Source organism: Drosophila kikkawai, chromosome 3L (genome assembly GCF_030179895.1).
Source record: "Drosophila kikkawai strain 14028-0561.14 chromosome 3L, DkikHiC1v2, whole genome shotgun sequence".
Taxonomy (NCBI): domain Eukaryota; kingdom Metazoa; phylum Arthropoda; class Insecta; order Diptera; family Drosophilidae; genus Drosophila; species Drosophila kikkawai.
In genome coordinates, this window is record NC_091730.1 from 6324478 (window position 1) to 6455833 (window position 131356).

Sequence of the window (131356 nt, forward strand, 5' to 3'; positions counted from 1 at the left end):
CGCCGCTGCATCTTGGAGCTTGGAAGGCGTATCGAGTTTCCATTTCGCCTTCGCTTTCGGCAGCAATCATTTTCAGCTCACTTCCAGTGTATCTCTCTTGGCTTGTCAAAATGTATCTCAACACGGCCGGGCTGATAAAATGTTAAACTAAGTGACAAGCTCTGATCAAAAAATTTAAAAATTTAAAAAATAAAGATGAGAGGCAGAGGCAGAGGCGCCCAGGGTCGTTCACTTGTCTAGTGTTTTTATGGTCATTTTTGGTTATAACCAAAAGAGATTCGAGCCCTTCATTTGCCATTTAGGGCACAGTTTTTGGTGTTTTTGTTTTTGAGGGTCAACTCACGGCGCTTCCCATGTAAATTACGTCAATTACCCGACTCGGTGGTCTTTAAGCTTTTGCATTACTTGAGTTGCCACGACCTCAGTTATCAAGCCAAGTCAGTGGGTAAAAAAGTGTTGAAAGTAAATGTTACCTTTTGTTTTAGTTTTGTTTCTCTTTTGGCCTCTGCACTTTGAAGTGCACTTTGTTAAGTTTTAAAAAAAATATATACAAAACCATTGAAATTAGTTTAGATGGCCTTAAAGCTCAGGGATTTTTAGGGGGAAAACTTAGAGTATTAAAATTCAAGTATTTTCAGAATTAATTTTATTTATTATATATTTTTCTATAATATTAATATTTTTCTATATTAAAATGTTTAAAATTGTTTAAGAAAGACAGTACTTAATCCTTTACTTCCTTTACTTCCTTCAACTTCCTATAACTCAGGTGTTCTTCTGCCACAGGAAATAATATTTTCCCATCTTTGGGATTACAAGATATTACAACAACCGATTTCCCTGGACCTCCGATCTTTGCACAACATGTGCCTTGGATTTGTGTGAATGCTGAAACACTCACCCTCTGACTCAGTTTTAAAAGATGTTTTGTCTTACATTCAAAACAAAGCTGCGGCATTCATTGAATAGCAAAACTGGCACATAGATACGAAATACAGGGCTATTTATACATATGTATGTACGAGCTGTATTTATTCACAAGTTGGAGTGTTATTGAAGCAGGAAGTGCAGAGCGTATGGCAACATGTTAGTCCATCTCCGACTCTGCCCTGCGAGGCATGCTGCCAGATGATTTAGTAGGCGTTGCAAACATTCGCCATATGCGTGCAGCATGCGGCAGGCAGCCACTTAAACTTCTCTCAGGCCACACAAAATAAGAAAATAAAATCAACAAAAAATTAAGCAAGAAAACAAAGCAAAACAAAAACCGAAATCAACAGCAGAAGAACAGTGCGATGTTCCTCACTTCCCCTTTGGAAGTTAAGTTTTTTTCACTGCGCTCAGAAAAAAATATTTGTTGTTTTAATTTAATTTACATTATTAAAAATTAAATTACTTTTATTTATTTACATTCAATTATGTTTAACATTTTTAAAACGCCTTTGGAATTAATTACAAATAATTCACAATTTATTCATTGTTCCGAATTTATTATCCCCTTTTCCTTTATTATTTTTTCAAGTGTTTCTTTGGATTTTCTGGATTTATAAAACCGTTTCTCTCCCGCCCTCTTTTGGCCCACCGTTCGGGCTCATTGGAGGCAACGCATGCGCAAATTGCTCGCCGACTGCTGCGGCAATAAATTCATAAAAAATCATTAAGCAGAATTTAAGCATCCACAAGATGCAAACTTCTTCACACATCCCATATATATATGTGCATATGAGGCAGGGATTGGAAAAAGGGATCGAAATACCCGCTATCAGGGATTGGGATGGGCTCTGTAAGAGCTCTGTGTAATATCGATGCCTGAGCCTCCTCCGGAGATGTCGCATTAATTTCAAGCTTAAGCAAAGGCACTGTTGGACATTCCCTATATAAATGGTATCTTAAGCACATAACCAACTCGTAAATTTCAGCTCAGAATCAGCAGCAGGAAAGTAAAGGAGTGGGAGGAAAATCCCAAGGTGGCTCCAGGTTATATTTTATTAGAAGAATCCACTTTGTGGGGAAGTTGAAACTAAACTGAAGTGTTACAGGTGATATTTTACATTACAAATTAAAGATTAAGTTATGTGGGGTAGGTCAATATTATTTGTATATATAATAATATTTTTTGTAATACTCAGCAAGCTTAAAAGTTTTCAAAATCGAATTGAAAATTTGCATGCTGGTCGCATGCAAAATTTTTGAAGAGGAGTCAAGGCTTCCAGAAGAGACAACAAATGACACCACAAAACAGAATTGGAATGAAAACAAAATTATTTTAATTTTATGCTACGTTGTGTGGCTCTTTTTACGTGTTGTTCTTTTATTTGTTTTTTTATTTATTTTTTTTTTAGTTTTAAGCCTCGCTGGGCAAGGCGTCAAGCGAATTGTTTGTTTATGCGAGTTGACAGACCAAACAAGCCGAGGATAAAATTTGAGATGAGCCCAGAGGGAGTGGCAAATATGCCGAGAGCGATGCAGAAAGAGATACCGATGCCGATGTCTGGGCACCAAGAAGATATAAGTTATAGAGATAAAAAAAAAATATGTGCATATGGGAAATTTATGCGATATTCGGCGTTGTGAATTAACATTCAGACATCTTCAAATTAATGTTGACACTTGTCTCCACCCCAGATCTCTTTGACCTTCCCCCGCTATATATATGTTTTTGGTGTTCTTTTTGATCCGGCAAAAGGAACTCATTAGAATCCCCTTTGAATTTAATTCAAGGTTAAACTCAACCCTCTGAAAAATGTATTTTATTTTTTCTTTTTGATCTTCCTTTCCAAATAAAAACAAAGGAATCTGAAGAAACAATCTCGATTTGAATAAGTCTTTTCAGCTGCAGCTTCTCCACTCAAACAGATGAAGAGTTTAATATATTTTTTTCTCTTGAAATTGGTTTATAGGAAATTAGATATTTATTGATCTAAAAACTTAATGAAAAACTGTAATATTTCTCCTAATTAAGAAGAAGACATTAAATACTCCCTACCTCCTGTAATATTAAGGTTAAATTCCTCAGCCACACACCCATTCCTTAAGATCACTCTTAATACCAATAGATTCTCCAGTTTAGCTTTCGCATGTTCAAAGTCTAATGTAAATCCTCTCAAGTCAAGTATCTCCAACTCCCAGAAACCCATTCCAACTGCCTCCTTACCGCTGTTTGGTTTGTTTATGTTACAACATTTAGGTTGAGCCTGACTCTGTGACGCAGATCTTGTTGCCTGTGTTGCACTCTCTCTGGCTTAAGTGGCCGACGTCATCACTTTACTCCAATCCACTCCCATCCTCCAACCCACTCCAACCCACTCCACCCCACTCCATACTCCCATTCGATCTGATGCTATCCTATAACCCAGCCGATCCGATCTGATCCCGACCACATGTGGAGTTTGTTGGGCACACAGATACACCATGGTAAGGCTATGATCTTCATGATCATGAAGATCGTTTGGCGATTGTGTTTTTTTTTCGCTCTCACTGTGCAGAGAGAAAAATATATAATTTGGGTTTACTTTATAAATAAAATATATTTTTATCTAGGAAATAAATGTCTTAAAAAATTAACTGAAATAAAAGGCACTTATTTTGTCTTTACTTTAATTTAGAAAATCAAATTCACTTGCCTTTTAGGTATACAAAAATTTTGAAATGAATTTTTAAATAATTTTTTTCAGTGTCTTATGTTCTTGCTTATTTTTTCCATTTGCTGCAGAAGCTCTTAGGTTTATTTCTCTTGCGCTAAATCGCGGCTGCCGATCTTCTTGCGACTCCAAGACCCAGACGAGGCACTCAGACAACATTTCTATTATTTATACCCGTTCGCAGGCTTTGCGGATTTCTTCCAGTTTTCACACTTTCCTAAGGCTCCTCTGGTGAAGAAGTGGTTGCTGCGATCGCCATGTAGCAATTAAAAATAATTTGTTTAGCTTGTTTTGTGTCAAAAATCATGAAAATACATCATAATAAAAGTAATGTTGTTATCAAAAGGTGCGGCGGCGGTGGCTTTAACACTGATAGATGCGATATCTATATCTCTATATATGTATTTCTTGTTGTATTCATTTTCTTTGGCTTGTTCAGTGAATGGGAATCATTTGTTTGGGGAGAAATTCGCTTGGAGAAACCATAGAGAAATGGGGGAAGATTTGCTTGGATTAACCTAAGATAGCGGGGGATTAATAATTTTCACATAAAATGTTAATAAATGGGATTACAATTGACTAAGGCAGGTTTATAAATATATTTTTGTGTTTTCCAAGAGAAAAGAAAATTATTAAATAATTTATTTCTCAACATTCCAATTAAATTCCTCTAGCATGCATTATATAACGTTCCAAGCGCCGACCCAGACCTTCAATATTAATTCCGGAACTGGTTTATTGACTGCAAAGACAGCTTGAAGTGGGCTCTTGAAACAAAACCAAAAAAAAAAAAAACAAAATAAGGCACAAAAAATATATATATCAGCAAATCCAGCCAAATGTAAACTTATTTCCCTCGCCCGAGTGGCTTTGATTGAAAGGCAAATAAGCTGCCGGATTCAATGAAAACGGAGACTACTCACAACTCGTAGGCTCCTCGGGGCTTTGGGAGATATACATACATATATATGATGGAAATCCACATTTGACGACGGCGCTGACAGATATATACATAAATCATTTGCACAGACAGAAATGCAAATCTTTGCAGATTAAAACAAAACAAAAATAAACATCATGCGAGCCAGCAGACACACCAAAAACCTAAACCTGTCAAATCCACGATATCGTGAAGATAAACCCCAGTGCCGGACAGGCCACTCAGTCCACTCCTGAGTGCGTTTTTCCCTCCTCCTAATATTTGTTTTAATTAAATGCCAATCGAGGTAGGTAATTGCGGCACATTAGTTAAAAATAAAGTAAGAAAAAAAACATAAAAAACTCTTAACAAATCACATAAAATATTTTCCCAAATATCTTTGACGTTTTATCTGCTCAAGTTGAAATCGAAGCGGACATTAATTGACCGGCAAGAGATTAGCCCGGCGACTGGAGAGGCTGTGAGATACCATCGACCATATAGAGATCGTGGGGAGAATGGCCGATCGCCAAATCTGACATCGGCTTAAAGGTCACAAAGATTTAGCCAGAGATCCAGAGATGCTTGAGATTTTTATTTATAAATTTAAAGTGTGTTTTGATTTCTTTAATATTAGTTGGATTTTTAATATTAATTATAAATAAACAAAATTATTTAAAAATATTTTTAGACAATACAAATATTTTTACTAGGAACAAAATCTCTTAAATTCAACAAAAAGCAAATAAATTCTTCAATTAAACAAATTTCCCAAATTATTATTATTTTATAAAAATATTTTTCTGTAAGCTTATAATTATTAGCTATTAAATGACCTCATTTGAAATTTATTTACATCTAAATATGCCAAATAATTACCGCAAAAATATAATTAGCAAAAAGAGCCACACCCAACTATTTCATAGCAAAAACCACAAAATAATTACCTACAACGAGAAATGTAATAAAAATCCAATAAAAGATATTTAAATGTACCATCAAAATGCTGCCAGTCATTACTACAAAATACAAATGTTAAAAAATAGTAAAAAAAAGATATTCAATAATTATAATAATTATTGTTTGTGGCACAAAACAACAAAGCTGCAATAAACAAAAATATAAATGAAACCTTGACTTTAAATTTTGGTTGATCTTTTGCCCAGTTTGACTGAAGGAGCTGATCCGCAACGATCATATTAAAATTTGCCAATTGAAGGTCTGCAATTGGTAACTCCCCTCGGGCCACATTTGAACCGTTGCTATATAGTAACAACAATCTATAGAGTATATATATACTCCAAAGGCTATATCGCCATCAACTCACTTGCCATTGTGCCGACTTTTGTTTCGAGGCAATTAGGCGAGAATATTTTTATTTGTTATGGTAATTACATTTGCCGTATTTCATGCTCCTGCTAGTAAAAAAAAAAATATTTTGTTGATTTGAGCTTGAAAATCTAAACAAAAACAACAACACCAACAAATAATGTCGAAAAGGTCAATGATAGCCAAAGCTGAGCACTCAATTTTTTCGGAGCGTCGCTGAGTGATTTCTAATAATCACTTTGAATCGTGCCCATGGAAGGTCGAATTTGGTTTTGAAAACAGAATTTTGAGTGTGATTTTTTAATGAAAAGAATTAAATTAAATGAAGAATAAGCTTCTTTGATGTTTAAATATAAGAAAAGAAATATGAACCTATAAAACAAGTATATCAGGAAGTTTTCTACATTTCCTTTGTTTCTTCTCATTTAAAAACTTTAAAATAATATTTTCTTTACTATTTTAAATCTTCTTATAAAAGCTGTCATATATTTCCTTAAGTATTTCTTTGGAATTCTTGCTGTAACACTCTTTAAAGTCATAGCAACAAAAACAAAGTACTCTCAAAGCCCACACACAATATTTCATTATAACTAATGAACGTTTCGTGGCCCATTGACAATTAATCAAAATTTAATTAAATAGACAAAATGCCGCATTAAAGCATGCACTTTACATTGTTGCTTTTGCCATGGCTAACAATTTATTGTGCTTGCATATTCAGATGCAAATCTGTCGCCAACGTGCAAAATGCTAAATGGTTTTTCTTTTTTTCTCCACTTTTTTTGTTGTGGTCAGGCAGGCAAGTGTGTACTCGTACTCGTTCCAAGTCGTACTTATACTCACATACTCGTACTCATACCGGGCACTCAAACTCACACTCGTTGGCATGGCGGTCTGGGCCTAGATTTGGACCGTGTGTGTGGGCCGCAATTAGCGGAGAAGGTTGAATGTGTGTGCGGGCCAAAAAGCCACTTGAACGAATTTCAGAGCTGACCAAAGCGTTGCATAGGTTTTACAGTTTTTGTGTTAGGAAAAAGCTAAGCAAGGCTTAGAAATTTGAATTTATTATAAGTGAAAATAAAAAACAAAAGGTTATGCCCGATAATTTTAACCTACAAAAAGGTGAATTTATATAAATCGATTAAAAATCGATCATAAAAAAACTCTTAAGTACAGTCTTTTCAAAAGCAAATGGCTTATATTAAGGATAATAAGGTTTTTCAGTACTCCATAAGTATTCCCATTAAAGTTTTATTTTTAATTATGAGTTTAGTTCCTTGAAAGTAATTTTAAAAAACTAAAATCAGTCATCAAATGAGCTCACCTTTACCCACAGGTAAGTACTTTTTAAAGGCGAAATTCCCCTCCCTGAAGCACACCACACACTCATCCATGGCCACTGACTAAGAGCTAGAAGACCATTTGGAACAGCGATCATTATCAACGACATGCGATCGAAGCGTGCAATTTGAGAATTTATCGATTTTCAATAGTCGAATGCGATCTGCATACGATCGAAGATGGAGAGAAGGCCAGAGCATGCAACGTTTCATGCAAGAATTCTCAAACATGACTTCGTGCTCTCGGCCAGATGCATTCATTAATGCATAATTATAGACAATTAACTGCAGGCTCTCTTGGTCTTGGCCCAAGCGGATCGCTAATGGTGACGCTGAAATTGCCGATCAGAGGAAATTGCAACCATTGCGATTGTAGCCAAAAAAAAAAAAGTGTCTCAAATGAGAGCTTCAATCGAAACTGGAAAGAGTGACTGGATGAGATATCTTGTATCTTTGAATCTTTTGTTAGTTTTTCAGGCACCGTGTGAGCGATTTAACTGTTGCAATGCCTCGATCACTGCAAGGAAAACTGGATTATTTTTTAAATATTATTAAGTAGTTTAATATGGGTAAAGAGAAACAATTATATTTCACAATTTTCCTTGTTTAAGGTTATATTTAAATTTATTTTCCTTAAATAAATCATTTAATTATTTAATTTTCTTTACTGTACTTTGTGGCTTGTTTAAGCTTTTAACGCTTTTCAGCTTGACTTGATTTTGGGGCGATGTCGAACTCGTTTTCCCACGTTGGAAATTCTTCGATTTGCGTGCAATCGCAATCTCCACTGACACCTTTTCCAAGATTTCCCCTTCTAAGGCTCTCTTTTACACTTGAGATATTACAAAGCAAAATATAATTTTTAGAAATATTCAAGCTTAGTAAAAATTAGTTGCTTAATAATTCCTGCAATTTCTCAAATTTCTTCCCACACTTTTTGCCAACTTAAAAAAAATTGCAATCCCACGTTCCCAAAAAAAAAAAACTATAAGCCAAAAAGACAAAGTCCCCATGATTGAACAATGTAAATTCAATAAAAAATTTTACAAAATCATTAAGAAAACAACTGAGCAAGATCTTTCACACATAAAACAAGCTTAAGACTTAAAAGCAACAACAAAGAAGGTGACGAGATATAAAAACAATTGTGAAAAATCAGTGAAACCCCATGAGAGAAGTCACAAGATGTGTGCCAAATTTCACTGTAAGAAATATATAATAAAAAAAAGAAAAACAAACAAAAGCTTGCCAAAAAATTGACATACATTTTAAAGCCAAGACAAACATCCTATTGGCGATTAGATATGCACAGATGAAAGATGCGATGGATAGCCGCAGAATACTCTTGTGAGGTTGCGACTAATCAATTATGGTGTAGGGCTGTTGGCTGGCTTTCTAATATGCAAATCAGTTCTTCTTCTGGGCTACCTTCAAACGAAGGAAGTCATTTGACTCTTGGGTTATCTCAAATCGAACTTATATTTCATCCCAAATGTATTCTAATTTTCCAAAAACAACAAATGTTGGGTTAATTTAAGCCAAACCAGAACTGGTTTTAACATCGCGTGCTGCTCTTTCCGGTTAATTTTCTGGGTGTCAAAAAAAAAAAACTACTGCCACCTGACTGACTGACTCACTGTTGAATTTTTGAATACTAAATTAATATTTATACAAATTTCAAGAGCGCTGCTTAATTACAGCGAGTGATTTTGCCTAGGCCTATGGGTATAGGTATATAGCGAACTCCGGGTTCACTCAACTCTTCATAACTTTTTGATGAATGTCTTGCGGCTCATTAAATCAGGCAGCATATTTTGCCGGCATAATTTTTTTGTTTTATTTTTTTCAGCATATGTTTTTCATGCTCAAAGTGAGAGTGACCGTGAATATTTGTTTGCTTCTCGAGCATATTATTTCAGCTTTTCGGTTCGTATGATTAATGTTAATTAGTTGCCAAAGGAAACTATGCAAATTAAAAAAAAAATAAAACAAAATCCAAAAAAAGGGGTAATAATTAAGACGTGGTCTTTGCTGCAAAATTATGATTTCATTTGCAGATAATCCCATTTGCTGTAAGCCATCTTTGCGGTCTCTGAGGTCAGCTGGTGGTAGGTAAACCCATCTATGTATCTTCAATGGGTCTCGCTGGGAGACAAAGTCACGAAAGCAGATGATTTATGTTGGCTTGCGAATTTGTAAGTTTTTGTTGTTTTTGGCATAGATACAAAGGAAATGGGTTATGTTATTAATCAATGTTTACATTTGGGTTAAGTTATGAAAGTTTTTTTTAAGGTAAGAGTGTAGGAAACTTGTGTAATCATTTAATTAATAAAAGATCAGTTAACTAAAGGTTCGATCTAGGCATGTAAAATGGTTTCTGTCTCAGTTCTCATGTACAACTTCAATCATATTAAATTTACTTATTTATAATTTCTTTGGTTTTTTATTCTTATAAAGTATGTTTCTTCTTTTCTGTTGTTTTTCAACATTTTTTTACCATTTCAGGGAGTTATCACATCTCCGCGCATTGTAATAATTGTTGAAGCTAACTCATCAGCATAATTAAACCCTCAATAAACGATGCGAAGACTAAGCAATTTGTGTCATTAGGGAGTGAAAAAACAGAAAGACAGAGGCTGAATTGCACAAGTTGAAGAGGTTAAACAAAATACTGATAGTTACAGTATTTTAAAAATATTAAAATATTATAATTATTAATATTTATACATATTAAAAGGTAAATAATATAATTAAACAAAATACCAGTATTATAAATATTTGTATTATTATTTCTACATGTCAAAAAAATTAAAAAAAAAATTGTAAGTTCAAACAAAATACTTATTATATTGTCATTAATTTTATTATTATGGTTTATACACCATCAAAAGATACAAGGAAAGGATAGAAGAATGAAATATCAAAGTATTTTATGGTAGTAAAAGTCGTATATTATTTATTATATTATTATTATTAAATTTGTAAACATTTCAAAATTTTAAAATGATAAATTTACGTAGCATTACAATTATACAAATTATTCTTAGCACTCTATTCTCTTATGATGGCAAGTAATCTCTTAAGCACTATTTTATTGACCCCAACTGTACATATATGACAGAGTACATTGCCATTCCATACGTCATTACATAAGCGACAACAATGTCTACCGTTACTTGGCTTGCTAATGAGCCAGAGAAAGAGAGTAAGTAAGCAATGCACGTATCTTACGGATCCGCAGATCCAAGAGAACCAGAAGCACGCAGAAGAAATGTGCATATTAAGATAAGAATGCAGTGGTCAGCCTCTGCCTCAGCCTTAGCCTCAGACGGAGGAGCACGAAGAACGCAAACCAAAAGTTACCGAGTGCCCCAAAAGAATGTTTACTGGCATGCACCGTATGTATGTTATGTACTTACATGCACAAGTCAGTGCAACTGGCCTCCTCCCCCATTCCATACCCGGGACTGCTACTCTAAGCTCGTCAGTCTGGTTTTCTTCTCCCATTTTCTTCGGTGCCTGGGTCTTTGTGGCATCGCCTTAAGCTCCGAAATGGGTCAATTTAGTGACAAGCGATGCGATGCAGTGCCACAAGTCTCCCGGGCAATGACAAGTCTTCGTCTTTGGACGATTGAACTGCTCCGCAAATGACACATGGAACACGGTAAGAAAAATATCCCTTAAGCAAGGAAATTTTTAAAAATAATGCTTTTTTCAGTTGAACCTCAGATTAGGTCAGTCCTAAGGTTATATTGTGTAATTCTTTGCATTAAAATGACAAATAATTCAACTTAAATGAGCAAAGATTGTTTCCCCTGAATGCTATTTATATTTGTACTTCTAATTCCTTACTCATTTGGTGTCAATTATAATATCAACTCTTATTTAAAATGAAAACAAATATAAAAAGAATTTTAGTGCAGGCATCCAAGCTTTCTCTGGTCGACAACGAGTAGTTCAAACTAGTAGATGCCATAAGAGACGAGTGGTTTGAAAATACTTCAGATATTTTATCTAGAAGATATTGTAACCTTAAACATGCTGAGCAAATTTGAGTTTGTAGTGCAATGAAGCAATCCTGAAACTTAATGTCATTATGATATTCAAAATATGGTTATTTTTAAATATTTTTTCTTTAATTTTAATATTTGTAAAGGCCGCTGTTCAATGCGTCGACTGCAGAGTCCCCCAAGTAGAAGCTCAATGCGATGTAAAAGCCGCACTTTATAAATATAATCGTAAATATGATTGCGAAATTAATACCGAAAGTGGATATAGTTGTGGCCAATACAAATTTAAAGGCACTAATAACATCATCTCGGACTGGAGCACACCCAATCCAACCAATGACTTGTCGCAATGCATTCCGAAAGACTTAAATATAACCGAGAGTAATAATGCAACATTTAACAGTCTATAAAATTGTACTAATTATTTGACTTTACGAAATTCCAGCTAAAATAGAGATTTGTTGCGTCTGGTCAAAAGAACTTGGATGTCAAATTTTAGTTAAACCTGGAAACGACTACACATGTGGGACTTGCCGAAGTCGTGATAATGTTCAATATGATACGCTAAAGACTTGTCCATGCAACCAGGGATCATCCAGCCGATACCACCATAGAATATTCATAGCTTGGCACATCCTTTACGCACTTAAACAACCATTTGAAATGAAATTTAAATTTTAAGTGTAGCAAAATAAAAACAAAGAAATTAGCTCGTTTTAATATTATTATTTAATCAAAATATATATACATTTAAATAGAAATTAATATAAATTCCCCTGACGGATGTTAACTAAGCACGATAAATACTGTTTACAGGAAGTGAATCAAACTACATTGTTTTTTACTTGAAACTGTTTTAAGTTCAAGAGCAAAGCTGCAAAGCGAGATAAACGAAATTCCAGACTGTAGGGGGCTTTAGGAAGTCATAATATAATATGTACCTTTATCAGAAGCAGATAATGTGTGGGCCCACCTTAAAATACTTTGCATATTTTCAGTCCACCCACCAAGGTAGCCATGAAGGTAAATCAATTAAGCCCAGGAATTATGGGGTCACTGCGAGTCCAACTACTGGCGGGACGTGGGTGCAACTTTATTATACGGCTTAGTTGATTTTATTGCACTGCGACCGCTGCTGACCAAGAAACAAAGCTAACAATAATCGAGGGGCGGGAACTTCAAGGCGCAAATAAATTAGACCAACATGGCCGGGGCCGAGTCTTGGGTCGCGCGGCAGGCTTTATCAATCGAACAATTATATCTTGTGCAGCGAAGGTTTCTCTCTGCCTCTGCCTCTGCGTTGCACGCAAAACGAGTCACGAACTGAGTTGGGGAAAAAGGAACTATTAAACCGGGTTAGAGATTGGCAACCAGGCCCAAAAAGATGACGCCAGTACCAAACAACCGCCTTAACTTATTAATTTAACCCACTTTTTTCCGCTCGTGTCGCAGCCTAATAAAGCAGCCGAAAGAAAGATTGTCTAAGTAGATCTGGGGAAGCTTTCAAATAATAGTGGCAGGAAAAGAGAGTCTAGTTGGGTCAACGGTAAGGCAACATAAACTTTGAGTGTCCCGACAATTAAATACCTGGTTCTTTAATTATTGCTTTAGTTGGTTTTACGTGAAAGTGATTTAGATAAACCTGAAACGATTAACTTTTAGAGTGACTAAGCTAATTAAAATATCATATCTTCATCACATACTGATAGATATGTCCATATCTACTCGCCTGATGATGCTATATAATGTAGAAATATCTCCTTAGAAGCTGTGAAAACTTCTAAAATTTATTATAAAACCCCTAACCTTTTTATCAATGAGAGCTTCTTAAGGTACTTATTTTTAAACCAAGGATAAACCATCATAATCGGTTTGACCCTTTATCAATTATACAATATACTTAAGCATTTGTTTACTTAAATAACGAGACCAAGAGTTTTTATTTGCTTGTTGTCTAGGTCAGGTTTAAAGGCTTTGAACTCGAGTTATCTCAAAAGATGTATATAGTAAATACATATGTAATGGATTTGTTTTTATAAAATCTAGTTCCAGTAAAACAAGTCTAGCACAGCATTTCCAGCATTTTTTAAATATTAAATTATATATTTTATATTTGTTAATATTAAAATTAAATACTTTGTAAAACTTCATTCATAGGTCACAGCCTGAAATTGTTTATAGTATATTTACGTAACGTAAGACTATTTGCAAAACGTAAGCCCAAAAAGAGAGAGAATCTCCTCTCTCTCCGTGTGTGAGTGGGAGTGAAGAAACCAGTTTCTCTCTCCTCCTTTACTCTCTTTGTATGTTTTATGCTCTTATGCTGTGCCAGCAACTTTTTTAAATTAAAAGCCGTTGTCGCGTTTTCCATCGTTTTTCTTTCTTCTGCTCCTCTTTCTTCTCGGTTTTTTTATTTTTTTATTTTCCTTTTTTTTAATGTATGTGGCTGTCTTTTTCGCACAATCAAAACAAACGCGCGTTTCGATCGTTCTCTGTTTTTGTTTTGACTTCTTGCTGCGTTGTTGTTGCGGTTGATTTTGTGGTTGCTGTTGTACTTTTCTTCCTCTTTTCCGTTCACGCAGCTCATTAAACTTTTCACTGCTACTGTTCTTCTGTCGTCGTCGTCGTCTATCCCGAACCCCACTCCATTTATACACACAGAAAAAATTTACTTTACAAATTATTTATATACTTTAAAAAAGAATCTTATTTTTATCCCTGATTTTGGCTTATTATCTAACCTATTTTTAATTTTATTTAAGCTTTCACTTTAAAGAAATTAAAAATTCTTCCAAAAACACCTTCCGGCGGAAATCCCCACAAAGTATGCAACGTTTTTTGTGAGCAAGAAAGAGGGGGACTTTCACGAGCGGTTATTTGTCATTAGCTTTTCTACTGAACAATAAATACAAAAATACTGTATATTAATATATTATTTTATTCTAATTAATAATTTAAATTATAATAATATAAACATATATACCTATAATTAATAATATAACTAACTAAAGCAGAATTTTTTTATTATTGTTGGAAAAATTTATCTAAACAACAATTTTAAATAATTTTTGTCTGTGCATAGTAAGTAATTAATTTCAATGGCCCCGAACTGTTTGGAGCACGCTCTCAACCGTTTGATAAGATGCCGTATTGAGTTTCGAACTCGTAGCAAACTCTTCAGTTAATTAAAGAACTTTTCTCGAATTAAATAAGATAATGTAGCTAATGCATAAAGAGTTTCAAAGTGTATTTTAGCATAGGCTTAAATTCAGCTCTTATAGGTGATATAACACTGAATTATTCGACCGTCCCCTTAAAGTAAATCTTTATTCCGGTATCTCTGAACATGGTTATTTTCATTTAACGATGTTCACCGTTAGATTCAAAGCCCCGATAGCCAAAGGAAATTATTTTTTATTCTCTTCTTCGAAGAACCTTTGTGTGTTGGGTAAATTGGGTTAAGCTCAGCCCACAGAATTAAGAGATTTTATTTTTTGTGGGCTTGTCCGCCTAATTGATACGTCTGTCTCATAAGAACAAACATTGGGTGTAATGCTCAAATCTGGAAATAAATCTTGGTTTTACAATCGATATAGCGAGTGTAGCATTCAGTTAGGAGAAATAACCAGTATTTGAGTTATTTATGAATCTTTTTTATATTAGATATATTAACACAAGGCAAGATCATTTTAGTTTTTAATAAGAAGTTTTAAATCATAAAAAACTAATTCATTTTAATCATATGATCATTTGAATAAGAAAAAGCTAGCAAAGAAATGCTTAATGTTTAATTTAAAAGTAAACCTAAACTTTTAAAGGTATTTAAATTTAATCGTCTTCTTTTCCAATGTGAAAGTAATTGTCCTACTATCTAATACCTAGTTGGGAAACTCGTTATGTTTACTTATGCCCAAGTCTCTAGGTTCGGCAACTTCTAGGGGCCGAAAAATAACACTTTAAGTCTTGTTGGGAACGCTTCAGCTGCGGCACATTTATGCAGATTTTGTACGGTTTAGGCAGACATATGGATGTACATATGTATGTACATATCTTATCTGACTGCACCACCCACCCACGCAGGGCCACACACCGCACACACCACACACCGTCCGCATAAGTTGTGGTACTTTACGGCCAAGCCTGTGTCAATATAGTTATGAAAAGATGCACAGAAAAAAGTAGGAACAAAATCTGTTATAAATTGGATAAAGAAAATGTTGAATATTTTATGAAAAAAATATATATTCAATTTATTATTTCTCAAATCAAATTTTAAGATACCTTTTCCAATTCTTTATTAATCAAGGCACAGACCTTAGTTATATTTCTAGGCTATATTTTTCTCTGTGCATAACGAAGATGTAAGCTTGAGTTTGGTGCCGATTTAGAGATGGCAAAATGCAATAATATAGTACGATTCGAAAATTGTGGCTCACCAGTACCCCGCCCATTTGAGATCTCGGCCAAAACCAGTTGGAGCTCACGTAAGAATCGACCGAGAACGACCCACGTCAAAAAAAGGGACATGGCCGCAATAAATGCAATTGGAGAGACATGGCAGTCGGTCGGATCCTATAGGATATGGGGGATATAGGATATGTGCCGTCTGTCACTCCTGACTGAATGGATGCGCGTCGAGTGCGCCGGGTCCATGACAACCTGCAATCAAGCGCCAGCAGGCATATCCAACGGATTGGACCACAGAATCAATGCACAGGAAAAATTTAAGACTAAAGTGTGTTGTATTGGTTTTACTTTTAATTAAGTTTTTCCTAAGTAATTCATATTTATTGAGAAAGGAAAGGCCAGGTTTTTAAACAGGAAATCCTATTCTATTATTCTGAAAAATAATATATATTTATAACAGTAACTCAGACAATGGCTATCTTTTTTCCAATATCATCAGATCAGATCCACATCTCATATAATTGGTTTTTTCTGTGCATCATCATCATCAACTGCATGCAACCAAACGCGTAGGCCAGCAACATCCAAGCAATGAGCAGGCCAGCAACTGGCAACAAGCAACATGCAACAGACAGCGAACAACTGCAACAATGCAGCGACATTTGCACGGGCTTTAACTTAAATTATGCGCCAAACAAATAAGGTCTCGCCCAGTACCAACTCTGGAGACCCAGCCCCCATAATGATGCCATGAGGCCATCTGCAAAGTTTTCTTACTGTTACAGCACTGAACAAAAAATATTTAAGAAGAGATTGAAGAGAGATGGGATACAAAACTAATAAATACATATAAGTGACATTACTTTTGTTTTATTAATTATTAATTAAACCTCTTTGAAAACCATTTAATTTATTTTTCTAAAACTTCTAAAACCTTTCATAATTTTCCTAAATTTTTTGCAAGTGTAAGACAGTGGCTGTGATGTCGCCAGTTGGCGCAAAGTCACGGTCGCCACAGTTGTCATTTCTTTTGGCTGCAGTGGGGTTCCCAAATGGATGGCAGAAAAATAAAAAAAACAAGAAACAACAATGCCAAGCAACCGCAAGAAACAATTAAGTTGGCCCCGACACAATGAGGAAAGCAACGATCAACAAGTCAGTTGGATCAGTGTGCTATATGCAGACAGCAGCCTATAGCTTTAGACTGCGATTGAGAGGAAGCAGCAGCATAAATAATTGCAGCCAATTGAAATGCATTTCAAGGTTTAGCCTGGAATTATTACAAAAAACTAAATTTCTTTTTACAAAAAATAAGTAATTATTGTGAAATTAATTAAATTCTTATGGAAGAGTACTTTAATTAGCCTGAAACAATGAATATTTCCCCCGATAAAATATCTTATCTGGGACATCTAACAGTGGGGAACCAGTCGCCGGACCTCTGGATCAAACATCTGCCCCGGCACGAGCCAAGAGTCATTAACAAACTTCTGGATGTGGCAGAGGGCAGCTTTTTCGATTAAGTGACAGGTTAAATGCTAAACCATAAGTTTTGGCCACAAGCAGCTGGCAATTGCCAAGCACGAGCCACAAAACTTTGCAGCCGGCCAAGAGCAGGAGCCAGGAGGCTGCAGAGGAAAAAATAAAGCAGCATCTTAATATTTAATTTTAATTTATGTAATAAGCATTTTTATACCCTTGCAGGGTATTATAATTTCAGTCAGAAGTTTGCAACGCAGTGAAGGAGACGTTTCCGACCCTATAAAGTATATATATTCTTGATCAGCATCAACAGCCGAGTCGATCTAGCCATGTCCGTCTGTCCGTCTGTCTGTCTGTCCGTCTGTCCGTCTGTCTGTCTGTCCGTCTGTCCGTCTGTCTGTCTGTCTGTTTCTACGCAAACTAGTCCCTCAGTTTTAAAGCTATCTGAATGAAACTTTGCATATAGTCTTCTATATGCTCTCACTGCTATATATGTCGGAACGGGCCGGATCGGACGACTATATCATATAGCTGCCATACAAATGTTTGATAAATTTTTAGAAAAAAAAGTATAACTTGGCTGTTTTTCAATATTTTTGCATCATTTTTGAGATATAGCCATTTTATATTATTCCAGAATTTTGGTAAAAATTTTATGAAAATCGGACGACTATATGATATAGCTGCCATAGGAACGATCGAGAAATTAATAGAAATAAAATTATAGCTTCGTTGTTTTTCAACGCATTTTTATTTACTCTGAGATATACGTTTTTTTTATTATTCTAGAATTTTGGTATAAATTTCATAAAAATCGGACAACTATATCTTATAGCTGCCATAGAAGCGATCGGTAAATGTATAAAATATATAAAGCTGAGAATGTAAAACTGTAACTGTCAAACTGTAAACATAATAAGTATAGGTAAAATGTAATGAAACTCTGTTTTGTGAGTGTTTTCAGCATTTAAATCTATAAAATAAACATCAAAACCAATCTGCAAGGGTATACAAACTTCGGCGTGCCGAAGTTAGCTTCCTTTCTTGTTTCCTAATAACTTAAGTTATAATTAAAGGGAAAATGGCCACACTTTTTACTGAAATTTGTATTACACATATTTTGTATTTTTTTCGAAACATATTTTTAAATATGGATATTAAAAAATATCCCACTCTATATTCAATAAACTAAAAAACACTAATGATTTGGGTTATGGTGATATTTTTCCCGGTGCAATGACCGAAGAAGTCAAAAGACAGGAGACAGCACTCGAAACCGGTTGCAAAGCTCCCACAGGCACCTTCTGTCCGAGGCCTGACGACGTGCGTCGGGCAACCATTAGTCGCAATCTTTGGGCAATTGTCGCTGATTGTCGTCGTCCGTTCTGCCTTGGGCTCGTTCCCAGATGCAGATGCCGATGCAGATGCTTTTCGCAGTGGCCAGACACACTTGCGGTTGCAAATGTCGACCGACCTAGCTTGATTAGCTAAAAGTGCGTGCGAAAACCAAGTAGGGAAACTTCTGGGGCAATTGTCGGACTCATCAAATCATTGAAAGTTTATGGGATGGATCTAGGAGAACAAACGATAGCGCAGAAAGAAATCTATGGAAACTAAAATATCAAGAGCGCGATTTAAACCCTGACAAGTTGATATTATTATACTGAGATATGGTTTAATCTTAATCTGCAATTTTTTTTAGAATAATTTAGCAAAAAAGAACTAATGCAATAAGGCAAATCTCTTTGTATTCGTTTTCCTAAGATTTTAAATTACGCGCCAACCGGATATGGGGGTGCCACAACGATTCCAACCGAAGAACACCAGTGTCAAGAGCTGTTTGTTATCGTTTTTAGTGTGCCCAGAATCCGCTAAAGATCTTATAAGCTAAAAGCTAAATTTTCATCTGGTAACACTGACTCACTAAAACAACAACAAGTAAGATTATATTTACAACAGAACAAAAAATCTAGTAAAAGACAAGCTGGAGCGCCGAAATATGAGATCGCGATCCAATGGGGGGCCAGCCAGTGCCCCGGCAACAACGAGAAGTGCTCGAAGTAGCTTGAACACAGCAGGAACCCCAAGAAATGCGACTCGCAGCAGTGGACAGATAAAGGCCATAGCAGACTCTCGCCACAGTTCGCAGAAGCGCCCGCTCCCGCCAAAATCCGAGTACGAGAAGTTTTACGAAAACGTATTCCTGGGCAATGACGAGCCTACGGTGAGATTGTTATAAATAATATTTATATATATATTTAAATATATGTATATACTTCAGGCGGAGACACCGAGTGCGGGTACCAAGCGCCCACTGCACGCTCTGCTAAACGATGAGGACTCCCAGGCGGAATTGGGACGCCCCTCGAAGATTCCAGCCGGAAGAAAGACCTCCGAAGCGCTGATAAGTCCAAAGAAGCAAATAATTGCGGTGAAGGACGAGGTTATACGGCAGATCAATGGCCCCTCATCGCCGGTCAAGACGCCGGTCACCGTCGCGACGGCGAAAAGTATACACCAGAAGCGGTATGATAGATTCGATCAGCTGTACAATAAAACCGAACGTCACATCTGGAAGGACGACGCCATCCAAATGCTGCTGCAGTTGTGGGCGCAGCACATCAGGGGCTTGCGCGGCACAATGAAGAATACGGTTATCTACAAGGAAATGGAGAAGCAAATGAGCCGGTTCGGTCCTAGCCACTTTGAGATCAAAACCAAAATGGATAATATGTCTCGGAAATTCCGGTAATGAAGTTATAAACAAAATCATATAGAAAATATATAAACTTACATATATTTTACAGTTTGGAGGCTGAGAAATTCCGAGAAACCGGTGTGCCGTCCACGTGGGCGTATTTCCACAGACTTCAATCACTGCTAATTGGAACCAAGGGAGTCGATGTTTTTGAGGATATGATGTTTGACACCGGTAAATATACAAAATAATAAATTAATAAATAAATTAGTTCTAAAATGTAATTGCAATCCCTATAGGCTCAACACATTTTTACGATCAGGATGAATCTGAGGCTGACGATATGGAATCGCTGAGAGGGGAATATTTAGCAGAGGATTCCTCAGCAAATGATCGTCATTTCGAAGAAGAAAGAGAAGAAGAAGATGCAGACAATAAGCATAATATCGATTTTCTTGCTAATGAAAAATTCCAAGAGAGCCTGCGTTCCCCATCTCCAGCTGGACCAGAAGCGGACGAGTATGGGGAAGACGAGGAGGTGGAGGAGGAGGAGGTGGAAGCTGACGAGCAATTTAACGAGAGGGAGGAGACACCTGAAGCAGAGTCCACGGTAGAGGATCATGCAAAAAGGAAGAAGGAAACTAAACGACGCACAGACCGAATGCTTGAAATCGAAGAGGAGAAACTAGTTATCGAGCGGGAAAAGCTAAAGGTCATGAAGGAAGCACTGCAAGAGCTGTCCGCATTCCACAAAGATCTAATGAAGTTGATTAAAACTAGAAAGTAAAATGTTACGTAACATCTATGTATCTTTGTTTCTATAAATATATTTCTTGAATATGCTTAAGAGGTAATACATATTAGGATTGTTTTCAGGCTATAAACTAAGAAAAATTAAATTAAAATGCTGCGGCAAGTGCTGGATCTAAAAAAAATATATATAAATACAAAAAGGAAGCTACTGAATTATGTGTAAATATAGGATCTTACGAATAAGGATGTTTGATTTTGGCTTTGAACCATATATACATATTTATATAGGATATAATTTAAATTTCTGATGTAAACCCTATAAAGTATATATATTCCTGATCAGCATCAACAGACGAGCCCATCTACCCATAAAATAAAAATTGTAACTTCGCTGTTTTTTAACTTTTTTTTAAATATTTTTTCTATGACCGTTTGTATTATTTAAAAATTTCGGTTTAAATTTTGTGAAAATAGGGAAATCGGTTTAATATAATAGTGCACGATCGGGAAATAAAAAAAAAAAATTATTTTTTTGTTCATTAACTCTTAACAATTTAAAAATGATTTTAAAAATATTTTTTATTTTCATGAAAATTAAAATGAATGAAAATTGCCTTTGCTTTGTTTCTGTTCAGAATAGAAATATATACTAATAATTTATATTATACTATATATTTCAAATGTAAAGTATAATTTATTATACGATTTTAAAACTATGTTTGTGGAATTCCTTTTTGGCCCAGTGCTCGCCAACAGGTTAAGGGCTGCCCACTTGCTGAGGAAATGCTGCCCCACGAGGGCTGCATTGGCTTGTTATTGTTTTGTTATTATTATTAATTTCAAGATGAGCGGAATTGAGGCGGCTTCCCGACAGAACACCGAGTTTGATGAATCCACCAACGAGATTGTGCTGAAGATCCTTAGCCGCGAATACTGGCTGCTGCGGAGACAGGACAGTAGCAGCACAGTATGGCAAGTCTACCGACAGATCGTCCGTTCCGATGGAACCAAGCTGCGGGATTATTACTTCTGCACTGGCTGTAAGCGGCTGATTAAAAGCGGCGATATCTCCAGCCTGCGCTCCCACATCTGCCACGTGAAGTACTTGCAACAGAGAGCCAGCGCCACTGTGCCAGATTTGGAACCAAAGGTATGTCCGTCCCTGCTGCCACACACATGTGTTTGAAAAAGTCTCTTACCGGCAGGCAATCAACGATGATAGGAGGTAGGGATGTTAACCGGTCATCAAATCCATTGGTCCTACAAAGCAACCAAGATGCTGCTGGAGCTGTGGAAAAACAACATAAAACATTTCCGAAGTGAACGCAGCAGCCAGTACCGAATATTTCGGAAGATCGCAAAGGAGATGAATCACTTGGGCTTGAAGCCGTCTGACATTAAAACCCAAATGGATAATATGAGCAAACGTTATAGGTAAGGAACAGAATATCTTCTTGAGACATTCATCTTCTTAAAAAAGTTAATGTTCAATACATTTCAGCCAGGAGGCCGAAAGAGTGAAAGTTACAGGAAGACCATCCAAATGGTCGCATTTTCATGACCTCCAAAAGTTACTCAGTGCCTTGGAGGAAAGTAATTCTTCTCCTAATGGCAGAAATTCTTTCAATGAAGAAAATAGCTCCCCGGATATGGAAACCAATGGGATAATTAAGCAGAATGAAGAGGATGATAGCCAAAATGATATTAACATAGAGGCATTGCCTTCCCTGGAGACCTACGAAGAAGAGCTCGACCAACAGGATTTATCACCTAAGTATTTGCATGGAACTAAACCCTGTAAGGTTAAAAGGTTTATGGCCATCCAGGAGGAAAGGCTCGCTTTGGAAAAGGAAAATCTTAAGAGTTTTCAAACTGTTATGAAAGAGATTGTGTCGTATAATAAGAACCTTTGCCAGGTACTGTACGACAACGAATATAATAATACCTAATTTCAACGTAAGAATTGTTTAAGAAAATAAAGTTGGTTTAATAAAAGGATGTTCTACCTTTAAAGATAATTTTTTCGGATATTATTATTTTTAATATTATTAATATTCTTATTAATAATGTAAATACATACTTTTTTATTGTTTAATTTATTATTTTTAATAAATAAAATTGAAAACTTGAAATATCCTGGAAAAAACTTTCCCGTTCACTATAGGGTTAATGTTGTGTTTATGCAGCCCTGGCATTGCGGTGCTGCCAACTCGTTTACCGCCTAGCGGTTGGATTTGCCATGAGCGTCAACATCGGGAGCAGGAATAGGAATAAAATGTTTATAATAAACGCCCCCGACGAGGAGGAGAAGTGCACCGAAGCGCAACTGGATATTCTGCTGAAGATCAACACCGGCGAGTACCGGCTGGTGAAGAAGAACAAGCGGAGCTCCGTGTGGAATGTATATAGGGAAATCGCCCGCGCCGATGGCACTAAGCTGAAATGGAGATACTTCTGTCTGGGCTGCAAGCGGGTGATGCAGTCCTCTGGCGGCACCACTTCAAATCTTCGTATCCACAAGTGCCATGTGCGGTATATCAAGCAAGGTGGTAGTCATAGTCCATCTGGCGACGCCTCTAATGGCTCTCCTTCGCCGCGCGCAGCAGCAGCAGCATCACAGACGCCACGCAGCCAGCAGAGTAGCGAGCAGCGGGCTCCGGTCAAGAGAGTGCCAACCTATGCTTCACAATACGAGCAGCTCTACGAAGTCAGGACGAATCCCTTGGCCAAGTCCCCCGAAATGGAGGAAGACACGGAGGAAAACAATCTGGAGGAGGAAGCGGATGGCGTGGATCAGATTGTAAGTGCTTCCAGATGGAGCTCTCAAATCATCCAAATTATTTACGTATATTTCAAACCACAGATCGAATCTGAGCGCATCCTGGAAGAGCCCACGTCTGCGCCCAAGCCGCGTCCATTGTTAAAACTCTTCTCGGAGGACTCCTGGTCTTGTGAGCCGGAACTGGACCCAGACGAGCCAGAACCAGAGTCGGTGTTGGATGAGCAGACGCCGATTGAGTTGGATCACAACGACATCCAGCAGGAGCCAGTGGGCGACTACAAAGAGGAGATACTACAGCCGAAAGGACTAGAAAATAGCAACCAATTCAATGCCAGCGCCCTTTCCGAAGCGGAATCCTATGCCAAGTCCTGGGCTCATGCCTTTCTGCGTCTGAGCGATGAGCAAAAGTTCTACGCCAAGCGTTCCATCGACGAGCTGCTAGTCCTGGGCCGGCTGGAAAAACTAAGCATTTCCACGGTGACATCGTTAACAACTAACTTGTAGTAATAGTCAAGTGAATAGCGTAAATATCCTATATCCTATATATCCCTATATCCTTAGCCTAAGACGTCCTTATGTACTTTTTGCAGATTTAATTATTAACTTAATTATTTACTTTTATTTAGAGAGTAATTTTAAGTGAGCAAAGATATTTTATTATGTAAACTATCCAAAACCAAAAACAAAAAAAAAACATCTTGAGTTTTTTTAAATAAAGTCATCAAATTTGTTTAACAATTTAAATTCCTCAATTTTGATTTGTATTCGAAAATATGAGAGATTTTGCAAATCCGCATACTGAATTTTAAAATTAAATAAACTAAAAATTAAATAAATAAAAATCCACATATTTAATATGATTTGCTTTTGTCCTATGCTCAAAAAACGTAAACTCTTTTAACAAACCTCTTAAGAAAGCTACAATAAACCACGAAAAAATTGTTTTTCAATTTTTTTATTTTTTCCAATACGTTTTTAAAGTTTTTTTTTGTAATTTTTCTTTTGGTTGCCATCTTGCATTTGTTGTATTATATTTTTTGCTTTGCTTTTACAGTTTTTTTTTGTTTGTTTGTTTGTTTGCTGTGAATTACATTTCTTTTTCCATTCTTGTTCTTTTTTTCTGCTGTGTTTGATGCTTGATACATTAAGTCGCCTGTTCTGGTAGTGTTCTATCTTTCTTTCGACTGAAGATGATGTATAAATGGGAAAAGATGCGGTTTGTGTGTGGATATACAGTTTTAATCATATCTTTAATACGAGAAACTTAGATTTACAACGCTACAACGTTCGAGGATATCCAAAAATAAATTAAATTTTTAAATAAACAATAAGTTAAATTTGGGCTGAGAGCTGATTGTAAGGTAATTATCAAGACCAGGGCGTATTTAAATTTATTTTTTATCGCTGCTGTGTGTTTCATAGATGATAAAAATCGACAGACATGATAGAATTGTTTTTAGAATTTGATACGACATTTTAAAGTGACTGTGTGTGGTCACCCCATGAAACAAGACAAAAAGCATAAACAAACCGAAAAAAAAGACGCGGCGGCCCATATATAAGCGAACTCTGATGGTGTTTGTTGCTCTTCTTATAACTTGCAGCGGTCGTTGTTGTTCTTGTTGTTGATGACGATGTTGGGATGCTGCTACTACTGCTGATATTTCTGGGCGTTGCGAATTGTTCCTTCCTAAGCAGTGCTCTCTGTGGTTGTATTTTGCAGTTCTTGAGCGCCATTCTAGGGTTTTTCGTATTGTTGGATAAATTATAAGCATAAATGAAACAGACATACAAAATCAAACGTTTAAACTAAAACCAGAGATGAATGTTAGACCCAAAAAGCCTCTCAGTGTTAAGGTTTCCTTTTTCCCTCTTGTTAATGGTTTTGTTTAGAGTGCGACAGTGGTTGTTAGGTTGGTTAATTATGCATTTTTTAAGTTGTTATTTTCTTATAATTTCAAGTGTGACCGACACCCAGGTTGTTATTTGTAGATACTGTTGCTGTTGTTGTGGTTGTTAAGTTGCCGCAGATGCTGTGTTATCGTAGTATTTCATGTTCTTTTTTTTTTTTTTTGCTTTGGCAAAGATGTTTCAAGTTGTTGTTCTGTCGTGTGATTAGTTCATTACCTGCTGTGGCGGCTGCTGCTCCAAACCACCGCCAGGGCCATTCGGTTTCCGATTCTGGCGACGTGGACGTGGCTGTTGAGGGCGTGGTGGTCCCTGCTGGCCTTGAACTAAAATAAAATAGAACAAGAAAAAGGTTACAAATATATAAAAATAAACCAGTTAAAAAAAACCTAAATAATAAATTCCTTAATTAAAAATATACTCACTATATTCGCCGCCATCGCGACGTGGTGGCGGTGGTCCATTATTATAATTGCGCCGGAAGAAGCGCCTCTGGGGTCCGCCCGGCGGGCCGCCTCCTCGACGCGGTCCATGTCCCTCGCCTCGCTGCAGACCCTCCGGATTCTGGTCCAGTCCGGGTTCGGCACTGCTACCATCACCGCCGCCCAGGCCGCGGCGTGGTTGGCGCGGATAGTAGTTGTTATACCGGCGAGGACCACCGGGAGGTCCTCCTGGTCCACCCGGACCACCGCGTGGGCCACCACGTGGTGGTCCACCTGGGGGTCCACCGCCGGGCGGGCCGCGACGGAAGTTCTGACGTGGTTGGCGCGGGCCAGACTGCTGCAGCTGCGGTTGCCCGTCAACGGACGGCGGCTGTTGCTGCTGCTGCTGTTGGACCGGCGACGCCAGCTCGTCGCCTTCGTCTCCCTGGCCGGGCTCCTTGCGGCGATTCTTCTTCATCCAGGGGCGGAAGTTTCGGCGCTTGTCCGCAGCAAACTGACTGCCCCGCACTGGCTCGCCCGATGGTCCGGTCACATTGGCTGCCTCGTTGCCCTTCTCGCCAATGACCACGTCGAACTCAACGACCTCACCATCGCCCACCGAACGGACCGCCTTCTTGGGATTGTTACGGGCAATAGCACTCTGGTGCACGAAGACGTCCTCTTTGGTGTCGTTGCGATTGATGAAACCGTAGCCGCTCTTCACGTTGAACCACTTGACGGTGCCGGTGACTTTGGTGGCTGCAAAAATGAATTAATAAGTTAATTAAGTTATTAATGTGACTTTTAAAAAGGTTTATTAACACTTAATAATAAAATGATTGATATTTGATGTAAGTAATATATCGGAACCCGGAAAGTCATGACCCTTGTATCATGTGATCAAAATACAACGATAATGACAACAAAAATACAGTAGTATAAGTGCTTAGCGAAACAGGTGTATCTTTTATATTTTTTAAATTCCTTTTAACAATTTTTCCAAACAACCAAAACATCTCAAAAAACATACTAAAATTATTGTAGGCAATGTAATGAAATACGTATATATCTACATACAATCCTCCTACCGAAAGATATTGCTAATCAAAAACATATATACAAGGATCTTATCGGATCGTCGCTTGCCTTAAAAAACGGCTTATAGCCCGAGCCACAAGCACATGCTGCCGTTGTGCGAGTGTGTGTACAAATAAGTGTACCAAAACAATGAACACACACACATGAAAGCGCCATCCCGCTCGCACCCACGCTGCGCGCGCACGAACAAATTGGGTTGCTCTAGCCGTGCGTGGGCGGGGGAGGTGCGCCGCAGCCCGCCGAAGGGGTGGGTGGAGATGGAAAAAGGCCAGACCGGCAAAAGGCAGAATTTTCATTTCGTTTGCCGGCGGCGTGAACACTCGTTCATACAGACATATGTATGCGCCTTTTGCCGCACAAAATGGCCGACGCGCGTATATTTTAAGACACAAACACACACACACACATGCTCTTGCAGGCATGTTTCTTCTTTTTTTTCGTTCCTTTCATTGCTATTTTGGTAGCACTAGCCGCCGCCATGTGTTCGCGTATGAATGAAAGGGGGACTGCGATTGGGATTGGGATTCGGATCGGGTGCACTGCACATCTGGCTGGGGCTTACCGATGACTTCCTTCGGCGGCGGAGCGGGCTTGCCCTGCTGTCCCTGCAGCTGCTGCTCGTCCTGCGGCTCCTGCTCCAGATCCTCCGGCAGATTCTGCTGCTGCTGCTCCGGCTGCTGCTGTTGCTGTTCAGCGGCCAGCGGCTTGTTCTCAGCATCGGCCATCGCTCACTCTCAGTTGTTGGTTAAAAACGAAAAGCGGGAAAAGCAAAAGGCTGTTGTTGTTGCTGCTGCTGGTGTTGTTGTGTGGATGCGAGTGCCGCAACAAATTGTCCGTTTCCCTGCTGTTCTTCGGGGTGTCTGCTGCGCTCGGTCGCAGTTGGTGGCGTTCACTCTCAACTGCCACTACCACTTCTGATGTTGTTTTTGAGTGTGATCTTAAAACACTCGCCACTCGCAGGGTTTTCTTTGCCTTAGCGATTTTATTTTGTTCGCTCCGGAAGTGAAACTTGACAGCCAGCGCCCAGGGCTGCTTGCAGGGGGCCTATCGATAGTGTACAGCCGATAACTATTTCGATCATTAAGCATATATCGGTACGATTGTCCATCTCTAAATTGTGGTTATTTTTTGAATATATTTTTAATTTTGTTTCAAAGTTGATTTGTTTTAAACATTACAAGAATTATTATCTTTATTAATAGGAGCAAAAGTATTTTAGTTATTTTTTAAAGTAAAATCAGATAAAAGGCAATAGAGGTAAGGAAACATGACAAGATACGGTTTACAATATTTGTTATATTTGTAGACATAGTTTATGCCAAACTACGATTGGTTCTTCGCTTCCAAAAATGATGAACCTGCTCCAAGGCGAATCCTACACAGCTAAGGCCAATACCCACGGACCAGAGATAAAAGGCCCCCTGAAGAATGTCCAGGGTTAGGACCACTCGCTTCTTGCGGCGCACGGCCGGCTCAGTTGCCGCTGGATCCAAGTCAGTCTGGTCGCCCAACTCCTCATAGAACTCCTCGGCATTCGGCGAAGTCCCATCTCGAGTAATCAGATCCATTTGGCGCCAGTGCTCGAAGAATCCATGTTCGTGGAAGCCGGTGAACAGCGTTTGAAAGCGGTGCAGAAAGGGCGATCCGCGGGGCAGGATATAGGTGCACAGCATGGATCGCAGGTACTCCTTGACAATATGGTAGGCCGGTCGCTCCGCCTGGGCATTGTAGGTACGAGCCAGGAAATCCCTGGCATGGAAATCGCGCAAGATAAAAGCCGACCGCCTGTCTCGCCGGCTCACGAGGAGTTGGTAGTAGGAGGTAGCCACTCCGAGCGGCAGCTGGCGACTCCGGCTCTCCAGGAGGCGGTACTGATCCTCGGATAGAGTGGACCGCACTGCATCGTACATGGTGGTCACAGCATAGATACGAACGTCCAACTGTCCGAGACCCGCCAACTGGTCCAGCTGCGCCTCATAGCTCGGACGCACGAATCCAGACTCCAGCTTGGCAAAGTAGATGGTGGTAAGGACATAGCTAAAGAGGATCCAACCCATGAGAAAGGTGCGCATCGAGCTAAACGAGGAAAATCGTTCCGCCGGCTCCCCGACGTGCGTCTTGCCGAACATTTCGAGGATCTCATACCAGGTGGCCTGGAACTGGATGACATTCTTTCGTGGCACCCGTTTCTGTAGACGCTGCATCAGCCAGAAGATCAGCACCACTGTCAGGAGGGTGGCAAGGAGCAGGTGCCACACGGAGCGCCGGAAGACGCGCACAAAGATCAAATACTCTGGCTGAATTCCAGAAGCAGGAACTACCAGGTACAGGATGCGGCGGGTTTGCGGATACAGCACCTCCACCTCTGGCCAGATGCAGTCCAACACGAACCGAGAGTTGGCTCCGAAGTGAGTGTGACCGCCGACCAGGTCCTTGACCGCACCCGTATAATTGCCACCGGGCAGGCAGCGTCCGTAGGATTCGTTGTCCGCTGGTATTACATAGGTTACCGAGGCATTCAGCATCCGGGCAGTCACCCGAGCAGCCACTCCATCCACTGCCTTGTAGCCAGCAGTCTCCACGGGCTCCCTGGGAACCGCTATCAGAGGATCTGCGAACATGGAGAAGCGCAGTGGATAGCCCCTCAAATTTCCCATCTTATCGGAATAGATTAAGTCATTTCCAGTTCGCTGTACAACCTGTAGACCCCCCAGGGCAAAGGGATCAAAGTCGAAGATGCCATTATCCCTGCTGGTGATGGCCAGCCCGTAAAGCATTTGCTTGTTCCAGCAGCTGCTGAAGAGATCCAGCAATTGATTCTGCCCAGCATCGGGCCAGATGAAAAGGTATTTGTGCAAGTGTTTCCTCGGCTGTCGAGGATTCAGCATGTCCACAATACGACGTACTAGGGAATCCCCCCTTTTGCCAGCTGGTATGTGAAAGATACTCAAGCTGTCCGTGTTGCGAAGCGGCTCTATCTCGTGGCTTTCAACATTCCGGGTGACCACGGGCAGCTGGCTGCCCACGCAGCGGTGCAGCTCCAACTCCAAAGCGGAGTGACTCGGATCCAAGGCAGCCGGACAGCTGGAACAGCGATACAAATAGGTAATCTGAACATTTTGCTTCACGGCCAGACGACAGGCAATCCCGGCCAGCGAACAAATCCCGGACAGAGAGCAGAGCTAAAGCAACAGGCAGAGCAGGAACGTAACCGAAGACTCCATTTCCTGAGAGGCAACTAACCCTGTTCTTTAGGCGGCGACCTGGACAACAACCTGTGGACCCCGTCCCAGGAGAGTCGTAATCCCCAATTATGACCCAAGGCATTGCGTGAGGGGCTTGTTACCAGACAAACGCTTGAGTTTACAAAGTTAATGAAATAATTAACTCAAGTTCAAATAAATATAATCGCAGTATCATCCCATATGCAGTATTGTATAGCAACTGAAACACCTGAACCAAGTTAGGGGTTTATTAATACGTAAGTTGATAAGGTTTAGTTTTTGTGCTGAATCTGCAAAGTCGTTGGTTTATTAGAACATTTAAAACATTTAAAGTCATTGTGAAAGACGCTGGAATATATACAAAATATATTATTATTGATACCCTAGAATAGATGATTGGGGTTGCAGGAAAACAGAAAAACTAGCACAGAAAAGCTTTACGAATTAAAATTATGCATTTTGGGAAAATTTACCATAGATTTCAAATGCAAAGGCTTTTCTAAATAATGTATTTTAATGATGCACTACAGCTATGGCTCTTGTCCCTTATTCTTTGTTGTCCACTCTAAATTTTTGTTTATGTCCCAAATATATGTTTTAGCTATATGTTTTGAAATTTTAAAATATTTTTAGCTTGGTTTTGATAATGTTGCGCCTGACTGGCGACCCGTCGATGCAAAAACAAAGGCAACTAAATGCAACCTGATAAGCAAGGTGCTGCCTAGTAACACCTTAATTTCCAGGTGGTTGTTCGGTCATTCGACTACAGAATTACAAGCAAATTGAGAAAAAAAAGGCCTGCCATTTGTAGATAGGTGACGATTCATTTAAAAAACAAACCATATAATATTTAAATCTGTTTTATTGTTGATTTAATATATTTATTTAGAAGCAACTGGAAAGTTAAAGAAATATAAATAATTGTGATAAACATTTGTTTAGGCTTTATTTATGAAATATTTCTGAAACTAAGAGATTTATCTAGAAATTGTATTAATTTAAATAATTTCAGGGAATGGCATTAATGGATTCTTCACAAAACCAACTTGGATTCCATTAAATCCAATAGATTCCCTAGCTCACATCATGTTTTTCTGATCGCTGGAAGCTCCAACATGAGGACAAAGAATTTAGATAATGATTTTAGCTATATGCAGCATACGGGGACAACATCTATTCGCTGGCTTATCACCTGCAATTCTGCAATCTGCAGTCAGAGGGTCGAGCAGATCCGGCGGAGTGTCAAGGCTGTGGCTGCGACCGGCCATTGCCCGGACTGCAATCTTCCGAGCTGCTCTGCCGATGGGTGCTGGCCGGGGGTATAAATACGGCTCGGCAGCAGTGCAGCAGTATGATTCGACATGATGAAGTCGTTGACGGCGATCGCAGTTGTTACGGTGGCTCTGCTGGCTGCTCTCGGTGTCCAGGCCAAACACCTGGGCTCCAAGGTGGCCGACAAGGACTTTCTGGTCAAGCAGAAGTTCGTCTTCGAGATTATGCAGCACATCTATCAGGATGATGTGTTCGTGACCCACTACCCGGCCACCTTTATGGAGTACAAGCCCTGGGAGCATGTGGGCGACTATGTCCACCCCGAGATGCTGGAACACTTCTTCGAGCTGTGGGAGCATCATCCCTTCACTGATTACCAGCCGTGGTCGGTGATGTACGAGAAGCACGAGGAGTATGTCGTTGGACTGGTGCGTCTCTTCTACTTCGCCAAGAACTGGGAGACCTTCCAGCACGCCGTCTTCTGGGCCCGTCAGCACGTCAACAAGCAGATGTTTGTGTATGCCTTCACCATTGCCGCCCTCTTCCGCGACGATATGCAAGGCGTGGTCATGCCAGCCCACTACGAAATCCACCCCTGGTCCTTCTTCGACAGCCAGGCTCTGGAGTGGGCCGAGCACTACAAGATGCACGGCTTCCATCACGTCAAGCAGATGGACAACATTTACAATGTGGTGATCAAGGCCAACTACTCGAATGTCCACGGAGCCCTGAACTACGATCACGATCTTGCCTACTACCTGGAGGATGTTGGCTTCAATGCCTTCTATTACTACTTCAACCTGGACTATCCCTTCTGGACCAAGGGCGGCGAGGAGCATGTCCTGAACAAGGATCGTCGCGGTGAGCTCTACCTGTACGTCCACTGGCAGCTCCTGGCCCGCTGGTACATGGAGCGTCTGTCCCACGATCTTGGCGAGGTGCCTGCCTTCAACATGTACGTGCCCACCGAGTCCGGCTATGCTAGCAATCTGCGTAGCTACCACGGAGCGCCCCAGTGGCACCGGGAGAACCACCATAACTTCTACCATGGCCACAACTATGAGCACATTGAGCATGTGGAGATGTACACGCAGCGAGTGATGGATTGGATCCACAAGAACGACAAATTCGATATGGAAACCATCAACGTTTTGGGTAACATCATCCAGGGTAATGCTGACAGTGTGGACAAAAAGTTCTACGGCAGTCTGGACAAGCTTTACCGCTACATCGTGAACGAGGGACACCACTACGGCCATGGCGATGAGAGCTTCCCCGGCCTGTTCATGCACTACGACACCTCCCTGCGCGATCCCATCTTCTATGAAGTGTACAAGACCCTGGTGAGCCACTACTGGCATCTGATGGAGACCTATCCCGAGTATAAGAAGCACGATTACACCTTCGAGGGTGTCAAGATCGATGCCGTACACATGCCCGAGAGCCTGACCACCTACTTCGAGTACTTCGATTCGGACATCAGCAACGCTGTGAATGTGGAGCCACCAGTGGAGGGTTCCACCGATGCCCTGTACGCCTTCGGACGCAACTCCCACTACAAGGGTGCCAGCTACGTGATCAAGGCCCGCCAGCACCGTCTCAACCACAAGCCCTTCGAGTTCACCATGGACGTGACCGCCGACAAGGCCCAGGATGCGATTGTCAAGGTCTTCATTGGTCCCAAGCACGATGAGCACGGACACGAAATCCCTCTGGAGTACAACTACCAGAACTTCTTCGAGCTGGAGCACTTCAAGGTGCACCTGGAGGCGGGCGTTAACCACATCAAGCGGGCCAGCGGCGACTTCTCCTTCTGGGTGAACGATCGCACCACCTACCTGGAGCTCTACCAGAAGCTGATGGACGCCTCCAACAGTGACTACAAGTTCAAGCTGGACATGTCGGAGGCCCACTGCGGTGTGCCAAACAGGATGATGCTGCCCCGCGGCAAGAAGGGCGGTCAGTTGTACCAGTTCTTCTACATGGTCTATCCCTATCACCAGCCCGCAGTGACCCAGTTCACTGGCTACGATCCGGTGGTCAGCTGCGGCGTCGGACACGGCTCCCGCTATGTGGACGCCCTGCCCTTCGGCTTCCCCTTCAACCGACCGGTGAAGCACGACTACTACTTCGATGTGCACAACTTCAAGTTCGTGGACGTCAAGATCTTCCATCGCGACGAGCACACCAACGTTGTGTAAACTTCAAACGAAAAACGAACGAACGAACGGAAACGGATCCCTACATGTCTCTTTGTCCACACTTCCCCCCATAGAAACCATAATTTAATTCAGTTTTTCCTTAACTTGTCAGTCCTCCCTGTGACCATTTAACAATAAACGTATCCGAAAAACACACTTATTTTTTGTTTAATTTCACTTTTACTTTTATTAATTAAAGTTAAATAATTTTGTATTTTTGCAGCTTTTGAAGTTGGGAATTGAAGCATTAAAAATCGATCAATTTTGCTAAAATAAAAAGAAAAAAATAACAGAGATGTATAAAGCATTAATGCGTATCATAATAAAAGCCTCCTGACTGAAATTATAATATCCTCAAAACTTATAATATATATTCATTTTTTATAATAATTTTTGGGAAAACCAAAGCTTATAAATATAATACCTAAGCCAAAAATGCAATAATTTTAATTAGGAAAGCGGTTTTAAGTTAATTGTTATAAGAATAATAAATCTGCATAATTAATTTAACATTTCTATAAATAATTATTTTTCTTTCAATTTTTTTTCAGAAATCTCCTTTTGATCCTGATTAAGAATGTATATTCTTGACTCCCTTACTGCGTTACCAGCTTATAACCAAAATTATAATCCCCTGCCCATGAATAAAAATATAGAAATATGGAAATAAATTAAATCAATAAATTGAAGGAATTTAATTGGAATTGTAAATCAATTTGGTTAAATACATTAAATTTGATCTGCTTTGTAAAGTTTGTATAAATCTGCAGGAAAGCACAATTATTTTAAAATAACCAAGACTACGCCAGGAATTTAGTTAATAGATAACATAAAGTAGCATTTTCACAAATTCTAATTTATGAATATTTAAAATTTTCAAACGCTGACACAGCTATCGAAACCAAAACCATCGATAGAGGCACTCCCGGAGAATTATCGATATTATTGTGCGTGGTCGATCCATCTCTAGAAAAAAGCACAATTTGTTCTTGTTTTGTCGCCGCAACAGCAATTGTTTATTATTTTCTCGAAAGTTACGTTACCAAAAAGCAGCTGTAGCAGCCATGAATAACAATAAGTGTTAAACAATAACAATGGCTTAGCAATAAACGATTGATCAGCATTAACGGTAGTTATGGAGAAATCAACACAAAAGTGAATTAAACCCCAAAAAAGGTGATTAAAAGCGATTATGCTGATAGTGCCTCCAAGATAAGCAACTAAGCAACCGATTTTCGCGGAAAAGCCAACACAGTTATCATCCTAATAAGTGGAAAACTCTTGTGCGGCGTCCAAAGGCTGATGTGGCGTCACAATAACATCGTATGATCCGGGTCCCGGTCTCCGATTGGCTGAAAGCCCGCTCGTGTATGCTTTCCCGCTCGCGTGTGTTTGTGTTACGGGCACAGTGGTTGGGGGGCTATTGAAAAAGCTGTGTGTTTATTGGAAAAACTAAAAAAATGATTAGGAAATAATAAATGCCTATTACAAATTTAAATTTAAAAAAGATAAAAAAATCTTTCGCCCCAAAACTGAGCTAATAATAAAAAAAAACAATAAATAATTAATATATATTAAAAAAAAAAAGTTTGCCCCAAATCTGACCGAATTATAAATAAATAATTTATAATTAGTTTATATTAAAAATCAAAAAATTCGAAATCCCATACCACAAATTTTTTTTTTTTGGAAACAAAAATCACACACTTGTCCCACTGTTGTTTTCGCTGTGTAATTGCGCCGCTCAGAATATTCTATTACTTCAACTCAAGTTTAATAATAAACAAAACAGCAATTACACAACGCTCTTGTATTGGTTTCGTCAGCAGCAAAAAGCAGAGCATAAACAATGGACGCGCCTCCGAATCCCATGGATTTCATGGACGAGTCAATGGACTTGTTCAAGGCGGAGGATGCCTTCGACATGATCAACGAGGTCCTGCACTCGGACATGCTTGATAGTTTCCTCAACGAAATGGATCCCACGCTCATGTACAGCAACATGCTCCAGATGGATAACACCCAGATGGACCAGCCGGCGCATGTGAAAAGCGAGCATTCCTCCCCCGTTCATATCCATCCCGTTCACATCAAGGAGGAGCTGCAGCAGCAGCAGCAGCAACCATCCTTGCCCATCTACAAGCCGGACCCCCTGATGGCCTCCAACTACAATCTCTCCCCGCAGCAGCAGCAGCCGCAGCAACAACAGCAGCCACTGCTGAAAGCTGCCCAGCCTACGGCAACTATCCACCACAAGGATAACCAACGGTTGCCGCCTAACACTACGCTTTATTCGCCCACTTTGGGCAGTGGTTTTACCTACCAGGTTGCTTCTCCGCCCACGCCGCCGGCAGAGAAGTCTCCACAGAATGTGAATGTCATGCAGCCGATAACACCTCCAACCTCTGTGACCATGCCGCCACAGGCGCAGTCCTTTATCATGTACACCCAGCCGCTGAACACAAGTCCGGGATTGTTAAGCGCTGCTGCTGCCACCCCAATGCTGTTGGAATCCATGACCGAGACTAAGATGACAGCCAGTCCGAAGACCTCACCACCGTTGGCATCCCCCCATTCCAGTTCTGGTGGGAGTAGAGCCAGCAAGGTGCGAGTTGCACCGCTGGCACCATTGCCCAGCACCACCCCGGAGGTACTTGGGAAGGTGCCCATCACCCGGGCGCAACCCAAGGTAAAGGAGGTGAAGAGATCCGCCCATAATGCTATCGAGCGGCGTTATCGCACCTCCATTAATGACAAAATCAACGAGCTAAAGAACCTGGTGGTTGGGGAGCAGGCAAAGTTAAACAAGTCTGCGGTGCTCCGCAAGTCCATCGACAAGATCCGAGATCTGCAGCGCCAGACGCACGAATTGAAAGCAGAGCTGCAACTCCTGCAGCGTCAGCTAATGGCCCGCGACGGCTCCAAGGTTAAGGATCTGCTGCAGCTGGGCTCCCGCCCGGGCAGGAACTCAAAGAAACGTCGCGAGAGCTCACTAACTTCCGCCACCGATGCCGGACTGACGCCACCGCGCAGCGATGTCTCGGATCCCTCTCTCTCTCCTTTGCACTCGGACATCTCTTTGCCGCCATCGCCTTATGGTGGATCCACTGCCAGCTGCAGCAGCGGCAGCAGCAGCAAGGATGAGCTTTTGGTGGTGCCTAGTTCCATGCGTGGGATGGCCACGCACTCGCGTCTGGGCCTGTGCATGTTTATGTTTGCAATTTTGGCCGTCAATCCCTTCAAGACGTTCCTTCAGCGTGGACCCTTTGCTGGTAATGGACTTAACGATGACGACCTGGGCGAACTGGGTGGCCAGAGGCGAAGCATTCTCTCTTACGATGTGGATGGAGGTAAGGAAATAATTCCTGGTTTAATTTTTACAAATAATTGCACATTTTTATCCTCAACTTGTTTTAGGAGACGGCTTTGGTGGCTGGCAACACAGCTCCTGGATATGGCTTCTGAACTTGACCCTAATGCTTGGCTGCCTGGTGAAGCTGCTGGTTTACGGTGATCCCCAGCTGGACCCCCAAACCGACGCTTATTGGCAACACAAACAACGCGCTGAATCCCATTTCGTTCAAGGACAGGCTACTCAGGCTTATACCGGCTATCTTAATTGTTTGCATATGTTTGGCTTGAGCCTGCCGTCGACGCGCTTGGAATGCTATCTACAAACCACCTGGCAGTTTTTGCGGTTCCTTTTCCATCGCCTCTGGCTGGGACGCGTCTTGTCACGTCGCACTGGTGGGCTTTTCTGTAATGCCGCAAACCGAAAACAGGCCCAGGCCTCGGCCCGAGAACTTGCTTTGCTCTTCAATCGCTTGAATCAACTCCAACTCACTGGGAATGGTAATCGTGGCGATGGTAATGGCATCATGATGGCTCTTTTTGCCAGCAACATGGCTGAAGTTGCCCACAATCTGCTAACGCCGCGGGAAACTATTTGTATTCATGTGATGGCCGCCCTGAGAATGAAGCAAAGTGCACCCAAGTGGCTGAAACAGCTCTTTGCCCGTTACTACATGAGCCGAGCTCGGCAGGAGTGTGGCCGTACCCGGGCTGCTGAGCAGACGCAGGAGCTGCGTTGGGCCTTCAGTGCCTATGGGTATCGCTACTGCAGCACCCATGTCTTTAGCTACGATCTGAGTGACTCTGGCGAGCAGGATGGCTTCTTTACTCGGCTACGAAACCCCTGCGATCCCGCTGCTCATGTCATAAAGGTGAGTAAGGTTTACAGGTGAAAGAGAAGAGATTTATGTAAAATTAACCAATCCCTTAGCAATATCGCGAGCATCTGCTGTTCAAGGCCATTCAGTGTTTGGTGGGTGCGGGTCACAAGTCTGGCGGTGCCCTGCCCACAGCCGCCTCATCAGCCGGAGGAGGAGAAACGGAACAATTGCAACAACAACAACAGCAGCAGCAGCACAGTGGCACCATTGTCAGCAATGTGCTCAAGTACACCTCTCTATTAAGGGACACGCTGTGGGCGGAGGAGGATGAGCGCGACACGAATGTAGTTTGGTGGGCAAACATCCTTGAGATTTCCGTACACTGGCTCCTGGGAGAGGATACACTGGCGGAGCAGCTTTACGACAATATCAAGCAAATGCCAGTGCAACTGCAGCAGAGTAGCGAACACGATCATCTGCCCAAAGCCCTGCATGCTGTGCTCCGAGCTAAAATGATTTTACTAATGTAAGTAACTCAGAAAGACAAATTCTATGATTCAAATTGTATTTTCTTGGCAGGAATAATGGCAACAACCTGGACAAACGCCTCAAGCAATCGGTCAACACTTTATGTGATGCCTCAAGTGTCCAACTACAGGAATGCTTGACTGTAAACCGTATCACCAATGCCCGAGGCATAAAGCTGGTAAGATCACGGCAGAGTGAGTTGAGTGACACCCACAGAACGCCTCCGGAGATGACACGCAGGTGCATTGTAGTCGCATTGTCTGTTTCCCAATATATCCTCCAGGCAATACAACTGCAGTGCAAGCTCTGTGCATTTCACAAGCAACAATGCTCTTTCCTTTTTAGTTTTTGGGAAACCGTGTATGCCTTAAATCTGATATATATCTGATATATATATCTCTGATATATTTCTATTCCTCTTTTTACAGCTTTTCCAATTGCTCACCTGCGATTGGCTGCTCGAAACACGCACTGCTTTGTGGGAACTGGAGCACATGGAGGACATGGAGGACGATGATGGCTATCGACAAGTACCTGGGGAAGTTCTCGAAAAGTTCCAAACCGATTTGAATTCACTGCGCAGCATTGTGGAAAATATACCGGTATGATATAGGTTTACAAGATAAGATTATAAATTATCTGATAATTGGATAATATTTTTTATAGAACGCCCAATCGAGGATCTATCTATACGAGGCCGTTTGTCGTCTGATGGCTGGGGCCTCCCCCTGTCCCACCCAACAGCTTTTAGACCGTAGTCTGCGCTCCCGCTACGCCCACTCGTCCATCTTCTGTGGCAGCAAGGATCGCAGGCATCAAAACTTCGAGGGCGGGGAGCGTGAACGGGCAGCGGCCATGTATGTGGCCTGCAAGTATCTGCCGCCTGCCCTGCTTAGCTCCCCCGGCGAGCGTGCTGGCATGCTGGCCGAAGCGGCCAAGACGCTGGAAAAGGTGGGCGATAAGCGTAAGCTGAAGGAGTGCTACCAGCTGATGAAGTCGCTGGGCAGCGGCATAGGCAGCGTCAAGGCATAAGTAATATAAGCGAAACAAACTTTGAATTTCCCTTTTCTAATCGCGTCAAGGCCTTTTGTTATTTAGTCTTTCAGTTGCCCCCCTCGCGCCCCCCTTTATGTTTAGATTGTAATTCAACAAATAATTATAAAATTATAGTTTAATATGGAAATTCATATTTGTTTATACATTTACCAAGCAAGGTTAATCATATTTATAACAATAAATATTTAAACTCTAACCGGGTGCGTGCATGCACTTAATTCGTTGAATTAATAATTTAATTGCCAATATGCAGGAATACCCTATTATTATAGACGACAAAGTGTGCAGGCTTTAGATTATTTCAAGGCTTGCCAAGGCATTCATTTTGTCATTAAAGCAGAACCTCTTACAATATTGAGGTGCAAATAAGCGTTTCGAACTACTAGTTTGAAATGGAATACTTTTTAATAGAGTCCAATTACTGGAGTACTGTGCTTAGTTTTCTGGGTAAGTTTTGAACATAATTTGTATAAATTTCAAGGTCATTTACATTTTATCTCTCCATGTTTGTTTTTAAATATGAACTTGGTGTTTTTCAGCTTTTATATATTTCCTAAATTATTCCGTTTGTAAAATAATCTTATTTTTAAGTATGAAAATAATTTCATTTGAACTCATTAGTCTCGAAAAATTAAAATTAGTTTTCTTAATTTTTTATTTAAGAAAATAAACTCAAAATATGTTTGAGTGTTTTTTTGATATTGATGTTTTTCCTATTCTATACATATTTTGTCATAGCTCAGGAATATTTTTTGAACTCGCATTCCACCTGCATTTTATGGCACTCTGCGTTTGATTTCCAACTCCATTCGGTTGAGCCACTACCGCTTATTACGATGGACTCTCAGAGATGGTTCACTAACGTATCCAATGACCAAGATGTCTATGACTACAATAGGAAACGGAACGCGTTTAAAAGGAATGGTATTCCTCATACCGACGATTGGATACTCAGGCTGACGGTGGCCATTGAACAGTCCCATTGTGAGGTGAGCTTTTTAGTCGAAGATAGTGTCAAATCTGGAGTGGGTGTCCGGTTCACAGTGTGGGCAGGTGCTGACTTCCTTAAATAAAACTCGCAGGTGGTTTTGATCTCTTACAGACTGTTGCAGCTGAAAATTGTTGAATAATAGTAAATAATATAAATATAAATAAATATAATATATAAATAATATTAATATAAAATACCTTTTCACGGCTACTTTGTGTCTTGATACAAGCAAATGTAATCAGGAGTTCCTGCTCCCGTTTTGATATTATTTCCTTAACGTTAGCTAAAAAGCTATTCACATCGATGCCGGACAGTTTCCAGCGTTTGCCAAATTTCATGTGCTTTAGCCTTAAACAGCTTGTGACCACCGCCAAGAGTTGATCACTTGCATCGACAGATTGTTCTTCTACGCAATCCAGGGCCAGGCATTCGAGGTGGGTTAACTTCCTCAGCTCTCCTATAGATTGAGCTGGCCAATTGTCGCAATCTAGAGCCTTCAGCTGGCTTAAAGCCAATATGCGTGGCACCTGGTCAACGCGAACGCGAACAGAGATTAGCTGCAGCATCAGCAGGCGGTTGGAGTAGCATTTGGCCAAGGATCCGTAGAAATCACTATTGATTTCCACAATCCAGCGGCTGATTAAGCGGAGGGACTGAAGAGCCCGTAAATCCCCAATATCGCTGCATTTGGCATCAAAGTTCTCCAGCGTTAGATGCTCCAAGAGCGGCAAGCATTCGGCCAGCTCGGAAATCTGATGAGATAGCCGGTAACAGCGTCCAAAGTTTACCAAAAGTCTTTTAAGTTCCAGCTTATTTTCGAAAATCTGCCGAAATGCGGGCACGCTGAGATTGGGATCAATTCCATCCACATCCAAGGTCTGAAGCTTGCCAAAGTTATGCAATTGTTCCACTAAAAAAGCATGAAAGGAAGTTAAAAAAAAAACTCATTCATATAACTAATATGTACGTACACTGCGGAACTCTGGCATCGATCAGGGTCAAGTTGGTCAGGCTGGGTAGCTCCAGGAAAAGCTGCATGATGCTATCCCTGTCACTTCCAACCGGCGGCGTTTCCGTATCCGCGTGCATGAATATGACTACCAACTGGTGGAGCTTGGGGCAATACCGACGGATAACATCCAAAACTGGATATGTGATGGCCTCATCCCAACGCCCGTGCGGCACCTCGCATCTGACCACTTCGGAGCCGCATAGTTCTAGTAAGAATTCCCAGTCCGAGACGGACTTTAGCATCCGCACGTTGATTTTTTCATAGCGCTTTCGCAACACATCCGCCAACACGTCCCGCAGCAGAGGATGGGCGCGGCCCAGATTTAGCTGATCCTCCAGCACATTAAGGTGCGAAAATATCTGCAGGTAGCAGTCGTAATTCAGGTGGAGCAGGCTGGGTCCTGTTAATGATTCCTGCTGCTTTCCGGCCAGGAACGAGAAGGCACAACCAAAGCCCAGTTTGTCCATTATTCTGGTATTGGATCATTGAAAATTTTAGGAAACCACCAGTTTCCGCAATCTTTATAAACAAACCTATCGATAATTTACCAGCTGACGATGTATGCGCGCAATGTTCCGTTGCAGCGCATTTGTGTGGGAAGACCCTATTATTTTAAACAGTAACTCAAAATCGTTTTTAATTTTTGGGTTATAACTCCCTAATTGTTCAAATAGTCACTTTATAATTTTTAATTTAATTGTACTTTGTATTTAACAAAGTAACTAAAACTAAACTCTTGTATTTTTTAGAATTTTTTAGCATTTCAGGAGCAGATTCCTGATTTCGCGCGCTCCTTTTACCACGCCAGTATCCATTCCATTTGGCGTTCTCTGAGAAATAGGTTTGTTTTTGTTTATACCGAGGAACTGCTGGAGGATAACGAAAACTATTTCAGCGAATATATATTCCAAGGTAGGGAATTACAAGTCCTTTGAAAAGTATACTTCTAGTTTCCTTAAACTCCAGATCAACCAAATATCCTGCTGGTCACCTCGCAATACCTGAACTCTAGCAGCTTTGAGATCAAGACAAACCGCTTCGTTGGCCACCGAAATTTCCATCCTTCTCCGGGACCCATAAAATTTGATCTCCTCTATAAATACGATGCCCTGGAAAAGGATATGACCTGGAATAAGGAGCTAAAAAGAATCTTGTCTGACAAACTCCGAAACCTTCAAGGACGGGAAGTAGTCATTGGAGTTTTTGATTACAAACCCTTCATGCTGTTGGATTATGTATTCTCATAATTTCTACATTTTTATGATTATGATAAATATTTTGTATTTATTAATTTTGTCAGGATAAACAACCAAAGGTATATGATCGAGCTTCAGATACAAAGGAAGCGGTATACATTGATGGTACTGAGGTGCGACTTATGCTGGTTTTTTGTGAGCTCTATAATTGCACTGTCCAGGTGGACACCTGTAAGTCTAAAAAATATTTCAATAGATTTGTTTTTGATTTAATTTTAGATTTAGGTTTTTATTTAATTTAATTTCACTTACCAAAAATATGATTTTAGAAGCTTAATTTTTGGTTTTTATCAATATTTTTAGCTGAGTCCGCCGACTGGGGAGATGTATATCCAAACGCCACGGGATATGGTCTAGTGGGAATGGTACTCGATAGACGGAACGACTACGGCATAGGTGGCATGTATCTATGGTAATTATTCAATGAATCCTAAAAATAATAATACGAGATTAAGATAAACTTTAAAACCAGGTACGAGGCCTATCAGTACATGGATATGACCCATTTCTTGGGTCGTTCTGGAGTCACTTGCCTGGTGCCCGCTCCAAGTCGCCTGATCAGTTGGACCCTTTTACTCCGACCATTCCAGGCTCTTCTCTGGATGTGTGTGATGCTGTGCCTGCTGCTCGAGAGCTTGGCCCTGTGTGTAACCCGCCGGTGGGAGCATTCTTCGGATGCTTCTCTGCCTCACACTTGGATGGGAAGCCTGCGATTTGGTTGCATCAGTACACTGAAACTCTTTGTGAACCAGAGCACCAGCTATGTGACCCGATCGTATGCCCTGCGGACCGTGCTGGTGGCCAGCTACATGATCGACATCATCTTAACGACTGTCTACAGTGGGGGACTGGCTGCCATCCTGACGCTACCCACTATGGAGGAGGCGGCAGACTCGCGACAGCGACTCTTTGATCATAAACTCATCTGGACGGGAACTTCGCAGGCCTGGATTACCACCATTGATGAGGGATCGGCAGATGTAAGGAGAAAACTATTCCTAATACAAATATATAAAATCGATATATGTACCTGTAGCCAGTCCTTTTGGGCTTAATGGAGCATTACCGAGTCTTCGAAGCCGCTTTGATATCCGCCTTCTCTCATTCAGAGCAAATGGGTTTTGTGGTGGAACGCATGCAATTTGGACACTTGGGCAACACCGAACTCATAGCCAACGATGCCTTGGAGCGCCTTAAGCTTATGGTGGACGACATTTATTTCGCTTTCACGGTGGCCTTTGTGCCGCGCCTATGGCCCCACTTAAATGCCTACAACGACTTTATCCTGGCCTGGCACTCATCCGGCCTGGACAAGTTCTGGGAGTGGAAGATAGCCGCCGATTATATGAACGCCCACCGTCAGAATCGCATTGTGGCCTCTCAAAAACCCAATCTGGACATTGGTCCCGTCAAATTGGGCATCGACAACTTCATTGGCTTGATTTTGCTGTGGTGCTTCGGGATGATCTGCAGCCTGTTCACTTTCGCTGGCGAACTGTGGCGAGGTCGTAACCTTAATTATTGATATTCCAAGGAGTTAACAAGTGTTTATAAATTATATTTTGTAGCTTGAAGCACATTATGAGTTTGAAAAAGTAAAGAACATTCAAAGTCCTGATAAAATTAGCATCTTAACTATTTAGGTGTAACACCTGATCGGTGACGCGGGTTATCAAAGGATCTAGCTCATTGTCATGCAGCTCCTTACTCCACAGATCGTACAAGGTATCCGTGGCCAGCTCGACCGAGTTCCTTGCAGCAGTGGTATTAAAGGTACGCAGCGTTAGGAAGATGACAGCGTCCTCTACGATGGGGCTATAGGTATCACAAATCGTGTGCAAGGCTCGGGCACCATTCGGGGCAATCTGTGGGTCACAAAGCGTGGTAAATAAAAATCTGCCCAAGTATACATACAAAAAATTACTTACTTCATTAAGGTTTACAATCAAAAAGACCTTTCCGTCTTTCACTTTTGCCTTAAAGCGCTCAATTGCCAGGGCAGAGTTGTCCAAACCGGGGCCAAAGTCCTCCTTGCTCATGTGAATAAGTTGACTGGGGCCACCTGTTGATATGCATTTTTTAATATTTAATAATAATAATTGTAATGGCATAAACTTACCGTAACACTTGGATGCTTCAGAGGCAACTGCATCAATAAATTTCTGAAGCTTTGGGTCCTGGTGCAGGAACAAAAACACGCTTGGATGATAGTCCTTCTTATTTATCAAACCTTCGATGCCCTTCTGCAAGGCTAACCAAACCTTGTCCTGCTGTTTAGGCTGAACATTCCTAAGGGTATCAAAGGAACAAGTCTTGAACGTTGGAGCTGGTGTCGGTGTCAATACGAATGCCAGGAAACAGCCAACCAGGATACCAGCTAATGCTAATCCATAGAGGTTACTGTTGCTGCTGGGCAGTTGAGCGCTTTCTGGCGTGTAAGTTGGTTTGAAAGGTGGCAGACTTTTTCTTCTAGAACGATCAGCGGGTGGAGCTGGAGTCCCAGGGGGCGTGGTCGGCGGTGACTCGTCATCTCGGGTTTCCTGCTCACCGGATGAGGAGGTGCCTTCTTCAAAGCCGCCTCCCGACTCTGAAATGAGTGTCTCATTGTCCACTTGATCTTCCTGCTCGGAAGGAGTCGTTGGTCTCTGGTCGTGCAATGGACGCCGCTTTAGGTCCTTCATTTTTCGAATTAAATTTGTAATTCCACAAAATAAACTAAAAAAGTATCAGAAACAAAAAGCCGACAATAGGGATGGAAGTTTGCCATATATCGATATATCGAAATTTATAGAGCATTTTTGTGGATGTAGCTTGGTTCGTTAATTTTTCAGATTATTTACATTTCCTTATAAACAAATACAATTTTTGTTATTATTTTTTTAAGAGAAAGACCTAGCGATGAGCCAAAGACACCTCACCTGACTCTTCGATAACTATCGGTGCAATGCTTTGAGTCAGGTGGCAGCGCTGCCATCTGGCACATTGCGCCGGCAATTTACATTTAGCGTTTGTTTTTATTTTTTAAAAGAGTTTTACTTGTTTTACTTAATGGCCACCTTGTGCTTGGACTTTCTCGGCTTTCAGGTGGTTATGTTTATATTTCAAATTTGTCAGCCGCGATTTCACGTTGCTGAGTTTACTACAAACAGGAGGCCCTGAAGAAGATGCGAGATGTGGACGACAAAATTATATATGCACTGAACGCCTTGCCCACCGACTCGTTTAAAGGTCAGGTCAACAGCGAGAGCACCTGCCGCGATCTGTACGCCAAGCTCCAGCAGTCGCACCAGTCCCGGGTAAATCCTCCTAATATTGTTCGACTTCTCGAAACTAAATCCCTCCTTGCAGCAAGACAGCATTCGGAGTTGCATAACCTTATCGGCCACCAATCTGAAGCAGCTGCGGGAAAGCCGGGAGGCCCACCCGGACGACGTTGATACGGACAGCAAGTTCAAGGCGGAGCAACGCAAGGTAGCCACGCTCTGGAGTACGCATTCCTTTGATACGAAATCTAGCAAGTCTCTTTCATTCCATGCAGCTTCGTGTGCTCCAGGCCGAGCTTAATGTGGAGGATATCATCAAGGAGCGAACCTACAAGGCCTTCAACGAACGGTGCCGGTCCTACTTCCACGCCGGCCAGTAGAGGCAGGTGCAATGATCGAGTGACTAGCTTTAAGTGGATTTATTAGAGTGGTAGACAACAAGGAACTGCCCAACCAGGAGGCATTTACTAGCACTTGGTTGTATATACGCTATTTACAACGAGTACATGAAGACTAAAAATAGCTGTTGGTTTATTCGTCGAGGGGCAGGTCGTAGGTGGAGTAGAGCGATCGGATGGGGACGCCTTTCATGGTTGCCAAGGCTCCCAGGACGAGCTGTGTGGCGTCCTTCAGGTCGTTGTACTCGTGCAGCAGCTTTATGGTTTCCTTTTTCTCCGAATCCGTCGGGTCCTTGGCTTTTTTGGTCGTTTTACGGGACTTTTTCTTGGACTCCTTCATTTTTAAATTGCTTAAATCGAATCGATGCACATTAGATATCGTTATCGATAGGCGCATCAGCTGGATGCATTCAGCTGCCGTCCATCTGGCAACCCCGTTCGTCAAAACGTGTAAAATTTCGCATTCTCTGTGCATGATTGGAACACGAAAAGGACTCTCCTGCCCAGGTAACTTGTGGTAAAGTGACGTGGTTGCCTTCAAAGTCGTCCCGGAGTTGTGGAAACCCGGAGCGAGCAGGTGCGGCACAAGTGAACTAGATGAATTGCTGACCTAAGCCCACTCACACACATGCATCACTAACCAGCCGTGCACACACCACGAAATGTGAAAGTGTTGTGATTGTGCATACTGCCAGGAAATCGTAAATGGAATAGTTCATGAAACGTACATAAATATTTCGAAGGCAACGTAATCTCGAGATTCATTGCCAACGGCTGGGGATTAGTGTCACGGCTTGGTTTGGTTTCCTCCAAATACAGTTCTGATTTTGATCTGAAAAGATGCCCAAATAGTTTAACCAGATACTTTTACTTTTCGTAGAATCTTAATTGCCAAGTCGACGATATGTCCACCACTCACAAGCAGCGTTATAAAAATGCCGCCCTGGATTCCACCGAGATGCGGCGGCGTCGCGAGGAAGTTGGCATCCAGTTGCGGAAAAACAAGCGCGAACAGCAGCTTTTCAAGCGGCGCAATGTGGTCCTGGAACCAGCCACATCCTCGACGTCAGCGGGAATGGAAAGCAGCAGCACCAGCAGCGAGCAGCAGGTGAGACCATTATCTGCTACTACCTCCTCTTAGGCCTTACCGACTTCTTACAACCTCTCCTGCGCTGTAGACTGGAGACATGCACATGGTGGACAGCAGCACAGGGCCACCCCATTTTCCCGGCCAAAACGAGGCAGCTGCCGGAACGGGAGCACAGCTATCCGTGATTAGTGATGAGATGATTCAGATGCTGTACAGCGGACGGGAAACTGACCAGCTGGAGGCCACGCAAAAGTTCCGGAAGTTGCTATCCCGCGACCCTAACCCGCCCATAGAGGAGGTCATCCAAAAGGGTATCGTACCGCAGTTTGTCACCTTTTTGCGGAACAGCGCCAACGCTACGCTGCAATTCGAGGCCGCCTGGACCCTGACGAACATTGCCTCGGGTACCTCGCATCAGACAAAGATCGTAATTGAGGCCGGTGCTGTGCCCATATTCATTGAGCTACTGTCCAGTCCCCACGATGATGTTCAGGAGCAGGCTGTTTGGGCACTGGGCAACATAGCCGGCGATTCGCCCATGTGTCGGGACCATCTTTTAGGATCCGGCATTCTAATGCCTCTCCTGCAGTAAGTAAACGCATAACTTGGCCTAAAGACTGTGAAAACGACAGCCTTGTTTTGTTAATAGCGTGCTGGGTAACTCAGAAAGGATTACCATGATAAGGAATGCAGTGTGGACGCTCTCGAACCTGTGCCGCGGCAAGAATCCGCCCGCAGATTTTGCTAAAATCGTGCACGGCCTGCCCATACTGGCACGTCTACTGGACTACACCGATGCAGAGGTGCTCAGCGACACATGCTGGGCCATTAGCTACTTATCCGATGGACCCAATGATAAAATCCAGGCTGTTATTGATGCGGGCGTTTGCCGTCGGCTCGTCGAGTTGCTACTGTAAGTAGTCCTACTGCTGGGTTTTACGTTTTTTTATTAAACAAACTTTGTTCAGGCATCCGCAGCAGAACGTAAGTACAGCTGCCTTGAGAGCTGTGGGCAACATTGTGACGGGCGATGATCAGCAGACCCAGGTGGTGTTGGGATTCAACGCTCTGCCCTGCATAAGCCACCTTCTGCGCTCGACGGCGGAAACTATTAAGAAGGAATCCTGCTGGACCATCTCAAATATTGCCGCTGGCAATCGGGAGCAGATTCAAGCCATCATCAATGCCAACATCTTCCCCCAGCTGATGATCATCATGCAGACCGCTGAGTTTAAGACACGGAAAGAGGCCGCTTGGGCCATTACCAATGCCACCAGCAGCGGTACCTCCGAGCAGATTCACTACCTGGTAGAGGTGGGTTGTGTACCGCCAATGTGTGATTTCCTCACCACCGTCGACTCGGACATTGTACAGGTGGCGCTGAATGCGCTCGAGAATATTTTGAAGGCCGGTGAAAAGTTCCAGGTGCGACCGAATCCCTACGCCATTACCATTGAGGAGTGTGGAGGTAAGTTCAGCTCTACTAAGCTGCATAACACCGGGTCATCAAAATGGAAACTGTCACTATTTTTAAACTGTTTCACATTTCTTGTACTTCATTCCTAGGTCTGGATAAAATCGAGTATCTGCAGGCGCACGAAAACCGCGACATATACCACAAGTCCTTCTACATAATCGAACAGTACTTTGGCAACGAGGAGGAGGACAGTCGCGTTGCCCCCGTGGCGGGAGAGCAGCAGTTCGAGTTCGATCCAAACAACATGCCCAGCAGCGGCTTTAACTTTTAGCAACTGACCAGGCGGAATATCCTTGAATCACACTGAACAGAACAAGCACACCACAACAAATGAATACGGAGGCTGCTTGCTTGTGAGCAGAGCAGAAAGAAAAACCACGAAACATCGGCAGGAGACGGGCGGACAATGCCTGAGTGCAGTCACTACTAGCATTTAAGGAAAGTTAAATCATTCAGTCGGCGCGATTTTATGTTTCATTTTGTTTTTCCACACATCGTCGTCGCTCGTCGTATACAATTTATTTCTGCGATTTATTAATTTTACGCTTTCAAAGTTGCAACGCGGTCCAGGACCAGTAATCATGACCTTACTCGAGCATTTCTCCAGCCGGCGAGATCGCTGAAACTTAGCTTATATGTATTGTACTACCTTAAAAAACGTTATATGCAGCCTAATGTATATGATGTATTTGCTTTTCTCAGCCTGAGTTTGTAAATATTTTCGATTAAGCCCACTTATGTACGTTGAGAGCCTTGTCTCGGTGTTGTTATTATACATTCATACAAACGAAACGAACGAACCAAAAGGAACTTTACGATAACGATAACAAGAGAATTGAAATTGAAATTTTTTCTTTTTAGTTGATTTTGTTATCCGAAATTTGTTTATATTCTAAAGCATTGTCATTTAATTTAGTGGACACACATCAATAAAGAAAAAAAAACAAAGACCAGAACAATCCAAGATTATGTTGCTGATTTCTATAATTATTTCATGAATTCTTTTTATTCAAGTATTTCTCAAACTGTACAGTATACCCATTATAGCCTAGATTCCGATCCCACAACCCTTAAGATCGCTTGACGAACTGCACCTTGTAGGGCTTTGGCGTCAGCGTGATCCCGGGCAGTAGAACCATCGAGGGAGTCTCTCCTGCCGGCAAGACGATACGGAAATGTTGCACAATTCGCACCAGGAAAGAGAAGATGCATGCGCGGGCCAAAGCATCGCCCAGGCAACGGCGCCTACCCATTCCAAAAGGCATAAAGTATTCATCCTTGAAGCACTTTCCAGCTGAATCGATAAAACGCTCCGGACGGAACTCCAGCGGGTCCCCCCAATGATCTTTGTCCAGATGCACGGAACGCAGTCCAATCAAAATGGTGGCATTCTTTGGAATGTCGTAGCCACCCAGTTTGGTGGGCCACAGAGCCCTTCGCGGCCCAGTGATCGGGGTGATGTGAAAGAATCTTTGAACCTCCATAATAAAGGCATCCATGTAGTCGACGGATTCCCGCTTGCTGAGGTGAGGAAACGCATCCCCTGCGGTGGCGGTGGCAACGCTACCGGTGAGCTCAGTGTATAGCTTCTCCTGGACATCCGGCCGCATGGCAAGCACCATGAGAGCCAGATTAATCGTGTTGCTGGTGGTCTGGGAGCCGGCAATGAAGAAGTCGAGGATGGTCATCACCAGCTGCGTCTCGTTGAAGGTGCTGCTGCTCTCCCCACTCGCACTCCTGTCCTTCATCTCCTGGAGGTAGGCGTAGATGAGGTCGCTGTCGGCCGGTGCGGGATCCTTCGTCAGCTGTCGCCGGTGCTCCTCGATGGTGTCCATGAAGAAACCATATAGCTCCGTATTCAACTGGCGGATAAGGTTGTAGCCCGTGCGATCCGGCGCCAAGTGGCGTAGCCAGGGGAACTGGGCCAGCAATCCACCGCAGATGTCGAAGAGCTTGGAGCGTCGGTTCATCAGGTCGAGCAGCCGGCTCAGCGTGCTGTCTTCCTCGCTGACGATCCTCTTGCCGGCAATTAGGCACCACAGGACGTTCAGGACACTCTGGGCCAACCAGGTGACCGGTTCGATCGGTTGCTCATCTGTCCGCTCCAGCTGGTTCAGCAGCTCCTCTGCCTCCCGCTCGATATGCTGCTCCATCTGGCTGCGACCATAGCCCACGTGACGCATCTGCTTCATGGCAAAGTGACGGTGCTCGTACCACAGCTGTCCGTCCGTGCAGGTGATCCCTTTGCGTGTGCCCATTGTGCGCAGGCGCAGGAAGAAATTGTCCGGCCGTCCCTCAAACACCTCTTGCAGCTGCACCTCCTTCACCATCTCGTGTCCCAGCGCCACTACCACAAACTCCCTGCCTAATTTCAAGCCCAGCAGTTTGCTTTTATAGTCCTTAGACCATCGTTCGAATAGAATGTGCTGACCACCAAGGGCGCGGGCCTCCTTACGGAACTGCAGGATAAGCGGAATGAGAATGTAAATATGTTATATTAAAAACCTATAAGATTTTTAAGATAAAACAAGAAAGGAAGCTGAAGTTTGTATATCCTTGTTAGGGATTTATTAAAGAGGGTATACGAATGTAATAACTAAGCATAAAATGCTTATAATTCAAATATTTATCTATATTTTTAATGAACATTTTTGGGAAAATGAAAGCCTAAAAATATCATAACTCGGTCAAAAAAGCATCAAATTCGATTCGGAAAGCATTTCTGTGCTAGTTTTTCCCAGCTTAACAAATCTGTATACTGTATTTTATTTTTTAAGAAATCAAAATTTTTTTCGATTTTTCACATTTTTGACGATGTAACCCCTTATAAAATTTTGAAAAAATTAAAAAAAAAAAAATTCCTTTCCAACATGGCTAGAAAGACTTGCCTGTTGATGCTGATCAAGAATATATATGATTTATAGGGTCGAAAATGTCTCCTTAACTGGGTAACAAACTTGTGACTAAAATTAGAATACTCTACAAGGGTATAAATAGAGCTAAGGAATTATTTTCACTCTTACCTGCAATGTATTCCCTAGCCAAGGCACAAAACGCGGTCCTGAAAATACAATTCATGGGAATGGGAATTCGTGTAAATTTGCAATAAAATTAAAAATAAATTCGTATTAAATAAATAAATTAAGCTTATATATTTTCTTTCCCAAAACATGAGCTATTATTCGCAACTAAATCAAAATCTGTAGGATACTTGTATTATTATTATTAAATCACAACTTCTTAAGTTGATAATTCTATTTCACTTAGCCCTCAAACCACGCAAATCTATTAATTTAATTTCTGGCTACTTTAGATAATAACACTACTAATCTTATCGACACTACTGAAATCAGTTTGCTACCTGTGTTAAGCAATCAAATCGAAAGTGAAAACTTTATGGTGAAATCTATGATTTAACAATCTGCCTCTTTGATTGTTAGATTTATACTTCATTTATCTATGATATCTTGGTTAAAGAGATCTTTTTTTTTTTTGCTGGAACTATGCCTTACTCTATTTATACATTTTAACTTTTCCTAAAGGAATCTTAAAGGCAGAGTTATCCAATTTTATAGAATATTTAAGGTAATGTAAGCTGATTCCCTATGCATAACAGGCATCTGGCATAACAAACAGCAGAATTGTAATAAATCAGCTCGACCCTTGTAAGACTCTAGCTCAGGACCAGTTAGGCAAGGTGTCAGAGATGTGTGATAATTTTATCAATTAGATTTATTTATGCCAAGCGAGGCGTGTGTCTCAGGTAGGTTGTCTGCCATATGTGAACCATAGCCATTAAAATTTGCTAATGAGCTGAGCCAATTGGACGTGGGGCAGGTCTGTCTATAAGCACTTATGGAGCTCAGTAAAATATTTATAAATTTGTAGAGTCTACATTTTATCAGTTAGGAACCTTATAAATAATTAAATAAATACTTCAACGCTTCCTACAAATTTTCCTGGCTAAATAATTCCTAGAATCCTAAGGGGAATATGTTTGCTTAGCTTCAAGAACTCACCTGGGGGAAAATTCTTAGGTCGTCTTACTGAGCTGATGAGTGAATAAATCACAAAACCAATGAGAATGGCACACAGAAATATGAGGGCACTCATTTTAAATGTCGCCGAAAATGAAAACGCAACCGTAACCCGACGCTCGGAGAGCCTTTGTCCAATTAATTTGTTAGTTTAATAGGGACTCCTCGACTCGACCCACAATCTCGAAGCGTGTCCGTACGCCACGCCAGCTCTATGGCAACTAATGAACGAACGAGCGTCGCGACAGACCCAGCCAAACCCACGCGCCTGGTCGGTCGGCCTGCCGTCTTTTCATGTGGGTCTATTGATAGTGCAGGCAAAAAAAAATAAAATAAAATAAGAATAATAAAAAACCGAGGCGAAAAAGCCCGTCTCAGTTGATAAAACCAACAACACATGTATACAAGTACTAGTTATGTGCCCAAAGAAATTCGAGCAGCGATCACGTCCGAAACGTGCTTGGCTCTAATAACTCATTTGGTTGTTTATAAATTTCTGTATTCTGGCCAATGAATCGTCGTTTTCTTGGGGGGCAGAGAGTGAGAGAACTTGATTTGTGATTGTTCCCACGATCGTTAGACTTATCAAAGTTCAAAGAATGTTTTTAAAATTTGTCTTTTAATTTAATTAAATTGTTTCTGGTATAAAATAGATGAGGAGCTTATCGTAAGATATAATGTTTGTACACACAGAAGATATGGAATATCAATTGACGTCTCGGTGGCGCCTGCATGATTTGTAAAATGATCTTTGGATTCATTCCCTTTTATAGGAACACCGAATTTTTGGCAATTATATAATCAATCTCGTTCGTCCAGGGATTCTTGAATGCCCGCCACTCGCTCTGCAACTGGATGTAGCTATTGTCCTTGCACCGAAAGCGATACACCTGTGTGGTGACCTTTTCCGGCACCTGCATCACCATCTTGTGCGACTCCATCAGGGCGGAGATGTCTTCGTTGTGGAAGTACTCGTAGAAGCTGGTGCCCAGAATCTCTTGCGGCAGGAAGCCGATCACAAGGGTGGCTCTATTGTGATAAATTCAGAAAAAATAAATTAATAATTAAATATTTATTTATTATTATTTATTTAGTTTCTTAAAATAAAATATTTACTATTCTAATCGCAAATATCTATTTAAGAATGTAATAAAATAAATAAGGACCTACCGCTGATCGATAAACAGGAACTTTCCCTCTCCAGAATGTCGCGAGATGAAGAGCACGTGCCGTATGTTCGGATGATTGTCCAGCGATGCGGGCACATTGGAATTAAGAACGTTGGGCGGGATCCGACCGATGGCCACTAAGCAGGATAGGTTCGTCGTCTGCTCGTCACTATCGCCGTCCTGGTCCTCATCCTTTATGGGTGTCCACGATTTGAGGTAGCCCGTGCACTGAATCACCCGGTACTTGTGTCCCGTGCTCAGCTTAGACTTGCGCTTCGTGGAGCTGCGTGAGCTGGAGGACGTGTCCGACTCCTCCTTGATCTGGTTGTTATTGGCGGCACGCAGCTTCATGCGGCAGAAAAAGGAACGTCTGGCACCGGGGCACAAACGACACAGGCTCTGCGGTACATCCGTCTTAACGGGCAACATAGCTGTAAGGAGTAGATCCTGCTGAAACCCATTAAAACCTGTACCTTACTAAGGCGTCTTACTCTTGGCGTCGATGAGGCGCTCCCTGGGACACTGTTCCAGCGAGGAGAGCTGCTCCTTTACCTTGCCAATGTCCTTCGGATGCAGTATATCAAACCAGCTCTGTCCCAGCAGATCCGCTTGCGTGCAGTTCAGCACACTGGACACCGAATCGGAGACGTACAATATGCGTCCACGGTCACAACCCACAACAAACAGAAATCCCTCCGAGGCCTGGAGAATGATCATCTTTAGCTCCTGGTCGGAGAGGAAACTAGGCCGGTAGTCGGAACCGTTGAAGGGATGCAGACTGCCGCTGCCACGGATCCCGCGCAGATGCTGTACAGCCATCCGGAGTACGGTGAGCTTGTCCAGCTTCCTTTGCATGGCGTAGCACATGGGAATCATGGAGGAGAGTTCATTTATGTACGTGTTCATCTTGTCCCGACGTCGCTTCTCGATCTCGCTGTGATTCTGCCTGGAATTTATGCATTTTATGAATTATTTTTTAGATAAATCATGGAGAATCCTTGAGTTTTCCTACTTGCGATTTTCATCTGAAGTCCTGGCCGATTTCTCCTCGTCGAATGCTTCATCTTCGATCTCTTCCAGATTTTCGCTGAAACGTAAGAGAATCCGAAAGGTAAAAAACAACCCCTTTTGTTTGTGTGTCTGTTTGCCGATGTAACGGCAATTGTCAACTGTTGCTGGCTTTTCCGTTTACAACCACCTGGCGGCGCGCACACAATCAACCGACTGTGGGAGTGTGCGTGTGCATGTGTTGCAAATTTGTGTTCTAGCTTAACACACACAGACAGCGGTTACACACAGCTTTATGTAATTTGCACTGCACTTTCATTAATAGAACTCACCTGAACTCTTGCATTTCCATTGCCAATCGATTAAGAAGCTTGTTGCAAAATTGATTTTTGCTGGCGCCGCACTAAAAACATCCCAAAACAAACGGAAGGGTCTGCAATCTCACGGATTAATGCAAGCTTTCGCTGCATCTCAAGCTTGGAAGCTCCAGTACGACCGCTGTGGGACCTTTCATATATACCGTTCTTTTGTGGGCAAGTGTGACCAGTCAGCAATAGTTATAACGGTAAAACAATATTTAAAAGTAGGGTTCTCATAGTCACAATTATTTTTAGTTAATTCTAGTTTTTAAAAATATTATTATTTATTTTAATTTTATTTTAATATGTTTTCTTCCACTTTTTATATTTACACAAACTCATTGATGCCTTATTGCTAGGTAACACACATAACGTAAAACAAACAACTAATATAATAAATACATATTAACTAAATGTGATACATTTTGTCCAAGCATATGGTTATGACTTGCATGTAGCGATCCCAAAGACAACGAGTCTCTTGGTCCCTAGATATTTCCAGTTCCAAGACGCTCTGCGTTATGGAGGCCAAAAACTTGTTCACCTGCTCGCGATTCCAGCCATTCTGCCGCCAAGGATCAATCAGTTTCTCACAGAGATCCACAAAGAGATCGCGAAGCTCACGATTGCGATGCAAATTGCAGGCAATTGTGATTAATGCGCGCCAGTAGGAGCGAAAATTGCCATCCAGTTCATGAAAGGCGCGTTCCAAGAGCACGGGTTTCAGGCGCATGCAGACGAGATGCTTAATTTCCTTTTCCTTGTCCAGCAAACACCTCAGTTCACGCAAATCCAAGAGGAACTCCTTGTCCATTTCAGTGTCATAATATTCGGGGCCCGTGTGCTGATACACGTAAATGATATAAATGAAAATAAATATATAATATATAAATATGAACTCTCCTCCATGATATACGTTGAAAAACAACGAAGTTATAACTTTTTCTATTACTTACTTGATAAGTGTACGTCCAGTAGATCATGATGGCATGAGAGCAGGTCAACAGGTCACTGAAACTCAGATACTGAAGCTTCTTCTTGGTGGTTTCGAAGCGCAGACAGGCCAGGAAGACAATGCAGGCGTACTTTTTTGCCAGATCATTTGAAATGATGAAATGCTGCTTTATGTTGTTGGTCAGAGTGCCAGGCATTTCCTCCACGGACTTAAATATGCGTTTAACGTTGTCGAACTGTCGGCGAACCGATTTCAGTTTGACGCAAGTCTTCTCAGCTACTTCGTCCAGGTCCTTGCGGTAGCGGGAGCTCAGCTTCTTGCCGAGAATCTCCCGGGCCACCACATCGTCGATGGAGTAGTATTTTTCGGTGATAAGGTCTCGCACATGTGGCTCCAGCTGGAAGCAGGACTGTTCCATCAGTTTGGTGGGTGCGTTGAGGTAAAGCTCAATTAAAGAGTAGGTGCGGTAGTGGTCCAAGACATCTGAAGCTATCAAATCGCTGGGTGCACCCATTGAGTGGCCAAAGCCTTTCTGTTTGAGGTAAGAAACAGCCTCGCTCGAAGAGAAGCCTTCGATCCATAGCTGGTATATCTCGGGATCCACGAGGGTGTAGTTGCTTATAAAGACGTCCACATCGGCCTAAAAGAAACGCTTTTTAGCAAATATAAAGAAATCTTTGCTTCGTTACCATTTTACAGCAGTAATGTGACCGTATTACGGTTCACTACCAGCTAGAGATGATACATCGGCCTGAATATAAAAGGTTTATATATTCAACAAGATTTTTATATATAAAAAAATAAATTAAATTTAAAATTTTAATGTAACTAAAAATATAATAATAAATTAAAAAATATAAACAAATAAGCAAATGGTAGTTAATTGTTCAAATAACAAACAACCAAAGCTGACCGCTATGAAACGCCCATATCGATAGGCAAGCGATAACTGCAGTGCGCATGACAACTCTAATTATCATGAGGAAGAAGAGGAGGATATCAACTTTTAGAGATTTAGAGACGAATTTTAGTAAAGTTTAAAGCTTAAGAAATGTAAATTGCAATGAACCCAAACACTGTAAATAATGCAATGCAACGTAATGCAATGCAGCGCGCATTTCGCATGTGAGTGTTGAGCGCGGGAAAACGCGGATCGCGGCCGCAGCAGCAACAAAAACACCGACCGTCTCTCAGACATATCCAATTGCAAGGTGCAATTTCGATGGACACAACTCAACAATAATAATATTTGGCACAAGAACAAGACAAGTGAAAGTGTACCACCGAGTGGGCGCCTGGCGCTAAAATAATATGGAACAGGTCGACTCATCAACCGAGCTGCACCTGAATAGGAAAGACTTGGCCGCGCTGGCCGACGACGTTGTGAAAGAAGAGGTGATATTGGAGAGTCCGGGCCATCACCATCATCATCATCAGCATCACCAGCATCATCAGGTAAAAGGAGCAACAAACGAGGCGCCAGGCTCTTTTGGCGGGGTGTCGGCGGAGGCTGTGCAAGGCGAGCGTGGTTCCCAGAGTTTGGTTCGGTTCCCTGGTTCCTGGTTCTGAGTCCTCGAACACGAATTCGAATCGAAACTGGCTCTGCTCCGCTTCGCTCTGCGCAGTTGTGGAAAGTGCGGTTGGTTGTGTACGAGTGTGTGTGTGTGTGTGTGTGAGTGTTTCTGTGCGAGTGGGTGGTTGGGCGGCTGGGGGTGGCAGCGGGCGGCGCAACACAAAATGCGCGCGGTGCTTGCGCCCTACGAGCTGCTAGCTATATAAGCTCCATGCGACCCACTGGGCCATCCCAACCCCCAAAAATCCGCCAGCCAGCCCGCCCGCCCGCCTTTCACCTCCACCCAACCCAGCGCGCTTGTGGCGCAAATTGTTGTGTATACCGATTTTCATTTTTCCCATGCTGTGTTGTTTACTTACATTCGAATTTTCTTCTTTGATTCCTGGCTAAAAATCGCTCTGCATCGCCTCGTCGACGAATCGAAAACGAAAAACACAACCACAATTACGAATTCGGTCACCTGGATATCCACATCCACATGCATGTGACGAACGTGGGAATATGTGCGCTATGGTAATGCAGTTGGACTCCAAGGTTCGCATGGTCACATCCTCCTCAAACGACAACAGCGGCAGCGGCGGTGCCAGTGGCGGAACGAGCGGACCCGGCGGTCAGAGCGGCGGCGGCGGTGGCAACAGCGGCGGTGTGGTATCAGTGCCTGTGTCCCTGCCCATTGGATCGATGCTAACCGGCACCACCTTTAATGTGATCACACCCGACCAGCTGCCCCACTTCAAGCCGATGCTGTGCGTCGACAACAATGGCTACCTGTCCGGCAGCACGGTCAGCATGGGCAACGACCTCAAGACGATCGTTATCCAGCAGCAACAGACGCAGCCGGGCGGCGGCGGAGCTGGCGGTGGAGGCGGCGCCAACAGTGCGGGCACCAACACGACCGCCACAAATACGATTGGACTGAACCATGATGGCTCCGGTAGCAATAACAGCCACGATAGCCTGGCCACCTTGGAGCATACCGGCGCCGGAGGAGCGGGCACTGGCGGTGGTGGTGGCACAGGCGGCGGTTCCACCGGTTGGTCGGAGAACCCCTCCACCCAGCACATGGAGGTCTTCCAGATTCGCTGTAAAACCACCTGCGCCGAGCTATACCGCAGCAAGCTGGGATCAGGCGGACGCGGCCGCTGTGTTAAGTACAAGGATAAGTGGCACACGCCCAGCGAATTCGAGCATGTGTGCGGCCGGGGCTCCAGCAAGGATTGGAAGCGGTCCATCAAGTATGGTGGCAAGTCGCTGCAGTCCCTTATCGACGAGGGCACGCTCACGCCGCACGCGACCAACTGCAGCTGCACGGTCTGCTGTGACGACGAAGCAGGTGAGTCAGGTGAGAAGACAACAAACATTTACTTACTAAACATAGACACCAGCGTGGCGAAACTGTTCCGGCAGGAGCAGGGTCATCACAAGGCAAGCAGGGGACTCGGAGACACAATAAAATCAATGTAAGGATAGGGTGGGCTTTCCTCTGCCTTCTTTTGCTTCTCCGAGTCCCCTATGTCATCCACCTGAATCCCTAAACACAAAAACATTTCATATTAATTCCCCCAACAACTCGATCCCGTTTAGCATCCGGACCAGTGCGTCTCTTCACGCCGTACAAGCGGCGGAAGCGAAATCAAACGGATCTCGACATGGAGCCGGGACCCAAACGCAAGCGCAATGCCCATCATAGCAACAACAATAATAGTAATACCAATAACAACAACACGAGCGGCGGAAGCTCAGCCAACAATTGTGTGGACGTGACCGCCGCCGTGGCTGCTGCAACGGCCAATGTGGTGGATGAGAACAACATGTTCCTGGCGGAGGAGAATATAACGTCCAAGGATGAGCCATGGGCGGCGCTAAACGATAGTTTGGACACCTCCACCGAGCTGGTTGACCAGAGCCAAATGGGCAACGCCTACGAGCGGGAAACGTTTGTGGTTAATATCAACGATGGCTCCTCCATCGCCGTCCTGGACACCAGTCAATCGATAAAGAATATCGAGCATGTCTACTGCACCATGGTCAAGGCGACCAATGATTTCAAGCGCCTGCTGAACGACATGAAACAGTCCTACGAGCGTCGCATCGAGGTCCTGCAGAAGGAGCGCGATGCGGCGGTCAGTGCAATGCGTGTCCAGGTTCATGCGGACATTGACGATCCCAATATATCTGGTTCCCTGCATGGCAATGAGATCATATCGGCCAAAAAGGTGAGTTATAGTAGTATTTTCTAATTTTTACCTTTCCAACATTGCTATAAAGACTCGCCGGTTGATGCTGATCAAGAATATATGTAATATAAGGTGGGAAATGACTCCTTTTCACTGCGTTTCAAGATTCTGAGTAAAATTATAATACCCTGCAAGGGAATAAATATGGAAAATTGCTATGATTTTAAGTTGTTTAAATAGTAATAGTAAGTTAAATGGTATTGGTTAACAGGTACCAATTGGAGTAACATAATATTAATTATTTGTATATTATTTTTCGTCACCCAAAAATAGTGCGCCAACTGTAACAGAGAAGCGCTGGCCGAGTGCTCACTGTGCCGAAAAACGCCGTACTGTTCAGAGTTCTGCCAGCGCAAGGATTGGAATGCTCACCAGGTGGAATGCACAAGAAATCCACAGACGACAACGCAACAAGTCATGCTTTTGATCGATGATCAGTCCTAAGCAACATAACGAATTGTACATACAAATTTTACTACTAATTATTACGATCGATTATACAAAGTTCCCCTTCCTCCTACCCCTATCCCCCATCCTTACAACTGAATGGTCCCTCCCCCCTGCTTACCCCGAGATCGACCCCTTGAGCATGTTGTCGACATCCTCTTAGACTTATGTCCTATATTAATGTAATTCTTAACGTACATATAACTATATAAATATATATATATATATACATTTTACTATTGAACGTAGGGCAACCCAGCAAAAAAAGAAGAAAAAAAAAAACAAACGAAAATAAAAGTAATTAAAAAAAAAAGAGTAAAAGGTAGCAAGCGAAAATCAAAGCAAGTGCAAAGGCGTAGAGAATTAATTAAGCTACGATTTGAAAGTAACAAGAAACTAAACCGATTACATGTAATTCAATTTAAATTTAATTAAATTAATAATAGTTGCAAAGCGCGCATAGCATAACTAACAAGACCCCCTCCCCGACCTATACACACCGCACACACCATAAACACACCACTCATCTCCACAGTGAAAGAATATGGAAGGAAAGATAAAATCGTAGCGAAGATAACACACAAATTCTGAAATTACCATACATATTCGTCTATGTATACACCTTTCATTAGATCTAAGCGCATAGTTAAACTTTTAACATTTTACAATTATAATTTTATGGATACTACTGCCCGTTACAAGCATCCAAATAATAAAGATTTCAAACAAGAAAACCACAACAGAGCTACATCTGAACGTAAGAATTCCGATTCTATCCGCAGCATAGTTATTGATTGCGATCGGTAACAGCAATTCGCAAAATTACTGTGCATCTTTAGCTGTGTGTAAATGTTTCTCGTAGGGTTTTCCCATTCTCCTCCTTTCTCCCAACCGTTTGTAAAGTTTTTGCCTCCCCCCAGCTAATAGTCTTTAGTCTCCATATGCTAATACATTCATATATGTAGTATATATATATAACGAACGATATCTTTAAACAACTAGCTATATATTCCGATTCAAGCACACCCCCACACACGTACATACACCGAGAGAAACGGCTACAAACATACACAAGCTAAACTATTTTTGTTTCAGTTCCGATATCAATTGTGCTGAGTGTGTAATGGTTTCGGATGATACAAAATGAAATCCAGACAACAGCTACACTGCAAACAATTTTAATAGCACCCGAAAACAGACAGAATACCGAACACAAATCAAAACACTAGAGCAAGGTGCAGATAGAGAAGAGGTATCGGTGGGAGAAGTACGGATAAAAAGATCAAGAAAATATATATACATACATTTAAATGTACAAAGCCTAACTTTTTGTGGTGTTATTCCTTAATGGTTTCTTTTTTCGGCCTATTATATTTATATTCTTCGGAATCATCAGGTTTTTGGGGGCTAAAAACCGAAACAATCTAGAAATATGATGAGTATAATCCCGGCAGTACCACATGTTCTCAATAAGACAAGATGTATCATCAAGCCGACCTGATGCTCTCATTCAAACGGACTTCTATTTTCTCTCTTCAAAAAAAGAAAGGTTAATGAATTTTTAATCAAATGATGATGACAAAAAAGGACGAAATTAATTAGCCTCTCTCGCACTATTCTTCTCTTAAAGCATCTTAACTTTTGAAGGAGCTAGGAGCAATACATTGTAGCTGACCAAAATGAAAGAAAGATCTAATTGTTTTAAAGAAATTAAACTTAAAGTGTGAGAGTTTATTTTACAGCAAAAGGACAACATTGGACTTGTATTGAAACCAGCTAAATTATATTAAAACATTGATTTAATCTTTTTAGGTGAGGAAAAACTAAAAGATGAAATTTATAAAATTCAGCCTAATTATGGTATTTGGACTTACCCTTACATTTTGAGTATTACAATTGAAATGAAACAAATCTTTATATTTAATGTTTGTTTGTTAGTTATTATGCACATGTTTCTTTTATTATTGCATTTCATGTTTGCCGTCTGTGTAGCATTATTATCGAATTATTCAGTATGCCTTATTTTTACTGTATTCTATTACCAAAAATAATTTCTTAAAACTTGTTTACTCGCCTTTAATTTATTTATAGGTATTCGTATTATTATTATTTCATGCTTGCGTCTCGAATTATATGCACTTGCCAGCGGTAACTTGGTAACTTGTGTGTTCTCAACTACATTTATGTACGTGGAGGAACTGAAAACTCCAGCGGGAAGAGAGCTACAGTAGAATGTTGCTTTTTAAATATATATATATATTCGTATCCGTGGAAGTTGGGTGGGGGAGTGGGTAGATAGTATATATAGAACGAAACCGATATTTAAACATGAGAGTGTGGTTTATTTTGCCGTCTATATAATCTGCTCCTTCGCTTGTTTGTTGCTATTGGCATTAGTAACTAATTTGTGTGATAGATTTTCGATCCGTTTCGAGTGTTCTAGGGTATAATTCCTATATATTATAAGAAGTTTAATTTGATACAAAAAACACATACGCATAATTAACGTGCCTAAAGTTTATAACATTTCTCAATTGGCTAAATAATAAAATTTTATGGGATAATTTGCTGCTGCCCAATGAAGTAAACAATACATATACGATAAAGAATTGCCAAAAGGAAGGGATAAACAACGTTCAAACTGGGTTAAGGGTTAAACAAAGCCAAAATGGAAGGATGTCGGGGAGATTAGTATAGCTTTTAAACCTAACTCGAGGCGCCGGACGAGACGCTTTAAGCAAAACCCTTTTTTTTTTTTACATACAATACACCTCGTATTCTTCTCCTCTTTTTTGTTTGGAATCACAAATGTTAGCTAGTATTTAAATACACATGTAGGTAAGACATTCAAAAGGGAAAATCGGGGAGTATGCGACTCTTGGTGATCTTGGTGGTGGTAATTAGAGAGACGACTGTGGTGGTGGTGGTGGTGGCAAATGGTGCGGCGCTACCAACATTCAAGCTGCGGGTCCAGCTCCTAATCGAGCTTCACTCCAAGTTCCGCACCTCGAATCGCTTGTACGTATAGTTGATGAATACCCAGTCCTTGGCGATCTCACCGCCCTGCGGTATGGGCGCCGATGCTGTAAAATCAAAGTAAAATTGATTTATTTATATACAAATACAAATACCAATCTCAAACACTTACGTATTTCCAATGAGACATCGGGGAACTCATCAAAATTGGACGTATCATCGATGGAGCGCACCTCGACGGGTATAGCTGCGGGACGTTCACGTATGTGCTCCCAGTCGACGCCCCGAAAGAACGGCACCGACTTCAGGTCATCGAGACCCCGCTGGGAACCCAGCCGGCGATCGGCCTCGCAGCAGAAATTGATAATCGTCTCCTTGGCCTCTTCCGAGATGGGAATTTCCGGGGGGAATATCAAGGTCTCGCGCCAGTTCATCACCTTTCGATACGTGTCCTGCGGATTGTCCGAACAGAAGGGCGGATAGCCCATCAGCATTTCGTACATGATGACGCCCAGAGACCACCAGTCACAGGCCGGACCATAGCCGGTCTGTAGGAATACTTCGGGTGCAATATAATCCGGCGTTCCCACCGTACTGTAGGCGAGGGCGCGTCGGTTTCGCTTCCATGACTCGGCACGTCGCTTTGAGTCCATGGGGCTGTATAGATTATAATTAGTTACATCTTCACTATCTTTGTGTCTAGCTTACCTGGCACAGGTGCCTATAAAATCGGATGGTTTCGCCTGCGATAAATCCCGATAAAAGTCTGTCCTATGCGATTTCTTCAAGCCGGTGCAGAGTCCAAAGTCGGAGAGCTGAGAAAATTAACGTTTAGTACCTAAACAGAGGTAGGATTCTTATTGCCCGCTCACCTTTAGATGTCCTCGTGCATCCAGCAGCAAGTTGTCCGGCTTGATGTCCCTGTGTATGAAACCGAGTTTGTGTATTGAATCGATCGCCAGTGCCGTCTCGCTGATATAGAACTGTGTGCACTCCTCGGATAGTGTGTCCTTTTTCATCAATAGCGTCATCATATCACCGCCGGGCAAGAACTCCATTATTAAATATAAATTGACCTGATCCTGTGACGTTAATAAAGGTAAGTTTAGTTAAGAATTTAAACTGAGCTCGAGCCTAGAAAGGACCAAAGATAATGTCATTTTATAGGACAAGGACTCTTCCTTAAAAACAACGTAAGCTCTAAATATATTCTGAGGAATTTCAGATACAATAAGGAATATTACCAAAGGATATATACCTTACATACGAGTTATTTTAAACCATTTCATTAATAATAATTTTTTAGAGGACCTTTCTTTTAATTGTTGCATAACTGAAGTAAAGGGTGCTCTATAGGCACGTATCCCTGTGGCAAGAACTTTCACCGCAAAGAAGAAGTGGAGTAAAGAGGAACACGAAAAACAACAACAAAGACGGGGGACCACAGAGAGAGAGAGAATGAGAGACAGAGAGAGAGAGGGACGTGACCATATGATTGGCAAGGCGCTTTTGGCACTTGCACTGGTATTGGTTTATTGATTTTCTGCCGTGTGTTTTTTAACACAATTCTTTTGTTATGCGCGCTGACCCCCCAACCCACCTCCCTTCGCTGTTTACTTGTTGTTGTTGTTGTTACTGATGGTGTCACTCACCTGGAAACTGTAGTACATCTTGACCACCCACTGGTGATCGGCCTCGACGAGAACATCACGCTCGGCGCGTACATGCGCCACCTGCTCCTTCTCGAGCATGTCCGCTTTACGCAGCACCTTCATCGCGTACACATGGCCCGTATCCTTTTTCTGGACAAGACGCACCTCGCCAAAGGCTCCCCGTCCGATGACTTTCAGCGCCTCAAAGTCCTCGACGCCCAGACGAAGGCGCTTGAGACGCAGGTACTCCGTCTCCTTTTGCGCATGCTGCAGACGCTTCTCCTGGCGCTGCGACTCTGTCAGGCTCTCATCCTTTAACTGCGCCTCCAATTTGGCCAGGCGCTGCTTCCGCTCGCCGTACTGCGTCACCAGGTTGCTGTAGTAGTTTTCCAACGTCACCTTGGCCTTGGTGGCCTTGTCCAGTGTGTGGTCGCTGAATCTGATCGAGGCACCGTCGTCCTGCGTTCTGCTGCTCATCATCTAAGCTGTGTGTGGGTCCTCGTCGCCTCGGTCGTGTGTTTGGTATTATGTTTGCTGCTTTGCACTCTGCTGCGTTTCTTGTTGTGTGCTGCCCCGTTTTTTGTGTGTGTTTGTGTCGGTGTGTGTGTGTGTCACAGCCCGGCTGTGTGTCCGTCCGGTGTGTGTTCAGGAGTTATGCACTTTGCCAAAGCACACACTCTGCTTTCGTCGCCCGTTTCTTGACTTTTTCCGTCGTTATTTCCTTTTCCACGCTAATTTGTGTTGAAATGTAGTTTTGTTGAAATTCCTCCCTCTATCTATAATCGTCGCCAAATGTAAATATGTATAAGGGAGGGGACACACTGGCGCGGCCAATCGATATGTATCGATGAAGCGTAAGTTTATTAAAAAATAAAATGTAATAGTTTTTAACTTAAAATCAACTTTAAAAAATTATAAATTCTGTTCTCAATTTGTTTACCCCCTCTTAATTAAATTAAGTAAATATAAAAAACCAACTATCTTTCGATAGGTGCAACACAATTGATTCACTATCGATAGTGACATCGCTGATATTGTTTTGTTTTGACACTCAATTTCAATTGGAAATAATTTGTTCGGTTAATTGGTTAATTAATTCTGATCCCGCTCCTGCTACCACCTGTATCTGTTGGCCAGGTGACACCGCTCGCGTCGACGATGCCCTTATTCAGATAGTAATGGCCCGCATCACAAGTATCCTGGACTTGGAGCCCAGTTGCCTGCTCTTCATTTTCAAGCTTCTGAGCTTGGAGGATCAACTGCACCTGGCTCGGTGCTGTCGCCTCTTTCGGGACGCCTTCCTCCACCTGCATCGACACCATTTCCAACATGTCATCGACAGGGACACGAATCTGCGGACTCTGGAGGACTGGCACACATTCCTTTGGCTGTGCGGTGCTCGCATCCGCAGCCTGCAGTCCTACTTCGATGATGACCATCCTCTGCAACTGTTGCCGCTGATCAGCAGACACTGCTACCGGCTGGAGAGGATCTCGATTCATAATGCCACGGTGGCCCGAGCACAGCCGTATCTGCTGCGGATGAGTTCGTTGAGAAGTGTTCATGTGCGCAACTACAAAAGCACCAGCAAGGATCTGGTGAGAGCAATAAGGATTCACCTGCCGCAGGTGACCTCACTGAGCCTGGAGAGCTTCGATCGAAGGGAATGTGAGTGCTCTAAGCCTGTACATAGCATTTTTTAGTTTCTTAATTTCCTTTTATCATTTCCTCAGTACAAGAAGTTCGTCACTTTAGCGAGCTTGTCGAGTTGGGTCTGTACGATGAAGTCACGACTTCAGAGTTCGCTTTAATAGTAAAAAATATGAGAAATCTGCGTACTCTGCAGCTGGGCAATGCCAAGCGCTTTCTAGTTTCCAGTAACCTCCGAATGTTGGCCTCCAATTGCCGCCAGCTGGAGAAACTGTCCTTCCAAGACTGCGATGCCGATCTTCTAGTCCTGCCGCAATTCTCGAACCTCAGGTACCTGCAAATATACTGCCCGGAGGAACTAAAGACGCGCTTTTTCAAAGCCTTGGCCAGGAGTCAGTGCTCCACCCAGCTGGAGTATCTTATACTTCATCGCAAGCGCTGGATCAGCGAGGAGCAGGCCCAACACATCAGTGCCTTAAGGTCGCTCAGGTGGCTTGTTTGCAAGCCACGGGATGACCTGTGTGTTCGTCACTTGGCCGAGCTCCGGCACCTGGAATGCCTTTCCGTACAGGCAGCCAGGGAAATAGGTGAGTTTCAGTTGTCGCTGCTGGTGGCCAACAATGAGCAGCTGCGGTATCTGAACATATGCTACTGCCTGGGCATCACAGACGCCTTTATCCTGGACACGCTTGGGAGTCTGGGCAGGCGGGCAGTCCACCAGCCAATGGAGTTGTTTGCCGCAGCCACCGACATCAGGCACGATATTATGGAGAGGGTGAGTTCTCGCTTGCTACTTTCTTCGTAAATTTTGTTTTTATAAATTAATATTTTTATTATTTAATTTAGCTGCCATCAGAGTATCCTCGGAAAATGCTTTGTCTGAACTTTGAGTGCAGCGAGGGAATGACCAGCGGCGATCACTTTTATGCTGACGAACCGGAATTCGATCGCCAAGCTGTATGAGCCTTGCTTGTTCGTTTGTTTAACAACGAATGTGACTCTTTTTCATCATTACCAAAAAAATCCAACTATTGTAATACTTCTTTATATTCAGCTTTATTCGTTATTAATATCACTCTGAGTGATGTATGTTTTTTGTTATTGCACAACGATTGTATTCACCTTGAGTATTTAATTAAGTCTTTTATTCATATTTAATATACATAAATGTATGTATTAAATTCTCTTTAAAATCAATTATTAGGAAGTTTTATTGGCGTGTATTTATAGATACCAGGAACCAAGATTAATAATAATGATAATGAAAACCAAAAATAATGATTATTGGTAGATACTCTTGATGAGTGATTTATTAAATTAATTAATTAATAATTATTACAAATAAAATCGCTTTTTTTACATGTATTTACATGTATTTCACCGTTACACGGTCTTGTTATCGATTAATGCAAAAGTAATATTAATCGATTACATTAGTGTAGATTGTCCCACCTCTAATTCGAACAGAGGAAAAACAGAAAAATTGTCCAGAGAAAATTCGTGTGGAAAAACACCATTAGCTGGCCGCCAAGATGCTGTCCATGCTCCAGGAGAAGCGGCCGCTGAAGCGCACCCGCCTGGGGCCTCCGGACATCTATCCGCAGGACGCGAAACAGCGCGAGGACGAGCTGACGCCCACCAATGTGAAACACGGCTTCACAACGACGCCGCCGCTGTCTGATGAGTTTGGGACGGCCCACAACTCGAATGTGAACGCCAGCAAGGTAAGCGCCTTCTTCAGCGGCGTTCTGGCCAAGAAGGAGGAGCTAATGACCCTGCCGGATACGGGACGCAAGAAGCAGCAGATCAACTGCAAGGATAACTTTTGGCCCGTGTCGCCGCGACGCAAGTGCACCGTGGACGCCTGGTTCAAGGACCTGGCTGGCAACAAGCCCCTACTCAGCCTGGCTAAGCGGGCGCCCTCGTTCAACAAGAAGGAGGAGATCTTCATAACGCTGTGCGAGAACCAGGTGAACATGCAGCGGGCCACCTGGTTCATCAAGCTGAGCGCCGCCTATACGCTAAGCTTCACCGAGTCCAAGAACAAGAAGCGCAGTATCTATGACCCAGCCGCCGAGTGGACGGGCAATATGATCAAGTTTATGAAGGAGTTGCTGCCCAAGCTACAGGAGTACTACCAACAGGGTGAGAAAGAGCATGTTCATGGCCTTGTGAGGTGCCTTAAATGACACATATTTTCTTGCAGCTCACAGCGACAAGACCACATCGAATGGCAGCTCTTCGGGAGGTATGTCTGCCATTGGAGCCCCTGCCGGTGGTACGGCCACCAATGGCACCTCTGGCAATAGTGCTGGGAATTCCATAGCTGGCAGCAGTGCTCCCACAAACGTTATACCCGTGCCCAGCATGGCGAGTCCTTTGCCACCCATACACAGTCCAGCAAATGGCCAGCAGGCCGGAGCTGCCGGCGGAGTGGGAGCAGGCAGTGGAATTTTACCGGCTACAGGAGGCTTAGGAGGAGTAGCAAGTGTAGGTGGTGGCAGCGGGGTAACTGGAACTTCAGTGGTCGGTGTCGGCAGTGCCCCAGGTGTGGGAGGAGCCGCTGTTCCACCCGGCTCCAGTATATCGGGTATCGGCAGCCAGTTTGAGGACAGCCGGAATGCTCTTAAATACTGGAAATACTGCCACCAGCTGAGCAAGTACATGTACGAGGAGTCGCTGCTGGATAGGCAGGAGTTCCTCAACTGGATACTGGATCTATTGGACAAGATGCGCACCCAGGCGAGCTTCGATGAGCCGCTGAAGAAGCTGGTGCTTAGTTTTGCCCTCCAATATATGCACGATTTTGTGCAGTCGGAGAGGCTCTGCCGGAAGATGGCCTACATTGTGTCCAAGAAGCTAGCCCAGCTGCTGAATACTGCCGTGGAGCAGCAGGCCATCAAGGAGCTGGATGAGCACAAACTAAATCAGCAGCAGGAACACCACGATCCCTACGAGCTAGCTTTGCAGGAGCAGATGAGCTGTCCCCATCACCGGGATATAGTGCTCTACCTGAGCACCATTCTCCAAATCATCACCATCGAGTGTCCCACGGCTTTGGTTTGGAGTGGAATAGCAGCACATCGGGCTCCATCTTCGCTTTTGGGTAGTCCCCTGGACCACCTGCCCCTGGCACCTTCCGTATTACCAATGCCCACGAGGTGTCCACGGACCAACCAGGAAATACGACGCCAACTACGCTCCGCCGAGTCGGACATTGTGCTGCGCACTCAGCACGCAGAGCAGCGCTGGTTTGCCGCCAAGTGGCTAAGTGCAGGCAAGAATCACTACACCAGTGTTCTGGCCACGCTGGATCGCCTGGACACGCACTGCTTTGACCGCATGGAGCACAACAACAGCATAGACACCCTCTACGCGCACATCTTTCCCAGCACCAGCACCAGTAGACGACGGGAAGAGGAGCAGCAGGACTCGCAGCAGTTGCGTCCTGCCTACGAGCCCAAGCAGGACAAGGACACAGTGCGTATCCTGTGCGAGTGGGCTGTTTCCGGACAAAGATGGGGCGAGCACCGGGCCATGGTGGTGGCCATACTCCTGGATAAACGCCAAATTGATGTGACCAGCACTCCGGCGGATCAGCAGTCCAGCGACAAGGAGGACAAGGATTCGCTGGCCTCTGGAGCAGGTCTTATTGATGGCCTGCCCGTGTTCCAGCATGTACTGATGCACTTCCTCGACCACGATGCCCCCTTATGGGATGAGCACTCGAGCAGCAGCCAGCAACGCACAGAGTTCACCAATCTCGTCCAGCTTTTCAGCGCTTTGATACGTCACGATGTCTTCTCGCACAATGCCTACATGCACACGCTCATCTCGCGGGGGGATTTGCTGCTGGAGTCGGTACTGGTCAGCAAGTCGGTTTCTACGGCTACCAAGACCTCGCCACCGCCGCCGGCTCCGCCACCAACGACCACACATGGCTTTGACGATGATGGCTTCGGCGGAGGCCTTGATTTCAAGCACAATGAGTATGACGACTCCAATGTGGATGACGATCTGGACAAGCTGGTGCAGAACATCAAGGAGAAGGGCCAGCAGCATGAGGCGCCCGACAGTCCCAAGATAGGACCCTCGCCTGTGGATGGAGATCCTAGCACAGGAGCTGGCTCTGCCGGCAGCATCTCGCGTCACTATGTCTACACCAAGCACTTTCCCATTCCCCAGGACGATCCCAGCATGAGTAGCTACAGTAGCGAGAGCAATCAACGGTATATCCTGCTCTTTGGCGTGGGCAAGGAGCGCGACGAGAAGAAGCACGCAGTGAAGAAGATGTCCAAGGAGATTGGCAAGCTTTTCACCAAGAAGTTTAGCATTGACGTGGCCGCCGCTGGTCATGTGAAGAAGCACTCGCGGAATGAGTTTAATTTCGAGGCCACCACATCCAAGTGCCAGCAGATGGCCTACTTTGACCAGCATGTGGTCACCGCCCAGTGTGCGGCCAATGTGCTGGAGCAGCTCAATGGCTTTGCCTTGGGCAACAACAATTATTTGCCGGTCCAAGAGCATGTGGCTTTCCTTTTTGACCTCATGGAGCTGGCCTTGAATATCTATAGTCTCCTGGAGCTGTGCGATAGTCTGCTGAAGGAGCTACCTGAGGTGGAGCATCAGTTGCAGTCGAAGAAATCGAATCTTGTGAGGAGCTACACCACCTCGCTGGCTCTTTACATTGTGAGCATCCTAAGGCGCTATCACAGCTGCCTTTTGCTCTCGCCGGAGCAGACTCTATCTGTGTTTGAGGGCGTCTGCCGCACTATCCGGCATGTGACCAATCCCAGTGAATGCTCCTCTGCAGAGCGCTGCATCATTGCCTACCTAAGCGACCTGCATGAGTCCTGCATCTTGCTGCAGGGCAAGGAGCAGTCCACGGAGTACTACCAGCAGCTGCAGTGCATCAAGCGCTTCAAGGACATCTTCAACACGCCCGAGCAATTAAGGTGAGTTTTTGTGACTTGGAAGACGATCAGGAGGATCTTCTTTCCTTTTTCTTCTTTTTTTAACAACTTTATTTCCCTTACCTTAGCCTCCCCCCGCAAGGCTATAATCCCCAATTGCTCCAAGAACTGTTCATGGCCCCTCGACGCGGCGGCAAGCTAGATCCCCACTGGCTGGGCACCTTGCATGAGTCCCCGGCCAACATCTACAGCTTTGTGTCCAATGCCTTAATCGCCGTCTGCCGGGAGACGGACAACGAGCGTCTTAACGATGTGGCTCTGGCCTGTGCCGAGCTCACGGCCAGCTGCAATGTCCTTTCCGAGGAGTGGATTGCAGCCTTGCAGAGCCTGTGCAGCGGCAGCAAGAGTCCCAGATATCCACACCTAGGAGGCCAGGTGGACATTGGCCAAGGCAAGACACACAACGCTTTGGCTGTCTTCGTGTGCATTCTGGTGGCCAGACACTGCTTCTCCCTGGCGGATTTTGTGAGCAAGTTTGCTCTCCCAACTTTGGCGAGGTCGGTGAGTGCTGGCGGAGCAGAACTAAGCGTGGATGCAGAGGCGGGTGCCAGACTCACCTGCCACTTGGTTTTGAAGCTGTTCAAGACCCTGGAGATTCCCCAACCTGGTATGTATTCGGTGAGCACCTCACCCAATCCCCTCCACGCCGTCGGCAACAATGACTTTAGCATACGTCTAAGCTGCGATCGCCACCTGCTGGTGGGGGCACACAAGACCATACCCATAGCCGCCGTTCTGGCCGTGCTCAAGGCCATACTCATTGTGGTGGACAATGCGGCGCTTAAGACTCCTTTGGCTGGCGGGAGTGGTTCCTCCTCCTCCTCCACCTTTGGCAGTGGCAAGCGAAGTGGTGGCTTCAACACGCCCGTTCATCCTGGCAGCACGCCCAAGAGCAACGAGCAGCGACCGGCTGATCTCAGCCAGATCCTGGGTACCAGCGATCTCCAGCTGGGCAGTAGTCTCACCAGCGAGCCGGAATCCTTGCAACCACAACCATCCAGTGGGGGTTTGGAGCAAATATCCCTGCTGGAATTTGCCCAGGCCGTGCTCAAGCAGATCTGTGCCCAGGAGCATGTCCTGGAGCGGTGTCTCAAGAATGCCGAGCAGCTGTGCGACATGATCATCGATGAAATGCTAACAGCCAAGCAGGCACAGCGAGTGCTGCACATGATTTGCTACCCGGAGGCGGAGTTCAACATCATCTCCGAGCTGGATCAGCGTTCTATGATTGTCCGGATTCTGGAGAACCTAGGACAGTGGACGCTGCGGATCTCCTGGCTAGACCTGCAGCTCATGTACCGCCAGTCGTTGAGCAACAATGCAGAGCTGAACGTTTGGCTGGACACTGTGGCCCGGGCGGCCATTGATGTGTTCCACATGGAGGAGGTGGTCCTACCAGGTGCCTTAAAGGCCACGCATAAGCCCAAACCTTCCACCTGGCTGGTGGCCCCACTGATAGCCAAACTAACGCCGGCGGTTCAGGGCAGAATACTGAGAGTAGCTGGCCAGGTGCTGGAGAGCATGAATTACTTCTCCAAGGTGTCCAAATCCGATTGCAATAGCTCGGGCAGCGGCGACGAGCGGGAGAAGAGCAACAGCTGTCACAGCAGCAATAGCTATGGCCTGGGTGGCGTTGCCACGCGTAACAAGAAGATGCCTCTAAACTACCAGCCCTTTTTGGGGCTTATCCTGACCTGCCTGAAAGGACAGGACGAGTACAAGGAGAACTTATTGGTTTCCCTCTACGCACAGCTTTCTCAGTGCCTGCAGTCCTTCGCCGAGGTGAGTTTAAGCCCTCTTTTCCTCCATTTTCAACTCACCTTCTGTAACGACTAACCTCTCCCGCAGCTGGACACAATTGGAGGCATAGACGAGCCCCAGGCCCGCGAGGAAATCCTTGATGCTTTGCAGCTGCGCTTCTCTCTAGTGGGCGGCATGTTCGAGGCCATTCAAAAGAACAGCACCCCGACCACCGACTGGGCCATTCTACTGGCGCAACTGGTGTGCCAGGGTGTGGTGGATCTCAGCTGCAACCGAGAGCTCTTCACCACCGTGGTGGACATGCTGGCCACCTTGGTGCACTCAACGCTGGTCTCCGACGACGAGCGGCACTACATGAACCTGATGAAGAAGCTGAAGAAGGAGATTGGTGAGAAGAACAATGCCTCCATCAGGGTCATACGACAGCTGCTGCCGCTGTACAAGCAACCCACCGAGGTGATTGCCTGCGAGCATGCCGGCATGGACACCAAGGGCAACAAGATCTGCGACATGGACAAGAAGCAGCTGCGCATTTCGGATAAGCAGCGCATAAGCGTATGGGATATTCTCGAGGGTCACAAGAATCCGGCTCCCTTGTCGTGGGTTTGGTTTGGAGCTGTGAAGCTGGAGAGGAAGCCTTTAACCTACGAGGAGGCTCATCGCAATCTTAAGTACCATACACACAGCCTGGTCAAGCCCAGCAGCTACTACTACGAGCCTTTGCCGCTGCCGCCGGAAGATATAGAGCCTGTCCCCGAGAAGATATGCATAGTAAGTATACTTAAAAGGGGAAAGGGTGTGGATTATCTTACATTTATCTTTTATTTTAAAGAAGGACGAAATGAAGGCCGACACGCCCTCGTCGGTGGATCAGTCACCCAGCGCCGTGGTGGGCGGCACGGGACGGGGTCGTGGCAAGGGAACAGGCACAAGGAAACGAAAGCCCAAGAATGCCAAGACTCCGCCTGTGCAGCAGCAACAGCAGCAGCCACAACTGGCTCCACAGCCCCAGCAGCCAACGAATGTGCAGCAACAGCAAATGCAGCAACAGCAGCAGCAGCAACAACAACAGCAGCAACATGTGCAACAGCAACAGCAGATGCAAAACAATCCAATGGGCCAGATGTCTATGAATATGCCGGTAAGGAATTCTAAAAAAATTTAACACTTAACAATGTCTACTAAAATGTCTTAACCCACAGATGAACATGCAGCAATTTGCACCCAATCCCAACATGATGCAGCAGCAGAATGCCATGATGCAGCAGCAGCAGCAGATGCAACAGATGGGCGGCAACCAGCAACTGCAGCAGCAGCTAAACGTGGGCGGTGGCAATGGACAGCAAAATCCGCAAATGAACTTTATGCAGCAGGGACCAGGCGGTGGTGGACCCCAAGGAGGAATGCCTGGACAGCAGCAGCAATGGCATAATGCTCCGCCGCAGCAGCAGCAGCAGCCCCAAACGTACATCAATCAATATGCCCCACATCAACAGGGTATGCAAGGTGAGTTTGTTGTTGAAGGACTTGATTTAGATGATGGAAGATACCCCTATCCTTTCAGCTAATCGCATCGAGAGGCCGCCCTTGAATGCCAACTCCAAGCAGGCTCTGTCCCAGATGCTGCGGCAGCGTCAGCCCTTCCAGCAGCAACAGCAGCAGCAGCAACAAGGACCCGGTGGCGGCGTTGGCGTCTTCAATCCCATGCAGCAGCAACCTCAGCCCTCGCAGCAGCAGCAGCAACAGGTGCCGGGACCACAGCAGCAAATGAATCCCAACCAGATGAGGCAACAGCAGCAGATGAATCCCCAACAGAATCCGCAGGCAGTGGCCGCCTTCAATGCCATGCAGCAGCAGCAGAATGCCCAGCAGCAGCAACAAATGAATCCCAACCAGCAGCAGCAACAGCAGCAGTTCCTGCGCGCGGGCAACATGCGACCCGGCATGGCGCCCAACCAAATGAATCAAATGAATATGGGCGGCCAGGGCATGCCGCAGAACCCCATGATGCAGCAACAGATGTCGCAGGTGGGCATGGTGGGCATGGTCAATCCGAATGGCAACCAAATGATGCAGGCTGGCGGCGGTGGCCAAGGCGGCAATGGAGTGGGAGTTGGTGTGGGCGTGGTGGGAGCTGCTGTGGGCAACAATCCCAACATGGGTATGGGCGGAATGCCGCAACAGGGAATGATGCAGCAGCAGCAGCAGCCCCAACAGCAGCCACAGCAGCAAGTACAGTTCCAGAACTTCCAGAATCAATTCCAGCAACAGCAGCAGCAACAGGGCATGCAGCAGCAAGGCAACGGAGGAGGCGTCGGCGTGGGAGTGGGCATGACGCCCAACCAGCAGCAGCAGCAACAGGCCAACATGATGGGCAACTTCAATCCGCAGCAGATGCAGCAGGCGAATCGCAACAATCCCGACTTTATGGCCGTGGCAGCGGCTGCCCAACAGCAGCAGCGCGGTGTCCCAGGCGGCATGATGGCCGGCAACAGGGGCCAGTACATGAACCAGGCGCCCAATGTAACAATGTCCAATATGATGGGTCCGGGACCAGGTGGCCAAGTGGTTGGCGGTCAGGTGCCTCCCTACGCCAGGCAGCAGCCAGCGGGCGGCGGCAAGCCGGGCGTCTTAAACACACAGCAACAGTTCCAGCAGCAGCAGCAACAGCAGCAACTTAGGCACCAGCAAATGATGCAGATGCAGGGCATGGGCTCTGGGCCGCAGCAGGCCGGCGTTGGGGCTGGTGGTGGCGTAGGCGTGGGGGTAGGCGGCGGGGGAGGGATGGTGCCGCAGCAGCAGAGCATGAACCAGCAGCAGACCCCGAACCTGGTGGCCCAGCTGCAAAGGCAGAATATGATGGGCCAGCAGCAGCAGTATCAGCCGCCGCCCTATTAGAAAGTAGGACACACTCCTTAATTGTAAGCTTACGTACGTAGTTTTAATCATTTATTTATCTCAGATGTATTTGCAATAAACGTTCAAATATGTTCCATTTTATTTTATTTTAGAAAATGAAAAATCAACTAGGAAAATGTTCTGGGATATCTTTAATATTTTATTTGGATTTATGTAAATAGTAAAATTTTGGAGCAACGTAATAAATTTTTTAAAATATATTATTTTATGATATTACAATTTATGATATTTTTGTTTACTATATTAGTTTAATTTTTATTTATCCAAAATTTAATTTCAATTTGGTTCGAAAAGACAAAGTAATACATTATAAAATATATTTTTCATAATTTAAAATTTTTTATTTTTAATTTTTTTGTTTTACTCTTATTAAAATTTTTTTTAAATTCAATTTTAAATTTAGATTTCTTTAATTTTTATCGGAAAGTCATCGATTTTTCAACCATCCCTAATCAGCTGTGCGCCTTAGTATGCGTGGGCGTTGTGTGCGAGTGTGTGTGTGTACGTGTGAGTGTTTGCCCGTGGATTAGAAATAAAACAAAGTTTTCGTGAGAATAACAGCCGCTTAGCTTAATTAGAACTAAGTTTAAAGTTAATTAGTGCAATAGTCCAACTGCCTCTGGCCGGACATCTATGTAGAAAGCGGACAAACGTCCGAACATCGCTTTCGTGGCAGCTTTCATTCATCGAAGTGTGACTTTTCGCAGTATTGTTTGCTATTGCTCGGCAGGAGGACGTGTTGTTTAGTGGGTCAAACAATAGTTCCATTGCAGTCCCAGAAATGAGCGAAGTTCCGGAGAGCAGTAAAAAGCGTCAAAAGACGGTGAGTACTCTGGACTAGAAGTGGAAAGAAAGTCATGGCAAACATTCTGTTTGGACAAGTGTCCCCAATCTTGTTCCTACCTCCCTCCCCTTGGTGGGAGCAGCAGACCTCGTCAGGTGGATTATGGCTTAAATTGAACGCTGTATTTGAACAGCCTTTGGCTAATGCAGGGGGGGCGGCCTCCTTCTCCATCTACCATATGGAGACACGTAATACCCCAAAGAACTGCTGGAATTTACGCCCCTCTCCAGGAATATCTTATCGGCGATGGTGAATAATATGCTCGCTAAAGCAAAATTCGGCATCCACTACAGGTCACATAACTTCTACTTTATAAAGAATTTAAACCGTTGATAAGGTTCCATTTCGACTTAAAATTGTAGTTTTTATATATATTTATATTTATATATGCAATCCACAAAACTGTCTAGTCAACATTCATATATTTTCTATATATTAAAATGCATGCAAATGTGTACTTCAAAAGATTGTTGAATCGGCACAAGCCGCCTTATCTTTAGGTTGAATTGAAAGTGCACACCTTTCAATTTTTTACACTGAAATCTTAATTAACAATTAGGTAACACTTACTTACTATTTGCAAAAAAAGGAAATCATAAAGCTACTTTTCGGGAAATATAAATATTTTACTTAAAAGCCCTTCAAGTGTTGATGAATTTATATTCCTGGTAGTAACAGCGCTACAAATATTTATAACTATTTAAAACATCACAAAGCCACCTGGGACTTTGTTTCCATTATTTAAATTTTCTTCGTGCCAAGCTTTTATTGTAACTTATAGTTTACTTTACAATCTGCAAACTAAAAGCGTTTAACATTGTTTTACGACTCTTGCGCAACATATTACAAACTGGGTACAATTTCCTTAGTGGCAGCAACTGGTTACCACAACAAATGTTATTACTTTGGCTTAAACAGGTTCAAATTAGAAAGAAAGTCTTCCGCGGCAACTCAAGCGAATTGTAAACAAGTCGGCGAGATGAGCTCCTCCCCTTGGCCAGGCTGGAAACTTGGTCAACAGGCCAAGTCAGCGGCATCTCGCAAGTTGAATGACCACAGAGCTATGCTCTTGTCTCTGGGAATCTTAATCACACCCACAAAAATTACAACTTATTTTAAAGGAAATATATATATTTTTTTATAATAAGATAAGGGTTTAATAATGTATTGTTGTTTGATTCTCTCTTAAGGCAACATTAGGGTTTTATTGTCTTTTCACCTCAAGCATTACGTGTTGAATTTAATGAAGGGAAATTACTTAACTAAATGACTGCAATATAAATAAACAAAAACTGACTAAGCTAGTGTAACTTCCCTAAATTATAAATAAACATAAAGTTAACTAAATGACTTTTGCAATAGAAATACATAAACAAACAGAGTTAGCTAGTGTAAACTCTCAAAATTGTTAATGCCAGTAATTAATGCTTAAAAATCCATCAAGATTTTGATTGTTTTAATAATTATAAATATCCAAAAGAATAGGTTAATTTTCTTTCAAATTGTTTAGTTTTTAAGTCTTATCCAAAACTGGGTTATTTTGATTACTGTATTGTTATTACTATAAAATTCAGTACTACCAAATTATCATAGATTTAAATTCTAGACATAAACTATACACATATCCAAAAAAAGATCATGTGTACTTAGCTGTTTTGCTTGCAATAAAAAACAATACGAAATATCTTAGGCAAACACATCCATAAACAAGTTCTTATATGGGCCAGTTCCACCCAACATCACCCTCTCCGCCAGCTAAGGAGATCTCTGGCAAGTGCCAACGTGTAGAGTTGGCTCTCTGCCTCTGACTTGGGTTTGCCTGCAGTCCCAGTCGCAGACGCACGCAGCCCGTGATATTTCAGTTGCAGTTTTGAGCTTCGGCGAGAAAGTTCAGCGTTTTTTGGCGTTCTGTGTCTGGCTCGGTTTCTTTGGCTGCGGTGGGGCTGCGGCTCAGAAACTCTCACTTGCTTAATTATCAAAGAGTACATATTGTTGAGTTAGTCGTCTGCTTTCTTTTCACTCGCCCAGCGTTTGTTTCGATTGTGAAAAATGTTTACCCGATGTGCCAATTCGCTTGGCCACTATAACAATAACAATAGCACTGGCTGTTTCGCTTCCCCGAAGATCAGTCCGTCGAGTTTGCTGGAAAAGCCAGGTGATGCGGTAAGTTTCATGAGGCATCAAGGGATACAAGAGATACAAGATACAGTAACCTAAAATTGGCTACCGATTTTATATCCTTGCAGAGTATTATAATTTCAGTCAGAAGCTAGCAAAGCAGTCATTTCCGACCCTATAAAGCATACATATATATTCTTGATTACCATCAATAGGCGATTCTTTCTAGATGGTTGTCATTTTATATTCTAAACAGCCATATATCAAAATGATAAAAAGAAGGCAAGAAAAGAACAAAAACAGAGACATAATAATGTACAACAAAAGTCCGAAAAGACTGTGCAAACATTTTCTCCATATGGGGGGAACCTTGGGAGTGGAATGATGCGAGCGTGAAACGTTGATCGAGAGTCCAGAGCGAGATTATAGCGATGATGATGGACTCGGCTACTCGAAAGCGACCTCTCTCCGCCTCACACTCTTCTCTTGGATTCCCAATACCTTTTCAGGCGGAGCGCGCCATATAAACATCGTAAATGTTATTGAAAACTTTCAGTTCGCTTTCAACGCTCGTCGCGTGTCGTCTGTCTATGACGGAAATCAATTCGCATCTGTGAGAGTTCGTTTTTAGCCAAAATAGAGAGAAACAGAACAACTCCCCCACAATTTATTAACTTAAAGAAGCTACCAAAAGAAACTATGCCGAATCCCCCAATTGGATTTTATCCCCACATTAAGAGAAGGGTAAGAGATACCACGATAAGCACTAGAGATAGAGATAGGCAAACAGAGAACAAAAGCGCCGGAGAGATAGAAGAAATTAAATCATTCTGATTAAAACCTAAATCAACTCGATCATTAAGCGTAAAAAGGGAGACGGTTCTTGGTGATGAGAGTGAGAGATTAGCGGATGGATCTGTCTCAGCCCGTCCCAGTGACCCAGTTTTTGAGTCATATTAAAAAAGTACGCAGAAATAATAAGTTTACTGCGGCAAATATTATAAAATAATTTAGTTGGAAAAAATTATCATTACTGGCTTTGTTAAATATTTATATTTTTGTAGGAAGAAATTAAATATTTTTCTTAAAAATTATTTACAAACTTTAAAGATCGTTTATAGCAACGACTTCTGGTAGATTTTGTACATAACTTGAGGCTTTATAATGTGGAATATTTTAATAAATATATTATATATTTTGATGACCAAAAACAAAGTAAAGTTTTTAAATAATGATGCTGCATAGGAAATACATGTGACTTACCCCATTCACTTGGAGATAGAGACCCAGCTGGGTGATAGAGACCCATCATCCATATCGCAAAATTCATTCCAGATTCTGCACACACGAGCTTTGGCTTTGGCTTCGGTTCTGACTTCCAGCTCCGGCTGCGGAAGGTCAACAAACTGAGCAAACTGTAGAGCTAGCTCAGCAGGAATTATCGCCCCGGGGTCAAAGCGAACTATTTCAATGGGCTTGGGCTTCTTAGCTTTACCTTTTCTGTCTTTCTGGCCGGCAAAAGCTGAAAAGAACCGCCTCGGGCAGAGGCAATCTCTTGACATGAATATTAATTTATGATAATTTCGAAAGCTAAAACCCGATTTTTGGTTCCTCGCTTGTGTTTGCAGTGCCTACAGGTGGCGACGAATGTGACCGAACAGAAGCACCATGTCACCCGGGAGACGCGCGGCAAGAACTTGGGCCTGTGCCGAGGATTCCGAGGATGCACCGTGTGGCTGACTGGTGAGTAAAATAGGGACCCCTTTTCTTTTAGCTTAACCTTACCCATACTCCTTAAAGGACTCAGTGGCGCCGGCAAGACCTCGATTGCCTTCGAACTGGAGGCGTATCTGGTGTCCCGTGGCATCCCCGCTTATGGCTTGGATGGCGACAACATCCGCACTGGTCTGAACAAGAATCTGGGTTTCACTCCCGCCGAACGGGAGGAGAACATCCGACGCGTGGGTGAGGTGGCCAAGCTGTTTGCCGACAGCGGCGTTGTGTCCATCTGCAGCTTTGTGTCCCCATTCGCCGATGACCGCGAAATGGCTCGCAAGATCCACAAGGATGCGGGTCTAAAGTTCTACGAGATCTTTGTGGACACTCCACTCGACGTGTGCGAGACGCGCGATGTCAAGGGGCTGTACAAGAAGGCGCGCGAGGGCGTCATCAAGGGTTTCACGGGTATCACGCAGGAGTATGAGCGACCCCAGAAGCCAGAGCTGGTGGTCAACACGCATGGGTACACTGTGCGCGAGTCCACGCAGCAGCTGGTGAACCTGCTCGAGCAGGAAGGCATCATTCCGCGCTCCCTTCGCGACGTAGACCAACTGCCGGAGCTGTACCCCAGCGAATCCATTGCCACGGAGGTGCTGCGCCACGAGGCCGAGTCGCTGCAGGCCATCGAGATTAGCACCGTAGAGCTGCAGTGGGTGCAGGTACTGGCCGAGGGCTGGGCCTATCCCCTGCGGGGATTCATGCGCGAGGATGAGTACCTGCAGACGCTGCACTTCAATACACTCCAGAGCGGCATGGATGGATCCTATCGCGAGAATCACTCGGTGCCCATAGTGCTCAGTGCCACGACGGCGGACAAGGAGCGGCTGGAGGGGGTATCATCGCTGACACTCAAGTATCAGGGCAAACCGGTGGCCATACTACGCCGGCCTGAGTTCTATTACCAGCGCAAGGAGGAGCGCCTGGCCCGCCAGTTTGGCACTAGCAATCCGGAACATCCCTACAGCAAGCAGGTGTATGACTCTGGAGAGTATCTGGTGGGCGGCGATTTGGCTGTGATCGAACGGATTCGCTGGGAGGATGGCCTGGATCAGTATCGGCTGACTCCGAATGAGCTGAGGCGTCGCTTCAAGGAGCTAAATGCCGATGCCATCTTTGCTTTCCAGCTGCGTAATCCCATCCACAATGGGCATGCCTTGCTCATGCAGGACACCAGACGCCAGCTACTGGAGCGAGGCTTCAAGCAGCCTGTGCTCCTCCTGCATCCTCTTGGCGGTTGGACCAAGGACGATGATGTGCCGCTGGATGTGCGCATGAAGCAGCATCAGGCCGTGCTAGATGCTGGTGTTCTGCGACGCGACGACACTGTGCTGGCCATCTTCCCCTCGCCCATGATGTACGCCGGCCCCACGGAGGTGCAATGGCATGCCAAGGCACGCATGAATGCCGGCGCCAACTTTTATATCGTAGGACGAGATCCGGCGGGCATGCCGCATCCGGACAAAAAGGCCTATCCCGATGGCAATCTGTATGATGCCACTCATGGAGCGCGTGTGCTTAAAATGGCCCAGGGTCTGGACAGCATGGAGGTAAGTGGGAGATGGCAACATCATCACTGTAATCTCACTTTTCTATTATTTTTACAGATCCTTCCCTTCCGGGTGGCCGCCTACGATAAGAGCTCTAGCAAAATGGACTTCTTTGAGCCTCAGCGCAAGGATGACTTTGAGTTTATCTCTGGGACCAAAATGCGCACATTGGCCAAGACTGGAGCAAGTCCGCCGGATGGCTTCATGGAGCCCGAGGCCTGGCGCATCCTAGCCAACTACTACCAGAACCTGCCGCAGGCGTAACACGCGGCAATGCAAGCCCGCAAATCAGCAACGTGCAATTCCTCCTCCTAGTTATTAGCTTATGTGTGTGCTTAAACTATTTTTTAAAATTTATGGCCGCTATTTCAGAGTTATTTTTATCAGAAGAAAGAAAGGAAGGGGAGAGAGTTTCAACTCCCACCTTTGCTTTCTTTTCTTATTCCCTTAATAGGTAAATATCTTGCATCTTACAACAGCATTTTCTGACCAAAATCCGAGCCTGTGTCCTCTGTCGTGTGTGTATATTTGTATGTTGTGCTCCCTGCTATTGAAAAGTTCGTATCGTACAATCTACTTGTATCTTCTACTTTTAAGTTTTCCCCATTCTATGTTTATCTTAAGCAAAATGTCGTCCAGCCATTTGGACAGTTTTTTAAATACATATATAACAAATTAATGGAGAGAAGAGTTTAATTAGGGGGATGGTTAATTCTATGCAAATGGGGCCACTTTTTAAAAAATTATTGTTTCGAAACGACTAAAGTTAGCTTATTAAATTAAATATTATATAATAACACAGTATTGGAACAATTTTGTGTTAAATGGAATATTACAAATTATTTAGAGGTCTAGAAGTTATAGGAAATCTTCCGGTAAATAAAAAAATGAAAAAATCTGAGGTGAATAGCTGAAGAATTAGTTATGTGCCAGTAAACTTTGAGTTGTTGTGTACGCCGACTTTTTCAAGATACTCAAACATTGAACACCAAACTACCTTAGTTAAACTACCCTTAACTTCGTTAATTTTGCTATGATCGTTGTGAAACTTTGACAAAATCTTCTAAACATATTCGGCCTTTATAACAACTTGAAATTATAAAAAAAAAATATAAATACTGTTCCTCTCTTTAACAGAATTCCCTCTAGATTTGGATTAAGAAAGAGCGTTCGAAAATTCGGCTTCCCCAAGTAAGCTCACTTTTCTTTTTGTTTTATAAATAAACTGATAGCTTATCGCACACCACAGCTCATCTGCGATTTCTTATATATTTATTCAGTTTGAATTAGGTTTTGCACCCAATAGGTTGTTTTTTAAAATGCATTTGCCTTCGAATCTGCCGCTAATCATTTTGATCTTATTCTTCGGATATCTTTTTAAAGAAACTCTTTCTCAGAGTTTGCAAAACGATGATCTTGTAAGTAACTTTTAATAAAGAACTGAACATACTCATAAAATATTGGTAAATACCACAGATATTTCCCCAAATGTACAATGAAGTTGCCACGGAAATCGAGACAACCCAGTCTTCGGAACAAATTAAAACCCTCCAATCCTCAATAGATACATTAAACAACATAATCTTAGAGACCAGAGCGGACAGAGCCTCTCTCAACGAGATTAAAAATCAAATGGTCGAATGGCATAATATAATAGTCTCTATAGAACTGAAAAACTTGGAAGCTGATAATCGTTTGAAGACGCAACTCGACCTCGGCGACATATGGAGAAGCTACAACGAGAGAATCGCCAAGAATGAGGCAGATCTTGAGAAGCTAAGACAAGAGAATGAAATCCTTCAGAGACAAGCCCGAAATGATGCCATAATGATTATAGAGCTCAATGAAAAGTTAGAGACTCAGACACTTCTAAGTTCGGAGTGCCTGAAATGGTTCCAACAGAGCGGAGCTCAGCCATCGGGATGTTTGCTTGTGGGTCAGAAAACAGCCATTCTGACTATTCAGATTCCAGGAATCCAGGATCCATTCTCAGTGCTTTGTGACGCCGATGTTAAGGGTCCCGGTTGGACAGTGATTCAGAGGCGCCTCGACGGTTCGGTAGATTTCTACAGAAACCTTAGCGATTACCGCATGGGTTTTGGAGATTTGAATGGGGAGTTTTTCATTGGCCTGGACAAGCTTCATCAGTTAACGATGTTCCAGCAGCACGAGCTGCTCGTGCGCCTTCAGTTTTTCAATGGATCCACGCAGTTTGCCAGCTACGATAACTTCATAGTGGGTGGAGAGCAGCAGGACTTTGCTCTGCTAAGTATTGGGGAATTTAGCGGAAGTGCGGCAAACGGGCTGCTGTGGAATCTCAATCGAAAGTATACCACTCGCGACAGTGACAAGGATCAGATTATCAACCGAAATTGCGCCGAAGATTGCCACGGGGCCTGGTGGTACAGTTTTTGTGGTGACACGTAAGTAAATGTTCTTTATAACAAATTCATCATTAAATTAATGATTTCGCTTCACAGGAATCTTAATGGCAAATACTACAACGAGATGATAAGCCGTAGAGAGGACAGCATTATGTGGGCCAAAAGCCATAACATCAAAGTTGTGGATATGCTAATCCGTCCAAAGCTTAATAGATCTTAAAACTGTTATATTTAAATACCCTGAACAATGTTTTTTTCTTTTTATATAATAAATAAGCGTTTCGGGTAGAATTAGAAATTAAAAGAAATGACAAACAAATAAAAAAAAGTGCTTAAATAAACCCCAAACCCATAGCAAACTGTTATACTTAATCTGTTATACTAGTGGCATCGTAGTAAAAACTGTGGGTTTCCTTTGGTTTTGCACAAGATTTATTTTTATAAAATTGTATACGTTTAATCATTAATATTACAAGTAATTAATTAATATCAAATATGCATTTAGTTATCATTTAATTTCACATTATTTACTTTTTACTGCGCTATGTATGTATGTTTTTATTTTTTCATAAATGTTTTTATTGCTGTCAAGGTCGATCGATTAGCTCCATAGATTATTCTTTTATTTTGTTGTATGTTATTTATCAGAACTTGCGGTTGTGTGTGTGTTGCAAAAATAAACGAAAATAAATACAGTACAAACTAGCCAAATGAAATGTGTGTGAAGATTAAACAGAAAACAGATGAGAGAGGGTGGAATTGGGTGGGAGGGACTACAATCTGGGCAATTGTGCGTCTGGACATATCCTCCGTATCCCGAATCCGTATCCCTAACATAATGGCAAAGGGCGCTGCTGAGCAAAACAAGGACAAGGACAAGGACTGGGGACTGGGCGAGCACTAATAATATGCATACACAGTACATACATATATATTTTGTTTGTTTTACAATTAATAATTTACAAATCGAGAAAACAACCATGGCTGCTAGAGAAAAATCATCGTAATTCCGTAAATACTAAAACCCTCTTTCGAGAAGGAGGACGCGGGCGGGTTGGTTTGGATTGAATTGGCTGCTGGATCCGCTTTCAACTCGAGCTATATACGCGTATATATACTATATACTATACTATATATTTCGTACACGGTCGTCATATACTTTATTTAATAACTGTTTCATAATGCAATTCGTGTTCTATTCCATTTTCGGGCGTGTTTCTTTAGGGATAGGTAGGGTAAGAGGGGAAGGGTTAGAGCTGGCTGCTGCTGATGTTTTAGGTTTCTCTCGGCTGTTGCACACTCAAACCTAACAGGAGTTAAGAAAACTACTACCACATACACTATCGTAATTGTTACCACCATGCCGCATCAGTGCCGAGCGCACATTGTTGCCACGTCAAAGCATACTGCACCTGGACAACCAACTGTCCTTCGTCCGACTGTCCATCGGTTTCAGTTGATGACCCCCCTTGGGCGGGTTGTTCGCCTCCTACAAAACCGGAAAAGGTACGGGGGTTAGCCTTTGGATGCTTAAAGAAATGAATTCTCTTTGTCTGGAACACTCACCATGCGCTTTTCCGTTTTCGCTTTGATATCGCTGGCGAGGGTGAGGAAGGCTTCTTCCACGTTGATGCTGGCTTTCGCTGAGGTTTCCATGAACTTGATGCCGTACTCGATAGCCAACTGTTCGCCGCGCTCTTTTGAAACCTGAAAAAGGGGGAGAAGTTTTTATTTAAAGATTAAAAAAAACAGTATTTTTCATTACATATTTTGTAATATTAGTAAATAACAGGGACCGTAAATATTGATTATCAATTGGCTACAATTTTGATGATTGCTTAAATATAAACAAAACAAAAAAATTAGTCATTCAATTTTAAAAATAAAACTAAAAAAAAATAATGATTATTTTAACGCTTAAAAAGCCTCAACGTGCAATATCTCCTTTCTAAAAAGTTTCTTTGGAAATAATTTTTACCAGATCTTTTTTTTTATTTTTTCACTTATAAGATAACGGTCCCCGGTAAATAATGAATCTCGAAATGGTTCCTATAAAAATTATCAAAGGAAAACAATGTCCTTTATTAGTTTATTTTACCTAATTAAAAACATATTGATTATGAGGCAAGACCTGAGACTCACTGTCTTTTGAATGTTAGTCAACTCTTCAAAATTTGATGATGACTGAACCTTCTCTGTGATAAAGACTCTTTTGAAGCCAAGACATACCCACTTGTATTTTCTTTATTCACTCACCTGTCGCTTATCGTGCAATTCGCACTTGTTGCCCAGCAGCATTTTCTCGACATCGGCGGAGGCGTTCTCTTCAATATTCCTGATCCAGTTCTTGATGTTCTCAAAGGACTTCTCCTGGGTTATGTCATAGACCAGCATGATGCCCATGGCGCCTCTGTAATACGCCGTTGTGATTGTGCGAAAACGCTCCTGTCCGGCAGTGTCCCTGGAAATGGGGAAAATATATGTTTTTTAGGAATAACAAAATATATAACAGATATTTCTTATCACTCACCATATTTGCAGCTTTATTTTCTTGTTATCTAATTCAATTGTTCTAATTTTAAAATCGATACCTGTTACCGAAGAAAAAGAGAAGAGAACACGGAGATATATCATTAATTCAAATTATTTGGCGAGAACCTGTTTCTTGTTCGCTTGGCCCAACCAATGACGTCGTGGGAAGCGCAAAGAGCGAGCCACGCAATTGATTAAAACAATGTCTGGCCGTTCAAGCAAATAGCCCAAAATCGGAATTGGTGCAAGGGAAACGTGTGCCAAATACGAAAATAAACGAAAAGTACAGAAAGTGCAAGGTACAGAGTAAGTACATGCCATCTGAACGTTCTCAAGACACTTAATAGAGCATTTAGAGAATATTTACATACTCAATTTTAGAGGAAAATGCTGGGAATATCCTCTAAAAGTCAAGGATAAACCATCTCTCATGAATCTTTAAAGAATATATAGTGTGAAACCCACTCCTCCTCCATTCATGGGCTATCAATCGGACCTCTTTCAGTGATAAGAACTCCGTCTCCCCCAGTGCAATGGCACCGGTTGCCTGGTAGCTCTTATATTGATATTGTTCCCATATATGCGGGTGTGTAGATTCCCTTGGCTTGGGCATTATAAAGATTGCTCTCTCCACACAACAAAGCCAACCAAGGGAAGCCCCTCCCTCCCTAGCGAGAGGCTTGGAATCCTTGGCGCGGTACACAATCATTATGACGAATGCTTGGACTCAAGCGATGGAAAGAAAAGAACGTTGGATGGCTGGCAAACCATGAGTCACACACCCGCCTGAGCCAAGCTGAGCCCAAGTTGAGAGAAAAAAATGTTGGTGCGGCGTCATAATTAATTAAAAATCAGCAAGTGGCCGCTGGGTGGTTGGGGGAAAGATGTTGCCAATTACCTATTGTGGATATAAACGTCGTGTTGAAGGCGTCCTCCGAGAAGCGGAACAGGATGCAGGTCTTGCCCACGCCAGAGTCGCCGATCAGCAGCAGCTTGAACAGATAGTCGTATGTCTTGGCCATGTCGACGGGTTGATGGGAGAGATCACAGTTGTTCGTCACAAATCCCGCGATGACAAGGGTTACGCTAATGGTGTGGTGGACACGTCGTCGCCTCCTTCGTGTGGTGTGCCTTGCGAATCAGTGGCTTCCGCTGCGATCCGGTCCGTTCCGTTTTATTGTGCACTAATAATTACGCTTATAACAAATGTATATCCCATATGCGTGCCGTGCTGTCGAATATTCCTAGACGTAACCACAGTTCCCGATGATTTTCTCTCTCTCAGTTCAGCACTTCTGGGTGTGTTTGTGTTTGTGTTTTCGACGTTTCGGAGCCGTGTCAAAAATGGCGACGTAGTTTCAAAACGCTTCTCTGCCCCGACTTTCGCTCTTTCGCTCGCGCGGCCTGTCCGGTGAGAATCTGCAAAGGCGCTCGCGTCACGGTGTGCGGGTGTGCTGCGTTGTTGTTGTGGTTAGGACGTGCAAATTAAGTTTAATTACTGCTTTCTAATTACGCCCGAATAAAAAAAGTAGCAGCTGGGCTGTAGAGCTGTCAAAACGTCGATTGCACTAGCTGTCCACCACTAGCGATTGATTTTACACTATCGATAGTACGAAACTTCGATATTTGTGTTTTAGAGTGCCCAGAAGCCGCGAAAGCGGAATTTGTCTGGGGGGAAAGTGAAATCCCAATCTGGCCACACTTTAATGTTGTTTTGTTTTGACTCCCAAGTGGGGATAATTTGGATGAATTGTGCTCCTGTTCCTGCTTCCGTTACTGATCCTAATCAGACTAATCTGCTCGTCGTTCTGCCCGCGTCGGTTAAGTGAACGTAAACAAATGTGAAAAGAGACGTCGCCAGACGCAGGAGGAGCAGAATCCGAGAATCCGTCGCCGTTGCACCCCCGCAAACAAATATTCTGGGCACAAAAGATGGGCACCAAGGAGTCCAAGCACTCAAACAGCATCAGCTACGAGGATTCGGTGAAGCGCGGTGAGTGTGCTGCCCCCTGGCTGGACCAAATTCCCTGGGAAAGTGAAAATGGGTCACACAGCTAATCAACGACGTCGCTTCTAGAAAACAGAACAACACCAACATACATACAGGTGTGATTGCGCTTTATCGATTCCCATTGTTGTTGTGCTCTCACGTTTGCTGACCACTACACCCTGGACACAAGGTGGTTCCACTGCCCACTGCCCACTGCCCAGAGGTGTCTTCCTTTGGTTTCCTCTGCAGTTTTTTTGCATTCAATTTGCCATATTCCCCATTCGTTAACAGTTACAAATACATGCACAGCCTGCGCGCGTGTATGCATTGGTATTTGCGTCGCCAGCCGCCAGTGACGTCACAATAGAAAAGCTCAACGGCGGGGGTGGGTGTGTGGGGTGGCTGGGAGACAACAAAGCAGAGCAGCGACGCACAGAAACCGTTAAGTAGCCAGGGCAGGCTTAGGGTGGCTGTTAGCTGCTGCAATATGCGGATGCGGTTAATTTCCAGAGTTCTGCATGTCATTCCCCCATTGCATTTTACTTTCAACTTGTGCACGTATCTATAGGTGCACGCATGTATTGGTGTTGGAAATTGTGCAGTATTTCAAAAATAAATCACTTTCAAGTGCATTTTCCAGATAAGCAAAGCTTGGCGTACATTTTTGGCGATTAGCAAATTACAGTCATACTTCTGTAAATAGAACTTTAACTTTTATAATAATAATTATAAGATTAATATATAAATAAATCGAGTCCAAAAAAGTCCCCTCAGCTTATCAACATTAAACCTCTTAAGGAACCTTAGGAACTTATTATTCCTCAATTATTTTCATTCAGACGCTTCCAGCGCAGTGAAAGAGTCATTTCCGACCCCATAAATCATATAGATGCTTGATCAGCATCAGCAGGCGAGTCTTTCTAGACATGTCCGGAAGAAATAAATTTTTAAAAATTTTTTTTCAAAATTTGATAAGGGGTTACATCGTCAAAATTGTCATAAATTAACAAAAATTTTGATATCTTAAAAATCTTAAATTAGTATGCAGATTTGTTAACCTATTAAGAACTAGCACAGAAATTCTTTCAAAATTGAATTTGATGCTTTTTTAGCTTAGTTATTACATTTTTAAACTTTTATTTGTAAAAAAATTAACATATATTTCCAGTTTTATTAAGGGAATTATAATTTTAGTCCGTCAAGGAGTCATTTCTGACCCCATATACATATATTATCATTTAAATTCTCGATCAGCAGCAACAGGCTAGTTTGCTTCCTTTCTTGTTTTTGAACGTGAGTTAAGGGTTAAGCAAACGTTTTGACAGGCATTATAACTAAAATTCCTAATTAATATAACATGAAATAAAAATAATTAGCCGCTCTACTGTATCTAAAGACCTGCTAAGCAGAAATACACCTACACCATATCAATTGAAAATCAACCAAGGAGTTAAGATTATATTTTCGCCAACGTGAACTAGCCAACACCTTGGCAAGCCCTCCCTGTACCCCTCCACTTCACCCCAATCCCATCCCAATCTCTATGACGTCTCTGGCTCCTGTTAGCCGTATTTCTGCCTTACTTTATTTTACTTACCTTCACGTTGTTGCTCTGGCATTCATCTGGCTACTGTCGTTGTTATTGTTAGCGGCCGGGCGGGCAGTGAGAGTTAAGAAAACGAACTTTGTGCTGATAAGGTATGTGCCCACCTCCCCCCTCACTCTTCCCATCAACGGCCCAGCAACCAGCACCTGTCCGTCCGTTCGCACTGCCTTCTTCTTCGCTCCCCCAGAAGTGGGACGCGCGACCAGGTGCGTGTGTTTCTTATTAGCCACACACGGAACGACCGGTTCCAATAAAGAGAAATGGGTGGAACGGGAGGGGAAAAATAAATGCTTTGCATGCAAGAAGAGTCACAAATCGAATAAAAGACCGCGGCTGTAGTCTTGCAGTTGCATTGGCAGTTGATTTTCCACAACAACACATTTATTCCCGTGACGTCGCATATTTTTCTCAATTTATTTCCACGTTTCACGTGAAGTTTGCGGATATCAGTTCGAAAATGTTCGTAGCCTTATCTCTGAAATACAAAAGGTGAATTGATTGACCATTTAATGGCCGTTCTTGTAGGTTTTTATTAGTGATTTCCTTAAAAATATATATATATTCAGAGATATTTGCAGAGTTTTAAAAATATTTTTAAATTATTAGGGGTTTAATTTTGTAAAATAATAATAGTTCGGCTTATAACATTAAATATTAATAATTTTCTTGAGCAAATTAATTGTGTATTGAATATAATATAAATAAACATATATTGTATTGATTTTTACATTTAATATATATGTTTATATTTGAAAAATATAAATACAAATATGATACAAAACGAATTTAAAATTTACTGCATCTTTAACAATAAAGCCTAGGTTATAAGGATAAATCTTGTATGTAAATTCGTAAGTTTGAGTTTATAGTAGATAAAAACAAATTATAGAAAGCTTATATTTCTATATTATATTGTTTATATTTCCCATTAGGGATTTAACATTTTTTAAACGTGTGGAGGCCTCGTAAAATCCCTAAACGAAGTAGTAACTGCAAAAAAATCAACACTCTGTTTAGATCATAAAAACGTGGATTCCCACTCACTCCCTCTACCTGCTCAGACTTGGTTTTATAACCGAAATTCGTTACGATTTTCAATTATCGCTGGTCGTGTGTGAATAAACATATGCTGGTGCACTTGTGATTCCTCAGAGAAGTGATTCACAATCACTCTGAAACCGAAAAAAAGCAATCAATGTCAGATAAGAAGAGGTAATTAGGTAACAAGGCGACACTGAATCCCTAAAATGGAATCAATGGGTAAATGATGACCGAAACATTAGGTTTACGACTGTTGTAGGAGCATTATATATTATATATATATTTTTTTATATATTTATTCTAAATATTTGTGAACAAAGACGTCACGTTGGTGGGGTTTGGCGTGAAAACGAGCGCGTAAATCGCATTAATTACGGGGCATCCCATGCTCATCGTGACTGGGATTTGCCCCGCCCAATGGCTTACTCATCAATCGATTCCCTTTACCTTCCCCCACCTCTAGTAAGCGATGCGGAGTTGCGACGTCTGAGAGATGCCTTCAAGAAGTCAGCGGGCGTGGGGCGGCTCTTCCTCAGCCGGAATGCTTTCCAGCAGGATGTGCTCTGCGAGGGAGTGCCGCCGAAGATCACGGACATGCTGTATGCCGCCTGTGGTGGCACTCAGCGGGGTATTTCCTTTAAGGATCTGCTCTGCGGCCTGGTGCTAATCACACGAGGAACCCAGGAGGAGAAGACCAAGTGAGTGTCTCAGGACAAACACATTTTTTATAAATTTTAATTAAATAATTTCCAACTTTTAGATTCCTTTGGAACCTCTACTGCAACGATGCAGGCACCTATATTATAAGATCGGAATATGTACGCAATGTGAACCTGGCTCCCTTTGAGAGCGTCTCCCTGTTCGCCCAGGGCGAACGAGTCAATTTCGAGCAGTTTCAGGACTGGATTATCAAGCACCGCAATGCCACAGTCCTTTCCAACTGGCTTTTGGCCGACAATTGTGTGAGTCTTACCTCAGAGCTAGAGACGCCAACGTTCTACCAGAGCCTGGCTGGAGTAACGCACCTGGAGGAGAAGGACATAGGCGATTTGGAGAAGGAGTTCTGGCGTCTTAAAAACACTTCGCAGAATGGACAAATCGATCTGCAATTCCTGGGCCCCCTGATAAGTCCACCAATACCAAAAAACGCCCTGGCGGGTCTGTTCAATGCCTTCGATGAGAATCGCGATGGTCACATAGACTTTAAGGAGCTGTGCTGTGGCGTCAGTGCCGCCTGCCGTGGACCTGGGGTGGAGAGGACGAGATGTGAGTACGAAGAATATATCTTCTTCTTTCCAATTAATAACCTTCGTCTCCAGTTTGCTTCAAGATCTTTGATGTGGACCGCGATGGCGTGCTCAGCCACGAGGAGACCCTGCAGATGATTAATGTTTTGCTGCTGGTGGCCAAGGAGAACCGCGATGCGCAGCAGTACAAGGAGCTGACCAAGCAGCATGTAATCAGCGATTTACTAGAATTTGGCCAGCGTCGCAGTCCCGATGGTGAACCCAGCAAGTTGACCCGCGACAATGTCTCCCTAACCGCCGAGGACTTTATGCTGTGGAATGTTCAATGTGATCTTCGCCTCATGCAACCCCTGCTGGACCTCATCTTCGAGCTGTGCCACATAGTCTTTGGCCTTTGGCCGCAATGCAAGCACATGGAGAATGATATTGTCCGGGGTTGGCTGCGACGCGAGGAACGCAGGCCCTATCGTGTAGGTCAGTTCTGGTACTTGATCACCCGCGACTGGTGGCTTGGCTGGACGCAGTACACCCAGCACACGGCACACACCTGCGACTACTGCAAGCGCTCACCCGCCAGTCAGCGAACCGCCGTCGACGAGGCTCTCGTCTGCGATGAGAGCTTTAATACCCACAGCCTAGAGCAGCACGACAGCTACTCGCTGGGTTCTGGAACAGGCTCAGCCACCGGCTCTGGCTCGGCCAGCAGTGGTATCTCCGCGGGTCGCCACTGCGGTCCCGCGCGTCCAGGACCGATTGATAACAGCAACCTGATCACAGCCAATCCGTACAGGAATGTGAGGACTCTCACCGGCGAGGGAGGTCACCTTAAAAGGGACACGCCGTTGGTGCAGAGTCACGACTTTGAGCTGGTGCCCAAATCCCTGTGGAAGGCATTGAATCGATGGTATGGCGACAACCTGCCATTGCCACGTCAGGTCATTCAACCGCCCAACTCGGAGGTGGAACTGGAGCTGTACCCGCTGAATCTGCGTATCCTGTTGCACCAGGCTCAACCCTCTCAGATGGGCGCCGGAGGAGGAGGATCGGGCGCCCAGCTAGGCAGCTGGGGCTCCACAGTAAGCGGTGGCTATGGGGTCCTGGCCTCCGGCGGAGGCTATGCAGCAATAGCAGCCAGCAGCGTGCTGCAACCGCCAAAGAGATATCTGGCCTACACAGCGGCCTTCAGCCGATTGGCCACAGTGCGCCAGGTGGGCGAGTTTCTGTGCGAGCAGCTGCGTCTCAAAGCGGAGGACATACGGCTGTGGCATGTGCCCCAGCAGGAAAATGGTGCCATATTACTCCTGGAGGAAGATGCCATGTGCCTAAAGGAACTTCTTATACGGGACAATGATCAGCTTTTGCTGGAGATACGCAACAAGGATCTCACCTGGCCCGAGGAACTGGGCTCGCTGGCCTCAGCCCAGAGTGGCCAGGGAGCCTGCGGAACCCCAGGAGATCGACGTCGCATGACCCGAAGCTCTATAATGTCAGTACATGCACCGGGAGCCACGGGCCTGCACAACCTGGGCAACACTTGCTTCATGAATGCAGCTCTCCAGGTGCTTTTCAACACCCAACCTCTAGCGCAGTACTTCCAGCGGGAGATGCATCGCTTTGAGCTGAACGCAGCCAACAAGCTGGGCACCCGGGGACAGCTGGCCATGCGCTATGCTGAGCTCCTCAAGGAGGTGTGGACGGCCACGACGCGTTCGGTGGCGCCGCTTAAGCTGCGTTTCTGCGTTAATAAGCACGCGCCGCAGTTTGCCGGCGGCGGTCAGCATGATTCCCAGGAGCTGCTCGAGTGGCTGTTGGATGCTTTGCACGAGGATCTTAATCGTGTGATGGAGAAGCCATACAGCGAGCTGAAGGACTCCAATGGAAGGCCCGACAAGCTAGTGGCCGCCGAGGCCTGGTCACAGCACCATGCTCGCAATCAGTCCATAATTATCGATCTGTTTTACGGCCAGCTCAAGTCCAAGGTCAGCTGCCTGAGTTGTGGCCATGAGTCTGTGCGCTTCGATCCCTTCAGCCTGCTCAGTCTGCCGCTGCCAGTGGAGAACTATGTGTACCTGGAGGTGTTGGGTAAGCCAATGGTGGATTTCATTTCATTTAATGTATATATCCAGGAGCTTCTTTTCGCCAGTTATCCTCCTGGATGGCAGCGTGCCTATAAAGTACGGCTTCCGTCTTAACTCGGAGTGCAAGTATTCGCACATGAAGCACAAGCTGGCCAAGCTCTGCTCGCTGCAGCCGAACTTGATGCTGGTCTGCGAGCTGTGGAACTCCCAGATACGCCAGGTGCTGGCGGACGAGGAGAAGTTGAGAATGCAGAGCGCCAAAGAGCTGTATGTCTACCAGCTGCCCGAGCAGAGCATTCGAACGCGCTCCAACTCTGGGCTTAGCATGCACATTGAGCAAGGACTCAAGGATATACAGCGTAGCTCGGGTAAGCAAAAGCCTGAAGTTGGCCATGAAAACATCATAATGTTTACTTGCACACAGCTCTCATGACAGCCCAGGACACATCGCTGTCCTCGCTGAGCACTATACAGACCTCCACCAGCCAACGTGCCTCATCCCGCGTCCTCTGCAATGGCCATGCCATGGGTCTAGAGGCAGTTGAGGCGGACCACAGCCTTGGCAATGCCAATAATTTCAGCGGTAATGGATGTGGTGACAACCAAGTGCACGAGCTGCTGCCAGATGAGGCCGGAAAGGTAAGCCGGTGCTTTGGAAAGAGAGAGTGCATGCCCCACAGCCTATTCTGCTTCAAGGTATGGCTTCTAAACTATATTAACATACACGTATTTAATATCATCTAGATTTATGTCCCAAGTACTCTTTGGGGCAGTCAATCGTTTCTTAAATTCAGAACTTCAGATCTTACCTTGCCTAGGATAGAGCATTGATTCCAGCCAAGTCGCGCTGTCTTACCTTTTCTCGCTCACCTCCTGAGTCTCTCAATGCGTGCTCTCTGCGAGTTGTTAATGAAAGAGCCTAACGAAAGTAGCTCAAGTGAAGACAGGGAGCCAGGCGCAGCTTGTCGAGCTCTCAATCTAAATATATTAAATACAAATATGTTAAATGAACAGTTGCCGTTTCGTCTGCTGCGTGGTTTGTGGGCTTCCCTCTTTAACTACAACAAAAAATATAAACAAAACTTATAGAGCTGGAAATAAAATCGAGTTTGTAGTCGTGAATACATCAATATACATTTTCTGAATCGAGTTAATCGAAAAAATTCTAGTTAAGTAAAAAGTTAATTTGTGCTTGTTTAGGAATCCAAAAATTCTGGAATTTGGTCTTCTGAATTCCAATGTTATTGCATTTTATAAGTGTCATAAATTTACAATTCTATGATGTAAATTCAAATTTTCGATTTTTTTCGATTTAAATCGATTATTATAATCAACTTATAGAACTTTTTGAGAAAAAATCAAGCTCAGATTTATTGATAAAATCTAAAGAACCATAAATTTATTATTTCTATGATGAAAATCCATATAGAATTTAAATTATTTACGTTTTCAATTATAATAAACTTATTGAACTTATAAATTTTTTTAGAAAAAAAATCGATTCACTGAAAGTTGATTTGTTTCCAGCTCTACCTCTGTATATTCTTCGTACCTTTCGTATTTGCACACTACCAAGTTGAACTTAATTATTTGTAATCTATAATATCTCTCCTTCTACTAATCATATCTAATTTGTTGCTGGCATTCTTCTATCTATGTATATCTATTGTAAATTTTTTGCTTAAACCAAAACCCAAAAAACCGATTCAAAACAATCAACAATTTCAATCACCTTTTTGCTATTCTTTGTTGTTATCTTTTGGTTACCGATCTGGAAGCTTGTGAATTATAATTTACACCTTGTGTAGCTTCTAGTCATAGTTCTCATAGCTCCTTGCGGCGATTTTTCTTGTATTTTTCCCTAGTAAATAGAAATTTTGGATTGTGTTAGATTCTGCTGTTGGAAAATGTTTGTTATTTGTATATTCTGTAGCTATGGATTATTTATGGAAGTCTCATGTACATAATTTAATTAAAGCGTTATATTTTGGGGTAATTACATTTTTGTCAGTATTCTACAAAAAAAATATTACAAAATTGAAATACTTTTAGTTAATTAAATTCTTTTTCACAGTAAAATGTTCACAAAACAGTTTTTTAGAATTAAAACTAATGCAAACTGCGCCTTTCCAAAGTTAGTTTTCATTTTATTTCAATATACAACTTCCTCTTTCATCTCCATATCTTTTGCTCCAATTTTTCACGAATTTGTGTAAAAAAGTTGTAAAATTATAAATAATCATTTTATTTAATTAAATTAAATCAAAGGCCGAACTTGAAATCTCTCATAATTAAGCCAAATATAAACTCTTTTTTTTTTAAGCGGTTGTGTGTTAGTTTTTATTAGTTTAAACAAAACTGCACACTGAATTTAAATTAAAAAAAATCAAAATTTTGAAAATTCTAACGATTTTAACCCCTTATAAAATTATGCCCAATTTAATACATTTTTAGAGCTATCTTTACTTTTTGTGTCGCAATGCCCACCGACACTTCATGAATTAACCCAAAAATAAACCATAGTTATATTTTAAACACCTGCAATAAACAATTTGTACAAATTAAATGTAGAACTTTGGAAGTTGAGCTTTTATCCCATAGAACTATAGATCTGCAGGGGTGCCACAGAAATAGCTCAAGGTTTTTCCTATTTTTAGCGTAATTTTAAGCGCAATTTATATCGAAATAAACCCACAGCTATTTCCCTGGCATCCCTGAATGGTAGATTGTACATTTTACAAGTTGATTGAAGACCCTTGGTTAATTTCGTTGTTACCCCAAAGCTTTAATACACTCATCCATACATACCACACGATACACCCCTATACACACCCACTACCAATCCTGCCAAACTAACCCCGAACTTAGCCTAATCTAAACTAATGAAAACTCTCGGTGCAGGAGTCGCTCATCCTAAGCTCCAGTCCGGAGAACAATTTTATGCAAGGCAATGCAGCTGCCCAGCAGAAGCGAGTGTCCGCCGCCAAGCTGCTGCACACGGAGAGCAACACCAGCTCCATTTCCTACACCAATCACTCCGGAGAGAACTCCATGGAGAGCTCGCTGACGGAGCCCATTCCAATGGCAGTTGACCTGGCGCCTGCGAGCAGCCGGCATGGCAGTGGCAGCGATGACGGATCCTATCGGACATCACCCAACGATTCCAGTGGTTTAAGCTCAACGGCGAACACACTGGGCGCCAGCCTCGAAGCGGATGTGGACGAGCAGGCGGAGGAGGGCAACGAAGAGGAGCCGGATCAACCGGATCAGATAACAACCTCACAGCCGGAGACCAGCAGCGGTGTCTACTCGCGCCGCTCCTCGCAGCCCCACAAGCCGGGCAAGTATCTGGTGGCGGTGCACCGCAAGATCACTCGGCACGACAGCTACTTCCTCTCCTACCACAAGACGCGACCTAGCCTGTTTGGTGTGCCGCTGCTTATACCCAACAACGAGGGAGGGACCCACAAGGACCTATACTGCGCCGTGTGGCTGCAGGTGAGCAGGTTGCTCAGTCCCCTGCCCGCCACCACAGAGCAGGCTAATCATGCCGCCGATTGGTAAGTACAGCAAAACGTTGTAAATATCGAATTTGTTTTAGGATTTGGTTTGTTTTGCAGCGATGACAGCTTGGGCTACGACTTTCCCTTCACGCTGCGTGCGGTCAAGGCGGACGGTCTGACCTGTGCCATCTGCCCGTGGTCCAGTTTTTGTCGCGGCTGTGAGATTCGCTGCAACAATGACTATGTGCTTCAGGGAGCCCTGCCGCCCATCAGCAATGCCGTGTCCAGTGAGTAAAACAAAAAAAACAAAACAGAGTTTTGTCAGTCCTTTTTTTTGCCACAATTTTTGCACCAAATTACCATGCCCCTCCCCCCTTTATTGTAATTATCTAAACCTTTACCTTTAATTTATTTGTTCAGGTACTTCAACGACGCCTAAAATGAATGCTAAATTCCCATCGCTACCAAATCTGGAGACAAAGCGCACCACGCCGGAGTACACCGCCTCGTTGTCGTATACTCCCACAACCAAATATTTCGAAGACTTTACCATTGCCATTGACTGGGATCCCACAGCCGTGCATTTACGCTATCAGAGCACCTTGGAGCGGGTAAGTGTAGCCTGATTCAAGGATATTATAAGGTACTAACCTTCTGATTACCAGCTGTGGGTGGATCACGAGACCATTGCCATAAGTCGGCGGGAACAGGTGGAGCCCGTGGACTTGAATCACTGCCTGCGCGCCTTCACCTCGGAGGAGCAGCTGGAGCAGTGGTATCACTGCAGTCATTGCAAGGGCAAAAAGCCGGCCACAAAGAAGCTGCAAATATGGAAATTGCCACCAATTTTGGTGAGCTTTTTTTGGAAAGTCTTTAAATAAAATCCCATTAATCAAACACCTTTTTTTGGGCTAGATTGTTCACTTGAAGCGCTTTAACTGCGTCAACGGCAAGTGGGTCAAGTCTCAGAAAGTGGTACACTTTCCCTTCGATGACTTTGATCCCACGCCATATCTGGCCTCTGTGCCCCAGGAGACGATATTGCGGCACAAGGAGCTACTAGAACTTAAAACGGACGAAGGAGATGTGATGACACAGACGCTGCCGAGTAATGAAGTTGTCAGCGAGCTGGACGAAATCGAGGCAGCCACCAAGGAGGAGCTGGAAACGCAGGCGAAGCCCATCTCTGCTGGGAATAATATTCTGCGGCAGAGTAAAACCAGCAATGCAGCAAGGCGACGACAACGCCTCATCTCCACGAGTCTCACGAAAACGCCCATAGTGGACGGGGAGTTTGAGGATTATCACCAGCATCGACTCAAGCCGGAGGTGGATGAGTTTGATCCCAAGTACAGGCTCTATGCCGTGGTGGTAAGTCTCCAAGTGTTAACTTAATTCCAGGCAGATACTATTTCCTCCCATTTTTGCTTGCACAGTCTCACTCGGGCATGCTGAATGGTGGCCACTACATTTCCTATGCAGCCAATGGAACTGGTTCCTGGTATTGCTACAACGACAGCTCTTGCCGCGAAATATCACAGAAGCCACCAGTCATCGATCCCAGTGCCGCCTATCTCCTGTTTTACGAGCGCAAGGGTCTGGACTACGAACCGTATTTACCCAACATTGAGGGTCGAGCGCTGCCCAATGCCGCCAGCAGTCTGCAGCTTGAGGTGGACGAGACCGAGGGCGAGCTAAAGAAGCTGTGCTCAATTTCCTAACTGATGATGATAATCGTGGATCATCATCATCCTGGCTATGAAGGACTATATTATATATATATATATTCCCTCTATTCTCCTAAAGATATTGTTCTAAAGTTTTGTGCTTTTGTGCGTTTTGTTATTTACTATTTTAAGCTCAGTTTTGGAAATATTTGCTGCTATTATGTATGCTATTATTTAGTCGCCTAATTATTGTAGTCTTAAGCCTTAATTCTACCTTCTTTGCCAGAGCATGTACCATAATATTGAAGTCCAGCTTGTGTAAATACTTTATATGTTTATTTTCAGTTATTTCCCCTCTTGTTTTGCCCCTTGTTTTTGTTGTATATAATTGTATAATTTAGAATGTGCGTATTGTATTAGGCGCTCTCGCAGTGCCACAGCTATTCCATGTAATTTGTAATTTTAAATTGGTAATTGTTTAATTTGTTTGTTTTTTTTTTCGTTGTGTGTAAATAGATGTTGTAAACAGTTTCTGATATTAATCACACGGATCAGCAATATATATATCAAGACGTTGCACGAATTTCATCGCAGACTCATTACACGATTATCGATTGTGAAGCGAAACAAGTATTGCAGTTATGTCTACTGATTATGTATTTGATATTTACAAATATATATACACACCCCACAGATATATATATATACAGAACTTGACTAATTTATATTAATATACATACATGGAACATGATGATATATTCGAAACGAAACGAAAAGCTATGAATAAAACGCAACTTTTATCGCTTAAACCAAATGCGAATCAAGTTTTGAAGTTTTTCTTTGAGGAGGGAGGGTATTATATAGTTATTATTAGTATTCTAATTTCAAACAGAAGCTCGCAAGTTAATTAAGGAATCATTTCCGACCCTATAAACCATATATATTCTTGATCAGCATAAACAGGGGAATCTTTCTAGACATGTCCGGAAGAAATCGATTTTTTTGCCATTTTTTGCGAAATTTCATAAGGGGTTACATCATTAAAATTTTTGATTTTGATAAAAAATTGAATTTTCAAATGAATGAATTTTTGAATGAAAATGTAGAAAATCTTGCACAGAACAGTTTTCCGATTTAAAATTAATGCTCTTTTGGCCGAGTTATGATATTTTTAATTTTAAAAAAATTAAGAAGTTTTTAAATACAAAAAATCCGATTTTATAATACAAAATAATATTTTTCTAAGTGAAGGAATCATTTCCGACCACATAAACCATATATATTCTTGATCAGCATCAACAGGGGAATCTTTCTAGATCTGTCCGGAAGAAATCGATTTTTTTGCCATTTTTGCAAAATTTGATAAGGGGTTACATCATTAATATTTTCAAAAATACCCAAAAATTTTGATTTCTTTAAATTTTAAATTTGGTATGCAATTTTTGTAGGCTTATAAAAACTAACACAAAACTGCTTTCCGAATCGAAATTAATGCATTTTTGGCTTAGTTATGATATATTTTAATTGTTACCTGCAAGGGTATACAAACTTTGGCTGTTAGTTAGCTTTCTTTCTTGTTATTATTATTATTATTTGTTTTGTATATTTCTATTAGTTTTTTTCCCCTTTGACCGTCATGGATCGATTCCTAATGCTCCAATTTCAAACTGCAAGGATATACATTCCTTTTAACCTTTTCTTTAAACTTAAACCACTCCCAATAAACAAACACAGCTCGTTCTTTGCAATGGAATTCAATACATTTATATATTGTATCTAGATTATGTTTTAATCACATAGTAAGTAATGTAGGTAAATAAGAATAATTATTTAAACTTGTCGTATGTGTGAATCGGCCGCGAGATCCGCCCCGGGAGCATTTCAGGTGTCGTAGCTGATAGCCAGGACAAAATCCAACATCCAACATCCTACCGCCATTCCGTCAAGTGTCAGAACATGTAGAATTTTAATATATTTGTGTGAACGCGATATCGAGATTTCATTGCAAATGATTATCATAAATATATATGTACGTGGGTGTGTGTGTGTTTTGAAATTTAAATTCTTAGCTCGAGAGTAAAGTATATATTTGCATGGAATACGAATACGAATGCGCTTAAACGTAGATATTATTATTGAGGAGAGTGTTGCCTGCCTTGCTTTGCTGCCTTAGGCGCCGGAATTATTCGATAGCTGACCGGGCACCGAGAACTGTGGCCGGAAATTGGCAAAATTGCCAGCCGGTCCGCCAGTGAATGCTGGCAGTGTTGCGCCCTGGAAGCCAGCCGGGAATTGTGCCATTAATTGAGCTGCAAAAGAAATAATAACAATTATTAAATTAATTAAAAATAAGTTTAAAAAATATATGTCTAAAAACCCACCTGCATTGGAGGCATTGCCGGCAGTGGCTGCCAAACGGGAGAGGATCGATCGCTCGGACATCTGCAGGCGCTGGGCCACGGGCGGAATACGTGCTAATGTGGCCGGCAGGCGGGACACATCGCTCTTCATGTCGGACAGCAGCTCCTCCAGCTGGTTGAGCACCTTGTGCAGGACTGCATTCGCAGGCTTGTTGCCCGCCAGCGACTCCTTGCTAAGATGCTGATGACTCTCGGCCAGGCACTCGACCTCGGCAAAGCGGGCATTAAGCGACATTGCCGGATGGCTAGGGTCCTGGGCAAGATTCAGGTAGGCAGCACGCCTCAACTGCTCCTCAATGACCAGAGCCTGCTCCAGCAGCTTGAAGCGGCGGGCCAGGAACTTGTTCTTGATCTCCAAAAAGTTGCCCTTGCCCACGTCCATCTTGAAGGGTTCATTGATTATCGCAAAGCGAATATCGTTTTGGATGTCCTGCCAGCGACCATAGCCATGGGTAACGATCCCCGCCAGCAGCCAGTAGTCGTGGCGACGATGCCAGATCTCATACTCCCGGCCGGGAACCGCCGCCTTCTCCTCGTTGAGCCACAGGGTGTGCAGTTCGGTGAAGCCGCCATCGGCAATGTTGAACATGAATTTGCGCTTAAGAACCTCCAAGCTGTCCTCTACACCAGCCTTGCCGGCGGCGGCGCCAGTTGCTACGGCTGCAGCGGCAGCGGCTGCTTTATGATCCTTGGGTGAACTGGCGCTGGGCTTCTCTAGCTCACCATCCTCTTTGACGATCATTACATCATCATCGTCATCGTCAATCACTGTTGTTGTGGCTGCCAGTGGCTTTTTGTCCTCCAGCTTCTCCTTTTCCTTCTCCTTTTCTTTCTCCTTTTCTTTCTCCTTTTCCTTCTCATTTTCCTTTTCTTTCTCCTTCTCCTTGTTATCCTCCTCTTCGGTCTTGAGCTCTTCCTTGAGCTCAGGTTCCTTGGCCTCTTCCTTGGGCTCTGTCTTGGCCAGCTCGGCCTTGACATCGGCTGCCTCGCTGGCTGGCTTTGTGTCACCTTCTTCCGCCGTTGGCTCCACCTTGACATCTGCGGGCTTCTTGTCACCGCCTTCAGCCTCTTGCTCTTGCTTTACCTCGCTGCTCTTCTCTGGCGAAGCCTTCTCCTTTTCCTTCTCCTTCTCTGAAGAGTCCTTGTCCTTTTCCTTCTCCTTCTCGTCGCCCTTTTCAGAAGCTGGCGCTGGACTGGGTGCCGCACTGGTGGCGGGAGTGGCGCTGTTGCTAGTGGTGGCGCTCTTGTCCACATCAACCTTGACCACGCCTGCTGGTGGAGCTTCTAAAGCCGTTCCAGCATCCTGCTGCTTGAGAGCAGATCTGACCGGCTCGCAGGGCTTCAGGATCAACTCTGGCATGCTGTAGTAACCATTGATGTGCTCGAATTCCTGCACCTTCTTGCGTATGAGGGACATCACACCAATCCGAGTGAGCACATGCTGGCGGGAGAGTCCTTCACGAGGCACGCCATCGGCAAAGGTCTCCGCATTGTCTGCGCCCGGCTCGCACAGATGCCGCATGAACAGCGAGACATAGGCCTTGAAATTCCTCTCTGATTTGCCACGTAAATCCCTAACCAGCCACTGCGAGTTGAAGGCATCCTGGGGAGGCATGCCATAGCGCATGATGGCATTGAGGAAACTCTTTCGCTGGCGGGCATTGAAGCCCAACACCTCGATGTTGCCACCAACGCGAGCCAGAAGCGGGGGCAGGGGACGATCATCGCGACGCTCCAAACGCCGCTTGGCCTTCCTATCGCCGCCGCCGTTCTGGTCATCAAAGTCATCATCCCCGCCGTCTTCATCGGATCCCGCGGAGTACTCTGAATTATACTCGCTGCCATTGTCCTGCCAGTTGGAATCATCCCGAGTGGTGTCTGCAGCCACAACCCCGCCATCTGTGTAGTTGACTTGCTTGCGTACACGCTTGCCCTTTCCCAGGCTGCGTCCCACATCCTCCTGGTGCTGCTCGTAGTGGTGGCGCAGCAGTTTCACCCAGTAAGCGGGATCAGAGTTCTCTGCGTCCTGCTTGATAATCTCGGTCTCCTCCTCCTCTTCCTCCTCCTTGGTGGCATAAGAGGCCACCTTGAAGGATGAGAGATACTCATTTGCCCAGGACTCCTTCTCCTCAATGCCGCGGTTTGTACGATCCAGGAGTTCAGCCACTGCCTTGTCGTCGTAGTGAATGGCCTCCTCCTTGTCATCCTCCTTGAACAGATCCTCGGTACCGAATCTCAGGATATCATCTAGTTCCTGCTTGGTAAAGTTGGCACCCTTGCCGCCCATGCCAGGCCTAACCACCAGATGGGTGAGCATCATCTTCCGCTTGGCCACCTGCGTCACACGCTCCTCCACAGAATTTCGGGTGACAAACCGATAGATCATCACCTTGTTGGCCTGACCGATACGATGGGCGCGGGAGAAGGCCTGTATGTCATTGTGAGGATTCCAATCCGAGTCGTAAATAATGACCGTGTCGGCTGTGGCCAAATTAATGCCCAAACCACCAGCTCGGGTACTCAGCAAAAAGACAAACTGCTGGGCTCCGGGTGCATTGAAGCGATCGATGGCCTCCTGGCGCACAGTGCCCGTGATACCACCATCAATCCTCTCGTATTTGTACTGCTCGCCCTCGAGAAAGTCCTCCAGAATGTCCAGCATTTTTGTCATTTGCGAGAAAATAAGCACACGATGGTTCTGCGATTTGAGTAGCTTCAGCATCTTGGAGAGTAAAACCAGCTTGCCGGCAGCCTTGGTCAGGGAGTTGACCTCGTACAGACCGCCAGCAGAGGTGGGTGCCTCCTCGGCGGCGGAGGGGAAGAGATACGGATGATTGCAGCACTTTTTCAGATCCATCATGATGTTGATGAGGGAACAAGATCCACCGCCGCTCTTGGAGTTCAAAGCCTCGTAGTTTTTGGTGAGGATAAATTTGTAGAATTTTTTTTGCATGGCTGACAGCTCCACACGCACTATGAACTCTGACTTGGAGGGCATGTTCTTCAAGACATCTGTTTTCAAACGACGCAGCATGTGAGGTCCCAGCATTTCATGCAGACGCTTTACTTGCTCCTCCTTGGACACATCCGCAAACTCACCTTGGAAGGCTTGTAAGTCATTAAACTTATCCCGACTCAGGAAGTTGAGGAGATGGAACAACTCCTCCAGGTTGTTTTGCAGAGGTGTTCCCGTCAGCAGCAGCTTGTAGGCTATAGAGTAGCTGTTGAGGATGCGGAAGAACTTGCTTTGGTTGCTCTTCAAGCGATGTGCCTCATCCACCACTAGCACAGCCCAATCAATGCTGCCCAGACAGGCGGCATCCATGGAGATTAGCTCGTAGCTGGTCAGCAGGACATTGAATTTGTACTGCGTCGTACGCAGACGGGAGACTTTGCTTCCCCGTATAGCGCCCTCCTCGAAGCTCAACTCGTTCTCCCTTATAACCGCTCGCGAGTCCTTGTCGCCTATGTAGGTAATGCAGTAGAAATCTGGAGCCCAGAGTTCGAATTCACGCTCCCAATTGACCAAAGTGGACAGAGGCACAGCCACCAGGAAGGGTCCCCTACAGTGGCCCTCTTTGTATAGGGAATACAGGAAAGTCACCGTCTGTATAGTCTTGCCCAGACCCATTTCATCGGCCAGGATCGTATCTATGCTCTGGCCCCAGCTGTAGCGCAACCAGTTGATGCCCTCAATCTGGTAAGGATGCAGTTGCATGCCTGTGCCCTCCAGGAAAGCAGGCTGACCCTCGTACTTCTTCTTCAAATCCGTGGTGGGTTTCTCCGGCGGTGGGGTATAGTGCTTCACCGGCCGATCATCATCATCCTCCACCTTGAGCTTAGACTTGCGTCCCTTTTTGCTCTTCTTGCTGCTGGAGCGTGTGTTCTCCGAGGTGCAGACAGCTCGCAGATCCTGATAGTAGTCAATGGCCTGTCTGAGACCTTGTATATCATCGCCCTCCTCTTCCCAAGTGGATTTGTCATAGGGCAACTCACGCCATTTAACCAGATACATGGTGCTGCCATCCCTGGCCGTCCTATGGTTAATGACCCTCTGGACAATAAGCCACTCGGGCTTAACGCCATTCTTGTAGAAGCGTTCCTCCAGCTGCTCCACATCATCCTCATCGGCCTTCATGCCCACCTTGTCCTTGTGTCGTTGGATACGCTTAAACCGAGTATCCGCCTCGTCTAGAGACTCCTCAAACTTGGGTGGCTCCTCCATATCATACTTGCGCTGGAAAGAGCGAATCATCAGAGGATGATGTACGTCCAATTGGACCTCAGGCACCCATTCGCAGTGCCAATAAGACATGTTGTGCCACTTGATAAAATACTCGCGAACCCGAGAGTTGCCGCTGCTCTTGGAACCTTTAGAAGTGGAGGGACCATCGTCACCGGCACGCACTGCCCAGCGCCAGGTGATGATCTTCTCTGCCTTGCCAGTGAGAGGCGGGCAACTGCAGCGCGGACAACGCCAGTCGCCATCGGGTATGGTGTCCAGTGGGGGATTCAAGCAGAAAGTGTGATAAGCCGAGGGGCATGAGTCGCAGCAGAGCAGTTCGCCGCCATCCTTGCACACGCGGCAAAACTCCTGGTGCTCATCATCGTCCTCCTCCTCAGCGGCACCACCATCAGCCTCGCAGTGCGGGCAAGACCACTTGCCCTCTGGTGGCTCATCCAGCTCTGGTTCCAGGCAAACCAAATGGTAAGCCCTAGGGCAAGTGTCGCAGAGTATAATCTCGCCACCTTGCTGGCACACCTCGCAGTAATCCTGATGCTCATGCTCGCCGTCCTCGCCCTCGGGAAAATTCTTGGTCTTCTTCAATTTGTTCTTTTTCTTGAACTTGTTGCCAATCTTTGTCTTGGCCTTTTTGCGCACCACAGGAGCTCCATCATCCTGAGCAGCAGCTGGGGTAGCCGAATTGTCTGCCTTGGAGGAGGAGCCTGAGGGTGCCGCTGCTTCCTTTTCGTCGGCACTATCGTCGGACTTTTGGAGCATGCGTTCAAACTCCAAATCCGAGTCACGTTCAGATCCACCGCTGGCATCTTGCTCGTCGTCGGAGCTGTCGCGCTTGCGCTTGCCCAGCTTGATTTTTAAAGTGGGCACCTTGCCAGAGGGTCGTCGACCCTTTTTGCCTCGCCCGCTACGCTTGCGACGTGGCTTCTTTAGCTCTTCCTCCTCCTCTTCTTCCTCCTCTTCGGCTGCCTCCTCGTAAATGTCGTCGGGCTTCTCGTTGCGAGAGGAGCGCGATGATCGGGGCTCATCTCCCGCCTCATCACCGGCCACACTGCGCGCCTGTCCACCTGAGTTGCCGGAGCCCGCGCCAGCACCACTGCTGCCCTCCTGCTGGATGTGAGGATTGCTCTCGCAGAACTCACGCCACTTGGCGGCCACCAGCATCATCAGTTTGGGGGCAGCAATTTTGGGATTCTCCTTCTGCAAAATGGGACGCACATGCTGCATGAAAGCCTTGTAGGTGGTGAGACTCTGCAGCTCCTCCTCGCTGTACTCGATGTCCACGTCGCACACGCTGAAGGCCGAGCAGACGTCCTCCACGGAGGGCATGCCTGGAAAATGGGAAGAAAATTAATGAGGAAGGGGGTTTACATGTATTAGAATTTGTAATCCTTACCAGATGAAGCAGATGATTCCTTCTCCTTGGCCGCCTGCTTCTCCTCCTTGCGCTTACGACCACGCTTTGAGGTACTGGGATACTCCACCTCCTCATCGTGCTGCTGCTGGACAAAGTCACTGTCCTCCTCGCTCTCGTTCTTCTTGCGCTTTTTCTTCTTGCGACCCTTCTCCTCGCCCTTTCTGGTCTTGCGCTTCTTGCCCTTCTTCTTCTTGCGATTATCCTCGGGATCGTAATCGTCATCCTCGTCATTCTATCCCAAAATAAATTGTTATTATGATGAAAACTGAAAAGCTAAAGCCAAAGGTTGTCACTTACATTAGGCTTTAAAGGCGCATCCGAATCGTTGGAGAGTTCAGCCACCTGAGCATTGTCCTCCTGCGCCTCTTCTTCTTCTAAACAAGGTAAAAGTTAAGAGTATGATTTCTTATTAGAGATCTTCTACAAAAGGTGATCTGTGTCTGCAAACACGATCGCTGTTTTACCGTGGGTCATGTTCAAGGCGCATTAGTTTCAGATTCAGATTAGGAGGGATTGCTGCAAAAATGGATATATCGAAACTGTATCGAAATAAATCGATACTTTAGCGGTGCGATATACAGGCGAGAGATCGATATTCTGTTTAATCGAATAATCGAAAAAAAAATTAAATTAAAAACCTCTTCTAAGATATCTTTCGAAATCGTAGTAATATATTTGTCCTTTTTTTAATTTTTATATATTTTCTTTTTATTAATATATTATTATGTATATTTATGAGTTCCAGACTTCTAACTGAAATGTTAAAACCTGCAAAAATATAATAAATAAACACAGTTTTTTTTCGATTCAATATTTTATTTGATTCTATTTTTTATATTTTTTTTCTTGTTTTGATGTTTTTTTTTTAAGTTTTCTTTCTTTCTTCTTTTGTTTGTTGTTTGTTTGTGGTCTTAATAATTACTAGTATATAACAATATCTCGTTTTTTTGTAAGATTTTTCATTCTGCTGGTCTTGTCAGCGGTTTTGCTCTTAGATTTACAATAATAATAATAATAATAATAATATTTTTCTCATGTCTCTTGATCTGGTTTCTACTCCTTCTCCTTCAGTTTTATCGGCTTACACACAATCGTCGTTAAACATTAATCGTTAATAAGTTCCTTCTCAATTGCTGTTGTATGTTGTTAGTTCATGTGTTGCTGTGTGTTGTTGTGGGCGTGGGCGTGGCATTAATGTATTTATAAAACTAGTAAGTTTTCGTTTGTTTGCTTATCAAATGTCAATGTTGTATATAATATATATATGGTGTATATATTTAGTTTTCTTGTATATAAATTGTATATGATTTTGTTTTCTTGATTTTGTAATTGCTACGAATCGATTTTAAACGCTTGATTTTTTGCAACTTGATCTCATCATTGTTTCATTTGATTTTCCCATTCGTTTGTTTCTTTGTTTTTTCTCCCCTCCCTCGCGACTATACTTAAATATCGTATATAAAAAATATTGCAACGAAATAGCTAAAATTTCATAAGGTTCTTCTCATCAATTTCGTGTTACTTTTCTTTTATATCCTTCTCCTCAATGCTCTGTCTTGTTAGTTTTCCTATCAAGATTTTTTTTTTTGGACACTAGAGTTGTTTCAGCAAATTATTTTATACTTTTTAAGCGACTGACTTCGTTACTATCTCTTCACCTCTCACTTTTGCCTGCTTTTGTTGTTTTGTTTTCGTTACTATTTTACTTAAGGAAGCTTAGAGTTGTTCTAAAACTAAAAGCAAACAACTCAGGGGGTCGCAGTATATAGCTGTGATACAACCATTAAGTATATCATTTCTATTAGTCCTCTCATATGTAGTTTTTTGAGCAATGATAACATGTGTCTGAAAGCCGCAAATAAAACACATATTTAATGTTTTTGTTTCTAAAAAGTCCCTATGGTTGAAAGGTATTTTAAAATGTTAGAAAATATACCAACGCACGCTTCCGATCGCAAAACAAAAAATGGTTGTAAAATCAAAAACACAAATATATATATATATATAACAAATTAACTATATAGTTATCTACATAAAACAAAAGATTTTTTTCACTACACAAGCCGTTTTTAAAAAGTTCAGTCTATTGTTTAGAGGCACGCCCGCATGCAACACCACTAAAGTGAAATATATATAATTTACACACATCCGATCTGCCAGTCACATTTTAACGGATAGGTAATAGGTTTAGGGAGTACAGTACCAAGCTTTGAAAATTGATTTTTCACTTCTTAATTGAAGAAAGAATTTTATTAAGTTGAACATTAAGCACAAATGTATGTAGCATAAGGAGCTGATTCCTTGATTTGTAGTTAACATTTGTCGAATCGATAAACTTGAATTTGATTCTTTTATGTGTAGTTTAGATTTGTCCAATTGATAAACTTGTATTTAAAGCACTTGAAAGTGCGAAAGTAAATTTACTACAATTTTTATATTTATCGAAAGGATAGCATAAAAAGTGAGCGTTAGCCGTAACGGGAGATTCGGCCCGTACAACCTTAAGAACCCTGTTACCTTTCCCTTTACCATGTGCACTTGGATTCTTTTTCAGTTTCTGCGGTGCTATCATCTTTATCTCTATAGCTGTCGTGTCAGTTTCGTCGGTTACGGAATTTAATTGTGGTCATCGTAGGCCTAGGCAAACATTGGCTCAATATCAGTTAACTCTACTCGCAGCCGCAGCCCAGTCCCGGATCCCCATCCCGATCCCAGTCCCACACTGTACAGATTCTGAGATTCAGAAAGCAGGAAACAGGACTATTGGGCCTATCTCTCATTCTCTCTCGATCTCTTCCTTCTCTATACACACAAATCTAAAACAAAAGCTATGCCCCAAAAATGCAAAAAAAAATGTTCGATGAGTGTGTAGTGGGTGTAGGTATGGTGTGTGTCTGTGTGAGTAAGTGATTAGTGTGGTCTGCCGTTGTTTGTAACAAAAAATCAAGAATACAAATAAGAAGAGTCTAGATTAAAAACGAAAAACGTACAGGCTATATTTAAAAGTTGATAATAATAATATTATAATAATAGTAATAATGATTATTACACGCACAAAAACGCAAGGTAAACATTGTGTTTTTTGCCTTCATTTAGTTACTTATTTAAGCTGCTCAATATATATGCTCAACAGAAAAATTAAGTCTACAACTCGTGTATATTTTGCTTTTGCTTTTGCCTCCATCATCCTCGTCTTCCGTCTTCTCTTGTTATGTACTCATGTGTTTATGTGTGTATATAGTTCATAGATGCAGAACATCATACACTTATTCTTGTAGTTTAATTTAAATTTAAAAAATTTACGCAAAAGTTGTAATTTTTCGTTTTGTTTTTGTTAACATAGTTTCAACATTTTTTTTGAAGATTTTTTTGTTGTTGCTGTAGAACATTTTCTTGTAGAACGTTTTTGTTGGTGTTTTTCGGTTTTGTTGGTTGTTGTTTTTTTTTTTTTGTGTTGTTTTTCGTCATTTTTATAAGATTGTAGTGTTTGTTGTAATAGTCTCTTCCACGTTTTTTTTTTTTATTTTTGTTTAGTTTTTATTTGCCTTTTTACATTGCGGGGATCAGTGTATCTTGGAGCTGCAAAGTATAAAAGTTTTCGATACTTGGATGTTTTTCCAGCTCTAGAGTGTATGTATATTGAGTGTCATCGGGTCATCGAAGCAGTTCCAGCAGGATCAATAGCGGCGGGCCTCATCGTCATCTGTATTGGAGTTGGAATCATCGCAGTCCTCTTCGTCATCATCATCGTTGGAATCAGAGCTGTTCGAGCTGTCATCAGAATCGCTATCGTGCTGCTGCTGCTGGGGATGCTGCGGATGGTGTTGCTCCTGTGAGTGATGCTGTTGGGGATGATGGCGTTGTTGCTCTTGCTGCTGCTGGTGTTCTATCGTCTCAGCCGCATGGTGTTGCCTTCGCTGCTGCTCCGCCAATCTGTCGGCTGCCTCGGCCACCGCTGGATTCGGTGGCACCATCGCCGTTGTCGTCGCCGCCACATTATTGGAGGCTGCACTCATTAAAGTCTTGTCATAATCCGTCACCAGCTGCTTGATGTGCGCCAGCTTGGCATGCAGGTAGTCGAACCTTTGCTTGTCCTCGCAAACAGTGCGATCGTTCTTGATCCTTTGATATTCGCACACTATCTGGTGCTTGATGTGATCGTAGTCGCCATACCCAGAGTCACTGATCCGGGCGCTTTCCAAGCGCTCGGACAAGTCCTGGAACCGATTGCGTACATCCTCAACGCGGGTCAACAACTTGCAGTACTCATCGTAGTCGCTCTCGAACTCAGTCTTGTACCTACGCCGCCCCTCGACCGACTGGATGGGAACGAACTGGCTAAAGTCGTAGCGGGGCATGGACGAGGCATCCGTGTCCGCCGTGGCATGCGCGTAGGCATGTGCGGCAGCTGCCAATTGTTGCGTGGGCGATGGATGCTGCTTGGCCTGCTGATGATGGTAATGATGCTGCTGCTGTTGTTGCGCCTGTTGCTGCTGTTGCTGTTGATGATGCACTTGCTGCTGTTGCTGGAGGGAGGATCGCGAGTTGGAGGACGAGGAAGAGTTTGGTGGTGGCACTTGCTGATACCCCGAGTTGGAGGAACTGGAATTCCTTTGACGCTGACCACTGGGATTACCACTACTACTACTCGTCCGTTTCTTGCTGTTGGAGGCAGCATGTTGCTGCGTGTTGTTACCATTGCTGTACGACGAATTGTATTCACTCTGCTGGGGTGGCATTCGCTGCTTGCTGGGTCCGGATGCTGCAGCGGGCACAAAGCTAGCCGCTAGCTTGGGAGGCGTTGTCGCGGTAGAGGAGGAGGCTGAGGCGGATGATGACTTGTTACTGCTGCGGCTAGCCGACATCGTTGATGCCGTTGCCCGCTGCTGCCTTTCCTGTTGCGTTTCATAGCCACTGGAGCTGCTCGAATTGCTGCCTGTGGAGTTGCGCTTGTCCTTGTTTCCATTGACCCCATTGCTGGCCGCGCCTCCATTGCCAATTGAGGAGCTGCCTCGCCGGCTGCTGCTGCTACTGCTCCTTGGATGAATATGCGTTTGCTGCTGATGCTGCTGTTCCATCGATGCTTGGTGCTGCGTGACTGCTGCTGCTGCCGTCGAGCTCATAAACTCCTCCATGTTGTCCAGCACATTGTAGCTAAGATCACTGGTGCTGTGATCATCCAACGGTCCAGGTTGGCGCTGAGGCGGCGTATAACGATTCCGGCTAGAGTTCATTGAGGAACCCAGCATCGACATCGAACCGGAGGCTGAGGAGCTTGAGTACGAGGTCCCCGATGGCGGAGTGTCCTTTTTGTAGTGACTGATGCGCTGCTTCTTGGGCTGAACAGTGCTAAACATGGTCTCGTCGTACTCGAGGCTGGTGCGCTTCATGCTGCCTCCGGCTCCCCCAGGCCCAGCTCCGCCTGCGCCGCTGTTCGAGGGCGGCGGCGGACTGCCGGTGTGCGTCGATGTGGGACTCTGACCAGACGTCGAGCTACCCGCATCCGAGCTCATCGGAGGCGTTAGATTCTGGGGCTTGCGGCGCTTCAATTGCTGCAGCTCCTGCTCGCTGAAGAACTGCCAGTTCTCGTCCACATCATTCCACATCTGACGACGCAGATTGTACGTATTGTGCGACATGGTGCTAATGTCCATGAGTATGTTAGTAATCTGGTTACGCTCCCGATCGCGGATGCCCTCATTCTTCAGTCGGGCAAACAGTTCGGGCTTCTTAAACGCCTTAAGGGCTAGCAAATGGATTAGGCGCTCGCGTATGTTGCGCCTAGACACATCCGACATCTTGTTGGCGCCCGAAGACTTGTTGTTGGCACTCCTGGAGGACGAAGACGAGGTGAGACCTCCCCCTTGCTGCATTTTGCTGCGTCCGTTCGCCGAGGAAGAGGAATTAATGGCTGATGCTGCTGACGACGCCGCCGCTGGCATTGCATCCCTTGGCGAGCTGCCGCTCAGGTTATATCCATGCGAGATGCCGTTGGCAAACGTAGAGGCCAGCGATGTGGCGGCTCCACCACCAACACCACTGCTGCTGCTGCTAGTGCCGCTGTGGTAGCGACCATTGACTGTGCCGCTGGCGCCCAGCGTGCTGGGATTGGGCGAACGTGAGGCATATGCGGCGGCGGCGGAGGAGGAGCCGCCGTTGCCTCCCAAACCTACGCCTAGGCCATTAAATGGCGATGAACCTAACTTACGACTATGGTTGTTGTTGCTATTAAAACTATTGCTGCTGCTGCTGTTGTTCCCACTGTTGTTGCTGTTGCTGTGATGGTGAAATGCCGTCGTCGTCGAACCAGAATTGGAGCTTGAGGAGGAGAATGCTGAAGCTGCGGCTGAGGCGGAGGAGGATGAGGATGACACTGAGGACGTTGGCTTTTTCACCTTACGCCCAATATCCGACTGATTTGGCTTAATCTCCCGAATGCACTTGCTCTTCTCCGTCTCCTCGGCTTTGGCCATTTTTGTGCGTGTCGTGTCGTAGACATCGTCGTTCGCATGAATTCGCATCCGCAGGGTGACGGCACCGAGGACTCCCAGGTTTTGTTGCTGCTGCTGGACGCATTCCAGCGTTCCCTCCATGTTGTTGATGGTGAAGCCAAATTTTCGTCCACCGCCGCCGTTGCCGCCGCTGTCATTGCCATTAGCATTGCCATTAGGATCCGTCGCTGCTGGACGCGACGGGAAGTGTATGAAACCGTCGTTGCCAACAAACTGGATCTTAGCCCTTTGGTTGGGCTGCAAACGCTTGGCATTGTCATCGCGCTGATACTCCTCGATCGCACGGAAGGCGGAATCGGTGAGCTTGACAATGATGTACTCCTTGCTATCATCGTTGTTGTAGCGGTGGCTCTGGGACATTCCATAGTTGCCGGTCGATAAAACATTGGGCGGCAGGCATTTCGTTGACGCAATCGAATTGGTCATAACGTGCGCGCAGCTAGCCGCCAATTGGGTCGCAATAAATGTCGTCCACTTTCCTCTGCTCGATCGGTTAACTTCTTGTGATCTTGCTAATTGCTTCAGTTGCTCCTGCTCCTGTTCTTCCAAGATTTCTTTATTTGTGGTTTCTCTTCTTCTAGCTGTGGTTTGGCCAGCTTGAAAAATGTTGAAGGTAGCGGTTCTTGGCTGGAAGTGTACACTTTTGAGTAGGAAGGGGGAAGCACACGTTGTGTGGAAGGAAGTCTATCGCGGAGGTGACCCTGGTCCTGGAAGCTGCCTGGAAGTTCTGCTCTCCTGCGTCTGTTGTGGTTGTTGTTGTTGGTTCTGTGCAAATAATGCCTGAATTTAGTATGTTGTAATCGTAAACGCGAAATGTACGTTGTTGCTAAGACGTGACACACACATATGCACAGCTCTATTTGCTCTCTCACACGCACACCCACCAACACCTGAACACGGTATTGTAAATGTCTTTCTTTTGCTTTTCTTTCGTTTTTCAAGCTGAGCTTACAACAAATAAATATTTTTTGAATTTCAAATGCAGGCTGGCAATACACAACACTCTCTTTGTATTTGTATTTCTTCACGGTTTCGAGAATTTCACTTCCGTAATTTGTAAATTTTTTTATACTTTCAAAAAGTATTGCGCTCTCTTTGCCTCTGCCTCTCTAAATCTCGATCTCACTGTCTCTTGCTCTCTTTGCCGTTGGCATGTGTATGTGTGCGCTGATTGCAAATAACACAATTTCTTTTGTTAAATAATATGGTATTTTAATTGGGTTAAGGTAGGCAGCATGTATGCTCGCTCTGTCCCTGTTTCGGTTTCACGAGGGAGAGAGACGGGGCGGCGGAAGGCTGGCTGTTGCCTTTGCCACTGCTCTTATCCGTTCCTTGTTGTTGCTTCCACTTTTTTTTTGTCTTATTCAAAGTGCCGCAAGCAGCAGCGACTCCTGCGCCAGGTGCCAAAGCGCTGTCTCAGTGGGTGCGTGCCTGCCTGCTCACTCACTCACTTGCATATAGGTATGTACAAATATTTGTATGTAAGAGAGCACCTCAGGTCAGTCGGCGGCCATAAGCAAAATCAAAGACAGCAAAAGCAAGCAATCAAATCAATGCTGCTGGCTGCTCGCACACGTCCGTGACTGCTCTCGCTCTCGCTCTGGCCCACTCTCTCGTCGATCGTGGTCGAGCGCGTTGAAGCGAGACAACTGCTGTTTTGATTGGCTTCTCCGCAATTGTTGTTGTTATTATTGTTTTTGCTTCTGCTGCTTGATCATTTTTCTTTTCGTTTTTTCGCTAAAAATCATCTGAGTTTGTACGTTGATTTTTATATATTTTACTGCTGCTGCTACTTTGGCTCTGTTGCTTATTATATTATTTTTTGTCCACAGCTAGTATATTAGTTGCACATAGATACACATAAGTACGTTTTTGTCAATCAAAGTGTGTTTTTGTGTGTGCGCACACTCACTTGTAGGCACATATCGTCGTTTCTTTGCACACAAGCACACGAAATTGTTGTTCAGTTTTCAGCACTTGAAATGTTGTTAAATTTTTGTAATATGCCTTTTTTAACCACTTTACTTTTGGTGCTTCGGATGCACTGGTATTGGGGTGCGCTCGCACACACTCACACAACTTACGCTTTACGCGTTTTTCGACTCTTTAACTCAAGACATTTTTGGATATTTGTGGAATATTTTATTATTTATTTTTTTGGCACTGGTTTTGTTTATTTTATTGTACGTTCTTTGCAATTGCAGTTTGTTTGCTGCTGTTTCTTTTGTGTGGGGGACACTTTTGCAGTGTGTCTGTCTGTGAGTCCCAAGGTATCTTAATCAACGTACAAAAGGTATCTGCTAAATGAAATCGAAACGAGTTGCTTTCAAGTGGTTGCCCGTTGCTTGCTCTTGGTCTTGTTGTTGTTGCTGCTGCTCTCTTTGCTCTCTGGGGTGCACTCGTTTGTTACAAGTGCGACAGAGCAGCGAGTGAGTGATCGTTCTCTTTTTCGGTCACACTCTGGTGTGTGCTGCTGTGCGACTCTCTTAGCCTCTCGTCGCATTCGGAATGTACGTGCCTTGTATCACTTGCTGTGTTTTTCCTAATTGTTGTTGTTCTTTTTGTAAGTGAGCGAGATCGAAGAAATGAAAACAAGTTTGCAATTTTATGTGCGCACTTGGCAGTCGTCGACGTCTCATTCCGTTGTTAATCTCTCTTTTAGGTTGTGTGGCTCTTCTGAGATGTGCGTGTCGAAAAAAAAGTAACCTGCAGCCCTGCACGTCTAAGCATATACATTTGAACATATAGGAAAATACATATAAATCGCTTACGTTATATATTTGTGTATGTGTTGGTTGGCTGGAAAAACTGCAGACGGCACTACAAAAAATAGTTGGGCTTAATAGTGTGATTAACAAGCAAACAAGCGCGGAGTACTTACGATTATTGTATTTCTACATAAAACCGATTTTCTCGAGGCTGTTCTTTGTTGTTCTTGCTGTTGAAACAGCTGTTTTACCACCTGTATGCCCCCACCACGTCACACGTTGTAGTTTCTGCTCTTTATCTCTGGTCTCTTTTCCTTTCTCTTCTATCCCTTTCACGCTCGCTCCGCTACGGGGCAGCGAAAAAGTTTCCTCGGCCCAATAAACCAAGCACAGCTACTGCAACAACAACAGGCCGCCCGTCTCAATCAGCTGTTTTCGCTCACTCGCTCGCCGAGCAGTGTTGGTTAGTGACAGTTATCGATTGGCGGAGGGTGGTTTTTGCTATCGGAGGGGCAGCAATCGATAAAGGAAGCAACACCAAAATGAACTTTAAATTGGACGTTGACTTCTTGTTGGCATATATACATTTACGTAGCTGCACTAAAGGTGTTGTTGTTACTGCTACAGATGCTGCAAAATGTTGACCAATTTTAGTATAAAATCACGTTTATGGCATTGTTGGCATACTTGGTAGGTTGATTGTTGCTTTTCTGTGTAAGTGTTGTATTGGTGATTTCTGCTCTGGTGCGTTCTAGTTTTGACTTATTTTCTCTTTTACTTTTCACTCTACACTTTTGATAAAAAAAAAGAAAGGAAGCACTTGAGTATTTTGTTTTTGCATTTTCCACTCTCCCATTCAAACGCGAAACCGTTACTTAGGCGTTTTGTTTGTTTTGCGTTACGCGGCCGCTGCGATCATACGTTTTCCCGCTCAGCTGTTTTGTGTTTACGTTACTACGTAGGGTTACTCGCTCGTTGTGTTCATTTGCACTCTCATGGTAACTCTCTTATTTTAGATCACTCTCTTAAGATCGCTCTCTCGATAGAAAGAGAATCCCATGCCGAGCTAAGAGTACGCTCCCTGTCGCTCCATCATATTTCTGCCATTTGTTGTTGTTTTTTTGGTTCACTTTTGACATTTTTGCATATGAAAATTTTCCGCTTTCAGGTAGATTTACCGTAGCGCTGATCTTCTAACTCGCCAAAGCGCGCGCCCGTGTGTGTGCGTGTGATTTTGTTTTGAGTGTTGTTCACATTTTCGCCGTGCCTGCTTTTCAGTCTACCGTTTTTGCCTGGCTTATCTCTGTTTGTTTTGTTTTTGTTGTTTTTTGCTAGGAATTTGAGCCGCACACAAACACACACTAATGCAAACCCGAGCGTACGTACGGTAAGGTAAGAGCGGATGTATTCAACAATGAAACTACAAAAATATATTTCTATTTCGTTTTGCCCAACTGCCAGTGGGTAAAACAGTTAAACAGTCAAGGGCGCACACCTGCCCGTGGGAGTGAGGGAGAAAGCATCAAGTCCATGGAATAAACGAAACGGAGGAACGGGAAGATGAGAAGAAAACCCCCGACGACGACGAATAAAACTCCCCCTCCCCACGTACATTTCAAAATATCCAAAAAGTAGCCTAGAAAAAGAGTCAAATATAAAAGCCAAACTTCGCCAAGGTTAAAAAAAACTCTATTAATAATACACAGCTGTGGTCATAAAAATAATAATAATTCTATGGCAAAAACTTGATTTTAAACTAAGAGGATTTTTTTTAGAACGTGTTTATTCCATTCAATCAATCTGACCGCAAACGCGAGTTTTGCAATATCTGGTAAATTAAGCAAGTGTCATAAAATAACAGATTGTTGTAAGAGGCACAAAATTTTAAACTTCTTAAAATGCGCTCTAAGGCTCACTGAGAGGGTTGGTTTTGATAAAAATCTCTTCCTTTTCCCTCATCTGGTGTTTCCAGAATGTTTTCTTCCTCAACAATGTAGATACAAAACAACAACTGCTACGCTGAAGGGTAACTTAAAAGATTCAATCAATATATTAATACTAAATGCACTTTCAAGTGCTATTTAACTCTCCTACATAGTAAATAGACAGCTCTCAGTCTCTGCTGATTCTGTGGTCGGTGGTAGACATATACGCCGCCGCGCCACGCCGCCGCCGCCGCCGATTTTTGCCTTATTTGACGCGCCGCCGCCAAATTATGAAAATAACGGCGCGCCGCGGCGCGCCGCTGGTGCGGCATCGGCGCAGCTTCAGCGCGGCCTTCAGTGTCATTGTTCTTTATAAAACTTAAAAAAAAATAAATAACTCATTAAAATGGCCTTTTTGCCTTATTTGACGCGCCGCCGCCGCCGGTTCTTTCTGACTACTACGCCGCCGCCGCCGAGTCATTTTGACCTCTACGCCGCCGCCGATGCCTTTAACCATCGGCGTAAACCTCTAGTCGGTGGTGTGTGCGTGTGCCTCGGTAACAACAAATTCGCAGTCAACTTTAAACAAATTAGCTGAAATACATACATACAAACGTATACATTCAACCGTGCATATTGTGTGCATGTATATACATAGGTAAAACCATAAAACCTCGCAGACACCAAAAGAGAAATAATACAATTTCAAGTTTCGTTTTTGTTCAAATAGCATTGAGGGGAAAAACGGCGAGAGGCCAATGCACTGATATATACAGCATAAAGAGTGACGACGAGGTGATGTGAAGAGCAGGAGAGGTAAAGGAAGAGGTGGATCAGGGTCATGGGACAGACACGGACAGGGGTAGGGACAGGATAAGGAAACGCGAGGATCTCGGCAACAGCTGGCCGCAGGCATCAGGAGTCGTCAACCGCTCAAGCAACCACCAAAAATATGAAACAAAGAACGGACAAAAGTAAAAGGATAAGACTATATGATACCCAGAATTCATAAAAATGTTTAATGGATATAGTAGGGAAAGATAAATGGTCTGATAATAGCTTGGACACAGATTTTTAAGGGAGAGCCTGACAACGAAAACTATCTAGAGACCAAATAAATGTGAATGTTTTGTAGTTTTTAGTTCTGAGGGATTGTCCTTTGATGATGTCTCTATTAGATTTAATCTATTTAAACAAATGATCCTTATTTAAACAGGAACTTTCTTTGAAATATTACTTAAATTTTAATTCACTCCAAAAATAATAAAATAAATCACATCTTTAAAATACGGTCTTCTTCATAATTCAAGTTGCATATAAGAAGTAGTCGCTTCACCAAAAAAAACCAAAATACCCTCGGTTATCTACGAGGTATTACAAATGGAAACTTTTGGAAAAAAAAGAAAAGGAAGAAAAACGTGTGCAATGGAATGCTCAAAAGAAAAGGCAAACACACACGTTCTTAGCGAGCACACACCCCTACCAGCTAGGTGACTATGTAAAAATGTATAATCTCACGGGGTGAAAAATAGATGACACACTCGTCTCCGCCTCTCTATGTTGTGTTGTTGGTTCTTTTCTCATTTCTCAATGTACGAATGTAGTTGTGTTTGTAGAGCGATGCAGCTGTCAGCTGTGCACGAGCAGTTTTCTTTGTGCTACAGTTGTTCTTCGTAAGAGCAACAACAACAAGAAGAGCCCAGTGATAACAATAACCAATGAGGAAGTGGGGCATCAAAAGCAACAACAAAAGCACTGCGAAGACGGGCCTCTCAACCAACTACGTATATAAGTTAAATAGTTTCTTGGGAAATCTTTGCAAAACCACATAGTTGCAACCCCCTATAATCGTATACCAGAGCGATCGACCGATTGATCGATAGAAAAATGCAAGCAAAACCTTTGAACAGTTAATTAAACACAGAGGTTCTTATCTGGAAGATTGTAAATAAATAACTTAGACTCTAGGTCCTAGAGAGATCATATAAGAAAGAGTCTATAGCAAACCATTAGTACTTTCCAGTGCTAACTAGTAGACATTTCAATTAGAAAAAGCTCAATGTTATCTTATCAAAATTGAATTAATATATTATATGTATAAATGTAGACACATAAGCTTGTGGTCATTTCAGAACTCTCAGAAATTAAGCTCAAAATTAAGCAGAAATTAAGAAACTGAAATTAAACCTAATCCACATATACATACATATATGTTAATAATCCCTAGATAGATAGATCCAAGACGAATGCGTCGTGCCCCATCCAATTTACTAACAGGCACCTACACCTTAAAATCGATGAAAAAATTGAGGAAAACAACAAGCGTACTTGAAATGCAACCGACTGAGAGCAATAACGGCTGCGACACTTGGTTCGCTATACATACATAGTAAGTAAACGTCAAAGTAGTATATACGGTCGGCGGTGTACAAGTGTGTGGAGTGAATAATCAATTGCCGAAGCCGCCGCGCCGATAATGATGATGGCAAACCAACTTGGGGGGGTCGGGGAAGAGATCTGTGGGACTGGGGACCGGGTATAGCGATTCCGGCAAATCGACGCATGCCTTATTGGTAATTACCCACACGGGAATCCCAAAATGCCATTGGACATTGAACATGTACGGCCAAAGTAGCGAAAATATATTTCGTATTGTTTTTCCCCCATCATTTCGGTGCATTTTCAATATCGGGAGAGTCAGGCAAACAAACCCACTCTCTCGCACACACACGCACACATCTATTTTATATAATAAAAATGGCAATATTTTAAATTTTATCTTCAGCGCTGGGCTATTTATAGTCCGAAAACGACGACAACAGCAACAACGGCAGCAGCACCCACAACACAAATGCTCTCTCTCAGTGCCTGTATTTATTTGCCCCGAGAGTGTGAGTCATACATCAAGTGGGAAATATTTTACGATAAAAGGAAAACAATAAAAAATAAAAAAGGTGCTAAATGCACATCAAGTTCAAAAAGTTCAAGCCTTGTTGTGCTCACAAATTCGCTTTAATAAAAGTAATTTAGAATTACAATTCGACATTTATTTGCAAAGCAAGCAATTCTTTTTCCTGTTACTTAAAAAGTTAATTCTATAGTTTTTACAAGTATAATATCAGGTAATTAATATATCAAATCCTATTATTTTTTATTTTAAGTTTATAGTAAGAACGATATAAAAGATATCCGATTGTTGCTTTGCTAAGAGATTTTAAATCATATATAACGTGTAATCAAAATAAACGTCAACTTGTAATAATAACCTTTACACTGACTAATTGTGCAATTAACTAAAAGTAAGCACTGACGTAAAATGTGAGCTTGTATCGTAAACAGTTTCAGCGAAACCAAAGTTTACTTCCATGTGGGGAAAATAATCAAAGTCAGTTTCTAGGGTACAATTAATTAAATATGGCTCCAATAATAACACAAGCTATGAGGCACACAATAATTCATCCTAAGCTTATCTGAAGGCACTGAACTCGCCGGTATAAGCATCAGTCACAAAAATATATCGAAAGCAAATATATAAGAGAGAAAAAAAACCACAAAAAGTGCGTACAATGAACTTGTAGCCAGTACAAATTCTCGATTCAGAATGACTGAAGGAAAAGGAGCTCACAGCCGAAGAGTCGAACTGTTCGTTCAACGACCGATCATTGCATAATTCAGATTGGGCGGCTTGCTTAACAGCGAAAAAGTGAAACGGAAATGCGTAAAGCTTTCTTACTGGTATATGTGTGTACCTAAGAGTGAAGCAATTGATTCGGAGGATCGGGAAAACATTGACCGTGAATTGGCATAAATCGAATTTCAACATATAGGGGACACGGACACGGACAGGCGCAACCGAAAAGATTAGATTAGGGGCCTATGTGAGAGCTTATTTACGTGACAGCGTCGTTATCAGTTTGCTGAAAAGCAACCAAAACTACAAAATTAACGCGCCGGAATCGCTGGATAAAGAAAGCTTTTAGCAGCTGTTGTGTTTGATGTCCAGAAAAATTGTATTCAAACAAAACGAACAACAAAACAACTTTGAAATGTGTTTTCTACGAAGCCTGTATTAATGAGCCCCCGCCCCATCCTCTCTCTCACCCATAGAATCTGGTTTTGGGTCGAGCGTTGAAGCCAATGAAAACAAATACAACTCAACCCCCGACAATAAAAAGCAATTTAAATTTAATCAGAAAACGCGCCAAGAGGAGGGGGTTACGAAAAACAAAAACTACCGGCGCACACGTTTGCAGGGCTTATTTTTTTTTTGTAGCCCATAAGAGCAGTAACAGGTTTGCCGTTAGTGGTAGAATCAAATAGGGTGTCTAGACCAATCTTTAAAATCAATCGAAATCATAAAGAAAACACTAGAAATTTGATATCAATTTAAAAGGAGTCTACAAGTAGTACAACTGAAATATCACTGTGTCATCCCTTAAAATCCTTAACTCAAATCGACCTATTTAAAATATTCTTTCAATAATTAATTACTATATGGGTGAGTTCAAATCCCAAAAATTACTTATTAAATTACTATTAAATTATTTTCTTAAATGTATAAATTCCAGAAGAATTTTACTATTATGTAAAGTTTTTAAATCTTGGCTAATTTTTACCAAGCTCCAAAATGAGAAGATCTCCTGAGGCCAGAAAAAACCCCCAAAATTCTTCTCACAATCAAAAAAAAAGCCGCGTTGCTAACTGGTCTTTGTTAATCGCTTAATAAAAAACTAAGCCGCATTTGAGTAAAAAAAAATAGTATGAAGGAAAAATAAATAAATAAATAAAACACTTTGGATGTGTGTTGAAGAGACTTAAATAAATTTCGAATAAAAAACTTTTTATATGTGGTTTCGTAACGATACCGCAAGCAGTGCGAGCGATATCTTCAGCACAAATACATATGCATACTAATCAACAAAAAGCAAAAGGCAGCAACAAACAACACCCAAAAAGCCCGAACCAATGGAAAACCCGATACAAGAAATATATGGCCAGGTGAAGTGGTGGAGTGGGGTTGTGTTGTCGACTAGAAGGCTTCGCCAGTCGAGAAAGACAACCAGAGATTCGGACTCGGAGTCGGATTCGATTCGACCCGAGGCGAGAGTGAGCGGCACGGCGGCTAGTGCTCAACGTTGGCTTCGAAAACTTGTCTTCCCAGATTCAGTTTGGATTTCTTCTTCTTATTGGAGCAGCGGCAAGACGAGACGAAGACAACATGAAAAAGGTGGCAGATGGTTTCAAAATCCGACGATTGCTATACCCTCACCAGGTCAGTGAAGATTTCGAATTGCTCATTAATTTCAAATCAGATTTCTACGGCTCAAGAAAGAAGTACATAATTTCATAAATCCCCAGTTTAAATGTGGAGTATTGATTCGGATACAATAACATTTACCCAACGATGTCAAATCTGTATTTCCAAATTTGATTTATTTATTATTTACCCTCTAAAAAAGACCCTTTTAAATCCTTCAAAAATACACCTCGTTACTGCTTACTTTTGCTAAAAAATTAAAAGACCCCCCGCTATCTGCAAGTGTATGAAAAAAAAAAAAGAAACAACAAGCAGCAGTAAGCAACAGTGTTGGCAATTTGGAACTGGACTAAAAACGGACTTGAAAGAAACCAAATAACAACAATAACAATAACAACAACAACCACCGACGGAGCGAGTCGCGACGACTGCTGACTGGTATTTCCCTCTCTGGCTTGTTATGAGTCTGCTGTCTGTTGTATTTGCTTTTGTAGTCGTTGTCTTTCATTATAAAAAATGAATATACATTTTTTATATACTATATATTTGTACAAACATACACAACAACACACGGACAAACATTTAAATGTATCTGAGGCTATATCTTAAAAAAAATATATAAGACTGAAGGTCAGTCAAATTGAGCGTACAATCAACTTTTTAATATTTCATTAAACCAATTTTACTGCTCCCTTATTGAAATGTATTAGAGGTGGAAGTTAAATTTATAGTGCATTCAAGAAATATATGAATCAAAGTTATAAATAATTTTAGTTTCTTTTGTTTCATTTATCAACGTGATGATTAAATATTTTCTCGAGAAAAGTAACTGCAAATGCAAAGCTTTAAAAATTACCCTTTGCTTCCTTTCACTAACAACGATATCTCATTTCCCCCTCCACCTTTTCCTCTCTGTCTACCCACTTAGTAGGTTGTTAATTGAACTTCCGCAGAATTCTCCACTTCTCTATGTCAGCCTATTGTGTGTGGCATACATACATACATACATTTTATTCAAAAAAAAAAAAAGCTTTGGAAGCGTCAGCAATGACCATCACCTTGCCATGTCTATTGGCCGGAGTTTCCGGTGTATGTTGCCATTTTATTTAGCACAACAAAATAAAATCAGGACAGGAAGAATTGGTTCCTAAGAATCACGATCCTAATTGGGGTATTACTTAGATGACCTTTAAGAGAATAAGTGGAGCCTAAGTCAGGTAGTCTAAAAGCGAGGCATTTTTTATTTTACTAACTTTAGTAGAATAAAATATATTAAAATCCACATGTATTCAAAAACAATTCAAATAAAAGCTTTTTCGACTAATATACATAAGGGAATATTTATTTTAAAAAATCTGTAAATTGCTTTGATTTTATACTCGGATTGAGTCCAAGACGGTGATTCTGCTTATCAATATTATCCCGAATATCTATTATTAAAGCCTGAGAATTTAATGATACATAGCTACTCAAAAACCACTTAAAACTGATATTATAAAATACAGTCCGCTTAAGCTCAGTTTATATGTTGTGGTTTTCTTATCAAGTACACTATTCTTAACCAACGAAATGAAAGACCACAGAGAGTTGTGTTAAATCAACAGAAATCAGCACTCGAGCTGCGCTTTTATCGAGTTGAGTGCACAAAACCCGAAACCCAACCCACAAATGAGCCATAAAAAACCTCGCGCGGTATGCATGTGAAAAATAAAAGATACGAAAAATTATATAAACATTATAGGCGAGCGGCGTGAGTAAGACTAAAGCCACCGCAAGCAACAACTACATGGACATATAACTACCGTAGTCGCAAAAGCGAGAGCAGTAGCTAAGCTACAATTACAGCTACAGAGAGCAGTGGCAATATGTAACAAGTCGGGGTGGCAACGCGGCAACAACAACAAAAACGAGGGCTGGTTGTCAACTACATTTTTGTAGTTGTTGCATTTATTGTTGTCTCTTGTGTGTTGGTAATTTTAATGTTGGTTTTTTTTTGTTTTATTTTCTGGTTTCTCAGCTACAAAACTATGCCAAAGTTAACGACGGATTACAACAATCAAAATATATAGATGCGGTCAAGAAAGTAGTTCCAATAAGTATTAGTTTTTGCAAATATATATATATTTAATTGGAAAGATTTATATTCAATTTGAAAAAAGGCAACCTTAATAGGTTATAATGGTTTGATTCCAGTTTTTAAAGTTTAGACCTCGGTTTGAATTCTTGTGCTAACATTATGACCTCCGCTGTTAACCACAGACACAAGCACACACACTCACACGCATAGAGTGGGGCGCTGCTGGCAATGTCGTTGGCAACAATTATGCACCTAGTTGGCAATGCGCTGAAACTGATTGTGAGACTTCTGAGCTTATAAGCCATAGCTTCGGCTTAGCGACCAACTAATTGGCTAATTAGACAACAGCGAAGCGCAAAAAGAACCGATTGGAAGCAACAATTTCGATTACATGTGCCAATAAAAGAAGAAACGGGACGGGAATGACACAAATTCGCTGACACACATCTTGTACGCGTGTTTTCGCATGGATGTGACACAAATAGATATGCGTGCTGATTGTTGTTGTTTTTATTTAATACAATGTGTACACTCCCAGGAAAACAGACTGGGGGCTACAACCATAAACCTATTTTTGGTGACAATTGAAGCAAAAATTTTGGGTTTACTTTGTGCTGGGCCACAAGCGGAACTCGATAACAATTACAAAACTATTGAACCAATTAAGTTGGGGCTATTAAAACAAACAACATTACTTTGTTGGCTGAAAGCACAAAAACAAAGCTCACGTTGAGAGAACGAGAGAGAGACAGAGGAACAGAGTCTCAAGCCACAACGGTCACCAATGATGGCAAAAGGAAAACGAAATAAAAAGAAACGAGACAAAATGAAATGGCATTTGCCATATGACCATTTATGTTTTGGCTTTTTTTGCTGCGTAAACATTTCCATATGCAAATATTAATGACCTTCACTTTCACCTCCCGTGCTAAATAGCATTGAAATGCAGAAGGGTTTCTGGTCGATCAGGGTTGTCGAATACTTTGTAAATAAGAAAATTAAGAGATAAATTTCAGCAACAAAATAGACTCAAACAAAGACTTATAAAATCAATTTCCCTTAATAAATAATTGTTTTTAAATTGGGCAGAATGCATAGTAAACGTCCGATACTTTTAGGTTCGAAAATAGTAGCAACCCTAGAACACACACACACTTTTATAGCATCATCGATCAGCTGAACGACCAGTTGATAAGGCTCGATTATTTCACGTTCACTAGTACAGTGAATGCTTTAAAAATAAATTAAATTGTACACAATATTACGGTGGATGTACGCATATTTGTATGCGGGCAACTTCCAAAAAAATAAAACAAATGCATATGTATCAATTAGGTGCGAGTGTGTGTGAACACTGCTTGCAAGTTTATGTACATAAATATATATGTATGTACGAATAATCTGAAACAAATAGCAGTAGTAGCGAAAACAGCAGCCATCGAACTGAAGCGTGGCCTTCTCGCTCTCGCCTCTCTCTTTCACACACAATTACTGTAAATAGGTAAAATAACAAGAGACAACCAAGCAGTTGCACAAATATTAAGAAGCACAGTCTCTCTGTCTGACAGACAGGCAGATAGGCAACCATACAAGCTGAAGGTATTACGGTAATCAATGTCAAATGCTGCCGATTTTGTGTCTGCTACAATAGTGTTGGTGTACTCCAACTGAAGGCAATAAAAACAACTTTGGAAGAGCGACACACGCTCCCATAAAAAACGAGAGAGGGAGAGAGAGGAAAAGAGCGATACGCGTCAAATGTCAAAAACGAAAAGAACTACATACATATGCACAAAAAACCACAATCGACCCAGTGTTGTTGCTCTTCTTGAGAGAACGATTTTCGAATGAAACAAAATGAACAGTATTGAAAGCTAAAATAATATTTACATTTCTTATATTTGTGTTTCATAGTTTTTGTGGATTTTAAGCTGCGAGTAAACTTTTTGAAATGCCAGCACACACACTCAGGCATACATATTTATATATGTACGTATGTACATGGCGGATATAAAAAGGCACCACTTGTTGTTGGCATGATTGAATGCAGTGCGTGCGAGTGGGATGGCATGTTGTAGTTCGCCAAAGCAAGGTAAGATCGCCACTAATACACAGGCGACGCACAGCTCACATACACTCACTCAATATACTTTCACTTCTTGTATTGAGTTTTATTTTTTTCTTTTTTGAATTTTATTTGTGCTGGCGCCCAGTTCGTGTTTGCTAGATATGGTTTCTAGGCAGATTTATGGAATTTCTGAAGTTAAAAGGGAAAATCGACCAGAACGAATAGTACGTCAGCAAAATACGTCATTGCCGCACTCCCTCCCTCTTCCTTATTTTAATTGTACTTGTGCATAAATGCAGGCACTCAAACACCCTTCTCGCTGTCTCTATCTATCTCTTTCTTCTCAGCCTTTTATGCAATGTCGCACTCATTACTCGATTGTTTACTTGAACATGACAACAGATTATGAATAAATAAATTGCGGTTTGTTTTGTTTCCATGCGGAGTCAAAATAAACACTTTCATCATCTGGTTAACACATGTAAATCATTGAAATTGATCGCAGAACCAACCACAACCGACAGCCGGCAAATGGTGAAATCAAAGAGAAATTGCCAAGAACTTGTGTGCAGACGTCACAATAGAGAGAAATACATATTTATATATGTATATTTATAGAGAGAGGATCTCAGCAGCGGACCACAAATCCAATTAGAACACGAATAGGGGGAGACGAGTGTTAAAATTAGACACTCCCACGCTCATTCTCTAGGATAACTTCCACAAACACGTACACACCTCATATACATACATACATATACGGACGCACGCCCACAGTGCAACAGCGTCGAACAGCGGAAAAATGAGAGGCGAAAAATGGGGGCAGGGACAGACGAGAAGAGCGGAGCAGACAGAAAAGGAACAGCTGCGAACGAATTAACATAAATTGTATGCGAAATTGGGGTTGATAATGCTGTTTGTTACACGGTGGCGGCAGCGGCATATTGTTTATCGGTTTTCTACTACTACATTCCAGCAATTTCCTCGACAGGCTCCCTTCCATTCCATCCCACAGCGCTTTCCCTCTCTTTCCCACACAGCAATACTCGTCGTCTGCTGCTGCTTCTTCTTCTTACTTGTGTGTTGGCATATTTTGGTTAAGTGGCTTAAAAAGGCGACATATACGTTTCATTTCAGCTTCTTGTTGTTGGCACTTATTGAAATTATTGTAAGTTGGTTGTGTTGCTATTTGTTACTAAATTTAATTAAAACGCGTCGGTTCGGGGCTTTTTCTTCATTATTTTTCCTACTCGGTTTCGTTTTCGCAGTTGGAGCGACAGAGACGGGCGACGGACGACAGACGACGACGGCGACGTTTGCTGGAGCGCGCGTGCATAACACGCACACATACAGACGCATCCACACGAGAGAGTGGAGAAATCAATCAAGAGTACGAACACGACGTTGAAGGGGGAGTGGGAAAAAATCACATATGTATGTACGTCAGTGCAAGTGCGACAAGATTTTCCATAAGATTTTCACGCATCTTTGTTTCGATTCGTACATATGCACAATTCTTTTTCTTTATTCTTTCTTTTCGCAATGCTTTCTTACACAATATTTTGTGGTAATTTCAAGTTTTTTTTGCACACTTCTTTTTTGTTGTTGGATGTATTACGCACTGGATTTCTAATTTTACACTGGCAAATCGAAAGGCGGTGACGAGTAATGCACGTATTCCCCTAAAGTTACAGTTTTCGCTACGATTAATAGTGTAATCTGTTTAACAAAAACTCAGAAATCACGTCATGGCTGCCACGTCTAAACGAATCCAAGCAACAATGAATGTAAATGGTGGCAGGCATGGCCGACTCTGGATTTCCGATGCGCAACAGTGCGGTCACACTTTTAGCGAGGTTTCCGCACGGGGCAGGACACGGTCTTACTGCGTGTACTGCCACACTGTCGCGAGCGAGAATAACATTGTAATTTTCTTATTTCTAAGCGCAAA

At 43.2% G+C, this 131356-nt stretch overlaps 26 protein-coding genes and 1 long non-coding RNA gene across 39 annotated transcripts in view; 15 read left to right on the plus strand and 12 right to left on the minus strand.

Moving 5' to 3' along the window:
- Positions 1-11193: 11193 nt before the first annotated feature.
- On the plus strand, positions 11194-11949 carry LOC138928360 (uncharacterized). The gene is made up of 2 exons (XR_011444884.1): positions 11194-11620; positions 11685-11949. It is a non-coding gene; the product is annotated as an uncharacterized lncRNA (long non-coding RNA).
- A 7091-nt stretch (positions 11950-19040) lies between these two features.
- On the plus strand, positions 19041-20675 carry vers (versatile). Its single transcript, XM_017165635.2, has 4 exons — positions 19041-19352; positions 19410-19876; positions 19936-20060; positions 20126-20675. The coding sequence occupies exons 1-4, from the start codon at positions 19128-19130 to the stop codon at positions 20611-20613; spliced, it is 1305 nt and encodes a 434-aa protein (XP_017021124.1). The 5' UTR covers positions 19041-19127; the 3' UTR covers positions 20614-20675.
- A 710-nt stretch (positions 20676-21385) lies between these two features.
- On the plus strand, positions 21386-22587 carry ssp (sunspot). Its single transcript, XM_017165659.3, has 3 exons — positions 21386-21729; positions 21802-22013; positions 22081-22587. The coding sequence occupies exons 1-3, from the start codon at positions 21424-21426 to the stop codon at positions 22526-22528; spliced, it is 966 nt and encodes a 321-aa protein (XP_017021148.1). The 5' UTR covers positions 21386-21423; the 3' UTR covers positions 22529-22587.
- A 207-nt stretch (positions 22588-22794) lies between these two features.
- LOC108073967 (uncharacterized) lies at positions 22795-24105 on the plus strand. The gene is made up of 2 exons (XM_017165809.3): positions 22795-23379; positions 23443-24105. The coding sequence occupies exons 1-2, from the start codon at positions 22819-22821 to the stop codon at positions 23863-23865; spliced, it is 984 nt and encodes a 327-aa protein (XP_017021298.1). The 5' UTR covers positions 22795-22818; the 3' UTR covers positions 23866-24105.
- Positions 24106-24902: 797 nt separating this feature from the next.
- yps (ypsilon schachtel) lies at positions 24903-27809 on the minus strand. The gene is made up of 4 exons (XM_017165808.3): positions 27352-27809; positions 25695-26450; positions 25489-25595; positions 24903-25099 (listed from the first exon to the last, which is right to left on the minus strand). Exons 1-4 carry the CDS (start codon positions 27512-27514, stop codon positions 25052-25054), a joined length of 1074 nt encoding a protein of 357 aa, XP_017021297.1. The 5' UTR covers positions 27515-27809; the 3' UTR covers positions 24903-25051.
- A 293-nt stretch (positions 27810-28102) lies between these two features.
- On the minus strand, positions 28103-30116 carry Ir68b (Ionotropic receptor 68b). The gene is made up of 2 exons (XM_017165535.1): positions 30033-30116; positions 28103-29971 (listed from the first exon to the last, which is right to left on the minus strand). Exons 1-2 carry the CDS (start codon positions 30114-30116, stop codon positions 28103-28105), a joined length of 1953 nt encoding a protein of 650 aa, XP_017021024.1.
- Positions 30117-31377: 1261 nt separating this feature from the next.
- On the plus strand, positions 31378-33630 carry Lsp2 (Larval serum protein 2). Its single transcript, XM_017165807.2, has one exon. The coding sequence runs from the start codon at positions 31378-31380 to the stop codon at positions 33484-33486; it is 2109 nt and encodes a 702-aa protein (XP_017021296.1). The 3' UTR covers positions 33487-33630.
- An 834-nt stretch (positions 33631-34464) lies between these two features.
- SREBP (Sterol regulatory element binding protein) lies at positions 34465-39460 on the plus strand. 2 transcript variants are annotated; one of them, XM_017165711.3, is made up of 7 exons: positions 34465-34662; positions 35313-36836; positions 36904-37709; positions 37769-38184; positions 38238-38364; positions 38615-38788; positions 38853-39460. In XM_017165711.3, the coding sequence occupies exons 2-7, from the start codon at positions 35336-35338 to the stop codon at positions 39216-39218; spliced, it is 3390 nt and encodes a 1129-aa protein (XP_017021200.1). In that variant the 5' UTR covers positions 34465-34662; positions 35313-35335; the 3' UTR covers positions 39219-39460. The 2 variants fall into 2 exon arrangements, with proteins under 2 accessions (XP_017021200.1, XP_017021199.1); XM_017165710.3 differs by having other exon boundaries at positions 35316-36836.
- Positions 39461-39634: 174 nt separating this feature from the next.
- On the plus strand, positions 39635-44089 carry Ir76a (Ionotropic receptor 76a). The gene is made up of 8 exons (XM_017165712.3): positions 39635-39689; positions 39981-40231; positions 41995-42157; positions 42212-42480; positions 42546-42672; positions 42805-42913; positions 42974-43481; positions 43538-44089. The coding sequence occupies exons 1-8, from the start codon at positions 39635-39637 to the stop codon at positions 44024-44026; spliced, it is 1971 nt and encodes a 656-aa protein (XP_017021201.1). The 3' UTR covers positions 44027-44089.
- Positions 40219-41815, minus strand: LOC108073919 (uncharacterized). Of its 3 annotated transcripts, none has more exons than XM_070285603.1 (4): positions 41779-41815; positions 41205-41716; positions 40431-41143; positions 40219-40354 (listed from the first exon to the last, which is right to left on the minus strand). In XM_070285603.1, the coding sequence occupies exons 2-4, from the start codon at positions 41710-41712 to the stop codon at positions 40241-40243; spliced, it is 1335 nt and encodes a 444-aa protein (XP_070141704.1). In that variant the 5' UTR covers positions 41713-41716; positions 41779-41815; the 3' UTR covers positions 40219-40240. The 3 variants fall into 3 exon arrangements, with proteins under 3 accessions (XP_070141704.1, XP_070141705.1, XP_017021206.1); XM_070285604.1 differs by having other exon boundaries at positions 41794-41809; XM_017165717.3 differs by lacking the exon at positions 41779-41815 and having other exon boundaries at positions 41205-41733.
- Positions 44043-45339, minus strand: TORIP (Torsin interacting protein). The gene is made up of 3 exons (XM_017165720.3): positions 44621-45339; positions 44430-44563; positions 44043-44366 (listed from the first exon to the last, which is right to left on the minus strand). Exons 1-3 carry the CDS (start codon positions 45180-45182, stop codon positions 44133-44135), a joined length of 930 nt encoding a protein of 309 aa, XP_017021209.1. The 5' UTR covers positions 45183-45339; the 3' UTR covers positions 44043-44132.
- A 91-nt stretch (positions 45340-45430) lies between these two features.
- Positions 45431-46286, plus strand: Ccdc58 (Coiled-coil domain-containing 58). The gene is made up of 4 exons (XM_017165721.2): positions 45431-45585; positions 45651-45797; positions 45850-45972; positions 46040-46286. Exons 1-4 carry the CDS (start codon positions 45550-45552, stop codon positions 46142-46144), a joined length of 411 nt encoding a protein of 136 aa, XP_017021210.1. The 5' UTR covers positions 45431-45549; the 3' UTR covers positions 46145-46286.
- LOC108073926 (DNA repair protein SWI5 homolog) lies at positions 46169-46637 on the minus strand. The gene has a single exon (XM_017165723.2). The coding sequence runs from the start codon at positions 46635-46637 to the stop codon at positions 46296-46298; it is 342 nt and encodes a 113-aa protein (XP_017021212.1). The 3' UTR covers positions 46169-46295.
- Kap-alpha1 (karyopherin alpha1) lies at positions 46566-49688 on the plus strand. The gene is made up of 6 exons (XM_017165715.3): positions 46566-46669; positions 47043-47270; positions 47341-47840; positions 47902-48165; positions 48221-48720; positions 48819-49688. Exons 2-6 carry the CDS (start codon positions 47067-47069, stop codon positions 48998-49000), a joined length of 1650 nt encoding a protein of 549 aa, XP_017021204.1. The 5' UTR covers positions 46566-46669; positions 47043-47066; the 3' UTR covers positions 49001-49688.
- A 20-nt stretch (positions 49689-49708) lies between these two features.
- Positions 49709-52992, minus strand: Cyp305a1 (Cytochrome P450 305a1). Its single transcript, XM_017165716.3, has 3 exons — positions 52749-52992; positions 51753-51790; positions 49709-51188 (listed from the first exon to the last, which is right to left on the minus strand). Exons 1-3 carry the CDS (start codon positions 52840-52842, stop codon positions 49800-49802), a joined length of 1521 nt encoding a protein of 506 aa, XP_017021205.1. The 5' UTR covers positions 52843-52992; the 3' UTR covers positions 49709-49799.
- Positions 52993-53368: 376 nt separating this feature from the next.
- Positions 53369-55446, minus strand: cyc (basic helix-loop-helix ARNT-like protein cyc). Its single transcript, XM_017165718.3, has 5 exons — positions 55276-55446; positions 54948-55022; positions 54427-54881; positions 53937-54366; positions 53369-53795 (listed from the first exon to the last, which is right to left on the minus strand). The coding sequence occupies exons 1-5, from the start codon at positions 55293-55295 to the stop codon at positions 53534-53536; spliced, it is 1242 nt and encodes a 413-aa protein (XP_017021207.1). The 5' UTR covers positions 55296-55446; the 3' UTR covers positions 53369-53533.
- A 131-nt stretch (positions 55447-55577) lies between these two features.
- Positions 55578-57041, minus strand: Fibp (acidic fibroblast growth factor intracellular-binding protein). Its single transcript, XM_017165719.2, has 3 exons — positions 56947-57041; positions 56259-56897; positions 55578-56146 (listed from the first exon to the last, which is right to left on the minus strand). The coding sequence occupies exons 1-3, from the start codon at positions 56947-56949 to the stop codon at positions 55712-55714; spliced, it is 1077 nt and encodes a 358-aa protein (XP_017021208.1). The 5' UTR covers positions 56950-57041; the 3' UTR covers positions 55578-55711.
- Positions 57042-57245: 204 nt separating this feature from the next.
- On the plus strand, positions 57246-61778 carry Deaf1 (deformed epidermal autoregulatory factor 1). Of its 2 annotated transcripts, none has more exons than XM_017165714.3 (4): positions 57246-57712; positions 58353-59163; positions 59415-60046; positions 60341-61778. In XM_017165714.3, exons 1-4 carry the CDS (start codon positions 57569-57571, stop codon positions 60509-60511), a joined length of 1758 nt encoding a protein of 585 aa, XP_017021203.1. In that variant the 5' UTR covers positions 57246-57568; the 3' UTR covers positions 60512-61778. The 2 variants fall into 2 exon arrangements, with proteins under 2 accessions (XP_017021203.1, XP_017021202.1); XM_017165713.3 differs by having other exon boundaries at positions 58353-59172; positions 60341-61777.
- Positions 61779-62835: 1057 nt separating this feature from the next.
- Positions 62836-65948, minus strand: trc (Serine/threonine-protein kinase tricornered). Its single transcript, XM_017165864.3, has 5 exons — positions 65143-65948; positions 64363-64572; positions 64199-64305; positions 63663-64147; positions 62836-63597 (listed from the first exon to the last, which is right to left on the minus strand). The coding sequence occupies exons 1-5, from the start codon at positions 65620-65622 to the stop codon at positions 63503-63505; spliced, it is 1377 nt and encodes a 458-aa protein (XP_017021353.1). The 5' UTR covers positions 65623-65948; the 3' UTR covers positions 62836-63502.
- Positions 65949-66155: 207 nt separating this feature from the next.
- On the plus strand, positions 66156-67989 carry LOC108073850 (F-box/LRR-repeat protein 14). The gene is made up of 3 exons (XM_017165631.3): positions 66156-66810; positions 66876-67567; positions 67639-67989. Exons 1-3 carry the CDS (start codon positions 66321-66323, stop codon positions 67753-67755), a joined length of 1299 nt encoding a protein of 432 aa, XP_017021120.1. The 5' UTR covers positions 66156-66320; the 3' UTR covers positions 67756-67989.
- Positions 67990-68245: 256 nt separating this feature from the next.
- Positions 68246-76513, plus strand: kto (mediator complex subunit kohtalo). Its single transcript, XM_017165768.3, has 7 exons — positions 68246-68937; positions 68999-71747; positions 71834-73547; positions 73614-74297; positions 74359-74667; positions 74729-75032; positions 75091-76513. The coding sequence occupies exons 1-7, from the start codon at positions 68325-68327 to the stop codon at positions 76422-76424; spliced, it is 7707 nt and encodes a 2568-aa protein (XP_017021257.1). The 5' UTR covers positions 68246-68324; the 3' UTR covers positions 76425-76513.
- A 421-nt stretch (positions 76514-76934) lies between these two features.
- Papss (PAPS synthetase) lies at positions 76935-83412 on the plus strand. 3 transcript variants are annotated; one of them, XM_017165837.3, is made up of 4 exons: positions 76935-77268; positions 81036-81150; positions 81208-82733; positions 82791-83412. In XM_017165837.3, the coding sequence occupies exons 1-4, from the start codon at positions 77227-77229 to the stop codon at positions 82995-82997; spliced, it is 1890 nt and encodes a 629-aa protein (XP_017021326.1). In that variant the 5' UTR covers positions 76935-77226; the 3' UTR covers positions 82998-83412. The 3 variants fall into 3 exon arrangements, with proteins under 3 accessions (XP_017021326.1, XP_017021324.1, XP_017021325.1); XM_017165835.2 differs by lacking the exon at positions 76935-77268 and adding an exon at positions 79159-79452; XM_017165836.1 differs by lacking the exon at positions 76935-77268 and adding an exon at positions 79955-80151.
- Positions 83413-83746: 334 nt separating this feature from the next.
- LOC108073767 (angiopoietin-related protein 7-like) lies at positions 83747-85345 on the plus strand. The gene is made up of 4 exons (XM_070285698.1): positions 83747-83924; positions 83983-84151; positions 84210-85156; positions 85214-85345. Exons 2-4 carry the CDS (start codon positions 84053-84055, stop codon positions 85335-85337), a joined length of 1170 nt encoding a protein of 389 aa, XP_070141799.1. The 5' UTR covers positions 83747-83924; positions 83983-84052; the 3' UTR covers positions 85338-85345.
- A 996-nt stretch (positions 85346-86341) lies between these two features.
- Positions 86342-89193, minus strand: Rab8 (RAS oncogene family member Rab8). The gene is made up of 5 exons (XM_017165746.3): positions 88548-89193; positions 87648-87708; positions 87374-87578; positions 86684-86824; positions 86342-86606 (listed from the first exon to the last, which is right to left on the minus strand). The coding sequence occupies exons 1-5, from the start codon at positions 88669-88671 to the stop codon at positions 86514-86516; spliced, it is 624 nt and encodes a 207-aa protein (XP_017021235.1). The 5' UTR covers positions 88672-89193; the 3' UTR covers positions 86342-86513.
- Positions 89194-89349: 156 nt separating this feature from the next.
- On the plus strand, positions 89350-101605 carry Usp32 (Ubiquitin specific protease 32). 3 transcript variants are annotated; one of them, XR_011445056.1, is made up of 13 exons: positions 89350-89642; positions 92750-92984; positions 93047-93552; positions 93606-95615; positions 95677-95979; positions 96036-96307; positions 98513-99171; positions 99232-99401; positions 99535-99725; positions 99780-99965; positions 100030-100485; positions 100551-100946; positions 101298-101605. XR_011445056.1 is itself a non-coding variant. In XM_017165743.3 (12 exons), the coding sequence occupies exons 1-12, from the start codon at positions 89582-89584 to the stop codon at positions 100833-100835; spliced, it is 5334 nt and encodes a 1777-aa protein (XP_017021232.1). In that variant the 5' UTR covers positions 89350-89581; the 3' UTR covers positions 100836-101605. The 3 variants fall into 3 exon arrangements, 2 of the variants coding, with proteins under 2 accessions (XP_017021232.1, XP_017021233.1); XM_017165743.3 differs by having other exon boundaries at positions 100551-101605; XM_017165744.3 differs by having other exon boundaries at positions 96036-96250; positions 100551-101605.
- A 914-nt stretch (positions 101606-102519) lies between these two features.
- Mi-2 (chromodomain-helicase-DNA-binding protein Mi-2 homolog) overlaps positions 102520-131356 on the minus strand; it is a 29486-nt gene continuing 649 nt past the window's right edge. The window contains exons 2-5 of the mRNA XM_017165692.3: positions 109156-109232; positions 108838-109090; positions 103163-108772; positions 102520-103090 (exon numbers count right to left, since the gene is read on the minus strand). Coding sequence (XP_017021181.1) covers positions 102951-103090; positions 103163-108772; positions 108838-109090; positions 109156-109232 — 6080 coding nt within the window. The 3' untranslated portion in view covers positions 102520-102950. The remainder of the gene's footprint in view (positions 103091-103162; positions 108773-108837; positions 109091-109155; positions 109233-131356) is intronic.
- Su(Tpl) (Suppressor of Triplolethal) lies at positions 111824-131184 on the minus strand. 5 transcript variants are annotated; one of them, XM_017165698.3, is made up of 5 exons: positions 131028-131184; positions 118766-118864; positions 118252-118708; positions 118142-118190; positions 111824-116135 (listed from the first exon to the last, which is right to left on the minus strand). In XM_017165698.3, the coding sequence occupies exon 5, from the start codon at positions 115794-115796 to the stop codon at positions 112536-112538; it is 3261 nt and encodes a 1086-aa protein (XP_017021187.1). In that variant the 5' UTR covers positions 115797-116135; positions 118142-118190; positions 118252-118708; positions 118766-118864; positions 131028-131184; the 3' UTR covers positions 111824-112535. The 5 variants fall into 5 exon arrangements, 4 of the variants coding, with proteins under 4 accessions (XP_017021187.1, XP_017021186.1, XP_017021185.1 ...); XM_017165697.3 differs by having other exon boundaries at positions 118766-118869; XM_017165696.3 differs by having other exon boundaries at positions 130960-131181.

Coding starts and splice junctions, on each gene's coding strand:
- Ir76a (XM_017165712.3), top strand. CDS start 39,635: ATGGAATACTTTTTAATAGAGTCCAATTACTGGAGTACTGTGCTTAGT. Junction 42,158..42,211: donor CAGCGAATATATATTCCAAG/GTAGGGAATTAC, acceptor CTTAAACTCCAG/ATCAACCAAATATCCTGCTG. Junction 42,673..42,804: donor CACTGTCCAGGTGGACACCT/GTAAGTCTAAAA, acceptor CAATATTTTTAG/CTGAGTCCGCCGACTGGGGA.
- Cyp305a1 (XM_017165716.3), bottom strand. CDS start 52,842: ATGAGTGCCCTCATATTTCTGTGTGCCATTCTCATTGGTTTTGTGATT. Junction 51,791..52,748: donor ACCTAAGAATTTTCCCCCAG/GTGAGTTCTTGA, acceptor TTGTATTTTCAG/GACCGCGTTTTGTGCCTTGG. Junction 51,189..51,752: donor GGCTAGGGAATACATTGCAG/GTAAGAGTGAAA, acceptor CTTATCCTGCAG/TTCCGTAAGGAGGCCCGCGC.
- SREBP (XM_017165711.3), top strand. CDS start 35,336: ATGGACGCGCCTCCGAATCCCATGGATTTCATGGACGAGTCAATGGAC. Junction 37,710..37,768: donor CCGCTGCTCATGTCATAAAG/GTGAGTAAGGTT, acceptor CCAATCCCTTAG/CAATATCGCGAGCATCTGCT. Junction 38,185..38,237: donor GCTAAAATGATTTTACTAAT/GTAAGTAACTCA, acceptor TTTTCTTGGCAG/GAATAATGGCAACAACCTGG.
- Deaf1 (XM_017165713.3), top strand. CDS start 57,569: ATGGAACAGGTCGACTCATCAACCGAGCTGCACCTGAATAGGAAAGAC. Junction 57,713..58,352: donor AGCATCACCAGCATCATCAG/GTAAAAGGAGCA, acceptor ATGGTAATGCAG/TTGGACTCCAAGGTTCGCAT. Junction 59,173..59,414: donor CGACGAAGCAGGTGAGTCAG/GTGAGAAGACAA, acceptor GATCCCGTTTAG/CATCCGGACCAGTGCGTCTC.
- LOC108073967 (XM_017165809.3), top strand. CDS start 22,819: ATGAGCGTCAACATCGGGAGCAGGAATAGGAATAAAATGTTTATAATA. Junction 23,380..23,442: donor CGGATGGCGTGGATCAGATT/GTAAGTGCTTCC, acceptor TTCAAACCACAG/ATCGAATCTGAGCGCATCCT.
- Papss (XM_017165835.2), top strand. CDS start 79,339: ATGTTTACCCGATGTGCCAATTCGCTTGGCCACTATAACAATAACAAT. Junction 79,453..81,035: donor TGGAAAAGCCAGGTGATGCG/GTAAGTTTCATG, acceptor TTGTGTTTGCAG/TGCCTACAGGTGGCGACGAA. Junction 82,734..82,790: donor AGGGTCTGGACAGCATGGAG/GTAAGTGGGAGA, acceptor TTATTTTTACAG/ATCCTTCCCTTCCGGGTGGC.
- ssp (XM_017165659.3), top strand. CDS start 21,424: ATGAGCGGAATTGAGGCGGCTTCCCGACAGAACACCGAGTTTGATGAA. Junction 21,730..21,801: donor TGCCAGATTTGGAACCAAAG/GTATGTCCGTCC, acceptor CAACGATGATAG/GAGGTAGGGATGTTAACCGG. Junction 22,014..22,080: donor AATATGAGCAAACGTTATAG/GTAAGGAACAGA, acceptor AATACATTTCAG/CCAGGAGGCCGAAAGAGTGA.
- yps (XM_017165808.3), bottom strand. CDS start 27,514: ATGGCCGATGCTGAGAACAAGCCGCTGGCCGCTGAACAGCAACAGCAG. Junction 25,596..25,694: donor TCGCGATGGCGGCGAATATA/GTGAGTATATTT, acceptor ATTTTATTTTAG/TTCAAGGCCAGCAGGGACCA. Junction 25,100..25,488: donor AGCAGCAGCCGCCACAGCAG/GTAATGAACTAA, acceptor GAAAAACCCTAG/AATGGCGCTCAAGAACTGCA.
- Ccdc58 (XM_017165721.2), top strand. CDS start 45,550: ATGGCCACCTTGTGCTTGGACTTTCTCGGCTTTCAG. Junction 45,798..45,849: donor AGCAGTCGCACCAGTCCCGG/GTAAATCCTCCT, acceptor CCCTCCTTGCAG/CAAGACAGCATTCGGAGTTG. Junction 45,973..46,039: donor TCAAGGCGGAGCAACGCAAG/GTAGCCACGCTC, acceptor CATTCCATGCAG/CTTCGTGTGCTCCAGGCCGA.
- cyc (XM_017165718.3), bottom strand. CDS start 55,295: ATGGAAATGCAAGAGTTCAG. Junction 54,882..54,947: donor ACTTCAGATGAAAATCGCAA/GTAGGAAAACTC, acceptor CATAAATTCCAG/GCAGAATCACAGCGAGATCG. Junction 53,796..53,936: donor TTCCTGTTTATCGATCAGCG/GTAGGTCCTTAT, acceptor TTATCACAATAG/AGCCACCCTTGTGATCGGCT.
- kto (XM_017165768.3), top strand. CDS start 68,325: ATGCTGTCCATGCTCCAGGAGAAGCGGCCGCTGAAGCGCACCCGCCTG. Junction 73,548..73,613: donor GCCTGCAGTCCTTCGCCGAG/GTGAGTTTAAGC, acceptor CCTCTCCCGCAG/CTGGACACAATTGGAGGCAT. Junction 74,298..74,358: donor TCCCCGAGAAGATATGCATA/GTAAGTATACTT, acceptor TTTATTTTAAAG/AAGGACGAAATGAAGGCCGA.
- Kap-alpha1 (XM_017165715.3), top strand. CDS start 47,067: ATGTCCACCACTCACAAGCAGCGTTATAAAAATGCCGCCCTGGATTCC. Junction 47,271..47,340: donor GCACCAGCAGCGAGCAGCAG/GTGAGACCATTA, acceptor CCTGCGCTGTAG/ACTGGAGACATGCACATGGT. Junction 48,166..48,220: donor CGGCTCGTCGAGTTGCTACT/GTAAGTAGTCCT, acceptor AACTTTGTTCAG/GCATCCGCAGCAGAACGTAA.
- Fibp (XM_017165719.2), bottom strand. Junction 56,147..56,258: donor ACTGGACGTACACTTATCAA/GTAAGTAATAGA, acceptor TACGTGTATCAG/CACACGGGCCCCGAATATTA.
- trc (XM_017165864.3), bottom strand. CDS start 65,622: ATGATGAGCAGCAGAACGCAGGACGACGGTGCCTCGATCAGATTCAGC. Junction 64,306..64,362: donor ATGCACGAGGACATCTAAAG/GTGAGCGGGCAA, acceptor TAATTTTCTCAG/CTCTCCGACTTTGGACTCTG. Junction 64,148..64,198: donor TTTATAGGCACCTGTGCCAG/GTAAGCTAGACA, acceptor TAATCTATACAG/CCCCATGGACTCAAAGCGAC.
- TORIP (XM_017165720.3), bottom strand. CDS start 45,182: ATGAAGGACCTAAAGCGGCGTCCATTGCACGACCAGAGACCAACGACT. Junction 44,564..44,620: donor TGAAGCATCCAAGTGTTACG/GTAAGTTTATGC, acceptor GCATATCAACAG/GTGGCCCCAGTCAACTTATT. Junction 44,367..44,429: donor TGATTGTAAACCTTAATGAA/GTAAGTAATTTT, acceptor TGTGACCCACAG/ATTGCCCCGAATGGTGCCCG.
- vers (XM_017165635.2), top strand. CDS start 19,128: ATGAGATCGCGATCCAATGGGGGGCCAGCCAGTGCCCCGGCAACAACG. Junction 19,353..19,409: donor TGGGCAATGACGAGCCTACG/GTGAGATTGTTA, acceptor TATATACTTCAG/GCGGAGACACCGAGTGCGGG. Junction 19,877..19,935: donor AATATGTCTCGGAAATTCCG/GTAATGAAGTTA, acceptor TATATTTTACAG/TTTGGAGGCTGAGAAATTCC.
- LOC108073767 (XM_070285698.1), top strand. CDS start 84,053: ATGCATTTGCCTTCGAATCTGCCGCTAATCATTTTGATCTTATTCTTC. Junction 84,152..84,209: donor GTTTGCAAAACGATGATCTT/GTAAGTAACTTT, acceptor TAAATACCACAG/ATATTTCCCCAAATGTACAA. Junction 85,157..85,213: donor TACAGTTTTTGTGGTGACAC/GTAAGTAAATGT, acceptor TTCGCTTCACAG/GAATCTTAATGGCAAATACT.
- LOC108073926 (XM_017165723.2), bottom strand. CDS start 46,637: ATGCACAGAGAATGCGAAATTTTACACGTTTTGACGAACGGGGTTGCC.
- LOC108073919 (XM_070285603.1), bottom strand. CDS start 41,712: ATGGACAAACTGGGCTTTGGTTGTGCCTTCTCGTTCCTGGCCGGAAAG. Junction 41,144..41,204: donor CGATGCCAGAGTTCCGCAGT/GTACGTACATAT, acceptor ATGCTTTTTTAG/TGGAACAATTGCATAACTTT. Junction 40,355..40,430: donor CACAAAGTAGCCGTGAAAAG/GTATTTTATATT, acceptor AACAATTTTCAG/CTGCAACAGTCTGTAAGAGA.
- LOC108073850 (XM_017165631.3), top strand. CDS start 66,321: ATGGCCCGCATCACAAGTATCCTGGACTTGGAGCCCAGTTGCCTGCTC. Junction 66,811..66,875: donor GAGCTTCGATCGAAGGGAAT/GTGAGTGCTCTA, acceptor TCATTTCCTCAG/TACAAGAAGTTCGTCACTTT. Junction 67,568..67,638: donor GGCACGATATTATGGAGAGG/GTGAGTTCTCGC, acceptor TATTTAATTTAG/CTGCCATCAGAGTATCCTCG.
- Lsp2 (XM_017165807.2), top strand. CDS start 31,378: ATGAAGTCGTTGACGGCGATCGCAGTTGTTACGGTGGCTCTGCTGGCT.
- Usp32 (XM_017165743.3), top strand. CDS start 89,582: ATGGGCACCAAGGAGTCCAAGCACTCAAACAGCATCAGCTACGAGGAT. Junction 99,966..100,029: donor GGAAATTGCCACCAATTTTG/GTGAGCTTTTTT, acceptor TTTTTGGGCTAG/ATTGTTCACTTGAAGCGCTT. Junction 100,486..100,550: donor ACAGGCTCTATGCCGTGGTG/GTAAGTCTCCAA, acceptor TTGCTTGCACAG/TCTCACTCGGGCATGCTGAA.
- Rab8 (XM_017165746.3), bottom strand. CDS start 88,671: ATGGCCAAGACATACGACTATCTGTTCAAGCTGCTGCTGATCGGCGAC. Junction 86,825..87,373: donor AATTGCACGATAAGCGACAG/GTGAGTGAATAA, acceptor CCCCTTTTTCAG/GTTTCAAAAGAGCGCGGCGA. Junction 86,607..86,683: donor CGAAAACGGAAAAGCGCATG/GTGAGTGTTCCA, acceptor CCGGTTTTGTAG/GAGGCGAACAACCCGCCCAA.
- Ir68b (XM_017165535.1), bottom strand. CDS start 30,116: ATGCCTTGGGTCATAATTGGGGATTACGACTCTCCTGGGACGGGGTCC. Junction 29,972..30,032: donor GTCGCCGCCTAAAGAACAGG/GTTAGTTGCCTC, acceptor CTGTTGCTTTAG/CTCTGCTCTCTGTCCGGGAT.